Source organism: Phoenix dactylifera, chromosome 16, assembly GCF_009389715.1.
Source record: "Phoenix dactylifera cultivar Barhee BC4 chromosome 16, palm_55x_up_171113_PBpolish2nd_filt_p, whole genome shotgun sequence".
Classification (NCBI taxonomy): domain Eukaryota; kingdom Viridiplantae; phylum Streptophyta; class Magnoliopsida; order Arecales; family Arecaceae; genus Phoenix; species Phoenix dactylifera.
This window is the reverse complement of record NC_052407.1, coordinates 4,094,049-4,237,023: the sequence shown is the minus strand read 5'-3', so window position 1 is coordinate 4,237,023 and position 142,975 is coordinate 4,094,049. Positions and strand designations below refer to the sequence as shown.

Below are 142,975 nucleotides of genomic sequence, written 5' to 3'. Positions count from 1 at the left end.
GCTTTTTCACTCGATTTGTGGGGGGTCTTCACCGAAGGGAAAAGGGATTTAAGGCTCCCTCCACGGCCGGCTGGTTCTCGGAACCGCTCCATCCCCGGCGCTCGGTCTCCTCCGGCGATCGATCCCCTCTAACGCCGCCGCCCCCTGCAACTCCCTCTTCCACGATCGTGCCTAGGGCACGATCGTAATAAGTGGATGGGCCCAGTCTTTTCGGGCCAGCCCGTCAACCCTTTTTTTTTTTAGGTCTCACAACATGCCTCAAATTCTCAACTCCTTAAGAATATGTGTCATCATCTATTAATTTCTTGAACGATTCATGGACACATACAAACATGAATGAAAAATTATATTGTCCAATCTTATTTATTAATAAGTGTCAAATTATAAATTTATGCCCCAGATTACAAATATGCGTCAGCCACATTGGCTTCCAGGGCATACTTCTAACACTAAAGAGATCCAAAATTTCAATTTTCCAAGTAAAGCCCAAAAAAGGAACCTTTGATTCTTGTCTCCTAATTTACCTTGAACACATCTAATCTAGATTAACTCTCGAGTCAATTGATCCATTCAAAATCTTTATATGGGCTAGTTACTATAATTCAAAATGAATTAAATCTTAATTCTCTTATTAATTCAACTAGATGATTCCAAGTCAAACTCCCATAAGTAAAAATAACTAGAAGAATTTTCTTAATGCTCTACCAAATCAAATTCACCTTTTTGCAATCTAACATGCCAATTCCAAATGCAATCCATATACAGATTTAACCTCTAGATCTCTTTGTCCTTAATTTGTTTAGAGTGTACTTATTATAGCAAACCCTCTAGCCATTAGTCAATTTTAAGGTCACTATATGATCTCTGCAACCGCTTTAGAATACAAAATATCTATGTTTAGTTAACCCTGAATTCTCTTAGCAATTTGATTAGACAATCTAGATTGATCTTTCTTTCAAAAGAATTTCCTTCAAATTCAATGGGTTAAAAGTCATTGAGCCAATATCACTATGATTAGAAATTAACTCTATCAACCTTCAAATCTTCCTTCATCAAGATTCTTAATATTTATCATTAATGCTATATCTAAATTACAAGGCTCTAATTCAACACAAATGAGTAAAACCTCAAAGATCTTCCATCATAACCATGTAAGTCTCAAATTCAAATTCTTCTTGCAAATTTAGGTTTCAACAACAACCTCAATAGTATTGACAAAAGACCCTAGATCAACTTATAAATCCAAACTTTGAATTAAAATTTCATATACATCACATAGTCTCCGATAGACATGAAAAAAATCTATTATTTGGATCCAAAGATGATAATTAAAATTATTAATGATTTCACCAAGATGAATACCTTACAATCTCCAATAAAATCAATTCTTCAATAAGAAAACAGACTTATTTGCAATATTTTCAAGCATATTTGTCTTCAATATAAGAGTTTCATTCATGATCCACAAACATGTTCAAACCTCGAAGAATATTCTAATTTGGTATCATAAAAATCTTTCATAGCTTAAATCTTAAACAACTTCTTATGAAGGGATCATAACTTGCCACAAATAATTAACTTCAAGCTAGAAGTAATATTACAATATACCCCCATATCAAAATGAACTTCCAAATTAACTAATAAACAAATAATTACATTATATGCTAATATTTCATGATCAATCCTCCTGCACTAAATCTTGGTGAAAATTCAATTAATCATAACCTAAAATATCCACCGAGAGAACTTCCAAAATAGTTTATTCACACTTTGGCTACGAGCCTAGTTAGCTAGCATTCTGATTTCAATAAGCATCTCAAAATCGAAGTCTACACTCAATGACAAAGATCTCTGGTCAAATCATAAACTTAGACTTGAGTTTAAATTAACACATCTAATAGTCCCCAATAATTATGAGAAAGATCTAATAGCCCAATCCAAACATAGAAATTCAAATAACTAGAATTCCCCCATCAATATGTGTACTCCATGGCCTTAAGAATTTAATCCACCAATAGAAATACAACTATTTGCAATATCCAAGTATACCAATACCAAATATAATCCACATATGGATTTAACCTCGAAGAACAATCCTTTATGATACTACGAAAATTCTTTCTTGGCTCACTCCAATACTATGACAGATCCATGTATAAATCCCACTCTAATAATCACATCCAAATCCATATCAATTTCGAGTCATTTAACCCATATATGACCAACAAATATGGCACGATATAACTAACTAATACAATATGTCATGGTTAACCTTTCTACACTTGCCTTAGGTCAAACTTCTCTCATCATGATCAAAGGCAATTTATTCAGTTCTTTCGTACTCATCGAATACCAACCCAATACTTACATTTTATCACAATGCCTAGTGACCTTACATCTAAGCACCGAATTAAATTCTACTATTTTTTGTCATGTCCGAAATGATCATAATCTCAAGATCTGATTTCAACATAATTCCCAATGATCCTAACCTCAAACTCTGATAGTTTTCTTGTCACAATCTTAAGTGATCTTAACCTAAGCTCTAACAATTTTCCAATCTCAATCATGTCCCTTGACTGGTTTGTATTAGCCCTAACTTTCTTCTTTTTATTGCTCATTGTCACCTATCAAAATATTTATATTAATCAATTTTCATGATTAACCAATGATACAACTAATAAAATCTTTCTTTTCTTTTCAATTATGTGGGATCTAACTGAACTGGACTTAACTACCCATTCCCCTTTTTAAAACTTAAAATTTTTACTCATGATTAAACCTCTTGCTCTGATACCACTAAATGTCACACCTCAGATCAGGCTCACGATACGGCCGTGCTACTGCAAGCTACTGCCCACAATAACAGAAGCCTTATTAATAATAATTCATAAACAAAAGTATCATTTCATTCATTAAATATTTTTCCAAAATAGAACAGTACAGAACTCTAATTTTGTACATCCAAAATGACTTTTTCCACCCCAAAAATCTTCGGGCTCTCTGCTCCTAGCAACCCTATATATCTAAAAAAAAAACAACAGGAGATATATGAGCTATGCGGCTCAGTAAGTAACTATGTACTATTTTATTGGATCAAGCATAATACTTCATATGCCAATGCATCATTTGGAGAATATAACAGTTATAATAAAATAAATCATTTTATAGATGATATACTCAAAACAGTCAAAAAGCAATGCATGTCCAATTATACGAGTTCATAAATATGACTATGCATAATAAAAACTTTGCCATTATTTCATACTTTGAAATCCGTACTCTTAGATGATAGTGCAGCTAAGGCCTTATTTCCATGGCAAGGCCCTTACCAACTATTATTTTTCGTTGGCAGGGTCTATAATAAGTTACTATTACCCAAAGGTGGGGGTCGTATGCCGAGTTACTCTTACCCATGCACCAGCGGGGGTCATATGCCGAGTTATTGTTACCCACTGGCGGAGGTCTTCCATAGCAATCTGAAAGTTCTTAAATCATGTCATACTTTTCATAAATCTTATTTCATAAGTACATTGAAAGATAAATAATGGCATCATAATATATGAAATTCATGATCATGCTGCAAACTTCATTTTTCATGCAGTCTATCATAATTATAATTCATACCCAATCATATATTCATGAAGGAATGCTATTTAATCAAATTCATGAATCACATGCAATCATATACTTGATTCTACTTTTATGAAAATACATCATAACAAATATGTATTTTTTTATTTTATCCTTACAATTAAATAGTGATTTGAAATCAATAAGATTGTGTTAGGATTACTTACCTCGGTTTGCTCCCGGAACTCTAATTTCAGTCAACAAATGCTCCATACCTATGAAATGATTAAAAGTGAATTAGCCACTGCTCTTTAACTAATTCTAACATAAAACTCCGAAATGGGCTTGAATGAATCTCAAGTCCAGGTCGGCCAATTTAACTCAAAACTTATCATGTAGAGAGAGGGGATACACGCTGAAAGTAACTTTTCTCTCCTAATTCTATTTTAACATCTATATTATTCATTATTTATTTATGCATTTTATTTTATTCTTCCTTTATTTTTCCTTTATTTTCTTTCCTTTTGTTTTCCTTTTCTTTTCTTTTCCTTTCCTTTTCTTTTCCTTTTCTTTTTCTTTTTTTTTTTTGCTTTTCTTTTCTTCTCTTCTTCTCTCCTCTCCTAAACCTTCTCTTGACTCTTCTTTTCCTTCCCCCTTTCTTCTCCCACGAAGGGAGGAGGGCGAGCTCAAGAGGGGCCGGGCCATGGCCCGCGGAGCCCGGGGCATCCTCGGCCGCGATTATGGCCTACGCCCACAGATTTGGGATGTCTGTGGCCGCTCCCCGCGATACCGGCAACCCTCGCAGCTGCACATGGGTGAGTCCCCTCTTCCCTCTCTTCTTCTTTCTAACTTTCTTTCTTTCTTTTCTTCATCACCCTCCCCTCCTTTCTTTCCTGTGAAACAAGAGGGGGATAAAGTGCGAGAGTTCACCCCCTCCCTGAGAGCAAGGGAGAGGAAAGGGGCCTCTGTACCGCAGCAGAAGACGACGACACGGCAAATCGACCAAAGTGAGTGGTCTCTCCCCCTCTTTCTTCTTCTTCCTCTTCCTCTACATTTTCTGTTCTTTTATCCCGTTATCATGAGGTAGAAGGAAACAAGGGTTAAGGTTTACCTTGCTCTAGAAAGTAGCTGCAATGTTGCTGCTCCGGCATCTCTAGTTCAGGAAATCCTCTCTAAGGAAGGAGGAGGAGAATAGTGAGAGGGGTCCCACAAATAGGCGATTTCTGGGCTTCTTAGGCGGCGGTAACCGCTTTAGCGGCCGGCAGCTATCCTCCCTTCCGCTCGATAGCTGGACCCCCTCCCTCTTCTCCGAAGCAGGAGGTGGCGGCCTCCAGATGGGCTGGCTATGTTGGGCTGACCCACTAGCTCAACTGGGTATGGACCGGTCCTCACGGCATCTATAATAAAACATCTGTTTTGCTCAAAAGATCTCTTTACATCAGCATTTCAGTGGAAGAACTGGCTGGCGCGGTAATGTTTTGCACTAAAGCTTAAACCATATACCACGTACGTATTACAACAGCCATGAACACCCATGAAAATCCCACATCTTGGGCACATAGAATAGAACAAATCAGAAAATCGTGTTATTACAATTACTACTTCGTGGCTCAAATTGAAAACCAGAAATGGATGAGAGAGAGAGAGAGGGAGCTCATGAACAAGCCTCCACGTAGTGCCAAAATATAGGTTATTATTCGCATAATCCAATGAAACAAGTCATCTTTTATAACCCTGGAAAGTACTGTAGTGATTTCTGAGATGACTTCTTTATGAGGGCCAAATGGATGTGAGGGATGACAACCCCACCAGCAACCTAAACATTTGCTTTCAAAATAGATCAACGTGCATGAAGCCTTGAAATTTTCTGCATTTAACTGGGGAAATTTGATTTTCGATATAGAATCTTCCAACCTAAATTGTGAGAGCATGCTTATCCTTCTTCACAATCTTATGCTTATAAATTATCAAGACAGTGGTCATACTTCTTCCCAATCTCACAAAAGCTATGAACATCCATAAGAAGTCCCAAATATAAGGCACACACAATAGAACAAATTAAGCAACAAACTATGTTACCATCACAGTTCAAACCAGAAGGCCAAGCACGGATGTTAGAGAAAAATTAAGACATCCATTAATTTCTTGGATGACTTCTTGATTGGCTTCAAATTTATGGAAAGGATGACTCCGCGGCCGGCAATGGTTCCCTTAACAAGCATTACAAGAAAATACACTTTCAGCGACCACTTTCGGCGACTAAATGAATAGTGGTCGCTGCAAATAAGGCTATCTACGACCAACATCCTTGTTAGTTACTGAATGATTGTCCTACACCGACTAAATGCATATTTGGTCGTGGAAAATCAAAACCAAGTTGGCGGGGTGGAGGTAAAACTTTTGGCCACTAAAGTTTGGTCGCTGAAAATTAGGCTATTTGCGACCAACATCCTTGTTAGTTACTGAATGATTGTCCTACACCGACTAAATGCATATTTGGTCATGGAAAATCAAAACTAAGTTGGCGGTGTGGAGGTAAAACGTTTGGCGACTAAAGTTTGGTCGCTGAAAATAAAGCTATCCGCGACCAACATTCTTGTTAGTTACTGAATGATTGTCCTACATCGACTAAATGCATATTTGGTCGCAGAAAATCAAAATCAAGTTGGCATGAGTCCAATATTTCGCATGGGCTGGAGGTAAAACTTTTGGCAACTAAATTTTGTCCTTAAAGATTCACCTCCAGCGACTAACAAAAATTTAGTCCAGAAAAACTTTTACGAATGGCGCCTTTTTCCGATAAAAAAATTGGGCAGAAAGTTTGAATTTTTTAGTGACCAAACTTTTGGTAGTGAAAGGTTTCCGTAAAACCGAACGATGTTGCACTAGCCCCTGTAAGATGCTAATTTCTAAGTTCAAAAAAAAAAAACTGCTTATTTTCAAACGGTGTCGTTTAACATCTTAATTCACTTAGGCATATCCTCGTCTCTTCGGTTGAATCTTAATCCCACAACTTTTCTTCATACTTAAATTCTTTTTTATTTTTATTATTATAATATAATTTTAAAAGCTCGAGCTCGGTGCTTGACTCCTTGTCAAATAAATATACGGATCGACAGGATACGCGGCATGCGGACGTGGGAACGGGAATCCGCTTAGAAATATCTAGTTTTTGGTACATGGATAGCTTTTGTTCAGATGATCATGGTGGAGTTGTCTACAAGCAGAATCCAGTTTTTGGTATAAGAATATTTTTGTCTACATGATGGTTGTTTGGATGAATAGCAAGATCAGATATTTTGGAATTTTTAATTTACATTTTGATGTGTTTGGTGATGATTATCACCTTAACATATGGTATGAATGAAACATTGTGATGTATGGTTAATAGGTATGCTTGACTTTAGACTTATAGATGATGATATTTATAATAATTGATTATGGATTCTCCAACATTGTGTATACTTCTATTTGGATGAGCAAATGTATTGTGCAATATGGATATTGGATAAGCTGTGTTGGTTGTACTGGATTTGGAACGAGCCCAAAAATAAATATTAAGCTTATAATTTGAATTGTTAATTAATTACAGGTTAATACTTTCTGCCACCAAAAAATGTTCGTTGCCAATGCATTCTAATACATTCTACGACCAAACTATTGGTGGGGGAAGATAGACATTCAGTGATCATTTTTTTTGGTAGCGGAAGATACATTCCACGACCAACTATTTGGTCGGCATTGAAATTAGCGACAATAGATTTGGTCGCTGAAAATTTTCTTCGGCAACCAAACGTTGGTCGTTGTTGGTGTACCTAAGGTGACCACACAATATTGGTCGCCAAAACCTTTCAGTGACTAGGGTTCGGCGACGAAGGGTATGCTAGTCGCGAAAAGGTTTCGGCGACCAAATATGGTTATTCGGCGACTAGAATCTTAGTCGCTGAATATGTATTTTCTTGTAGTGAAGGGTGTCGAGTTCCTCATCCCCTCTGATTCCCAGCTGTAAGTGGCGAGGGGTGATGCAAGACTTCTTTAAATCCTTGCTTGTATCGCCTGCAAGCTCTAGCACCTCAGCTGTGATATATTCAAGAACAGCAGTCATGTACACTGCTGCTGTTGCTCTAACACAAAAATTGTATGTCACCTCTTCTTTCAGCTTGTGATGGATGTGGCCCACAGGGAACTATGGAGATTTCATACAAACAATGAGGAAAGAATATGTTGGAGAAAGGTGATAGTAGATTTAATTTATGCCAACCGCAATCCTAAAATATACCAACTTGATTACTATTTTCGGTGCATTTTAAATTTGAATTTGAATTTCAAATATCGGCCATTGATAGCAGACTTGATTCATACAATCATAAGGGCGCCTCGAGGTCGGGCGCCTGGGCGCCCGGTGTCACGTGCCGGCGATGTGTCCACGTGCTTCGGGGCAATCCATTTTTTCTCCAATACTACCCCCGACTTCCAAGTTCGAGCCTTTTGCGAGCTCGGGCGAAAGAAGTAGCTGTCCTCATTATGCTGGTGGGACCAGGTGGCTTTAAATTATTTTGCCATTTTGCGTGCTTCGGGGCGTCTTTAATGAAGGCTCAATGGCTCGAGGCGACGTCTCTTCGCTTTTTGAGGCACTTTTGAGCCGCGGGCTCATGATGAGGTTCCAGGATTCGATGGGACACCCCTTCAATTTTGCTTTTAAAGCGTCGATCCGGGTTGATACGCCGCTTCGGTTTTCGGAGCTAACCCGTGGTGTGATATGGACAGAAGGCGAAATTTGACCCTGCCGATCTGGGCCGTCGGGGGGGGGGGGGGGGTCTTTATAAACCCCGGACCTGGCCCTAAAAGTTTCTATTTGGCCGCCGCAACTATTGTTCATTCCTTCTTCCATTTCTTCTTCCCTTCTTCTTCCACCTGCTGTTTAGCCCTTCCGGTGGTGTTCCGACACGATTTTCGGTGACCGTCTTTTTCTTTCGGTCGTCGGCATCCCTGGTGGAATCCGCAGTAGGTCTTCTGCCCGCGTTCGCTTGGAGGGCTTTTGCTTTTCTATTTTTCTCCCTTTTCTTTTCATTTTTTCTTTGGGGATGGGTCACGGTCTGGATGAAGTCGGGTCCGATTTGACCGAGGAAGAGTTGGAGTTGATCCGCGACTGGTTTTTTCCACCGCGCGGGTTTCGCCTTGAGCCCACGGGGTCGGAAGACCGGATGACGAGACCTCCTCCAGGCCGGATCGGGGTGTATGTAGAGACACTCTGGATCGGCCTGCGATTCCCCTTGCACGGGTTCGTGAAGAGCTTCTGGCGGCGTACCAGCTCGTCCCAGCGTAGCTGGCTCCGAACTCGTGGAGGACCATTGTTGGTTTTTTATCTCTCTGCCTCGCGCACGGGATACTAACCTCGGTAAATATCTTCCGCCGGTGTTTTATGTTGAAGTCCAACCCGGCGGACGGGAAATGGCTCTACCTTGCCCTTCGGGGCGGTAGGCCGTTCTTCCGAGGTGCTCCTTCCTCTATTCGTGGGTGGAAAAAGAAATTTTTCTTTCTCTCCTCTGAGCGCACGTGGGGATTCGACCCAAGGTGGGGGCATCCCCGGCTCAAGACCGCCAACAAGCTCCACAGATTTTCAAAGAGCGAGCAGAAGACCCTCGATGCTCTTCACAGCCTCGAGGAGAATATTTTTCTGAACGACCTCCAGAGCGAGGAAGCTTTGGTGAACGTCGGTATGAGCTCGGCGCGCCCCCCGGGTAAGAGCAGTGCATTGCTCCTCTTCTATTTTGTTGCCTTTTGTTTTACTTGCTTTATTTCTTCTTTACCATCATTCTTTGGTGACGACCTGACACTTGGGCCTTTCTCCTTCAGATATTTCAAGGATGGTGACCAGCGACTCAGCTCTTTATGCCCGGTACAGGAAGAGGGCAGCCAAGGCTGGGGGGGCCCCACACAAGCCCAGGAAGAAGGCGAGGTCAGCCGCGACTGCTGCTCCCACCGAGGCGAGGGGCTCTGAGGCCAGGGCTTTCGACCTCATTCAGAAGGAGGTTCCTTCCACCGAGCGCACGGGCTAGAGCTATGCAAGGAATATTGCAGCCCTTGCTTGCCCGGCCCCCGTTCCCCAGCGACCGAGCCGCCAGGTCATCTGCTTGCGGCGCTCGAGCCCCGAGCCGGGCAGCAGTCTCGGGGTTCCAAGCTCATCATTGCCGAGCTCGGCGAGACCCAGCCTCCCAAGCTCTTCAAGGGCCGAAGCTCGTCCGGAGAGAAGGCCCTTTTGCCCAGAATGGGTAGTCTATAAGGACGACTCGGCCCTCCACGATGCCCAAATTGCGCGCCAGGTATTCCGCTGCGCGCTATTTTCGGTCGACCGAGCGAAGTTTGAGGCTGTCGACCTTGGCGGTCTTGTGGATCAAACCTACTGCTCCGCCATTCGAGTAAGTCGGTTTCTCGCCTTAACTTTTATAGTCTTTTGAACTCATGGCCTTTGCTTATCCCTTTCTTCCCTTTTTTACAGCATCTCCATGAAGTCGATCTGTTGATCTCCGTGGTGGCTAACTATCAGGATAAGGCTCGGAGGAGCCAAAGACTGCTAGAGGAGGCGGAGAGGAGGCTCGGTGAGGCCGAGGCCTCGCGAAAGGAGGCCGTCGTGAGGATGGAGGCTGCCGAGGCCGAGCGGCGATCAGCGGTCGAGCAGCTCGAAGAGGAGAAGGCCTCGCATGCTTTGGTGAGGTCGGAGCTGCGCGCCTCCGAGGCGCGTCTGGTCAAAGCTCGCTCCGCAATCGCCGGTCATCAGCATGAGGCAGGGGTCGCCCGGTTGAAGATCGAGCAACTGGAGGCTCGAGAGAAGAGAGCTCTGGAGCAAGCCCAAAATGCGGTGCAACTCTTCCGGAAGTCGGAAGAGTTCCGTGATTTGATGGAGAAAGAGGCCGTAGATGGGCTCATCCGCGGCTTCGAAGACTTCCGGAGGCAGATGCGGCGGATCTGCCCCCAGTTCAACCTTAGTGGTCTTCAGCTCGGCATGGCGATCACCAAGGACGAGGTCGAGCCCGAGGGTCCGACGGACGGTGGCGTAACCAGCAGCATGTCTGCAAGCCCCGAGCCTGAACGGAAGACTGTCGAGGCCGAGGCCGAGGCAACCGATCAGACCACTCGGAAAGTTCGCCCCGGAGAAGTTACCGAGAACGCCCCTGAAGAAGTGGTCGAGGCTGTTTCCGAGGTCGTTGGCGAGGCCCCATCCGAGGAGGCTGCAGACTCTCGTGAAGATGGGCCAGTGGAGGACCCCGGGGTAGCTCCCGCCGAGAACGTGATCGTCGTGGACGACCTTGAGGCTGACGCCGAGGCCACTGCTACCTCCGAGATGCCCTAGGGCTTTGCTTCTTCCCTTCTTCTTTTTTTGTAAATGAAGTAGGCCTCTGTGGCCTAGTTTTGTACTTAGCCTTCGGGCTTTTATCAATATCTTCTTTCCAAATTCTGCTGTGTGTTTTTATTTGTTTTCATTTGCATAATGGATGAAATTTTACCTCGGCTGCTTGAGTTGGACTCCTATTTGGCGAATTTCTCCAAGCCTTCAAGCTTGGCTAGGTCTTTAGACCTAGATTTCGGTAGAATTCGTTAAGTCTTTAGGCTCAGCTCTCAGAGAAATTATGCTAAGGCTCTAGGCCTATACTTTAGAAGAACTCGCCAAGTCTTTGAGCTCGAGCTCTAAAGAAGTCCCGCTAAGCCTTTTGGCTTATCTTCCGGAAATATTTTGCCAAGTCCTTGGGCTCGGCTTTCAGGAGAACCTTGTTAAAATTTTGAGCTCGGGCTCAATGGCAGCGTAGGCCAAGGCTGAGTTGCTGTCGGAGCTTTCATGCTCTTTGACATCGAACTTGGTCGAGGCGCTATCAGGCGAAACTTGAGTTCACGGCCAGTGACTTGGCATCCCCGAGCCCGGCTGGGACATCATCGGGCAGAGCTCGAGGTCGTTGTTGCGGGCCGTCTCGAACTAGGTTGGGCCTTTATTTGGAGAAATTTGAAGTCGGCGGAGATTAAGTTGGAGATTGGCGGCGCGGAGCATTCCGAGATTGGTCGGAACATCCCGAACTTGGTCGAAAGATCGCGCGCGAGGTCAAGGGAGCCTGGGCTCACGGTCGACTCTGTGATGCCTTCCGAGATTGATTGAGACTCGGCTCGTAGTCGATTCAGCAAAGCATCCCGACCTTGGTCGGAGGATCCCGAACCTGGTCGGGGCTTTATCGGAGATACATATGGGAGGTGGGCTTCGTCCGTTGATCGTTCTACAATATAACCAAGTAAGCATAGAGAGATATTCATGCCGAGTAGTGTGTACCTCTCGTGCAATTGGAGCTAAGTGTCTCGGGACGGGTTCCCGAGCGAGCTAAGCGACTCTGCTCCGAGGTCGACTTCAGCGACCCATTGTCGGCTCAGCAAGGTGCCTCCACTCAGCTCGAGGCGCATTGTCGGGGGGCGCTGAATGTCGTCAAAAGGTCGCGGAGATGTTGCCCCGAGATCGAGGGAGACTTGGCTCGCTGTCGACTCAGCAGTGCCCAATAGTGCTTCCCAAGGTCGAGGGGGCTTGGGCCCGCGGTCGACGCAGCGGGGCATCCCGAGGTCGAGGGAGACTTGGCTCGTGGTCGACACAGCGGGGGCTTCGCAGTGTTTTCCGAGGTCGAGAGAGACTTGGCTCGCGGTCGACTCAGCAGTGCCCAACAGTGCTTCCCGAGGTCGAGGGAGACTTGGCTCGCGGTCGACGCAGCGGGGCATCCCGAGGTCGAGGGAGACGTGGCTCACGGTCGACACAGCGGGGCATCCCGACCTTAGTCGGAGGATCATGTGCGAGGTTGAGGGAGCTGGAAGCTCGCGGTCGACTCTGTGATGCTTCCCGAGGCTGAGGGAAACGGGGGCTCGCGGTCGACGCAGCGGGGCATCCCAAACTTGGTCGGGGGATCATGCGTGAGGTCGAGGGAGCTGGGGGCTCGCGGTTGACTCTACGATGCTTTTCGAGGCCGAGGGGGTCAGGGCTCGCGGTCGACGCAGCAGAGCATTTCGAGCTTTGTCGGAGGATCATGTGCGAGGTCAAGGGAGCCGGGGGCTCGCGGTCGACTCTGCGATGCTTTCTGAGGTTGAGGGAGCCGAGGGCTCGCGGTCGACGCAGTAGGGCATTCTGAACTTGGTCGGGGGATCACGCGTGAGGTCGAGGGAGCCGGGGGCTTGCGGTCGACTCTGCGATGCTTTCCGAGGCTGAGGGAGCTAGGGGCTCACAGTCGATGCAGCGGGGCATCCCAAACTTGGTCGGGGGATCATGCACGAGGTCGAGGGAGCCAGGGGCTCGCGGTCGACTTTGCGATGCTTTCCGAGGCCGAGGAAGGCGGAGGCTTGCGGTCGACACAGCGAGGCATCCCGAACTTGGCCGGAGGCTTGTCGGAGATGGAGATTGGACTCAAAGTTGTCGAGACAGAGCATCCCGAACTCAGTTGGGGCATCCGAACTTGGTCGGGCATCCAAACTTGGCCGGGCAAACTGAAGTTCGCAATTAGATTATCATTAGGAGAAGTATTGAATAATTGGAGAAGAGCTGTAAGTAAATTAACATGTGGAGAAGTGTTAATTATGTTCTCAAACATCGGAGACCCCTGGAGGCTCTACTGGTACTATGTCCGGAGATTTTCGGAGTACCAGCTTCGGAGAATGGGAGTTCCTTCGAGGGACTCCAACTTGTATGCTCCGGGCCGCTGGACTCGAGCAACTCGGTACGGCCCCTCCCAGTTTGGGGCAAGCTTCCCTTATTCAGTAGGTTGGGAAGCTTCAGCTTTTCTCAAGACGAGATCCCCCACCTTGAAGAGTGTGACTTTCATCTTGGAATTGTAGTACTACGCCGCTTTCCATTGGTATCTTGCCATGCGGACTCGGGCAGCCTCCCTTGTCTCTTCCATGAGGTCCAGGTTGTTTTTGAGCTGAGATGAGTTGGAGGCTTCATTGCAATTCTCCACCCTCAGCAACGGAAGTCCTATTTCTAAGGGGATGACGGCTTCCATTCCGTAAGCTAGATTCAAGGGGGTCTCACCGATGGAGAGTCAAAATATAGTCCTGTAGGCCCAGAGGATATTGTAGAGATCCTCGACCCATTGCGCTTTGGCTCGGTAGAGTCTAGCTTTGAGTCGTTGGAGGATGGTGCGGTTCGTCACCTCGGTTTCTCCATTTGTCTATGGATGGACGACCAAGGTGAAGCGGTGGTCGACGCCGAGCTCGGAGCAGAATTTTCTGAAGCAGGCATTGTCAAATTGGCAGCCGTTGTCGGATATGAGGATGCGGGGAAGTCCAAATATGCAAATTATTGATTCTTAGATAAAGTCTCGCATCTTCGGCTCAGAAATTCGGGCCACCGGTTCGGCTTCGATCCACTTGGTGAAGTAGTCGATGGAGACGATGAGAAACTTTTTATATCCTGAGGCTAGAGGGAATGGTCCCAAGATGTCGATCCTCCATTGGGCAAATGGCCAGAGGGCGCTGATCGAGGTCAGTGGAACCGAAGGTCGGCGCTTAATGTTAGCGTTCCGCTAACATCGATCGCACTTTTGGATAAAGTCCAATGCATCCTTTTAGAGTGTGGGCCAGTAATATCCTTGGCGCAGAATTTTGTGGGCCAGGGCCCGACCTCCTAGATGGTTCCCGCAGATTCCTTCGTGAACCTCTTACATGGCATAATCCACCTCTGAGGGACGGAGACATCTGAGAAAAGGAGAGGTGAATGACCTGCGATAGAGCTTGCCTTCGTATAGGAGGTATCAGAAGCCTGACGCCTAATCTGGCGGGCTTCGAGCTCGTCATTGGGAAAGACTTCGCTCTCCAAGTAGGCGACGAATGCGTCCATCCAGCTCGATCTCGATGCAGAGAGCTGGTTTAGGTGCTTCGATGCTAGGTGCCGGGAGATACTCGAGCACCGTGGTCTTCGGGAGCTCGCTCATGCGGAATGTCGCCAGTTTTGACAGTTGGTCTGTCTTGCATTCTCCGCCCTGGGGATGTGCTGGATGTCGAAGGAGCCCAGCGTGGGGGTGAGGTCTCGGACCTTTTGGAGATACTTCTGCATTGATGGCTCTCTTGCTTCAAAGTTTTCCAAGATCTGGCTCACGACCAGTTGAGAGTCGCTGAAGGCCTTCAAGCTCCCGACCTTCAGCTCTTTTGCCAGCTTCAGCTCGGCAATAAGCGCCTTATACTCCGCCTCATTATTTGAGGCGGAAAATTCGAAGCGTAGGGCCTACTCTGCAACTACCCCATCTAGGCTGGTGAGGATGAGGCCCGCTCCACTACCCACCGAGGTCGAGGAGCCGTCTATATGTAGAACCCATGGCCGCTCTAGGGTCTCTATCAATGTAAGCTCGAGCCCGGGATCATCAGGCAGAGTACATTCAATAATGAAATCGATGAGCACTTCGGCCTTAACTGCTGGCCTCGGGCAGTATTCGAGGTCGAATTCTCCGAGCTCGACCGTCCACTTTACGATTCTCCCCACGCGATCCGACCGTTGCAGAACTTGCTTTATAGGCTGGTCGGTCAGTATGGCCACGGTATGGGCTTGGAAGTAGTGTCAAAGCTGTCGAGCCGAGATGACCATATAAAGCTTGGAGTATCGGATCTCAGCATCCCTCAGGATCCGGCTGGTATAGTACACTGGCCTTTTGAGACTTGTCTTCTTCTCGAACCAGGACCGAGCTTACCGCCACCAGGGAGACGGCCAGATACAGATAGAGGAGCTCGCCTTGCTGAGGCTTAGTAAGGAGTGGAAGGGAGGCAAGATAGCGTCTGAGCTCTTCAAAGGTTTGCTGGCATTCTTCGGATCACAGGAAGTTCTTCGGTCACTTGAGGATTTTGAAGAATGGGAGGCATCATTCGGCCGATTTGGAGACGAACCTTCCCAGGGCTGCAACTCGCCTGGTAAGCCGTTGTACCTCCTTGACTATCTTTGCCGGCACCATTTCTTACGGTGCTCGAATCTTCTCATGGTTCGCTTCGATTCCGCGTTGGGTTACCACGAAACAGAGGAACTTGCCCGAGGTAACTCCGAAGGCGCACTTGGCGGGGTTGAGCTTCATTCGGTACTTCCTGAAGATGGAGAAAGCTTCATTGAGATCAGCTATGTGGTGCTCCACTGTCCGGCTCTTCACTAACATGTCGTCTACATAAACCTTAATGTTTCGGCCTATTTGATCTTTAAAGACCTGGCTGACCAGCCTCTGATACGTCGCTCCGGCATTCTTCAGCTCGAACAACATCACTTTGTAGCAGTAGAGACCCTTGTCAGTGATGAAGGCCATTTTCTCCTTATCCTCGGGCGCCATTCGGATTTGATTGTACCCCGAGAAGACGTCCATGAAGGTCAGCAGCTGGTGTCCCAAGGTGGAGTCAACGAGCTGGTCGATATTGGAAAGAAAAAAGCTGTCCTTTGGACAGACTTTGTTCAGGTCGGTATAGTCCACACACATGCGTCATTTTTCGTTGGCCTTCTTCACGAGGACTACATTGGCGAGCCAGTCAAGGTAGGAGACTTCTCAGATGAAGCTGGCCTCGAGGAGTTTGTCCACCTCCTCGGCCGCCGCTCGCTGTCGCTCCGGCGCAGAAATCCATTTCTTCTGCCTTACAGGCTTGCAGGTCGGTTTCACCTGGAGTCGATGAACCATAACATCGGGGTCTATTCCCGGCATATCCATGGGCGACCAGGCGAAGACATCCATGTTGGAGTGGAGGAACTTAATCAGATGATTTCTCTCGTGCGAGCTCAGGCTGGAGCCAATCTGCACGGTTAGCTCTGGACAGTCTTTTCTTAAAGAGATTTGGATGAGGAGCTCACCAGGTTCTACCCATTCTCTCTGAGGCTTGTCTCGCACTTCTAGGGTTTCAATGGGCAGGACCCGGTCTGACACTTAGGCTGGCACCTCAATTGGTTGTTCTGCTTGGCCCGGTTCTTTGGTTGGTTGTTTTGCTTTGAGGGTCGCCATATAGCATTGCTTGGCTATCATCTGGTCCCCATGAGTTTCGCCTACTCCTTGTTCGGTAGGAAACCGTACGAGCAGATGGTACGTCGAGACCACTGCTTGGAGGACCTTGAGTCCTAGTTATCCAAAAATGGCGTTGTAGACTGAGGGCAGGCGGACCACAAGAAACTCCATCCTCACGATACTCTCTCGAGGGGCGAGCCCGACCGTGATAAGTAGGCGGATCTCGCCCTCAACCGGGACCGAGTCTCCGGTAAATCCGACCAGCGGAGCGTTCATTCTCCAGAGCTGGCCGTCTGTCATTCCCATTTTTTGGAAGGCATCATAATACAAAATGTTTACTGAGCTTGCATTATCAACTAAGACACGTTTTACATCAAACTTATTCATGACCATGGAGATGACCACAGCATCATCGTGAGGAATCTCAACTCCTTTCAAGTCCTCGTCCAAGAATGAGATGGCCTCAGAAGTGCATTGACGCTTCGGAGGGATCCTTCCCTCGGCCGATTCTCCAGCAGAGCTTCCTTCGGCCGAGCCTCTTCCTATGGGGTTGATGGTGCCAGCGATAGGCCTGTTGTCATTTGGACCTTCAGGGGGTGCATCATTCTCCTCCGACCTTCTTTCATCACGCTGGCTTTGCACGAACCGGTTGAGGACCCCATGGTGAATGAGTGCTTCGATCTCGTCTCGGAGTTGAAAACATTCATTTGTGTCGCGGACATGGTCTCGGTGGAAGCGACAGTATTTCCTGAAGTGGCACCGAAGTTCTGATTTCCGCATCGGGGGTGGGGGTTGGAGATAGTTCCGACCTTCTATCTCTATAAGAATTTCCGTCCTAGGTGTGTTGAGTGGAGTGTAGTTCTCGTACCTTTCCAGAGGGATTCGCTGCCGAGATGGAGACCTCGGCCAAGGCGGGGATCTCGGTCGAGGCTGTGCCCGCTGTCGAGGTGGACTCCTTAGGTGGGGGGACCGACTTCTCGGGCGGCCGCGCTCCTCGCGGTGCCTTTTCTGCTTCTTCGAGGCCTGCTCGGTCGCACTTCGCCTGGAGGCGATAGCCTCCTCAGCCTTCGCATACTTCCGAGCTCGAGCCAACATTTCGGTGAAGTCGGCGGAAAAGTTCTTCTCAATGAAGAAGAGGAATCTATTGGACCGAGCTTCTGTCTTTAGCGTTGACATGGCTATCGACTGATCAAGCTCGCAAACCTCCGAGGTTGCGGCGGTGAAGCGGTTGATGTAGTCTTTGAGGGACTCTCCCTCTTTTTGCTTGATGTCGAGAAGGAAGTCCGACGTACGCTGCTGACGTCGGCTGGCAACAAAGTTGGTGGCGAACTGCCTGCCGAGCTGTTCGAAGGAGGATACAGTGCTCGGCTTCAACCCGGAGAACCAAAGTCGAGCTGTCCCTCGGAGTATTGCGGAGAAGGCCTTGCAAAGCACGACCTCCGAGGACCCTTGCAATGCCATGAGGGCTTGGTAGCTTTCCAAGTGGTCAAGAGGGTCCGTAGTCCCGTTGTAGGGCTCTATCTGGGACATTTTGAACCGTGGTGGGACCGGTTGATCCTCAATCTGGCGGGAGAAGGGTGACTTGGTGGAGAACTCAAAGTCAGCCTCATGCCTTGCCTTCTGGCTATGGAGCGCCTCGATCTGCCGCTCAAATTTTTCGACCTTCCTGTCGAGTTCCCCGCCCTAGAGGACTGCCACGGTGGTCTGCTCCGGCGCTGGTTCGCTTGGGGCTGATTCTGCCTCTGAGGGCTGCGACCGTCTGTCTAGGTGTCTCCCTATTGGTTCTCTCCGAGGAGACGTCCGAGTTGAGTCCTGGTAACCGCGCTGTCCTCCGTTGTTGACCCTCGAGGAGTCATGGGGATTAAGCCCTTGGAGAGCTGGTTCCTTCGGAGGGAGGGCCGATTGAACCTGAATCTATGGAGGCAGCATAGGAGGGGCCTCCACGCATTGCAAGCCTTGGACTGCGGCAGCCAAGGCTTGAACTTGCTGCACCAGGATGTTGAACTGCTCCGATTGGACTTGAGGAACTGGATCCGCCGGAGGCCTTGGTGGTGAGTTCTAGATTGAGTGTCCAGAACTTGGTGCACGGTGACGGGAGGCGTTGGAGGCTCCTTTGCTTCTTAGCTTCATGATCACGACTTGGGCCCTTCCTCTAGCGCCAACTGTTGCTGGAAATTGGACCCGGGGGTGACCACTGGCTGAGAAGGAGGAGCTCCGGTGCTTATGGTGCGTCGGCGGGCTGCGTCCTCCGGGGAACCTGCAAAAAGCCGGTGGTCGGAACTTCCGACGCCGGCCCTCCGATGCTTAAGTCAGAGCGAAGCTTTAATAGAGAAAGAGGGATGAGTTGTATATTGGAGTCTAAAAATCAGAATCCTCCTTCAAGAGGAAGAGGTTCCTCTTCTATAGGAGGGGTAAAGGGTTACCTGTGATGTGACCGATCGTGTGAATTAATGCATTATCGTGGAGGGCTAGACTGGAGCCGATGAGTTGTTGTGGATGACCGGACGTAGTTGAGTGAGTCAACTGGTTGTCGTGGAGGGCCTAAGATTTTGAGTATGCTGGAGGTCCGTGGAGATCGTGCGTATTTAATGGTTGGCAGTCGTAGCAAGGCATGGTCCCTGGTTGATATATTACGGCGTGGCTGGCTAGTGAAGCATGGTGCGGTGGGGCTGCTGCAGGACGTGGCTGCAGCATGTGGACGATCGACTCGGCCTTCTCAGATCGGCTCGGCCTTCATGAACTCGGCTTGGCCTACTGAAGTCGGGGCCCCTTGAGGTCGGGCGCCTCGAGGTCGGACGCCTTGGCGCTTGGCATCACGTGCTGGCAACGCATCCACGTGCTTCGGGGCAATCCATTTTTTTCCCAACAATTACCATTTCTGATGCACTTTCAAATTTGAATTTGAATTTTAAATGCACCGGAAATGATAATCATATTGGCATATCTTGTGATTGTTGTTGGAAATAAATAAACTTAATTGTACATTGAATCAAGAGATGTTATTTGAGACATTTGTGTTTCCAATAAACCTTTTGTCTTACCTATGAAATTTACTTAGAATTCCTCTTTATGAGTAAAACCATAGTGTCATTCATAAATATGACTCTTGGTATTTTGTATAGAGGTTACTTAAAGGATTGTAAAATTCTCTTTATAAAGGGTTGTTACTTGAGTCATTTTGTAATGAAGAGAGTTGAAGTAATTTAATACAGAGTAAAGTTCTTTTCATTCCTTAGTGAAAACAATACTACGATATTCTTCTTCTCCTCCATCCACCTCTTCAATTGTAACTGACATGAATTGAATCTCCCATCAAAAGATAGGAGTAAATCACCAAACTTGCATTTTGAGAAGTTGTTGATGCAAAAGACGTGAGCTCCATAATATTATAGCTAGCCATAAGGAGCAAACAAATCTGCTATTAATAGAGACGAGTTGCAAAGCATGTCAAGCTAAAGTATGACTGGAGACTGTTTATGTGTATGGTTTGAAGGAACTTTCTCTTAGAAAAAGGCTATAGAGTAGTTGAGGGTATCTGAGTGCACTGGTTTAGTGCAACGGGTCTAGATAGGTTCAAGGGTTGGCGAGGGTTGGCGGGCAGCATCTCTATCTATGATGGGTAGATTGACCCTGATCAAATCTGTATTAGGCTCCATGCCCATCTATCACATGGCGAACACAGTGGTGACAAAGACAGTATTGATGAAGATTGAGCGGCTACTTCAGAGCTTCTTATGAGGCTCGTATGGAGATGGTCATGGGATGCACCGGTGGCACGGGAGAGCGTTTGTCTTCCATCCAACAGGGGTGGCCTTGGGGTATTGTCTCTTCTAGAGAGGCGGAAGGCGCTCATTACCCAGCATGTAGTTCGGTTCATATTGGACCTGCAGGAGTTTTGGAGTTGGACTATGGCAGCCTACTATGGGTGGAGGGCACTGAGGTGCCGGCCCGAGAAGGGCAGAAAGATAGCGAGGTACCTACCTATTGTATTGGCTCACACCAGATGGCTGATAGGTGATGGGCGGAGCATTGATGTGGCTAGTGACTCGTGGGTAGATGTTCTCCCTTTGCGGCATTAGCTTACTACGGTCAGCGCTGAGGCAGCGGAGGGTCTGCATGTACGCGATCTCTTTGTTCCTGGAGGGGCTGCATGGGATGAAACTAGGTTTTTCAGCTTTTTGGGGAGCACCTTGCGGACAGAATCCGATCTCTTCCGGTACCAGGGTGTGCAGGCCCAGATATCTGGGTATGGAGTACCTCGAGTAGGACCGGAGTTAGAGTAGGAGATCTTTCCTGCATCCTTCGATGAGAGCATGAGCCGGGGTAGATTGTGATGGATCTGGCGCATGGGTCTCCACCTGAGGGACTTGCACGGCCTACTAGATCTGGCTGGTAAAGAATGTTCGAACTTTTGGCGAACACAACATGTCGTTGAGGCTCGTGGTGGAGAACGCCCGGGCTCAAGCGGCGAAAATTAGTCATATCACACCCGTTAGAGGGGCCTTGACAGTTCGGGACATCTGAGGTTTCCATTATGCTTCGGCAGCACCCCGCACGATGTTTTTTCCTAGGAGCTCCCACCCTCGAGCTTCCTCGAGGTCAACTTCGATGGATCTGTCTTGGACGGAGGCACGAGGGGAGGCGCGGGTTTTGTTATACAGGACTCGTACGCCAGGGTAGTGGCTATAGGTGGCTGTCAGTTATTCGACATCTCGATTTTCGATGCGTAGCTGAGGACTGCTTGAGCGGGCCTTCGTCATGCCTGACACAATTTATGAGCCAACTCTATTATTCTGGGGGGCGACTCGGCCATGGTCATTAGTTGGATTCGGAGGGGACCCAAGGGGCAACGGCTGTGACCACCCATTGCTCTGAGATATCTGGGCAATGCTGAGGGATAGAGGGGCCTTCAAACCAAGCACATTTTCCAAGAAGCTAATGGGGTTGCGGATTAGGTAGCTGCTTATGTGGTCAGTCATTCTGGTAGTACCTTATGGACTAGAGATGGGGAGTTGCTTTAGGCACTCCGAGGCATTTTGTTTTTTGACTTTATTGGGTGCATCTGTACTCGTCATGTATGATCCATCCACCTTAGCCAAAAAAAAGGCTATAGAGTTCATGGCGACTCTTCATTTGTTTTCAGACATTGCTTGACTAAATTGTACTACTGGTTGGGGCCAAGTAAATTATGCATGAGTGGGTAATGTTAATTCTAGTACGTATAAAGTTCGTGATTAGGCTCTTTGATTGATATAACAACCATCCAAATTTTATTTGAAAATTTCCAAAATGAAAGTTGAAGATATGGCCCCCTACTCATTCTCTTATTTTGTAAGAAAAAAAACTTAATCATAGCAGGCGGATAGGATTTACCCATTTAAAAAGTGGCAAAATGTTCAAATATCTTGTACATCATCAATCAAGTACCTAGGACCTCATTCTTCTCCTTGCAAAAAAAAAAAATCTACATAAATGCTTACTTGGCAGCAGAACTAGGTCAATATAGCATGTTATCCGATGCATATGGACTTGTCTTGATATCTTCCGGTTAGAGATAATCATGGGTCGGGCCTCGAGCCCAGACTATACTTATTTTTATTTGGGCTTCGAGCCGGGCTTATTTAAAATTTAATACTTTCTATGCCCAAAGCTAGCTTATGATCTGCTCTATTCTTGGTCATTGGTCAATACGATTTTGACACCTTGATCTATAATCATTAATGTATTTAGCTTTTGATAGCCTTTAATAAATACTTTGCTATCATACTGCTCTAGGTCTTTTTTCTTTTCTTAAAAATTAAAAGAAAAAATAAAGTTTCCTCAAAAAATAAAAAAATAAAAAGGTTGGGCCTGGCATGGGAGAGGATTAGGTATTTTGTTGCTTCTTTTGCTTCTGCTTTGTCATCTTTCATTTTCTGTATTTGGTTGGAAAAAGAGAACATATAAAAACCAAATCAAATAATGAAGAAATTGGAAACTAAAAGAAAAACCAAAGAAATCATTATTTAGATCAACTTTTAGATCATGTTGGCATGCCGTTAAAGGATGCATAGTATAGTTGGTCGATAAACTGATTTGGTTAAAGAAGAACAAATAGCATAACCTTGATAAGTTTATTTTAGGGGGAGGATGAAATAATATTATCCATCCAAAGGATTTGAAAATACACTTACATCAAATAGAAATGAAAACATACACAAAATCATCTCATTTTCCATATGGTCCTATGATTTGTAAACATCCTTATAACATCAAAATCTAATACGACAAGTCTAAAATTTACCTTATTGTCCCTTGATGCTTGCTTGTGAGTTGCTTGTTAGGCATCCTCGCACGCAAGGTGGAGGATATTTAAGGTGTTGAAAGTATAGGCGTGGAATTCTTCGGAGAACCACAATTTTATGCTAGAGTTTATATAGAAGGGTTGATTACTAATTTAATATAAATATAATAAATTTCAGTTAAAAGATATTCATGCTTTTATGCAAGTATTAACAATAAAAACATACATGAATTATTTTTGCGATAAGTGTATATACAATGACTATAAGAAAGGGAGACTTTTAGATTGTCGGGTAGTACTAAATTAAATTTTCGAGCCATATAGGATAAGATGATAATAAGCATTTGGTAGCAAAGTTGACAAGAAGTATTTACTAATAGTTATGTCCAATTCATTACTAAAGTATTATTATGTGTAACAGCATGGGATAATATTCTCTCTCTTGCAAGAGTGCATCTACAACCTAATATTATTTAGGCATCTCGTTACACATGCAATGTACAGGGTGTGTTCAGCTAATAAAGAGTGTATTGTGCTCCTATCAATCATGATTACTTAAAATGAATATAGAAGCATATATCAAATTTTAGTTACTACAATTCCAAGGGAAGTAAAATGTGTGAACTCAAGCACACTAATATTAGACATTTAATTTAGTGCATTAGTGCTGAGCAAGCATGGGTGGCTTTCATTTGCCTCCAATGGAAACAGCGGAAAAAAGTGGATCAATACTTCAATACTAACATATTTTTTCTAACAAATGCCGGTACAGGTGCTCGCGGGCGCTTCAGGTGTGGGGCCTCGTATTGACCCACCAGCTGACATTCACCTCCACTGAGATCTTTCTGAGCCAGTTGAGGGACTCAGCTCGGAGATTTGACACGATGGATAGGGCAGCAGTATGAGCTTATGTGACATATCATATTTGGCTGGACAGGAATGCGAGGATCTTCGAAGGAAGGGGGTTTTATCCGAGATCAGTGGTTGGTAGGGCTCTTGCACATGCAGCTGAGTTAGCGAGCACGGTAGCTGACATTACACCTGGAGATGACAGGGACATCTGGGTGGGGTTCCTCTTTGGCTCTTTCAGCGCCTAGGTATGCGATGATACCGATGGTATCCTGGGAACCCCCACCTCCTGGATTTCTCAAGGTGAATTTTAACGGCAGTGTATCGACCAGTGGTAGTAGATGTAGCGTGGGTTTTGTGATCCGAGACCATGATTCTAAATTGATCATGGCCGGAGGTCGATGTACTTTTGATCGGTTAGTTCTTGTGGCGGAGCTGCACGCAGCATGGGAGGGTCTCAGCTATGCTAGAGCACACCTAGGGTGCTCGACGGATACTCTTAGAGAGCAACTCATCCACAATGGTCGACTGGATTCGGTGCAGACAGGCTAGGCCAGATCTGCACCCGCTACTCCAAGATATTTGGAGCATGGGGGAGGAGTTAGATGTATTTCGGGTTTCGCATATTTTTCGGGAGGCAAACAGTACTGCGGACTGGATCGCCTCCTATGCAGCCCATCATTCTGGATATGTATTTTGGGGTACTTGCGATCGTGTGCTGCAGGCATTAGATCGTGTTTTGTCTTGTGATTGCTCTGGGCTCTCTCACCGACGTGTGTAGTGAGAAGCCGGTTTCACCCAAAGAAAAAAAAAAAGCCGGTACACCTTCTGTGAAGACAATTTACATTTTTTACATATAGAACCCTGACAATGTCTAAATTACAGATATATCGTATTTGTAATGCAGGTCATCGTTGCGCACATCTTAAAGCAATGTCGTCCTCCAATTTACAGCGGACCCTGGGTCGAACTTCGGACAGACTATTTCACATGCAGCCCCCTCCAGAATATCAAAATAATGAAGATCTTAGTCGTGTCATGCACCTGATTTCTTCCACGAGCCGTCGGCAAACGGTTACCGACATTGATTCACATTTTCCTCCATATCTTTTTCAAACAGATCCCTGTCAAAAAGATGAAATTATAATTTTTACGCACGTGCGGTGGAGTATTCTTGGGCTCCCAAAGATTTCCTCAATTTACATTTTTTACATATAGAACCCTGACAATGTCTAAATTACAGATATATTGTATTTGTAATGCAGGTCATCGTTGCGCACATCTTAAAGCAATATCGTCCTCCAATTTACAGCGGACCCTGGGTCGAACTTCGGACAGACTATTTCACATGCAGCCCCCTCCAGAATATCAAAATAATGAAGATCTCAGTCGTGTCTTGCACCTGATTTCTTCTACGAGCCGTCGGCAAACACTTACCGACATTGATTCACATTTTCCTCCATATCTTTTTCAAACAGATCCCTGTCAAAAAGATGAAATTATAATTTTTACGCACGTGCGGTGGAGTATCCTTGGGCTCCCAAAGATTTCCTCATCCGTCTCTCCCGCTGGCGACGACTTCGAAGTCGAGCTCCGAAACACCCCAAGTCCGCCGCCTCGTAATCTCCGTCATTCTCTAGCTATACCCTATAAATAGGAGCTCTCGATCTTCCCTCGGTTCCTTCTAATTCTCCGCCACTGTCCCCCGGCGAGCTCGTCTCCTAGGGTTTCCGCCCAAGAAAGCAAGAAATGGCCCAATCACTACACCTCCTCGCCCCTCCCTCCCCCTCCCCGTCCCCCTCCCCTCGCCTCCTCCGCCCCCGCCTCCCCTCCCTCCCCCATCATCAGCAACTCCTCCGCCGCCAGATCTGCCGCGCCTCCGCCGCCCCGCCTCCGGCGCCCGATCTCGGCCCGGTGGTCCTTGCCTCCGAGAATGGCATCAGCTCCTCCGCGGCCGCCGCGGCGGCCATCGACGTGGACGCGGTGACGGAGGCGGAGCTGAAGGAGAATGGGTTCCGGAGCACGCGGCGGACCAAGCTGGTGTGCACGATCGGGCCGGCGACGTGCGGGGCGGAGCAGCTGGAGGCGCTCGCCGTTGGGGGGATGAACGTCGCCCGGATCAACATGTGCCACGGAACCCAGGACTGGCACCGCCGCGTCATCCGCCAGGTCCGCCGGCTCAACGAGGAGAAGGGGTTCGCCGTCGCCGTGATGATGGACACCGAGGGGAGTGAGATCCACATGGGTGATCTCGGCGGCGCCGCCTCTGCCAAGGCCGAGGTGAAGATTCTTGATGGTTCTTTTTCAACACATAAATTTGGTTGCCTTTTCTTTGGCTTAGATCTAGGTGATGTTGAATCTTTTTTTTTTTTTTTTGGGTGAAAAGTGATGTCGAATCTTGACTTAGCTGATCCAGTCTGTTCGCTAGTGGCCTATAATAAGCTAATATTTTTGTATATAATTTTTATATTCTAATTAAACATGATGAATTAGGGTGCTAATGATGTGCACTAACTTTTTTCCCCCTTGCTTTTTTTTTCCCTGGTAAGTAATTGGGTTCCCACATCTTGTGCGATAACTTGGAGTTGGAAATATATGAAAGTACTAGTTACTTCTAGGATTACTGACACCATCGCCTACTTTCACCACACTAGAAATGACTACTCGTAATTGATATAACCTGTTAAAAAGTTGAGCTTATCAAAAGGAGGGAAGCTGTGAACAATTTCGGTGATGCCGTTTGTTATAATTGACCATCAATTCTAGTGGCCCTAGAGCATATTTTCTTAGAGCATGGCTCAGGAAGGGTCATAACTAGGGATGTCGGTGTGATACAAGTGGGAACCATAAATTGGATTCATGTAGCAAATTCTCAAACTCATTTTGATGCCTAATAAAGAAAGCTTAGACCTGGGAATATCCCCTTCAATTTTCAATGGATTAATGCCTACTAGTTGATTGCTTGTTACAAGTGCAGCTTAATCTTTTCCATTCTAGGAAATGACTTTGTTTTGGCAGGCTTCTCCAGATAGGTGCATCACCCTAATTTTGGTGCTGAAATTTTGATAACCATGTATTTTTCCTGTTCCATCTAAGGCACCTATCTTGATGCTCTTGCTTTTAGACACTAGACTTATCCAACTGAAATCACTTTTAACTTCTATGCCCGTCTATTGTATTCACAAGTTATGCAACATAGAATTTGGACTGTAGATATATATTTGCATGTTTACCGTGCACTCTGTTATGTCGTATTCTATGCTATGCAGGATGGTGAGATTTGGACGTTCAGTGTCAGAGCTTTTAACTCGCCCCTTCCAGACCGAACTATTCATGTGAACTACGATGGGTTTGCTGAAGGTTATGTTCTGACCCATTATTTGCTTAAGAGACAAGGCTCTTCTTTTTATTTTTTGTATTAATTCTGTATTCTTTAATGTTTAAGCTGTTGGAATTTTTGACAGATGTGAGGGTGGGTGATGATCTTATCGTGGATGGGGGAATGGTCCAGTTTGAGGTGATTGAGAAGATTGGTCCAGATGTAAAATGTCGATGTACCGATCCTGGTCTGCTGTTGCCACGGGCTAATATAACTTTCTGGCGCGATGGTAGTCTAGTTAGGGAACGTAATGCCATGCTTCCTACAATTTCTTCTAAGGTGGGTACATCCTTATGAAGTGACTGAAAATCTTTGAAAATTGTAAGTTAAGTGGAGGAATCTGTTGAACTGATTATCAATTGTCATGATATGCTTAAATGTTGAATTTGCTAAACTTTTGTAACTACTCATTTCATGGTTTTCATTTTGGTTTCCTTGTTAACATACAGAGCACTACCCATATTAAAACCTCGTTATTTAATAACTTCTCCCTTCATCTTAAATACGATGGGTACTATGAAAGCTCATTGACTTGTATACAAACATCCATGAACAAGTTTTTTGTTGAATTTTGTGGAATGTTGATGTAACTTGAGGAATACAAATGTTTGGATATCTTCTGTCGCTTATAATTTTCATCAATGCTGTGAATTTCTTTTCTTTTTATGTCTAACTCAGGTCATCCCCACTTACATTCTTTCTTCTCAACCTTTTGCCATGACTTCCACTAGGGTAGTTTGGGTGATTCTCTTTCTGTATTCTTTGGATCAGGTTCAAGCCTGTCATTTTTGGTTGCTATTAGAAGATTGTTGCAATTTGGTAGATATCTTTGATTCCTTTTGTCAATTGCTTGCTGATTATCCATGGCATTTTTGTCTTTGTCAAGTTTAACCAATGCACCAAGCTCTCTTGTAGGTTGCAGCTTGATGTCTGAACTTGTGCATTCTTGAACTTGGCTATTCTTTTATACTTGTTATGTTCTTTGTTCACTATTTCTTATTACATTCACAAGTTTTTTTTTTGCTCTCGATGTGGATGCTATGGGATGGAATATTAATAGAGGTTCACTAAAGTGGCCATGAACAGTTTAAGTTAGGTTCTGTTCTGTTGTCCAAGAAATAGAAACTATGGAAATATGTTCGTAAACTGATATTTTTGTTTGATTTATTGAATTCTGTGTATTTGTGTGCATGCATTCATATACATATCTATGCATGCATGTACCTGTGTATGTATGACAAGATGATTAACTGGTTGAAGAATCTCACAAGTAGAGTGGTAGCTTGCTAGATGCTACGAAAACTTCGCATTTCATACCTTGTGCTTTTGGATCTTTGCAGGATTGGCTGGATATAGACTTTGGGATTGCCGAGGGTGTTGATTTTATTGCGGTTTCATTTGTCAAGTCTGCAGAAGTCGTTAATCATCTCAAAAGCTACATAGCTGCACGATGTCGTGACAGGTAGTTGGAAAGAGCTTTCTTTATGCTATTTTTTCCTTTGTTTAGTTCTTTTCTTTATTGGAGGGATTGTGTGTGTTGGAATTTATGAAGTATCAAGTTGAAGTCACAAGCAACTTTAGCATAGGATTGAGCAAAAATTGCTAGTCACAGACAATTTAGCTTATTAGCTTTAGTTTTTTATCTTCCTGGAGTGAAACAAAACTTGGACAAACTTTTGACAAGAAGTCATTTTTTTTAATGGGCCATTGTATGTTGGTGGGAAGTATAATAATAATTTCAATCAAGGTAGACCGAACCGAACCGAACCGCTCGGTTTGGCCCATACCAAGCTGAGTCGGTGGAAATCTGGTCGGTTCGCCTATTGAAATCGATTTCGGTCATAAATCGGCTGGAGTGGATTCCGAACTGGCTGGAACTGACCGATCTCGGTTCGAAACTGGGCCCTTTCTCCCTCTGCTTCTTTTGTTAAAAAGAAGTGTTGGAAAATCCGAAGGCCTTCCCAATAGTTTTTTAATGAAGTTCATTTAGCTGTAAGATGGCTAAATGACTCTTCTTTCCACTTAATTTGCGAAATCACACCGATTTAACGCGATTGAAGGAAGATCCAAGTCTAAATAAGGTGTGATTTCTTTCCCTTATCTCATTTTTTTTATTTTTTGGCTTAAAAAAATAGCTCAAAATTTGCAAAATAAGAAAAGATCATGCCACCGCTGCTTGATTAGAGGGATGGATTGATGTGCCTTCTGACTATTCTAATGATCCGGATATCTACGAGAGACATCGCCACTCGACGAAATTTGAGATATCAGTATGTATATTGTGCTTTAAATATATGTAATTAATTATATTATTTTATATTTTTTACCTCACTACTTGATTTGAGGATATTTCATATTGCTTTTTGTAGCATGTAATATCTCAGTAGTCATTATATATTTTGTATCATTTTAAAACAACAAGATGTATCATTTAGGTTAAATTGGGATCATAGAAACATCAAAAAATATATATAAAAAAATTAAATTAGACTTAAAATTATTGAAAAAGTTCAAAAAGATTGATTACTAATTAAATCAACTTGAAAAATTCAAAAAAAAGGCCGTGTTGGTTATTGGCACACCCAAGCATACCGTATGTCGGTACTTCCGAACTGGTACTATACCGACCTGTCTACTGACTGGTATGGGTTCCGGTATCGATTCGGCAGATCTTGATTTCAATAATCATCTTATGTAATTGATAGATACGGAAGTAACCATGAACTAATTCTTCACTTTACTATGCCCCATGCCTTAATTTAAATTAGCTAGCGAATGAAACCTACTTTGTTGGTTGCACCAATACTAACATAGTAATACAAAAAGGTGCTAAGTTCTATTCAATATTTACTATAGTGATGGGATAAGGTTCTCTCTTTGTTAACGTGTAATAATGTTTATCTCTGCAAATTTCTATTCTTTGTCTAAATCCAAGTGTCTGACAGCTGCAATTGTATTCTGTTGTTAAGCCAGTTCGTACCATTTAGTTAAAATGTTGGTTATTCGTCTTTCACATAATGCAAATGTATGAGGTTTTTTTTCTAGTAATACTGCAAAGTAGAGCAACTTGAAATTAACAAGAAATGTTAAAGGAAACAAAGATATTGGGCTGTAAGTCTTCTCCACTCTTCACAAGCAAGGAGTTCTCTACAAGTTACTTCCAGTACTTAGAAATGTCAATGAATCTCAAATGTATACCTACAACATCCACACATACATTCTGGATCAATTTTAAGAAACTGTTCAAACTAGTGCTCATAATGATGCTCTATTTCTATGTTGTAGAAATATGTGAAATGTTCAGATATGGTTGTTAAATGGAGTTATTTTGTGTATACTGATGTTTTCCAAAATAATTTTAATTATGAAGCCACTCCCTTTTTTCTTCAACCATTAGCATTTTTTTGTTCAATAATGACCAAATATAGGCTCCTAATGATTTTATTACCCTACTCTCCACAGATTTCTATAATATTTTTTATATAAAAAAATTGGAAAAGGAAGCCCTTATGTCATCCATTTATCTAGTTATTTATGCTTGAGCCTTCTTTTCGCATGCAACAATTTTGTGAGACTGATGATGTTAAGAATTGAGAGTATAGGAAAAAGAGCTCGGCAAACTTGGAAATAGTTGCCTCAAAATGTAATGAGTAGGTGGTGATGCTTCTTCTTCGGTGCTATACTCTTGCTTCAAATGAAAGTCATACATAAAGAATTATTCATACATAATTATATTATATTTGTCGTGCACGTGCACATACAAATGCAAACTTGCTACATTGCCTTTTTTTGGTATCTGCCACTAGATGTTATAGATGCCTTGTTGTCCTAGTGTCTTTTGTTGCTACACTTAGTGGTCTAATTTGATTCTTTGACTATAACACCAGCATTGCAATTTTTCTGCATGGGCTTTTCGGGCTTTAAAGGCCTTCTGTCTGTGATAGAGGAATTGCTTTCATTGTGTAGGCATATATAAACCAAACAGCCAAATTGAAATAGGATTCCTTTAACCCTAATTTTTTTACTACAAAAGAATTAAATATGCTAGAGGGATCTATTCATTTGGTAATGATCCATAGATCCATGACATATAACTAAGCATGTGCTAAATAACTATATGCAGATTGGTCCTTATCGAATATGGTAATAGAATAGGCCTAGGAAAAAATGCAATAGGATGCTTTGCATTTTAGACTATTGTGGGTGGAGATGGGCATCAGTGCATGGGTCTGGAGAAGGGGTGAAAGTGGATTGGATAATATCCGTTCGGATTCGTTTTCGTATTCGAATCTATCCAGATATGGATAGAAATTTGAGCATCTAACTAATATCCGTAAAAAAAAATGGATATAGATATGGATAGACAACTATCCGATCCGTATCCGAATATTCGATTTCATTTGTAACCCTATTAAATTTTATACGACACTCATAAACATTTAAGAAAAATAAATGGCCATATTAATATGCTATTAACTTGATTTATTATCCACTTAGTAATATCTTTGATTTTGTGGTCATAAAGTTTAATTATCTGATTTATATCCGTATTGATATCCATACTTTCAGTATCCAATTTGTATCCGTATTTGTTAAAAACAAATATGGATATAAATTTTTACATTCGACTAACATCCGTATCCGTATCTATAATCATCAAACAAAACAAATATGGATATAGATATGCTAATATCCGATCCGATTTCAGCCCTAGTCTGGAGTTTGTAATTGTCATCACTAACTTAATTCTTTTCAACCATAGTTCTGCCATTTTCCTTTTGCACCTGTTCATGTTGTAATGTGGTTCCTCCCTTTTTCCATGACCTAAGTTTTTGCATTATGTATTTCTAGCATCATTGTCAAGTGCTCCTGCAGCTGCATCCTATCTTCATTTTCTGTGCTTTTTGTGCATGACTTAGGGCCCAAAATTTAAGTGACCCAAAATAATGAGCAAACATGAGGTTATAGAATGGGTCTTGGTTTAGTCAGAAGAAAAAGACTATAAATGCAAACAGTTACATGCACACAGATTTAGATACACATAGAGCACATGAAATGACCATTTAAATGCATTATTTAGTTTAAGAAAAGCTCAAGTGTATCTACCAATATGGACCATCTGTAGTTTTGATACTAGAAGTTCTCTTTTATTCTAGTGTGATTTGTTAAGTTTTGCTGGTCTTTGCCTGTCTTAATAGCAAAGGACATAATTCAATTCAACCAGAAAGATACATGTCCACAATATTGGTATAAATCTCTAATAATGACCCAATATTGTGTTTTGGATAGCTTGGCATGAAATACAGGCTGTCAGGGATGGGATATATTTGTACAGGGACAATGTCTTGTAGGTTAGAAAGGCTTTGTTCTTTCTGTATATCATGTGATTGTGGGAATATGGAACTTATCCGAATCTTTTCAATAAGTGTATTTGTATGGATATCTGCTGGTTTGTCTAATTAGCTCACAAGTATGTACTGCCCTTACAGTCATTAATTACTTGTATATATTGCCTTTTCAAGTCATTAGCATTTATATGTGCTGTCTTATGCTTCATTGTCCTTCTCAACTTCTTATGAGATAGCTAGCAGGAGGCTAGGAGCTATAATTAATAGGTTGTCTTGTCTCTTGCTCTCTATTGGGATGTGATCTCCCTTAACCCATCAGTATTTTGGTGCTGGCAATTATAGTGCCAATGTGAAGGCAGCTTGTCTGAATCCATTGCTTGTCAGCATTGGGCTGACATTTGCTGTGCAATAGGAAAACGGCCTATCTGCATTTTTTCAGAAACAAAAGGTCATAACAGGCCAGCCACATCCATCTGAAACTAGATTTGCTCTTTTCTAGTTCCAAATGCCTTTTTTTTTTTTTCTGGTTGTGTTCTCTGATATTAAAACCACCATGCATGTCATAGTTCTTCACCAATGAGCCTTAAGATAGCTTAAGACAAATGTTTTTCGATCTTGTATTTCCCATCAAAATTGTGTATGATTCTACTTCCGTGAAGGTTGAAAAGTTATCTAATTGAACAATTATTATGGTTCACTAGTTTTCCAGTATAAAATGAAAGAAGAATAGCCTCCCACCCCCTTCTCTCTTTCCTCCTTCCTATGAAATGTTCTCTTATGTGCTGGCTCTGCCTTCCTAACACGAATGATGAACAATATATGTTCCACAGTGATATTTCAGTAGTTGCGAAGATTGAGAGTATTGATTCTTTAAAAAATTTGGAAGAGATTATCCGCGCATCAGATGGAGCCATGGTAGCCAGAGGAGACTTAGGTGCTCAAATTCCACTGGAACAAGTTCCTTCAGCACAACAAAAGATTGTTAAAATGTGCAGGCAGCTCAACAAACCTGTCATTGTAGCTTCTCAACTTCTCGAGTCTATGATTGAATATCCTACACCAACTAGAGCTGAAGTTGCTGATGTATCAGAAGCAGTCCGGCAGCGGGCTGATGCTCTTATGCTTTCTGGTGAGTCAGCCATGGGTCAGTATCCAGAGAAAGCACTCACTGTCCTTAGAAGTGTAAGCCTAAGGATTGAAAGGTGGTGGAGAGAGGAGAAGCGCTATGAAGCAATGGAGCTGTCAGACATTGCATCGTCTTTCTCTGACAAAATCTCAGAGGAGATCTGCAATTCAGCTGCCAAAATGGGTAAGCAATCTCATCGTATTGACCCGTGATTCTCTGAATTGTGTTGATTATTTGGTGACCATTTTGAAGTTTTGTCATTTTTCCAAGTCAATAATTTCATTGTTCTCATTGAAAACAATGAGCATCAGGCTTCATCGTTAAGGATATGATTCTGCATTTGTTGTCTGGACTGCACTTCATAAGGTCACTTGCCTTTTATTTATAAAAGTTGGCTGCTTTCCATTGAAATATGTCTATGCTAGCATGCACGTTGTGATCCCTAGGCACAAAAGATTTCCAATTATGAAGTAATTGTATTATTACTCTCAATTTTTTATCACAGGTTCTCACCCCTTTTTCCCCTCTAATGGCAATGAAGTCTTTTTCCCCTTTTCTTTTTCAAAGTGGCTTGCAAAGGGTTGTGTTTTCTGGTTTGTTTTCTTTTTTTTTTTTTTAAACCTCACCAAGGCATTCTAGAATCTCAAATATATTATATTTACCCCACATTTTTTCCAAGAATGTTCCTGAATCATTAACCTCTTTCTTAGGCAAAACAATACCGAATTCCAACTTTATATGCCTTTTTTTCACTGAGTCACATTTAAATCTGGTTGTGCCCTGCCATACAGATACCGATCCTTGATAACTAAAATGGTATTCTTTTAATTGAGTACATACTATGTGAACATACCCTTTGAAATGTTTTGTGAAAGAAACTCATATCCTGTTGATGACACCTTAGTTATTTTGATGGTTATGCTGATGACACCTATTTAGTTCATGAGTGAAATCAGGGCGTCAGTAATGTTCTGGTCGACCATGTGCTATGGGCATCTAGTGAGCAGCCCATCTTTGCAAAAGATTCTAAAAGTACAAACTATGCCCTTTTTTTAGGTGAAAAGTAGAAAATATGGTAATATTACCTTGTATATGATTACTTTTGCTTTCATATTCAACTGCCGCTCGCTACTGGATTACAGCTTCCATGTTGGCTCCATGTTCACATAGTAAGCTTGCTGTAAGTGAATGTACCATTTGTTGTAGCTTACAAGCTGGCAGCAGATGCTTGTGTTCTTGTGTGATGTGTGTTATTGTTGATCATGTTTATTATGCTTTTCAGCTAACAATTTGGGAGTAGATGCACTGTTTGTCTACACAAAGACGGGACACATGGCCTCTCTTCTGTCACGCTGCCGCCCTGACTGTCCAATTTTTGCATTCACGACTTCAACGTCTGTAAGGAGACGGCTGAACCTGCAGTGGGGTCTGATCCCCTTCCGCCTCAGTTTTTCTGATGACATGGAAAGCAATCTTAACCGCACTTTCGCTTTGCTCAAGGCAAGGGGAATGATCCAGTCTGGTGACCTTGTCATCGCCCTCTCTGATATGCTACAGTCAATTCAAGTGATGAATGTCCCATAGCGGTAAGTTTACTGCTATTGTATCGTTTTCCTCCCTTTTTAGCTGTCTAAAGCTTAACTCCAACCTTTGAAGAGTTAACAAGTTTGTTGTATCAAACTCCATTTGTTTGTTATTAGTGAACAGTAGCAAATGAGCTATCAGGATTGAATTTCTGATAAAAATTGCATATCCTTTAAAAGCTGCTGCTACTATATATTCATATTCCTATTACATAAAATCAACAACGTACGGACATTTCATTATGCCGGAAGCTTCCTTTTATTATGAAAAATAGCTGCTGCCTTAATTTGATATGTGTGCTCTTAGGTTAGGTGGTTTTCTGAGAAAAGGTTTTTACTCTAGGTGATGGTAGATGTTCCTTAAACCATTATAGAATTTATTTGCTCGAACTATTTTTTTGCCTCGTTGCTGTTCAGTTATCTCTAGTGACATCATTAATTGTGAAATACCTGAGGTCAGGTTGGCAGGAGCTTTTGAGTTTCCGTTATAGATGTTCTTTGGGGTTTCAAGTCATCATCTTGCTAATAATCAGCTAGCTCTTGATCTGCCCAAATATTATATTGTAGTGAAGGCCATGGGATTTTTACATCCTATATTTTACCACGAACTTGAGAAACGTTGGTATGGATCCAACACCTCTGAGATGTTCCACTTTTGCAGAAAAGTTGAAGTATGCGATCTTTAGATGTTTTCGTTTTGTCTTAAATTTCCCGTGTCACCCATTTTGTTTCCTTGCTTTAAATGTCTTGTCGGTTAGTGATTGATAATTTGTAAAGGTTTTCAAGATGCTTTTGCCACCTGCATTCCTCAAATTTTGAGGATTGCAAAAACTAGTGTCATTTTTGTTTTTTTTAATATTTTTTAAACGTCGCTTACTATTGGGAAGTCGGGGGGAAAGAGGCGAAGAAATTCATTAAAAAAATGATGAATATTTTCGACATATGAAACTGGGGTGGTCTGTGTAACAGAAACCTGTGCTACGATTTGAACCCAAGGTCTATCTATAATTGATTGATCACACAAGCACTATTTTCCTAACCTATCATACTTACATGTATCATTGATTAATTCCTCTCGTAGTTGGCAGGGTGCTGGGAACACCTGTGCTGATTTGGATGAGCGGCAAAATTGCCATTCCAGGCCACAAATGGATGAAGAACACTTAGGAGGTCCCAGCTTGTGATTATTACTTGCTATATTTGTTGCATCTAGTTTATTTCATTAAATTTATTTACTTAAGAAAAAATAATCACAAATATAGCAAGCAAATATGCAACTAGGTATGGAAAAATAAAGAGTGAAGGAAAGGAATAATAATACACGATGATTTATAGTGGTTTAGTTTCTTTGTGAGCTTACATCCACTTTCCGGAATTCCTTTCCGAGATTTAATCCACTATGCTTATCCAAAGCTTTACAAATCGCTTGTCTTCCAGGTGCAAGCAATCTTTACACTTGGTGATATCCGAGCTAACTCTTGGTTGATCTACTCACTCAAAATACTTTCTTATTTATTTAGAGTATGACCCTCCCAAGCAATTCTTTCTATCACTCAAGCTAACAAAAGCTCAACAACTCTCTTACAATACTTAATCAAAATAACAAAAATGAAAGCGCTACACTCAATTTTTCAACGAAGAAGGCTTTTTACTTGTAAGCACAATACTCTCTTGATTTCTCTTCAATCCTCTATGGAACTTTTTTTCTTGCTGCAATATGAGGTATGAACCTCCTTTCATAGGCTTGAGAGCCATTTTTCCGTTTGAAACAATTTGAAGCTTTGAAAACCCTTTTTCAACACATTTAATGTAGGCAGATTTGGTTTCCTATTTTGCATCACCTTTTTGACAAATCAAAAGGCTGAATTTGACTTAGTGGCTGGAGACAAAGTTGTAATCTTTAAGTTATCTTTCCAACCTGATAAGAATCATCTCAAAAGGACATTTGGTTGAAAAGTTACGGCTAAAAGATTACACATATGTCAACCTGAATTACAGCTACGGATAGATAGATTGCAGACCCTATTATTCATAGCTAACGTTCAAATTTGAAAATATATTAAATATAAAAGTTTTAGATAAATAAATCTTCTTTTCATATCATCAAGAATTGTATTAATATTATATTTCAATAAAAAGTTATGCCGAAAATACTAACACATGTTCAGAATTCCAACATTTGCCTTCAAAAGAAATCTCAATTTCTAATTTTCATTTGTTTGCTATAATCATAATAATGAACTAAGTTTATTTGTTTGTTATCATCAAAATCAAATAGTAAATCATTGAAACAATAGGGTTAACAATAGGAAAAAATATTTTTAGAGAGGGTCAGTATGTTATATAATTGGCATGCCATATGCTGCTTGCCAAGCATTTCCCATTGCTTGAAACATGTAAGACTTAAGTTTACGTTTGTTTTAGGGCCAAGTAGTTGCCTCTTATAACTGGAGTGGGACTCCAAGGATGTGTAAGATGTGGTTGTAAGTTTTCAGCCGTTGTCCGTTCTGTGAATCACCATCTTTCCTGGCAGCAGTATGTTCTAGTAGCTTTGCCCAAACGAAGACAATATGACATTTTAGATTTCCATGCAACCACTATTGGATTTTATGGACACCAGAAGATTAGAACACAAAGAAACATAAATCAAACTAGAATAGATCAAAACATACTTTGAGAGTCCTGAGCAGTCAATAATTGTCACGACCCCCGCCCCGTTCCCGGCGGGCCGCCGCGACGGTCCTAGGGTGCGGGTAGGCATAAGGCCACCAGCCACCGCGTAGAACCCTACTACCTATCAATCATCAATAAATCTTGAAAAATTTGGCATGATGCATGCACAAAATGATCACTTTTCCTATAGTGACCTGTCAGGATTATCTCAATACATACAACACACTACCTGTCAGAGCAGCAATCACATAATCCGTCACATAATGAACCTGGACAATATATATCAATACAATATCTCAGGCATATAACTCATATGTATAAAAATCTGGTTCCCATTCCATCCATGGTCAAACCCATATCCACAACAGGATCTATGACTGTAACTATACACTATATACAATAGAAGGTTTATAATACACCAAAAGGGTATAAACCTCTATCTACATTATACTATACTATACTATGGAGCGGCACAGCTAGCAGGCAACCACTAATCCTGCTCTTCTCTATACAATACCTGCCCTGCAATCAAAAACACCAAACTGGGGAGTGAGTATATAAATACTCAGTGAGTGGAGTAGAGAGTACTATGCACATGAGACCAGATATAATCATGGCTCGAGGTGAAATCTCAAGATCAATAATAAGATGAACATGATCTCAACATAGAGAATATGGAGTAAGTCATCAATATCACCACAATCAATATCAACTCATCTGAAGCATATATGGAATAATCAAGTCAACATATATGCTGCTCATGAATATGCTCAACATGTCATAGTACCGAATCATATAAATCAGGTGTCAATAGGCTGAATCATCAACAAGACAGCTATCGGGAGGTGGGTTTTACGCCCCAGGCGAACCAGCAACAACTCTCTACTGCCATATGCATACATCGAATATGACACCACACCAATATGTAAATCATCACTAGACAGCTGTCGGGAGGTGGGTTTTACGCCCCAGGCGAACCAGCAACAACTCCCTACTGTCACATGCATATGCAGGATAAGACACCATACCGATAACATAAATGCTAGACAGCTGTCGGGAGGTGGGTTTTACGCCCCAGGCGAACCAGCAACAACTCCCTACTGTCACATGCATATGCAGGATAAGACACCATACCGATAACATAAATGCTAGACAGCTATCAGGAGGTGGGTTTTACGCCCCAGGCGAACCAGCAACAACTCCCTACTGTCACATGCATATGCAGGATAAGACACCACACTGATCATGTAAATGCTGGCCAGTATCCAGAACAGAAATCCATCTCACATCTACATACTAAACGGCACCTCGCGGGAATTCTACATCCGCGGAAAGCCATACTGCACCTCGCGGGGTCTTACTATGCCCGGCGGCAAGCAGAATATAAGTCGTAGGACCGGCCGATCCTACGCCTAGGGCCGTGTCCCCCCCTAGGAAGGGACTGGGCTCCGCCCACCCAGAAGGCTACTATGTGCACAAAGGCCGATGTTCAACCCCATCGACTATAGGTGTCCTGCAGATACTGCCAAGCCATGCATAAATGCCATAATGCACCCTCCCAATACTCTACTAAAAAGGAGTATAATCAAGATTACCACTCACTCGATCATGACCCAATCATAAACTAACATCAGGGTTGGGAGTGAGGAATCACGGGAGTACAATGCAACTCAATATACCATGAGAAGGGCTGTACAAGTCTTTGAAATAGAGGAAATGAAATCAATTTACAAAAGAAATCATTTCACAATTCAGATCCAATTTCATTACTCATAAAGGAGTATAATCAAGCTACGACTCACAAGTCTTTAAAATAGAGGAAATGAAATCAATTTACAAAAGAAATCATTTCACAATTCGGAATCAATTTGATTACTCATCAACCCCTCGTAATTTCTCTCAATGTTCCCTCAAATGCGTGCACAAGATAATCAAGTATGGAGAAACAAAATTATAGAGGAATCTACTACAATATCAATCAATATGCTCAAGTGGAATCAATTCACACTTGGCGACATTCATGAAAATGAATTAAGGATGCTCATGGTGCAAAGTACATGACTCCCACTCACCTGTCAATCCGGCACAGCCCTGATACGCCTCCAAAAATCTACAGCAGGCAGTGGGGAACTTCTTCCTCTTGTTCCCTAGCTTCTTGCCCAACTGTGACATGCATTTACAATACATTTAGTCTTGTATCAAGGGCCATAATCTACGTGCCAATTATAATATAGGGAACTTTAATTGATTCAACTCCCCCGTTCCCTAAATCTTTTCTTTTCTTTCTCTTTTTCTTTTTCTATTAATTAACTCATCATTTATGTGTATTAGGGACTCCCTTGCACGAGTACAAGGTCTCCCTTAGCTTAATCTGGGCTTAATACCCTATTATGGCATGAAATCCCCTATTTTCCACCCGGATGAACAGTAACCCGAACTGACAGTGGGTTACTTCATCCCGGTTTTGATCCACTTTCAGGACTCCAAATTTGATGAAATTTTTACCTAACATTCTACACTCACAGAGGATTCCCAAGAGATAACATGCATCATCATCGGAGGCCGTTTGACCCCCTAAATAATTTGCCGAAGTTGGGACTTCGACACAGTTTTTCCGTAGTGCCGGAAAAATTTGTCAAAATCCGATTCTTCTTCTTTTAACCACCTCTACAACCCTTATCCGACCCCTCTAGACTATATCCACCCTTTGTATAGCCTAATGTCATCAAAAGACTAGATAGGGATGGATATTTACCTTTTTCTTTTTGGAAATCGAGGTCCTTGCGTAGAGGGGAAGGAGATCTACGTTTTTTCCTTCAGCTGGAAGTGCAACCGGGATCCCTTTCCTCCTTGAATCCCCTTCCTCTTCTTCTTTCTTCTTCTTCTTCTTCTCTTTTTCTTTCTTTCTTTCCTCTGTTTCACGCCTGAGAACCCCCTCCCTCTTTCTCTCGGTTTCACCAGCTCAAACCCTCCAATTAAATCACATCAAAACACTATTCACCCTTTGTTTAATATTATTAAATTCTCATTTTGCCCCTAACACTTCAACATATCTACCGTTATGCCATTAACTTTTGATTCCTTCCAATTTTACCCTTACCACTTCAACGCATCTACAACTATGCCATTATCTTTTGATTCCTTCCCATTTTACCCCTTATATCAATTTTAAAGGACTATTCTATCCCTTTTATATAAAAAATTTTTTTTTTTGGGGTTATTACAATAATGATTGCTGCAACAAAAACTTGCAGAAGATAAAAGCACAGAAATGGAATAGATCTTCCTCTCCTTCTCCTTTTTTATGCCTGTCTCCTCAATGGTATAGGTGCTTCAAAAAAAGCAAAGATCTTAATGCCCTAAAATTTCTCTATAGACAGATATATATAGAAGTAGAATGGAGACTCAGTCCAATTAGTAATATTAATGACAGAGCCTATTAACCAAATCTAGCCTACACCAATACTTGCTACACCACATGATTAAGACAACAGACCCCAAAATAACCATATGATCACAAATTAATTATGAGCTTCTTAATATTCATTCAAACAGTAACTTAGCCTGTATTACGTAACAAATCAAATTAAAATCAATCCATAATCAATGGAAGTCTACCTTTATGATAAATTTCAACATTCTCCCACTTGGACGATATTGATTAGGACTTAATTTTTCTAAAAAAAATATATTTATTATATACATATATATAATTCAAAAAATGATTCCCAAGCTAAGTTTACTTCATGTGGCCACATATAAAGATATCCTGAATTAACAACATCTTAAGTCAAAAATCTGGTCCAACAAAACCACTAACATCGAACATAGTGGTCTTTATATCATTTATTGATACAAGACCCTTCTATGGTTAAATGTTAGTAACTTATGGACGTGGATCTCAGTAATATAGTGCGTGTAGTGTAAACTTTGTATCCTTATGTAATCAAAACCTATAAAGTTTATTATCAATCCACTTTATGGTCTCAAATGAAACCCCTTTATACTTTCAAATGATAGCTGCTATAACAACTCTAAGCTTATGTCACAATTTTACCTTTATGTATCAAGACAAATCATGATGTCAATTATAACATAAGCAATACCTATATGCTTAAGTAATACCTTTATGTTTAAGACTTTTATTTAAACAACATTTACAAACAACTATATGTGCACAAATATAAATGTGATATTCCAATGTGAAAACAATGGAAAGGATACTTTATGACGTCCAAATAATATTTAACAAAACAATGCTCCCACTAACCAAGTCTTCAAAAGACCCCAATAGACCCATGTTTGCAACATGTTTAACAAATACATTAGATCTAAGTACTTATATCAATGGATCCGCCAGCATTGCATCAGTCTCTATATGCTCAATAACAATATCTTCCTTTTTAACTAAATCTCTGACTACGAGATACTTTATTTCTATATGTTTAGAAGCATTGGAACTCTTATTGTTCTTCGAAAAGAACATGATAACACTATTATCACAATAAATCTTAAGTGGTTTCAAGATGTAATCAATAATCATAAATTCTGAGATAAAGTTTCTCAACCAAACAACATGAGTTGCAGCTCCTAACATATTACAAGCTCTACCTGCATAGTAAAAGATGTCACAAGAGTCTGTTTTATACCTTTTTTCAAAAAATAACTCCTTCAGCCATCATAAAAAATATAACAAGAAGTAGATTTTATATCATCCATGCAACCAACAAAAAACAAAAAACAAAAAAACAAAATATATAGTTACCTCAAAATGAGCATACCTTCAATAGGCCAGCATAAAAGTTTTTTTTTAGTTTTCTATAAATATCTCATGACCTTTTTAGCTGCCTTTTAATTCTCCATATTTGTTATATATCTATCAAGTACACCAACAACATACGCTATATCTGGTCTAGTGCAGACTTGTGTATACATTAGACTGCCTACAACATTGGAATAGGGTATTCTCTCTATGGATTCTTTTTCTATATCATTCTTAGGATTCTGAATTTTGCTAAATTTATCTCCCTTGACCACAGGTGTCATCTTTAGGTAAATCTACTCAGTACATGATCAATATAAGCTCTCTAAGACAACCCCAATACACCACAGGTTCTATCCCTGTAAATCTCAACACCAAGTACAAATAAGGCTTCTCCAAGATCCTTCATATCACAAACCTTTTTTTTTTTATACAACGGTACCTCACGCTATAAGCATGAGTGTACCCATAAGAGTCATAGTGAAGAAGAAGGTGGAGAGGGGAAGGGTTAGACTCGAAACTCTTCCATATGAGTTCTCTTGAGTGGTGTGCCACAAAGGAGGCGACCCAGTCTGTTACACTATTCGATTCTCGAAGCACATGAGTGGCCCAGAATGCCATAAGCCCCTTCATGAGCTCACACATGTCATGCAGTAGCGGGTGCCAGTCGCCTCGTCCGTGCCTATCAACACTTTGCTAAATCCAGCCGATCACCATGGCAGCATCTCCTTCAAGGTGGATACACCGCTCCTAGCGCAATCCAGGCATAGGTAATACCCTCCCAAGTTGATCTCAACTCTACACCACTGACAAACTCATTAAATATGTGTCATCCCCCGATCGCCACCAGCCTACACTCATGATCCCTGATCATAAAGCCTACTCCACCATTGTCTCTCTCCTCGGAGATGCTACCATCAAAGTTGACCTTGAGGAAGCCAGGGGTGGGGGTTCCCAAGATAATATGATAGTCCTGGGCGCTACATGAGCTAGATAGGAAACCCAGATGTCTCCGGCCAACCCAGGTGAGGTCACAGTAGTACCACCAATGATCTCTACATTATGGAGTAGGGCACTATCAACCACTTTCCTCGGACGCACTTTCCTACCCTTAAATATCTAGTTGTTCCTGTTTAGCCAAATGTGATAGGCCACATAGGTACATCTAACCCTCTACTCCATAAAGCTCGGTCTTCGCTGGGACTCTTTCAACTAGCTCAAGAAGTCGTCAATAGAAGTCACTCCCTGCGGCAAATCTACAACACAACCCCAAACCTGCATTGCACAGCGGCATCTAAAGAGTCCATGACTGATGGTCTCCTCCGTATCGCGGTACTCTTCACAAACTCAAGCAACCCGCACCCCCTCCTGGCCAAGACTCCTTTGGTCGGCAAGCAACTCTATGCCACCTTCCATAGGAACAGGGCAAATCGAGAGTGGATACACATCCTCAAGATCTACCCTCCATCAATCCATCGAGTCGACCCCTCGTTGATCATGGTTGCAGCTCCTGGGCCTTAACCCTATTTTCCCTCGGACGTACTCCAGACCCTCCTATCCAAGGTCTCCATTGAAGGTAGTGGCACGACCAAGATCCACTCTGCCAACTGCACCCCAAAAGCTTGGAGGATGAAGTCTTCATCCCATCTCTTCTCACCGAGCACAAAGAGTTCACATACACTCCTCCCCGCCAAGCGACCTGGTTCAAACATGGTGGACCACTGTCTGAGAGGCTACTTTGACACCCAGCTATTCTCTAAGGCATCAATAAACTGACCATCGCCAATAGCCCATCTGATCATCGGCATCATCATCGAGGCACAGGCACAGATCTCTCTCCAGATGAAGGAACACCGGCGTCCAGCGTAGATAGGGGTGCAAATGGGTCGGGTCGGGTTGGGTCCTGAGTGACCCCGATCCGATCCGGTTTTTTGTTCGGGTCCTAATTTTGGACCCAGATCCGATCCGATTAAAGATCGGGTCGGGTTGGTTCCGAGTCGGATTCGGATCCGAGTCGGATCAGGTTCGGGTCCGGATTAGATCAATTTTTTCGTGCTTTTGGGAAAGAATTTGGGCAAATCTAATTTGGTCATATCATAATTATGAGGTGCTGGGTGACCCATGACTTGAAAGACTTGCAATCGAACGGATGACCCATGACTTACTAACTAAGTCGGTCTGCAAGCCAAATTTCATATCACACTATTTTTTATCTATATGACTGATTGGACGGAACTTGGTGTCTCCCGGCTCCCGTCTCACGAGGACAAAAAAAATCCCAGACCTTCTTCCAAAATCCAATTCCATTGCGGAAAACTGGCACATGACCCATATTCAGTTCAGTGTTCCCTCACTTCCTCCCTGCAAAAGTTAAAAAAAAAAAAAAACAAAAAACAGAAGGAAAAAAAAATAGCCACCGAGACACCAGAGGTATCAACAGTGTAATAGATCGAGAGAGAATCCTGATGGACCAATAGTGCCACGACCCACACACACAAAAAAAAAAACTCTCTTTTGCTTCCCCCCCCCCTCTCTCTCTTCGGGTCCATTCGGGTTGGATCGGGTCCGTTCGGTAAATCCAGACCCGACCTAAAAAATGATTTGGATCCAATTTAAGACCCGACTCGGATCCACGGATCCTAAAATTCGGATCGGGTCGGGTCGGGCTACGCGGGTCGACCCGACCTATTTGCAACCATAAGTATGGAAGGCAGAACCAATCATCCCCTCTCTGTACTTTGCCCTCATCAGCAAACTCCATAGGCTCTCTAGCTTCAGAAAGTATCTGGCCGTATGTCTAGCTACCATAATCTCCCGCCTAGTGATCAGAGAGTAGACGCCCATGCCCCCATAGCTAGTCACCTTAGATAACATATATTTAGCCTTATGCAACAACCTAGAGTGATTCACTTTATTTTCCACAAATCCAAGAGAACTCGTAGTGTCATCAAACTTAAGATACTATTGTCTCGATGCTTGCTTAAGACCATAAATAGATTTCTTAAGTCTGCATACCATATGCTCCTTTTCACTTCTCAACAAAACCTTTTGGTTGATTCATGTAGAGTTCTTCATGAAGATCACTATTCTAAAAAGTTGTCTTAACATCCATCTGATGAAGCTCTAGGTCAAAATAGGCTACTAGTGCCATAATTACTCTGAAAGAATCCTTACAAAATATCGGAGAAAAAGACTCATTGCAATCTATGCCCTCCTTTTGAGTTAATCCTTTTGCAACCAATTCGGCCTTGTTGCATCCAATATTACCATTAGAGTATTTCTTAGTTTTAAAAATGCATTTACACCTTACAGGCTTAAACCCTTAGGTAATTCCACAAGATCCCATACTTAATTGCTAGCCATGGACTGCATCTCATCATGCATAGCTTCAAGCCACTTATCTGACTGGAAACATAAATAGCCTAATCATATGAGACTAGATCAACCATATGACCAATATCATAGTCATTCTCACCTAAATAGACCATATGATCCTTAGGAATGAGTTCTCTAAGTGATCTTCTTATTGGTATTTCATTAATTGGTTGTAGAGGTGATATAATCAATTCAATTGCCTACTATTGTTCTTCCACTTCCCTTTCAATGGGACAAAATATGACCTTTTTCATGGACAACAATAATATAAACAATAACTTGTCTTTCCTCCAATGTCATATCTATAGTATGAAAATATCTTTAATTGTCCATACCGGACTTTAGAAACCTAGCATGGATAGACTCAACAATCTTTGTGCCTCTATTAGGGCGTAGAATCTATATCCTTTAGAATTACCTGGATAGCCAATGAAATAACAACGAGTGGTTCTAGGTCCAGACTTATTCTCTAATGGATTATAAATTTTAACCGCTGTAGGGCAACCCTAAATATGAACATGCTTAATACTAGGCTTCCTTCCAACCCACAACTCAAAAGGTGTCTTGGGAACAATCTTACTAGAAACCCTATGCAAGATATAGATGGCGGTCTTTAAGACCTTACCCTATAGATATCCTAGTAAATTGCACCCACTCATTTGCTTCTAACTATATCCTTAAAAGTACAATTATGCTTCTCAACTACACCATTTTGCTAAGAGGTTCCAGTCATGGTATATTGAGCAACTATCCTACATTCCTGCAAGTACTTGGCAAACGGTCCTATTTATTGGCCAAATTTATCATGCCGGCCATAATATTTACCACCACAATCAAATCTCACTATCTTAATTATCTTCCCACACTACTCAATTTTAAAGATTTTAAACTTGTCAAGTACTTCTAATTTTTTTCTTAAGAAGGTGGATGTACCCATAGCAAGAAAAATCTTCAATAAAAGTAATTAAATGCCTACTACTCCAAATAATAGGATCTAGGGGTCCAATGATATCTTATGAATGAGTTATAAAAGTTCATTACTATGTGTGGATTTCTTTCTTTCACATTTAGTAAATTTGCCCCTAAGATACTCAACCCAAGTATGAAAATCACCAAAGTAAAACGAAGACAAAATTTCATCATCAATTAACCTTTCAATCCTCTCTTTGGAAATTTGACCCAATCGCTTATGCCACAACATAAAGAATTTATCCTTAGCCAATTGCTTTTTAGAGACAATACCATCTACATACATGTTTTTTTCATCTCTAGCTAACTCTTACCCTTGAAATATTCAAATTTCTTATGTCCCTTCCTTTTACAGAAGAAGCACTTGAGAGCTTTTTTAATAGTAGCTTGTGGGCCTTCGAGATTCTTATTTTTACTCTAGAATTGTGAGTCTGACCTTCCCTTTTGAAACCACTACCCTTTTTTCTTATTATATGTGGGACTCTTATGGTGTTACTCATACACCACATTAGCACTCTCACCCTTTTTCCTAAAATATTTTTTCTTTTTTTTGAACACAAATAGAAATGAATTCATTCACATTCCATTTATCCCCTTGGGTATTATATGTGATTTTAAGCCGACTAAATTATGCAGGGAGAGAATTGAAAGGTTGATACACAAGAAAAACATTAGGGATAAGGATCTCAAGACTACTTAGCTTGGATACAATACTCTCTAGTTTCATGATGTAAGCCCTAACACCATGAATACCATAACACCTCATATTGATTAATTTATCCATTACCTCTCCAACCTCAGCCTTATTAGATTCTACATACCTCTTACTTATGGCATCAAAGAATTGCCAAACTTTACCATTATCAGGTATAACATCTTGAATGGAATCAAATATGGACCTCTTCATGATCATCAGACTAAAACGGTTTGCTCTCTCCCACTTTTCATAGGCAACCTTTGCTTTAAAGTACATCATCCCTGAGTGCAATATCCAAATCCATCAAACCCAATTCTAGCTAAATGTCACCCATTTTTTTATATTTTGTAGTTTATTTCAGTCAGAGTTTCAATGGAAGCAATAGTATTATTCACAGCAAAGGTGCTAACTGTTGATAACCTCAATGCAATTAATTAATGGACAGATATGGGTAACCAGTATGCTTAAAGATATTTATTGGCATTGCTTCAATGAGAGTCGCTGGTGCAATGCCACAAACTTTCTTTGGAAAGAAAGTGACCCACATAAGGTACCCTCTCCAGTATATAGTAGAATCAACTAGTAAGGTTTTATCAACTTATTTCCATCTACTTTGGTAGAGTGGATTCTTAGACCATACACACTCACTAGTCAAAAATATTCTATTTCAAAATTATAACATGTAATGAACTTTCTTTGGAGAGATGATTGTGTGCAATAATTTCTCAATGCTTCTCAATCCCTTTCAAAATATCAAACAAAAGGATCCCATAAATTTCAGTGAATGGGCCACTTTGGTGGTCACCATCCATTGAAATCCACAACTTTCAAAAAAAATTAGGGGTCAACAAGCCATTCCCATAAATCCATTTATTAACATTGATGCACCAATGGCATTTATAAAAATTAATATTACTCTCAATCCCTTGAAACACCAAACAGATAGATTTTGCAAATCTCAATGAATAGGCCACTTTAGTTGTCACCATTCATTGAAACTTATAACTCTCTAAAAATAGAGATCTACACAAAATATATCATTATTCAATCCAAATGTGAGAGCACGTAAAATTTATAACAACATTTTTTAGGACCCTTATGCAATACTTATATATGACGGGGATCGCAACATAATTATCAGAGTACCATTTCGTAATAAAACTTTCATACAAAGAGAAATGAATATTAATGAACCTTTTATGTTGAAAGTTCTATTACAGGGATTAAAATGCAATTTACTGAAGACTTTTATGAAATAAAACACTTCTTTAGGGGCTAAATTGATTTTTTTTTTTGTTTTCCGAATTTAGATTTCGGGTCGAAACCCAAAACCTGAAATCCATTAACTTTTCTTCTTTCTCACGATTGGGCGGAGGAGGGCGCCAAATCGGGCAGCCCATCCTTGCCCAAATCACCACCGGCAGCCCTGTCCTCCTTTAATTAGAGTCCGCTAGCCTCTCTCGGAGACACCGACCACCACTTTTTTGGCCCAATAATAATATAGAAGTCAAGTGGGACCAGCCCAATTAGTAATGTTACTGAGTTCACCTATTATAAAGCTCATTAACTAAATCAGGCTTACAGCAATACTCGCTATATCATATAACTAAAACAATATAGTCCAAAATAATCATCCAATCATAAATTAATTGTGAGTTTCTTAATATTCATTCGGACGACAATTTAGTCCATATTACATAACAAATCAAATTAAAATCAATTCATAATCGGTGGAAATCTACGAGAAATTCCAACAATCATTGCATGGAGGGTTTTAAGCGGATTGTGGCACAACGGGTGTCAAAATTTGGCCAAAAGTTTATGTCTAGGGCCAATGTGGGAGTTTAAGTGACATTAAAATAGTCGCGTTGGTTTTAGTCCCGCTGTTTTTTTTTTTTTTTTTTTTGCTGCTAAGGCGGGTGGATCATACTTGACGAGTACGGATACACCCAATAAAATCAAAAAACAAAATACCTCGAAATGCCACGGGCAGCTCCCCATCTCCAGTACATAGGGTACTGCTATAGTAACTGGCTACATAATCAATCATCTAGTTCGCAGCCCCATTGGCTTCACGGAAAACATGTTTGACCTGAAAGGCCCCTCTGTCCCTCACCAATGCCCAGATGTCTCGGAGCAAAGGGTGGACGCAACCATTATCCTTTGAGCCTCTCCGGATTCAGCTGATGACCGTGGCTGAGTCTTCCTCTAAAACAATGGAATTGGCTCATAAAACACACCAAACGTGACAGAGATGTGACTAAAAAAAACAGAGACTTTAAACTTCTTAATGCTAGGCAGGACGAAAAATGTCCCCAGGCGACGAACAAGGAACATTAGGTGTCAATAATGGTTGTTAAACTCCGTTTTGTTATTTTGTGTGCACAGCAACTCGATGGTCCATCGAGTCAAGCATCCAAGTTGCCGAAAAGGTACGGCATAACTCAACAAAGCCATGCTGATTCGACATAATAACGATGGTTCGGACGCGGCTGTTATTGAATTTTAAGCCTGAAATTTGTTTTTTAATGAAATTAATTCATGACAGCGTAACTTTAGAAGGCCAGGGACGAATTCTTTTATTTGGAGGAAACAGAGGGACTACGTCCCAGTGTTGAATTGGTAATCTCCAAGATTCTGCTCCATGTCATTGAGGGACTTTTTTTGACGGTTATTCTTAAAACATGGAACATGGCTGTTTTCGTTGTAGTTATTTTATGAAATTTGGGTGCTGTTTGGTATTATGTTTATTTTTTTGCTATTTTCAGAAATATTTTTTTAAAAAATTTTATAAATATAAATATATTTGATATAATTAATTATTTTTACAAATATAAATCCGGTGATGATGATGGAAATGATGGTAGTAGCTGCCGAGATAATGAAGGCACTAGTGGTGTTGATGGTGGGGGCAGTGGTAGAATAGCAGAGATGATGATGATAGTGATGGTGTGGTGGAGGTGATGGCCGTAATGATGCTGGCGAGGGTCATAACTATGCAATGTAGACAATGATAATTGCAGTAATGGTATGGTGAAAGTGGCAAAGATGATGGAAGTGGTGGCAATATCGGTAGAAGCGATGATTGTGATGGTGACAAAAATGATAGCAGTAGCGGTCGAGGTGATGGTAAAAATCTGAGTTTCTTCTTTTTAAATATATTAAAAGTGAAAATACTTTCATTTTTTTGAAATAATAAAAATAATTTTTGAAAATAAAAAATCCCTCAATTTCTGTGATTTTATTTTTAAAAATAAAATAAGAATTAAAACAATGCGAAGTAGACCCTTAGTTTTTTCAAATTTTTAATATAATAATTTAAAATATTTTTCGCACTATTTTCTTTATAAATTAAAGACATCCACGCAAGGGGAAGTCATGTCTCTACACATTATAGTCTGAATAAGAAACTAGGTGGATCATCTCTATGAGAATAATCAAAAGTTATCATGTTGAGCTATTTTTCCTTCCTTGAATTACATATCCTAGTTGTGATTGTTGTACACGTAAAATTACTGATCTTTGATATAAAAAGTTTGATCCAGATATAAAAATAACATTTTGAGAAAGAAAAAAAAAAGGAGACTAATTGCTTATGATTTGAAAATTATATAAACCAAAAGCCATGCAACTAATAAATCTAATCAAGACTAGCTCAACTGGTTGGTATTCTCTCTCCATTAGGAATAGGTCTAAGGTTCTAATGGTGGTTTTATGAGATTGAGGAACATCCAAACCGTTCTTAAATCTAATATCCATCGGTTTCTGAGACTAACTAGAATTAGTGAAAAACTGTATGCAATTAAATTTTTTGAACTTTATTATTGTTTTGATGAAATAAATTTGTAAGTCATATTCAAATAATGCTTAAAAGGAGATGATAAAGTGGCGTTGCACCAATCTAGGTGTATGAAAGTTAAATGTGATACAGAGGGCAGCAACCATGTGTTAACTCTTTGGACCCTTTAACTGTCCTTCTAGCCACTTGAGGTGTCTTTATTTCTCTTTCAATCATTTGCCCATAGAAAAAGAAGAAGGAATTCAGAGTCTCTCTTATGAGAGTCATTTGGATCTCATCTATTTTCTCCGACTTGGTAATTCAGAGACTCTTTTTGCCCTTCTTGTGTAATATAAGTTAAGGTGTTTTCAAGTTTATATAAAACAAAACTCTTTTTGCACAATATGTTCGCATTTTATCTCCGAGGCATAAAGATTTGTTCTAAAACTGGCCGTCTATTTAATATGGTCATGACCGCATGGTGTTCACAATGCATTGGATTCTCATTCCTGCAAAGAAGTACACACATTTCAGAACAGATCCTCAAAGGAGAAAAGCTTCAAGTGAAAGCGGACAGAAACCGTAAAAGCTTCAGCAACGGCTGCTTCAAAAAACAGCACCCCAAAATCAGAGAAATCAGTGTGACTCAGCATAAAAAAGAAAAAAATAAAAAAAAAAATAATTAATTATATTTATATAGAGGTTAATGGAGCTGTAGACTGAGTGACTTTTTTTTTTATAGCTAATCACTCTAGAGAGCTTTATGGACCGGTTGCCCGTGACAATTTTTTTTTTTTTTTTTTGGATAAGTTCGTTAGATTCGCATGACTATATGCCCTCCTTATCTTGACAGTTGTTGGATATAGAGAAAAAATAAAAAATAAAAAATAATTTATAGTCAATTATATTTATAAAAGAGCTAATGAAGTTGTAGACTGGTTCTATTTTTTTTAAGCTAATCATTCAAAAAATTCTCTAAACCAGTGACAGAGTTGCCCAAAATTTATTATATTTTATTTAATTGTTTTAGATGCAGGAAAAAAAAATCCCCACAAAATATAGTGTGGTCCGCATCCCAAAGGATCGTGACTGTATATGTCCTGCTTCGCCCTGACGACCGTCGGATAATCCACTGCTCCCTCTGAGATCAGCCGGAAGAATGGCGGAACTCGGATTGCTTTGACGTCTGTGCAAATGGATGATCCAACGGTTCCGGTAGAGAAAGAAGGCGTATTCTTCTTTCGCACGATGGATACAACCACGACCCTCCCACCGCACGAGGAATCCGAGTGGGCCCCAGAGACTTCGCGTTAGAGTCTGCACCGTGACATCATCTTAACCGTCGCCTTCTGCTTGACCGTCAGGATACGGACACGAAGACGTGGCGTCTCGTTGGTGAACAACGTGTCACGCCTCTTGTTTTCTTTTGGGGAGTATAAAAAAAAAGACCCTTCATCCCCTGCCTAGATTACAAAAATGCCACTACTTGGACTTTTGTTACTCATAAGAGAGGAGATTATTATATGAGTATGGCTGCTTTCAGGCTATGTCAGTACTACTGACTGAATTATTTTCTATATGCAGCTTATTATTTTAAAAATATTTTTTGAAAAAAATTATATATCTGCTACTTCTTTTTTTTTTGTCAACTTTTTTTTTTTTTTTTAATTAGCTGCACCCATATCGTAAGACACCGTTGTATAAAAAAAGTATATAATTGTAATATCCATTCTCTTTTTGTAATTTTAAAATTTTTAAAAGAATATTTATCGAAAAATAAAAAGTGTGGGATCATAGAGTAGAATCCTACTTAATTCAAGATCGACCAGGAGCAAAATTACGACCATTCTTATATAGTATATAGGTACATCGATGAGATAAGATTAAACATGAATAGCAACAAAATAAAATAGGCCTTTGGCCAGTGATGCGTATCATAATTTGCCATCTTCTTTTGGTTTTTTCAGAATTAAGTTTTCTAAAGTGGAGTATAATAAATTACAACCTCCCTGTACTTCTTTTAAATCAAAGATCTACTTCTCACTGTCATTTTTATCTGATATCCATTACATTTGCTCGGTTAAATTATCCCAAATGAGCTTTTTTTAGCATATCTCAAGTGTGTGCTACTTTTAACCTACTCGATTCTAATTGCCATGTTTTTCTACATTTCCACCTATTATTTTCATCAACTCTTAGAATTTCAATCCATGTAATGCACTCGATCCTATAGTTATTGTTAACTAGGTTACCCATATTCATACCGGATAATCGATGATAATATGTTCCAAAGGTGGAGGAAATACATCACTTATTCTACGTGTCGAGGTATCTCTTTCTACTCGTAACGAATTTAACCATCTTTTTGTCTTTAACTTTTGCATATCGCTTTAAATTTGCTATTCTTCACCTTGCTAATGTTTTGAGAAATGCATAGGAAAAACAAATCATGCAGGTAATATGGATGCTTATTTGGATTCAAATCGTGCATTGCATGTACAATGCTTAGGGGTTCTAAGTGAAGCCACCAATCTCATGAGACCTCCGGCCACTCCAGCTACTCTAACCTCCACTGCACCAAAGAGGTTAGCATGTTGCAGATCCTCATTTCGGAATTATCACTTCATACATATATAAAGATGCTGGGTAAAGCAATTTATCTAGAGTGATAATTATGTTTGCTTAACCAAAATGAAAACAGAAATAAAAGAGACTTCCATTTTGATAATTATGCTTGCTAACTCCACCAATGTGCCGTGTTTCTTTTTTTTTTTCCGCTGAAAACGGTAGTATCATACATAACGTGTACGGATACAGTCAAGAAAGTCAAAAAGCAAAATATCACGGAAAGCACTCGGTAACTCCGTCTCTTCTATCTAGAGATGGTCTTCAGAGTGGTTGGCAACAAAGGACGTCATCTAATCTGCAGCCTCATTGGCCTCTCTAGTGTGTGCTTTGGTTCAAGGTCCAATAAAAAAAAACTTGCTTTCAAATGAAAAAGTGGCGGTTTTTGCCATCTCATACTGTAATGGTTAAGATAATGCAGTGAGATGACATATGATTGAATAAAATCAATTCCTTTTCAAGAGAAAGGAGGGGGAGGGGGGAAATATTTTCTCAGCTGGACCATCTTTATTGCGAATGCAAGGAAAATTTTGTAAACAAATAACAGGTGACTACAGATCGTATCACCAACACTGAATAGTTTGGAGAAGAGCAAACAGCACCACGTAGTTGCCCACATTACCTTATCCACCCTCATTTGGCAGTGTCCAATCAAACCACTTCTCAAAACATATGGGTTAGAGAAAGGAGATAATATATATCCCGAGACTAAAGGTAATCAGTGGCGACCAACCAGCTCAAATCAATCCTTATCCATCCCATCGTTGTCTGCATCAATACTTAGCTCAGTAGATGTTACACCAACTTTGGTGCAATCGAAGCTTACAAAAGGATACATCTTTCTTGCAAGAAAAAGAGAGAGGTAGTGGGTGGGTCGTGCTGTCATCCTCCTCCAGCATTTCCAGCAGGATATAGGCGATAAGGTTACCATAAAGCAGACCCTGGCCAAGTACAAGAAGCTATAGGAACTGTGTATCATTTCCTCTTGGACCAGTCCTTTGAAAGCAGCTCAGACCAGCAAGAAGTACAGTTATAATAGAGGAACAGTCCTGCTCTTTTATTGGAGTCTTCTTTTTCAGTTAATGCGGAGACCTGTTCATTGGAGGATTCATAGCTTCCCATTGATTGCTAGAAATGGTTTCCAGCTAGTGGTGTTTTGTATTAGCCAGTTCATTTTGTTTAGTGTTGCAACAAAATCTAGATGAGAACTAAGAGAGAATTTTATTTTTAAGGTGTTTTCCATGAAAACAACATTTGAGGTGAACTCTTAGAATATACTACAATTTGCAGGTGTGAGGACCACAATAAAGACTTTTAAGCTTCCATGATGAGCTCTAGATTGATCATTAGAGAATGGAGCCCATTTAAATACTTATCCAATTGTGAGAAATATAGTGATGATATCCTGTGGGGCCCCTTTCAGGGCTTTACTTGTTGGCAGATAAATTGAGGTCTTCCATTTGAGAACAACTTGTTTAAAAATATTCAACATATACCTTCTATAGATCTTGACAAGAAATGTTGTTCTAAACAAGCATCCATTGGAATTTAATCACTCATTGGTCCTTCTGTAATATTCAATGATCAAAGGTTATTTGTTGTAGCACCGAAGTGGGTCCCGGTCACAGACTTCATGAGACAATTTGTACTCGGCAATAGCCTCCTTTGGTCCTTATCCAGTATAGAATAGACCTCTAACCATGGAACAACTGGAGAGACCTTCAAAGAAGCATGCATCAGGAGGAGGACAAGAAGAAGAATCTAAAGCCACAATCTCAGTGCTCTAAATATCTTTTCAATCTCATAGAGTAGGTTTGATACATGTTTGCTGGATCCGATTGTCAAATGCTGGTTGAAATTAGTACCAACTTGATAAAATGGACAGCCTATTATTCACAATGGATCTATGACGATGAGAACCATCTTTTTGGCTAAATGGCTAAGTAGTAATGGCTACTTATGTGTAATTTTTTTCTCTCTTTTTTGAGTCTAATTTGACAAAACGTAGGAATGATGTTAATATGACAACTCTACGATTGTTCAAGCCTAGAATTGCTTTTAATGATTGGTTATGAAAGAAAATGAATGCCTTTCTACATCCAAAATTTTGTTTCTAGTATGTTGAGGTGGGAGGAAGTGAAAATAAAATGGTTTCTAAACTCAATGTAGTAACTTGAAGGATTCATATTTAGAGGAAAAAGAAATCATAACCTCAAGGATTAGTGGCATTTTAGTGACAAAAGAAAAAGTCTAATGATGGAAGAGGTCGCTCCTCCCATTAACGACAAGCAATTCACACCTACCATAAACTATTGGCTACATGATAGGATTCCTACATAATAACTATGAATTGATAGATCACTTAGGACCATCCATTGTCGCATCCACTTAACAAGGTCATGCCCGTGATCGGGTAGCTGGGATAATCACTGCTGCTTTTAAGTGTTATTTGTCATATTTTACCTCTCTCGCTGCTTTAAATTGAACCTAGGATTGTAATTTTGAAGTAGACATGCTTGACTACCCTGGCCAATGCCATGTATTTTGCTCAATAAACATTGAAAATCTAGAGTTTTATGTGAAAGAACCACCGGTAGCAATCCAAGTGTGAGGATCTATGAGGGCATGTCTTTAGTTTCATATCAATTATGTACTAAGTAGATCTTAGATACTTATACCTAGTCAAAAAATTTAAATAATACCTTCTCGCTAGCCATTGGTGAGGTTATAAGTTGTCACAGATGACATCAGAATAGATGTAGCCATGGCCATAGCACGAGTTCATTTGGATTTATACCGGATTGATCATAGTGTTTGTAATTAGATCTAAGTAGATTTCGGGTTTTAGTCTGATGAGAATACGAAGATTTAAATAGAAAGAGTACATGAGAATCCATTACTATGTACTATTAAGTAAATCTTAGGTACCTGTGCATGGCTAGAGGTTTTGGGTTGTTACACCAAATCTGCCATGTGCTGATCCATTTGTAGTTTTGTAACATCTTCATTCGATTAGACCCATTTTGATCATCTGCCACTCTGGAGAAAAAAAAGAAAGAAAAGAAAAGAAGAGGAAAAACATTGGAGGGCAATCTCCAATACATAGCAAGTAAATATACCAGCACATGGAATCTCAAACTCTAATTGCATCGAATTATCTATACAGAGATCACAATTTATCTGGAGATCACAGTCTCTAACTACTACATTCTTTAACAACTTCTCTTATAATATAAATAGTGTACTTAATTTTCCCTGTTGATCGATAGCGGTCTGGTTGATGTTTTGTGATACTTCATAGAACTCCAACAAGCTCAGAATAGTGCAAGAATGGAGTTGGTTTCTGTATGTAGTCATGGATGCAGTCATGGATAATAACACAACATTCATTTGTAGGCTGTAGCTATCACAGGTCACAACTAGTATTTAATGGTAATTGACGGATTAGAACATGGAGCTACACTATGAATGGTAATGCTAGATAATCAATTAAGCAAGGATCTAGTGTTTACCTTTCAAGCCAAAATCATGTCTAGAAATTTGTTGCGCCTCGTCGACGCATGAGATCGTCTGAAGCCTCTCAGATCAGGATGAACTCGTGTATGAACTCATTGATACGTCGAAGTGTAAGATTGCATTTTTCCCTTTGTTTTGTCTCAAACAAATTGCTGGTATTCAATTTGATTAACTACTTGCATACATTTTTATTCCGTGCATGTCTTTTTCTAATAGAAATTATGAAATTCTTATACACAATATAGAAAGCCTCTGTGCCTACTTTGTGCTGACTTAATGACTCTCAATCACTATACATGGCTCCAATCTATTCTTTAAAGGTCTATCAAATCCTTTTCTTCCGCATAATTTAAGCATCCTAAATGGCAGATGATTTTTTTATTTCTATGTTATTAGGTAACAATGATGCCATTTGAAAACAAGGGACTCTAGAATGCGTATACTTCGGTTTATATCTTTGTACATTGTATTCTAGTGACCAAAATGCATCCGAGTTGTCATGTCCAACGTCTTCCTTGGCTTTGCTTCAGAATATTTGGGCCATGATGAGTCGAGATGTTGCATTTTAGATCAAGCATATATATAGAGACCAATGGAGCTACAGATTAGGTAGCCTCGTTTGTGGCCGATCGTTCTGAAAGAATCTATTGGTGGGGAAGAGAGAGTTGCCTAAAGCACACTAAAATTTATTATTTTTTAATTTTTTAAAATATATTTATACTAGGTGTTAAAAAAACTTCATTTTTTTGGTACAACGGCGGCTCACACCCTACGGATATGGATGTGGTCAACAAAATCCGAAAACAACAAAACAGATAGAGAACTCGGCACTATGTCATGCTCCCTCCATACAAAATCTCCAAAATGGTGAGCCAGAATGGAAGCAACCCAATCAACAGTGCAGTTTGCTTCTCTGTAGACATGTGTGGCCTAATAAGTACTACACTCATGCAGTAGACCGCGGATGTCCAGTAGTAGCGGCTTGCCCTCGTCTGCATGCCCCTGATCCCTGATCCAATCAATCACTGTGGCCGAGTCGCCCTCCAGGATGATTCGGTCCGCACTTAGAATCCGTCGGGCATAGGAGTTGCCCTTTCAGGCGGCTCTGAGCTCAGCACACACCACCGAAGAATCGAAGATGCGCTAAACCCCCGCCGCCATTAGTCTGGCCTCATAATCTTTGATGATGAAGCCTACGCCTCTACCTCTTCTGTCTCCGGTCACATTACTATCGAAATTCACCTTCAGAAAGCTGGAGGTGAAGGTACTCAGGATACAAAAACATATCTAGATGCTGAAAGATCAAAAAGAGGGCCCTAGATGAGCTGACCCCCCACTGTCACTAGTTTGGTCTCATGATCTCTGATGACGAAACTTACGCCTACGCCTCTTCTGGTCCTAGTCACATGGTCATCGAAATTTACTTTCAGGAAGCCAAAGATGGAGATACCCAAAATACGAAAATATATCTAAATGCTGCAAGTGCAAAAAGAGGGTATGAGATGTCTCCGATGGGTGAAATCTCCTTTGCTCAACCCCCACAAGTTACCTGCCCCATCCTCTCGTGCCACAAACGTGCAAGCTTCCATGCATTGAATGACGTTCAAATAAACCCATCTCGTCTTTTCCCACTTCCCGGCGGTATACGGAACGAATTATACCTTCAGTGCCGTGTTCCCCCGACACAGTCCCTATCGGAATCTCCTATCAGACAGTTCCAAAGCTCCCGCACGATCATTCAGTACGAGCGGAAGTCCGCATAAAATCTAACAGTTACGCGTCGCGGGGTCCGGCGCGCTCTCTCGTGTCAGGGCGTACGGATTTCCAGCTGGGGACCATTGAAACCGCTTGCTCGAAGGAACCAAACCCCTGAACATTCACTTATTTACCAAAAAGCAACGTGCCCAGGTCTCGCCCCTCTGATGGCCAAGTCAAGCGGTGACTTAGATCGTAAATATTGGTCTGTCATGGTGGTATCTTTGGCATATGGAATAGAGTACCGACTCTAGTGCGTCTTCCCGATGTGCCCCTTTTGCTTCGAGGGGGCAGTAAGGTGGGACCGCGGTACATCGGTAATTCTTTAAATGTGGAGGAGCATATTTGGAAATTGGCGGCCCACGGAACTAAAAGAAGGGGGTGGCGCGTCGGGCGCTGGGTCGGAAGGGGGAACACGTGGAGAGATCGTGGAGCGGATATAAACCGCTCCATAAACCGCGCCACGTAGCGGAGCCACGGTTGGGCTTTATCCTCGCCACGTCGGACCAGGGGCCCCGGTCCCGAGCTCGATTTAAACCCTCTCCTCCCCTGGGCCTCAATTCTCCCCTTCAAAGCCAAAGCCCGAGCCCCATTTTCCGATCGCCGCCGGAATTAATGGAAGAAATATCCTCTCCGGCCGGCGGGACTTCTCCTATGATTGCCTGAATCTCGACGGAAATTTCCTCCTATCGAGGGCCTTTCTCTAAATGCAAAGTTGACACCTTTATGGAGATCGAAAGAAACTCGTTTCGATCGATGGGGACTTGGTTTTTGAAGAGAAATTGGAGTGAGATTGGTGTATGGATGGCTTCTTCGTCTTCATTAATGAGTTTTTGACTGCGAGCACTTCTTATTCCCCCCCCCTTTTTTTTTTTTTTGGTTCTTTTGGTTGTGGCTTTGATTGGAGCTCGGTTTTGTTCTAGAAATCGCCAGAAGTTTCTAGTTTTAGTTTCGTTGCGTGCTCTTGTGATCAGGGAGTGGAAAGGGAGGAATCGGCGTTGAATCTTCGCGTTTATCTCCAATTTCGCCAATTTTGTACCTTGATCTCGTGATCTGGGCGTTGAATTTGGTTAGGGTTTTAGAGTCTGGGGGGTTTGGGAATGGAATAGTGGTTAGGGAAGGGTTGTTATAATCTCCGAAAGCGATGCCGTTTCAGATGAAGATCCAGCCGATCGGGCAGAAGGGAGCGGTGCGGACCGATCCGGCGAAGCCCGCCGGCAAGTCGCGGCTGAAGCGGCTCTTCGAGCGGCAGCTCCCGAGCGTGCTGCGGATCTCCTCCGCCGAGAAGCTCGCCGGCGCCGGCGACGACAAGGACAAAGAGAGGGACGATGGCGATGTGGTGGACCCTAGCTCGGTGTGCCTGGATAGAATGGTGCTGAGCTTCATCGAGGAGGGAAACGAGAAGCCGCCTCGGAGCCGCTGCAACTGCTTCAACGGAAACTACGACGACAGCTCCGACGACGAATTCGACGTGTCCGCGGGCGATGCCTCCGCCACCTCCGGCGACGCCGCGGAGATCCTTAAGGTAGTTATCATCTTACCGAATCGGACCGATCTCCATCATTTCACGACGATCGTCGCAATCTTGTAATAATTTTCTCCTAAAGTTTACCATTTGTAATCGATTTCTTTTCAAATTTAAAACATCTGTCCCCCTGTTAGTACAGGGCCTGGTGCCATGTGCGAGCGTCGCGGAGAGAAATCTCTTGGCGGACGCGTCAAAGATCGTGGAAAAGAACAAGACCTGGAGGAACAAAGACGATTGTCGGAGAATCGTCACCGACGACCTCCAATTCCTTGGCTACGACGCTTCCATCTGCAAGTCCCGGTGGGAGAAAACCCCTTCATTTCCGTCCGGTAACCATCTCCCCAAACCCTTCTTTCTCTGTGTGCGTGCAATATCTATCGATGAGAGTGGCTGATTGATGATGGGACGGCAGGAGAGTACGAATACTTGGACGTGATCGTCGCCGGCGGCGAGCGCCTCCTGGTGGACGTGGACTTCCGATCGGAGTTCGAGATCGCTCGGTCCACCAAGCACTACCGCGCCGTCCTTCAATCCCTGCCGTTGGTCTTCGTTGGCAAGCCCGACCGGCTTCAGCAAATCATCGCCGTCGTCTCCGAGGCGGCGAGGCAGAGCCTTAAGAAGAAAGGCCTCAGCTTTCCGCCCTGGAGGAAGCCGGAATACATGAAGGCCAAGTGGCTCTCCCCCTACCAGCGATCTACCGCCGCTGTCAAAGCCCAGCAGGAGAAAGGAACCGACGACGGGAAGGCGAAAGCGGAGAGCGATAGCAAAGTGCCCTGTTCCATCTCTGCCGTTAATTTTTCAGGTGAATTCGAGCTTCGTTTCGAAGAGCCCGGCCGTTCTCCGGTGGCTAATTCCGGCGTGTCGCCGGAGGAGAAGATCACCGTGGTGGTGTCGCCGTGGCAGCCGCCGGAGATGAAGCCAGAGACTGGGAAGCCGGGGACCAAGGTCGTCGCCGGCCTAGCTTCCGTCCTCTGAGTCCGAATTTTTGTTGTTTTTTCCGAAAAATTCGGTTTTTTTTTTATATTCGCTTTTTTGCCGGTTTTGTTGAGAGAGATATATATTATAAATTCTCTCTCTTTCTTTCTTGCCCTCGAAGGGATTGTAAGAACTAAGAAGAGTTTTGGTTACCTACTGATATGAATATAACCTAATATTAGATTATGAATATCAAAATGTAAAGATAGAAATTTCCCTTTCTATTTAAATCATGAAGCCAAGCATCTGGTACGTATATTCTAATGATTTATTTATTTATTTTATAATTTGTTATAATATTAAGAAGCTTTGTTTACGGTGTTCTTGGATTCAAAGTTTTTGGCAGTGGCGGTCTCCTGCAGGGAAACAGAGCAATGGAAGAGACGGAATAAAGGTTCTTCTCTCTCCCCTTTTATTTTTTAATCTCTCCTTCCAATATTTTGAGCAATTTTAAATTCAGAAAGAGAAAAATATGGGGGGAATAGAAGCCTGACTGCATTAGGTCTCGTGCACTCTCGGTTCCCGTGTAACGGAAAACAATCCCATGCTAATCTCGTGATCTTTCGCCCCACTTTTTATTTATACATATTTATATATATTAAATATAAAATATTATGTGAAGTTTCTCTAAAAATAGTTTACGAGCAAAGATATGAAGGCTCCATCGCCCGCGGAAAATTTAAGAATAAAAATGGATCAGATAGTTTTCTTCTAATTTATTGATATGATATTAACTTTATTTATTTTTATCTAATAATATTTTGCATTGTTTGGTCATAAAAATTAATTATTTGATTTATATTCATAATTATATCTATATTTTTACTATCTTATTTGCATCCATATTTATTTAATATTTATTTATGTAGTTATTAAATAAAATTAAAATAAAAATAAATATTTTTGATATGCGATGGAGGCGGGACTGTAGAGCCGTCCCTTTATTTTTTTTTACTACACTTCCTTTGTAAACCTTGGGAGCAATGATCGCGCTTTTTCCTGGGCTTTTGAAAGTGGGGTGGGGGTAAAAATGAAAGGCGGTGGGTAAAGTGGGGTTGCCCCAACTTTGAGGCAAATAATAAAAGCTTGTTTTCAGCATCTCGGAGCGTCGTCAAAAATAATATACTCTTATATCTCCCAGGGCCAGTCACCGGCTTCCGTGCACCTCCATCATTCCCGTGATCTTAGGTATTGATTTGCCGCTTTGACTGCCATTTTTACCCTGTGACTTACCGGTTCGACTAACGCTTTGACGATCTGGTAGTGGTAGGTCTCCGAAGACTCATTTGGTTCAAAAAAAAAAAATAAAGAAATCAAAAAAATAGTTTTATTATATTTAGTTGATCAGAGTGTATTTCAGATTAATTTATATTTAATTAAACATTTAATTTTTAAAAAAAATTATATGAAATATCTATTATATATTTAATAAAACAAAACAAAAGAGGCGGGCGGTGTCTTCTGCATTTTTTAATAAAATATAAAAAAGTTATTACCATAAAATTTTATTTTTTATTTTTTTGTTAACCACTCTTTTTTTTTTTCTGCGAACTAAATAAGTTCTCTGTGTTTGCTATTTTAGTTTTGTTCTATTATCAATGGGTTTTTGGAGGATGATCATTTGTTATTTAGCCATTATTTTATTAGGAAGATGGTTATATGGAATAATGGTATTACATCAATGGTTGTTATAGGAGAAATTATGGCTGCGATTTTTAAACTTTTATGTTCATGGGTAAACTGATATTTTGAGGCTGCGATCTGCATGGCAGCTTTTAAATGATTTTTTCTTTTTTGTTTAGTGAGTAGTTATTTGATTAGAAATGATCTTTTCTTCGTTGTTACGTGTGTCATGGTGCTAATAGCTAGTAGCTGCAATGAGCACCATAATTATTTTCAAATAAATCTGAGTCCAACGTTGAATCGGACATATAACTGATGTTAATTTAGTTACAAAAAAGGAAAGTAATGTCATTGTGGCCCATTGTGTGGGCATATTGCTATCATTGAAATCTTTTTTTCTTTTTTTTTTCCTTTCTTTTTTTTTTCTTTTTTTTTCTGTGGTGAAAGAGGAAGGGGGGAGGAAGGGCCAAGCCCACCTCCACGTAGCAACCAGAAGAATGTTTGATGGGGGCAAAAATGACCGTGTGTTGAGCATCCTGGCAGGTTTTACTCATATTCTCTCCACTTGTGGGCCCAGCTCGGTTTCTACTCTAGACTCCAGCATGAACTCTCCATGTGAGTACGTCACACCTGGCACCACCGAGGCTATTAGAGGACCAATAAGTCCTTCTATCCTATATATCCGAGCAGGAAGTATTTATCTTTTTAGAAAATATTAAGAAGAAAGGACTCGAGCAGCGGATAGATAGCCGTTATTTCTTGTGTAACAACTGGAAACGGTCTTGAAGAAGGCAACGGTAGGTAACGTGGAATTGGAGCTTCAGCATCAGGCTTTTTTGCTGCTGCACGTCATCCGCGGCGTATTTTAACTCGTTTCCGTACCCACCTTCTCTCTTGGGGGGACGCTGCTTTCTTTCTTTCACTCCATCTATCTAAAAAGAGGTGCGAGGGCCCTTTCCACTTTGAAGACATGATAACAAAGGCTTTCCCATAAGTCTTCCATATCCCCTCCTAATAATGAGTACCGTGATGATACCAAATTACCATTACTAATACTTGCTTTCCACAAAGCAACTTCCCACCAACTCCCCTCCCCTCTCCCACCTTCTGAACCCATCATTCCCCTGGACCCTCATGGGGGAGCAAGCCACCCTCACTTCCAGCCCCCACCCTCCTTTCTTAACCCTAGTTCATTAAACTTTTTTTTTTGGTACAACGGTTGCTCATCCTACTTTGGTATAGATGCAGCTAGCAGAATCAAAAACGATAATCTGGCATAACTATGAAGGAGGGACCCTCTGGTATGTCCAAAAAACCTCTCTGAAGGGCTGTGTTGCATAGGAGGCAACCCAATCGACGGCCATGTTCGCTTTCCGATACACCTGCATTATCTGAAAAGCATTGTAGGCTCTCATCGTTCGCCGAATGTCGCAGAGTAAAAGACTCACATCCCTCCTCTTATATCCAGTCGATCATTATGGCTGAGTCTCCTTCGAAGATAATGCGCTCCGCCCTCAGTCTTCGCCCCATGTAAAAGAGATTTAGCTTCACTCCTATAGTTTTCAGCCCATTGATGCTCCGTCTGCCCGTAGCAATAATTTATGAGTCATAACTCTTTATCACAAAAAGAATGATACTAATATTTAAATTTCAAAGTCTACACAAAATACTCTTCTATTGCTTGTTGAATTGACATCATATAAATTAACAACTGTGTGGAGAAGCACTTTTAAAACTATATGCTGCCAAAGCATTTCTTTTGTAAGAGAGCAATGAATCCATGATGGTTAAAAAAATAAAAAAGAGGAAGGAATGGAAAAGAGCTCCCATGGAGAAGGCACAACCTGTCCCTGCTTTACTCCATTTATATCTAGAACTCAACACTCCATGATTCTCTATCAAGGTGTACCATACTAAAGAAAAAGGCAGAGAAAAGCTTCTTTAATCTTCACCTGGCTTCCTAAAATTCCCACTGCCTGGAAAATGACCGCACTACGGGCCCTCTCTACCTTATATTGAATAGGGTACAAAACTAGCTGATCACTGACATGTTATATAAACAGCAAATACTCAAGCTTCGTTTGCTCGACCAAGCTTAAAGAAACCCGTTATCAAGCCAATCCCCAGTTCTTAAAAAGAAGAAAAAAACAAAAAGCCCATGCCTAGCTTTTGCTTATTTTCTGTGTTATGAAAACCCTATTTTAGAGTTAACAAATAAATTTCTAATATCAAAGAGATAGTTACACAGACGTACATATATATATATATATATATATATATATATATACATATATATACATATATATATATATATATATATATATATATATATATATATATACATATATATACATATATATATACATATATATATATATACATATATATATATATATATACATATATATTTATATATACATATATACATATACATATATATATATATACATATACATATACATATATATATATATATATATATACACATACATACATACATACATACATACATATATAAATGGACTAATTAGTTTCCTCTCGAGATGATAAGGTATCTACGCATCTCAAGCTCAAAATTGATAATAGGATTTTGAAATTAAAGACTACACTACTTTGGAATATTCCAAATTTTAGATATTGAAAAGTTGTTTGTGCGCATGCGGGTGCACGGGTGGTTGTAATTACTGAAATATATACTCTTTAGTTGATCATAATTTTCTTTTCTCACAAAAAAATATCATATATTTCTTTCTAGCACCAACTATAAACGTTTGTATGTCCTCTATATTTATCTTATGAAGATTCAAGAAGCAGAGAGGACAAGAAAAGTGAAGCTCGCAGTTACTGACTTCTACTTATCTTTGTCTATCTACTTATATTTAACTACTTGATTCATAGACTATGGATCTCCAAATCTCGTGTTTTGGAGTCTAAGTAGTTTAAAAATAGTAGACTACATCCAATAGCATAAATCATTGATGTTGGAGCTGTTTGATTTTGGTTAAATAATGATTAAAAGTTTTCATACTTAAAATATATATATTATGTATATAGGTTAAGAAGGGAGTATGGTGTGGATGGTTGGTGTGTTGGTTTGAGGTGGATGAGGTTGTTGGTTTGACTCTCTCTTCCCTCCTTTTTTATATTCTCATATGGAGGATTTATTTACGTGAAGGAGAGGCAGCTTGGTTATATTGCTTGGTTCTCTGTGCCTGTGCTCGTCCGACCCAAGGTTCTTTGCGCCCGAGCCTGTGCTCGCTCGACCCTGCTTGTCCGAGGTTCCTTACGCGTGCGACCTGAGGTTCTTTGCGCCTATGCTCGTCCGACCCATCTCGTGCATGTACTCGTCCGAAGCGCGAAGAGCCGAGGTCGTATCTCGACCGTGCTCATCCAAGAGGAGCCGAGGCGAGGTCGGACCACAGGTGCGATGAGCCAAGAGGTGCGTGGGTTGTGCCTCGCACCCAAGGCTCGAAGAGCCACGTCGCTTCCTCACTTGCACCTTTTCACAACCGACCTCTCATCTACTGGCCCTACTTCCGGTGTTTTTTCAAACTTTCTTACCTGTTTTGACCGTTGGATCGGTTTTGGGTCGCATCTGTCCCAAAAAAGTCTATAAATATTCCTCTTCTGATTAGACAGAGGACACAATCGAAAGCAGAGAACTTCTATTCTCTCTTTCTGCTATTTTTCTTTCAATCAACGGGCTTGCTGCATACTGATTCTAGGTTCGAAGGCTTCTTTGATCCGTGCAAATCATTGAGGCAGAAGGAACAATGCGAGAGGCTGTTGTATCTCAAGAATAGAATGACATCCAAGCCTAGTGCACTGTAAGGCGGCGAAATCTACTTCAAGGAAAGTGACCGACATACCATGCCTCAGCATCTCGGGTTCCATTTTTCCACTTTCTCTATTTATTTTCTCTAAGCGTATTTCTTCCTATTATTTGTTGAAGTAGAATATTTTAGATTTTACTAATTATGGGACAGTTTATTCCCAAAAGGATCCATCTTTGGAACCATATGCATTCTAATCGATCCCCCTCCAAAAAAAAAAGAGAGAAAGACATCTCCTCTCTTTCTGGCACACATTTGGTGTACCACAAAAGGTATTTCCCGCTTACTAGAATTTTACCAAAATATAAGTTCTCCAATCTCTTTCTTTATCACAATTCCCGCTTATTCAAAACTCTTTTTTATTAGAACTTATCTTTTCTTCCATAATTAAAACTTACAAATTAGTATTTATCTTTTAAAATAAAATTATTTTCTCTCATATTCTTAAAACATTTGGTGTTTGTTCTCCATCTTCAATGCATTCTTTTCACTCAATTTTTTTTTTAACAAAAAGAAAAATTTATCGTGCATATGTGTGAAATATGAAGAACTAGAGTATATATATAGCGCTTCTTTATTCCATGTAGTTCCTTCTCCCTTGTTTTCTTTTTCATTCCATCAGCGAGGCATGTGCAGTGCATCTACTTTGACGCATATGATGCGAAAGCTTGCATGCTGAATTACCTTCATATAACACCTCGCATGTGTTAGCGAAACCAGTTTTTCAAAAATATATATGACTTTTATTTTCTGAAAAAGTTTACACATGCGAGCCTTGAATCTTTATATTATTTCTGAAAAATCATAGCAAGTACATAGCAAATGCTGGATACTACAAATAACATTTGTGACACTTTTTTCAGAAAAAAATCATTACAGACCTTAAGGTCTTTAAGTGATCCTTTGAGAAATTAAACCATTATGTACGTGAGAGAAACTTCTTGTTTCCAGTAGAAATGTTTTAGATCACTTTTATATAGAAAATTTGAAATATAATATAAAGTGATGAAACAGCCAAAGAGGCTGTTGTAAAGTTTTTCTCTTTTGAGAAGAATTAATTGGACAAGGCCCAACTATAATCCAGTTAGCCTAGTCTAATCTTCAGCGAAAATACAGAACAAAGGATACAAATCACATACAACCACCTCTCTTTAACTCGACTATTTCCTCTCAAGCAATTATGAGACCTTCTTATGGTTGGAATAATCCTCTTCAACTTCCTTCTAAGAGCAACTCAGGAATTAGTGGGTCAACTGAAACTTGACTTGCACAACCACCATCTTGACGCTCAGCCTTTTTCTCTCAATAACCTTTCAATTCGTTTCAACCACAAACTCCAGCATTTAACACCAACCTCTTGTTCACCGCCGTGGTAACTGTGTTCTTTCCACAAAGTCTCTCCAAAGTTCACAGTGTTAGTGCTTCGATTGATAAGGGGGTTGAGTTGACCACTCTTGGAGACCGCCTTCCAAACCTGGAGGAAAAACTCACAACTAAGGGCTTGTTTAGGAAATTCAGAGGCATTAGATTGATTTTTTTATTAGATTCATGAAGTGGGCAGTCTATTTGAGCAGGCTCATATCAATCCAATACCTTTCAGCATAAAAATCCTGTAGGAGGCAAAAAAAAAAAGGACCTATTGAGGTATGTTTTTCTCTTCTGGCCAACAGGCTCCGAGATGGGATACATTCTAAGATTAGTATGAGCCTTTAGAAAAATATGGGTTGGATGTGGAAGGAAAAAAAAAATCTGCATAGGTGTTTCTTTCATTCTGCAGTCCAACAAGCCTATAGATGAGATTTAAGGCAAATTAGGATGGGCTTTTAGAAAAAAAGGGACTAGGCAAGCTAACAGGCCCAATTCCTATAAGAAATCTAGGCCAACAATGCTAGATTTCCCAAACTAGCCATAAGAGCTTGTTTTGATTTTTTTGCAAGATTGGACTGAAAATCCTTCAAAAAGCGGGCTTGCTGGCCCATGTAGCTCGCATCTTCCAAAAGCCTGCCCAAATCCAAACCTTTAGGTTTTCTCATAGGATTTGGTGTAAAACCCAACAAACTAGGCCCAGTTCACTTGATCGGCTCATCCATTTTTGGCCCAAATCGAAAAAAAAAAAAGAATTTCAGCACGTGTTTGGAGGGAAAAGAATTTCGATTGGAGTCTTCTTCCTCCCGAGATCATTGAATGGACTCTAACTCTGGGTCGGATTCTGGTCATGGCCGAGCCTATTTAGAGGTCCTTCCGGTCTCTTTTCCACTCCATCGGAGGTCCAACCTCGATCGGAGCTCCCCGCCAGAGGATTTCTTCAAATCCTTCTTCGATTGTCGATCGCCTTCACCCCGTCACTGAAAACCAGGTAAGGACCTGACCTTCCTTGAGCTACTCTTTCTCTTCTTCTTTCGGGGTCATTGGGAGCCCCAATTAGACTGGTGATCGCTGGATTTTTGATGAAAAAAGGACGATGTCCTGTTTCCTCTGTTTTGGTAGGTCAATCCCTATTTTTCTTGATTCCATCTGTTTCCGTCACCGATGCTCGTCGTCGTAGTCTTCCTCCAATCCCTCGCAGTGGCAGGGGACCATGGCAGGAGCTCCGACCATTGGAATGCTTGATTTTTATGGTTAAAAGGGTCGGAACTCCTATTTTGAGTGGTTTTGGCATTGCCAACCACCAATCGCCACCGGCCACCTGCTAGCCAGTCGTGGGTCTCCTGACCTCGGACATGACCCATAGTTACCCTCTTCTTTCCTCTTTCTCAATTAGAGATAGAAGCTTGCTCTCTCTTTCTCTCTCTAGACATGCCTAGGGATTCTAGTTTAAATCTTATCCTCCTTTACTCAGATCCAAGTTGACCCCTAGGTAAAGGCCCTGAACTGCTCCGATACCGGGGAGGTAGGCCGGCCCGTTATCTTGGTCTTTTTGGAATTCAGTCATCATATAACTTTATTGAGTCATTTAAATAATGTCTTTTTGGAATTCAGTTCACCTTATTCAGACAGACCCATGCAGTCGGGTACCGCCGCTTAACCGACCTTACCTTTCTTTCATCCTAATTTGGGCATGAGATTTTACCTCCAATTATATCTTAATTTTTAACTTTGTTTGGCTTCTAAGATAATGATAAAATTAATTGTATTTCAATGATATTAAAGCAGGCCAACCTGACCCATCTAACTGAAGTAAAATTTTGAAGCAAGAAGAGGTAAGTGATCTAATGCTTCAAAGTATATTTCTGATCTTTGGTAAAGTTATAATTAGTTTATTAACTTTAAATATAATCTATATTTTATACTTGATTAAACGGGTCAAACATGTAATTATAATGATAATAATTATTTTAAAATATGTTATGTGATTTAAAAAATATGACCGGATAAATTATAAAATTTGTTTTATATGTATGTATTCTCAGTACAGTTATGATCTGGCTTCCCCAATGGGGATTATTCGTTAGCCTTGTCGACTTGTAATCTGAAAAACTAGTTTCAACACTAAGCTATCGGTGATTAGAATAATGGTATCTATTATCTAACATTTTGTGCACCATGTATCTGACTTATGCCACTAGGTTATATAGCCATAGCCTGATATTGAGTCTAGTAATATTTTATAAAAATAATAATAAATTTCAAAAGAGATATATATACTATTTGAGATTTGATTTATTCGAATCAATATTATGCTATTTAGTTATTTATTTATTTGGTATTCTTAGACCCCACTTTATGGTATTATGTTGATTAGTGTGCTAGTATAACTCATTATTCTTTCTTTCTCTATTTTTTAGATCTTGAGTCATTATTGCTCGGGACTTGAGGAAATGCGCAGATCTGTTGAAGATATTCGCAATTATTGAAGTTCTAGTTTAGACTAGTTTAGTTGAATATTTTATTTTATTTGAATAATAATAATATTTAGTTAGCATATATTGACTATGATACTTTGAGATAATTAAAATGATTTGTTTAGATCTTGATTAAATTAATTTTTTGTGAATCACAAAATTATTATTATTGCTTTGAGATTATTTGTTGTGCTCTGGGCTCGAAGCGTAACATTTGGATTGAGAGGTGTTTGGTTGATAGATTAGCCATGCTTACATAAGCAGTCTAATCCATGAATCCTGCAAGATTTTCAGTCCCATCCTGTAAAAATATTCAAACAAATATTTCAAAGAGATGGCTTCAATCTCTGGTTCCTTTCCACATAAGATACACCTAAAAGGATTGTGGAAACCTCTTTTGATCAAGTTATCGCCAGGCAAGACTCTGTTTTGAATTGCCAGCCAAGATAAGATTAGCGTCCTGGTAAGGAGGGGACGATCCTATAGAGATTTAGCAAAGGCAGCCCAGACTCCTCCATTTTTGAGAAGAAATTTCCATCAGCGCTTCATCTCCATTTAACTACATCCCCATAAGAATTCAGAGCACTTTTTCGTGGTAATTAATTAATCAGAGTCAACTTGTAGCTGTTATAACAATTCTTTGTACCGTTTCTTTCCTATATATAACGTAAAAGATTGCATGATAGACTCCCTTCCGTATGCCAGATTGCCCTGGAATGCAATTATTTCTCAGGTTTATGGAGACTCTCTCTCTTCTAAAAAGTCAGTCGTGTGATCTTTGTCTTTACGGAATTCTTTGAGAAATCACAGTGCAAAGCATATGCAAGTACCTGCAAACGGTGGAAGAAACAATTTCTAGTTCTACAAAACTACATTATTCATGAGAGGGCTACGGGTGTCATGAAAAGTAATTATCTTTTCTTAGCTCATTGGATGCCACCTTATTTATGGGTATTGAGATTTTACTTCATGGTGCCTATCCAAGTCATGCGCATGCATCATTTTATATATTTTACGTAATGATAAGGAGTGGGTTTTAGTAAGAGAGGAAACATAATACTTTTGCACAACTACGTACGTAATTACCTCGTCTAGATACATCTTTAAATTGTATGAAATTGACACAGTTTCCTAACTTTTACTCCAATACCAACTTGCTGCATTGCTAAAGGTTTATAATGTAAACGATACTAAAGAAATCCTAATGTTGCTTGGCTTTGAGATAGGAAAATCCAGGATTCTAAAATTCTATTATAATAGGAGTCCCACACTTTCTATCCAAATTCAAAATCATATATTAATTATAACAAAAATTTTAATTTTATTTAAACAAAAGTATTTTATAGCAAATAAATATTATAAAATTATATTAAAATCACTACTTGTCCCAAAAGCTTAAGCTGATAAGATGAGGTAGATTTATTTATATATTTTATATTTTTCTTACAAATTACATAAAGAGACATATTAGCATACAAATTAAAATATTATTCAGATCAAGAACATGGTAAAAAATATATAATATATTATAGCGAAGTAATCTTGGAACAACATGAGACATATTAGCGCATAATATTCATGGTTAGATTTTTCTAGAAATTTTAGGTGCCACATCCATTGCATGTACACTATTAGCTCTTCTAAATAAATGCACTCCCTAGTGGAGCATGGTAGACGGAAACATTTGTCTGCTCCTAATTTTCCATGATGGAGATGAGGAAGGACAAGGAAAAAGACCCCAGGAACGCCGGCTTCTACAAGCTTTCGAAGACACTAAAGAGATATCCCGTGGGACTTTGCGCTTTTGCAGTCACACATTGGGCCTCCTTTAAGGGCTCATTTGGTTCGCAAAAAAAGAAGGAGGGAAAATATAGTCAATGGAAAAGTAATGAGATGCATCTTATTTGGTTGGAGTTTTCAAAGGAGAGAGACGAAAAGTTGTATTCCCATGGAAATATGATTTCACGTTTCATGAAAAAGTTATTCCTATGAGAAATGAAAAAGTTACTTTCCCATGAGCCAGAAATCACTCCATTTTTATTTTTTTCAAAAAAACCTTTCAACATTAAAGAGGCATTAAAGACCTAATTTTTATTAAGGGTATAATAGGAATTACACATATGGTCAACCAAACATAAACACTTTGGAAATCTGTCATTTTTCTATTGTCAACCAAACATGCCAAAAGTATTTTCTCAGGCATCCTCTTTCCAGAAATCTGCATTCCAAGAATCATATTCCTAGAAGAAAAAATACTTTCCGTAAACCAAATGAGCCCTAAATAACGAGGGCGGGCGGCGGTACCGAGATAGGCGGCAGGAAGAGGCTCGAGAGTGTGACGGGCTGGGAGATAGTAAGGGAAGGAGCAGAAAGAGAGATTTTTTTTTTTTCGATTAAGATGCCTAATGAAGCAGCTGCAACTTATCTCATAGCTGTTTATGGTTGATCTATTGCAAAATTATTTTCAGTTGCGATGGGACAAGCAACTCAATTTACTATGTAATTCAAGTTGCAAGCATTCTTCGTATCTACAACTTGACCTATATGCAGCTTCACTTGCAAAACTTCGAACAACCTCTTAGATTTCTTAAATGGGCTAAACCAAATTCAAGGCCTGCTCACTAGTAGCACATAATCTTGAGCTTGGGTCGAACATGGGTTTGACTATACTTAGATCAGGCTGACTGATGCCTAGTTCAACCTGTCTGATGTACATCCCTACTCGCTGCTATTTTGGCCAAACTGGTTGCACTTTTTTATATTGCTTGATGGATGAGAAGGTCCCTCCATGATCTGAAGTATGGTCTGCCAGGTTCATAAGACCGTAATCAAGGCCAATTCTTGCGTAGTTATCATCTGGTTAGTTTACTACATCAGATTCAGAAGCATTAAAAATACATCTCCCAATCTAGATGTTGGCATGAATGCAAGAGTAACAATCTACCATCCACACAAGTTGTGGGCCTGTTGGCCCTCCCCGTGATCCAGAGAAATTATACCCTACACCACATGCACCATGCCAAGCAACCTATCTCGTTCTTATGAACTCCATTCATCTTATGCGCATCCCGATGATCATGAATGAGTTGAGGTGATTAGCACGGTGCACAACCAGATTGGTACATATGGTGTAGGGGATAATTTCTCCAAGAACTAAGGTACCAAGCAGGCCGGGCTTTCCGAAAGCCATCTTAAATTTGTTAACCTGTTAGCTTGGTTGGCTAGGATCCAACTCTCCGTAGGAGAGGTTCGGGGTTCAATCCTTACGACAAATATCGAACATATTATCCTTAAAAAAAAAATCCGGAATTTATGGACACACTGCATACTCCGGCACTGATCATCAGATGTGTGAGGAATGAAGCTTGGCCTAGTAAAATCTATGTACTTTTATGCAACACTGAATGCAATGAAACCAAATTATTTTGAGAATGAATTCTTCATAACATGGCCATCTCTAAAGTCTATACTTAATAGCACTTATCTTCCATCTAAAGCCATTTACACAACATGACATCAAGATCTTGCCATCGACTATTAGTCCATTGGTTGGCCTTCCACTGGCAATAGGAAGCCTTGCTACCATCTATGTCACAAACTTCTACCCTGTGGTGGAGGTTGAGAGGACTCCAAAAAGATGCCTAAAAGCATGCAAACCAGTCTACTCCAAAAAAGTTGGTGAATGAGCATCAATGACACTAGAATAAATTGCTGGTCGTAACATCTCCATCTCATTTCGTTCAATCAAAATACGGCATTATTATATTTTCACAGCGGGATAGCCAGATATCAAGTCCTGACTCTGACCTCATTTTATTTTCAAGAATAAAATAAGCAATTCTTCTAACAAATTTGCAGAGTTAAATAGGGCACTGCAATTATACCATAAAAACCAGAGAAGAAGTGTGTTTAAATCAAATCAGAATGCTTTAGCAAGATCAGAGAACTTTGCCTTCATCTTCTCTCTTACTATAGTAAGGCAGGGAGAATGAAGTGGAATAACAAATAAACAAGGGACAATACCTAGCCTGCTCATAGGAGTCCAGAATCTGTATTGTTTATACTGCAAGTCAATGTAACAATACTTCTGCTATTGTCCTCTGATGGTTTAATTAATGAATTCTCACTTCTATTTTGAGCTCTTTCTGATTTAACTAAGAGTTTTTGGCATAGATAAAAGAAAATATAATGGCCTGCAGAAATACCTGACATAAACCCCCAAGTAAAGAATTAAATTTCCAGCAGATGGTAACTATGCTTCCTCCCTATCTTATCATTTTAGTTCAACTTCCAGCTTCCAGAGCTAGAGAAATAAGATTGTTCTAAACTAACATGGCAAGTGCAAGGATGATTTCTGGAGACTGGCTTGCCTAAAGACTGTAAACACTAAAGATTAAACAATAAAGAGAACATATCCCACTAATTTATTATTTGTATCTCATACATAGAAAAAAGCATGCAGGCAAGCGCCCATACCATTTCTATAGTGTAACATCTTAAAAAACATGTAGGCATAGCCTGAAAAGACTTCTAATACGATGAGAACAAACTTAACCCCTAAATAAACTCTGAAACAATAACAGAGAGCAGAGTAAATTCCAGAAATTCCCCTACTTCCAAACTAGATAGCTGTAACGTTCTCTCTCGAGGCAAATAGTAAACGCAAGCTTATCAACTTCATTCTTTTCCATCTGCTGCACGAAGCGAACCCAACTGGACAGGCGCCTGAGTTCCAACCACTTTTGAAGTCCCATACACAGACAAGTCAACACCCTTTGTTTTCTCTTTTTCAATTTGCTCCTTGATCCAGAAGTATGTGACCCTCAGCCCGTCCTATGGAATTTAAAAGAAAATCAATGTACGAGATGCTAAAACCAAACAAGCTAGATGAGTTCAAATGAAAGTAACTCTGCCGTACCTTCAATTTCATAGTAGGGGCCCAGCCCAATTTCTCCTTAATCAGTGTGTTGTCAGAGTTTCGGCCACGGACACCCTCTGGACCAGGAATATGATGGATGGGAAGCTTCTTGTTCCCAAAGCTAAGTACAATTTCAGCCATCTCATTCATACTCACCATTTCATCACTTCCAATATTCACTGGCTCTCTGAAGTCTGACTTTGTCAATCTAAAGCATGACAATAGATTTTTAAATGGAAATCAAGAAGAGAACGACCTCTATTTAAGAAATATTTAGAAACCAAACAAAAAATATCACCATTTAAAAAATTCTGTCTCTATTTATTGATTTATTTATGAAATTTTCCAGAATCTGAAGTTTTTATAATGCAATTGAAGAAGCAATCAGGATAATCAGTAAAATCTGTTGTTTGTTTTGCTAGTTTAAGAAGCAGAATCAAACTACCGGGCCCGGCATACAATTTTCAGTATTGAAAATAAAGCATCTAAGTAGACATTAAGTGTGGAGTCAACTGATTACCTCAATACACCTTCCACGCATTCATCGATAAAAGTGAATGATCGTGTTTGCTTTCCATCACCCCACATCTCAAACTTATCTGTTGATGTAATTGCCTTTCTACAGAAAGCAGCAGGGGCTTTCTCCCTTCCACCTACAGTGCATCATAGAAAAGCCTCAGAAGTTGTTGCTGAAACAAGTAGACCATCATGCAATCACTGGATTCACTAACTTATAAAATAGACTGGTAACTCACAAATTACCTTTCCATGTTCCAAATGGACCATATATATTGTGAAACCGCCCAACGCGACACTCTATACCAAAGTCCTTGGTGTAGTGCTTGCACAACTCCTCTGTTGCAAGCTTCTCCAATCCATAAGCATCTTGAGGCTACACGAGAAACAATATTCGGAAAATAACATGTGCTCAGAATGTGTGCAGCTAAAGAGGTGCTCACCAAGTACGAAGAGTGTTGATAAACATACCTCTGCAGGCCAAGCATCAGACTCCTTCAAACTAACATTCGTCTCCAACTGCTTAAATTCTGGGTAGATGCAAGCACTGGAGGCATAAAAGAACCTGCATGCCATAATTTGGACATTCTTTACATCAGTTCACATGAAAAGTGGCAAGAAAGAATACACAAAACCTTGAAAAATAGCCAGTTCCCAAGAGAATACAAAAGATACCAACATAGAATGAAGATACCAACATAGAGAGACAGGGGGAGAAGAAAAGAACTTGTGAATTAAAATTTTTCTTAAAACTCATGATGCAAAAAACCAGGATGTATTAGATATTCATACAAGATAAATATCTCCAAGAGCTCAATTTCCAGTGCATCATTGTTTCATCAATATTGGTTCAGAGAAGAGGACACCAAATCCTCCAATTTAAAATAAGACAAAACAGAAAATGCACAATTGTCAGATCTGAAGCATACATTTAATAAATAATAGAAAATATTTTAAAAGATTAAGAAGTATCATTGGTCAGCAACAAAGATATGTCAATTGATGCAAAATTCTAACTGCAAACTCCAGGAAACTCTCCTAATGGACAATTTATATTTCCTGGAATCCACTACACCTATTTCAAACCATGCCCCATTAATTTTAGAATTCTGTTAAACGATAAAAAAGCACATCGCATAATATGGAGATAAAACAATGGCTAGTATGAAGTGCAACTCACAGGATGTAACAAGTGATACTTTATTCTTAGAAAATAGCTCTACAAGTATGTGATCTTTAATGAAATAAATGTTACAACATTCCACTGTCGGGCTGAAAAAGGATAAGATATGGACCAGATACTGGCATATCCATATTCGTCTCCATATTTTTCATTGAATATGGATATGGATATTGATATTAAACGGAAACCAAAATAAGCATCCATATTAATATTAAAACAGATATGGATATGAATCTAATATTAAACATATCCGTATTTGTTTTAAATAGCTATAGATACAAGTCGGATATTAGTTATATCCGTTTTCTCCAACTAAATACAGGTTTAAATTGGATATTACGCAATTATAAATGAGATTTTGAGTGGAACTAAATAATAAAAACTAACATAAATGACATAATCACAAAGAATGAGAATGAAATCCACTATCAAGATTGCACGAGATGCAAAATAATCAAGTAATTGTCTAAGATGTAGTTATTGAACTTGCACGATGACTGATTTGACCAAGGGTTTGGATCGACCAGATTTGTATTAAAATTATATTTAAAAATTAACAATTATTTAAATAAAATATAGAATATAAAAATTATTAAAACAATTTCTATATTAAATATATTGTCACTCTTTAATTGCCGGGTAAATAAAAAGAAACATTAATTATCTATTTCTTAAATAGCTTGTAAAAAAAAATGCAAATATAGGAACATTAAGAAGTTTTTGATATTTTTAAATATTTTATATAGAAAGGTTTTGAAAATATCATAGAGAATAGAATAAAGTTATTTATATTCCATTTTTTATCAGAGGAAAAGGATTGATCTTTTTATGAAAAGAATTAATTATAAAAATATGAATATCACAACATATTTGAAACGACTATATTTTATAACATGAAAACTTTTGAATAAGTATAATAAACCATGATTATATAACAAAACTGTATTTTGTCATAGTGGCTATTTAGGTGGTGTTGAATGGTTTTCCCCCAAATATAGGTGGTTTGTAGATGCCAGATATCCAGACCTGGATCTGATATCCATCAAATTCATAGGCATTTATCTGGATTTGATTGGATGAGGATTTTTATTCAAAAGCAATCTGATCCAGATAAGGAAATGGATAGAGTCAGATAATATCCAACCCATTTTCAGCCCAATTCCACTGCCACACCTTTCTTATGAACACCTTGATCAAGGTAATGAGCACACAGTTTCTATCTTGAAACTCTATCATAAAATATATTCTATCTTAAGCCATATAAGATGAATTTTTTTAAATCTTATAGCTTAACTTTGCTCCCTTAATTTCATATAAGACATAAACATTTCTTGTTTATGTTCTTAAATATAAGCATCAATTGCTTAAAGACATAAACACAATGCTCATTTCTTGTTCTGAACAGGGAACTTTATGGTTTGTCTCCTATTTTGGTTATTGCAATCTGGAAAATGTAAATCAAACCCAAATAAGATGTCATAAATAAAGAGGAAAAGAGAGTAGAAAAGATAGCACCCAATACTTGACCCAAATAAGAACCTGAAACAGTAATCTACGGCAAAAAAAGAAGGAAAAAATAGAAAAAGGAGCCTTTCCATAGTTTGCTAAAGTAATAGATTAACATGGAAACAATTTTGCCTATGATGCGTCTTGAATAATTAAACGCGATAAAGATGAAAAAGGAAAAGAGATGAAAGGGCTAAGTTACTAGTCCTTGCATAGTTACACTCTTTATTTTGCATGAAGACACATTTTTTGAAGAGTAAATTTGAGAATACGTAAGAGAAAGAAATGCACCAATTATTTGATAGGAATAAGTTCTAAATCTATATTTGTAAAATTATATCTTTACAATTTATACTTATTATAATTGTAAGCTTCTCAACCATCAAATAATCATTCCAAACTTATTATTGTTTATAATTTTGTCTTGCACCATGAGGACTAGTCCATATGTGCATATGGGAGCAGAGAGTTTGCAGCATTAGTAGGGATGTAATCAACCTCAGCTTGATCAGGCTTGGGTCGCATTTTAATTTCATGCTTGAAATATGAAATCAAGCTTGATTTGTTTACTGCTATTTTGGATCAATCCAAGCTTAAGTTCAACCTGAGCCGAACGCTAGCCTAAAAGATCATCCTGGTGACCCTAAATCAAGCAAAAACCAATTTGAGCTTGAATCAGGCATGGGTAAATCTGAATTAAAATTTGATTCAAGTTTTATCTCAGCTTGGTTTGATATTGAATTCAAACCTGAACCAAGCCTGACTAAACATTTAATTGACTCAATGAATAGAAAAAATCACAAAAGCCTTTATCTGATGCTCCACTATGTACAACATAAATGTATGCGAATCTTTATATACCATAGAAATATGTTCAAGCCTTACCAGGTTGAACATGATCAAGCTGGGTCAATTTTTGGTTCAGCTGAAATTAATTTCAAGCCTGATTTTTATTGGTTCAAGCTTTATTTATATAGGTACAAACTGAGCTTGATTCGGGCTTTTCCCAAGCTAAGCTCAAGCTAGCTCGAGCTGCTCAGTTCATTTGACAGCCCTGAGCATTAGATGCCTTGCAATGAATTTTTTAGATTATGAATGCCAGCTAGAATGGAGTTTGTCATCATTTGATGGACTTGCTAGTATTATAGGCAACATAACAACAAACTAAGAGGCACTGGGAGAGGAAAATATCAACTAAAAATCTAGCAAACTTGACCTAAATCAAGCAAGAAAAGATAACAAGCAATACTTGAACCTAGAACTACAAAGATAATAAAGCAGAATTGAACTCCACAAACCTTTTGACGCCATTAATCCTTGCAGCTTCAAGCATGTTAAAACTGATCATCGTGTTATTGTACATAATTACAGAATGATTGGACTGGATAAATCCCATCCCTCCCATATCAGCTGCAAGATTGAACACATGGTCCACACCGCATGTGACCTTCAGGCAATTGTCCATGACCCTGAGGTCAACAAGGTGGAACTCATGGCAGAACATATCCTCACTCATATGTTCATTCTTCTTCCAGTCAGAGGCAATGATATAGTGGCCCTCACTTTTCAAACGCCTCGCAATGTGGGAGGCAATGAAGCCACCAGCACCAGTGATGGAAATGCGGAGCTTCTCTGAAGGCCAGTATGGCTCCCTCTCCAAATTTTCATAAGTGTATGCTCCATAATTGGTTCCTTCATTCCCAGTGCTGCCCATTCTGCAACAAAGGTAAACCCATGCAGTTTTCTCAGAGGATTGTGCTTAGATTTTTTTTGTTAAAGAAAGTCTGTGCTCAGAATTATAAGAAGAAACTAAAGAACATTTAAGGCCAAAATAAACCTTTTAGTGAAAAATATGACTAAAAAAGCAGGCTACTATGCTACAAATCACTAAGTCAAAAATAACAAGAAAGCAAATACAAGTTCAACACAAGTGCAACCAAGCAACACCGAAACCTAGAATCTAAGGTACAAACTATATCAGAAATCTACTGGAAAATGACAGATTAATCATGCTGCTCGTACATCCTGCATAAATGGAGTAGATAATGAGGCATGGGCAGATACGACAAGTACACCCTTAGACAGAGAATGGAGTCCAATAAATTTAGGGACATAAAATTCAAAATCTATGAGTCACAAGCTGCTGATAGACAGATAACAGAAAATACAAACAATTGGCAACCTTCCCTGCAAGTCCCACCCAAATCTTTGATTCGAATCGGACAAAATGACCACCATAAACCAACAAGCCTCAACATACCAAGATTCTTTACCTTGAGAAGCCTCAACATACCAAGATTCTTTACCTTGAGAAAAGTTCAAATCTAATATAAAGTATACTGTGTTCTCATAACAATTACATCAGAGTTTTAACAACCTCAATCATCATTGTTGCATAAAGAAAAGCTCTCTAATATTCAGATATTGTATACTAAAAAGGAATATCAAAAACAAGTGTGTGTGCTTAAACTTCCAATCACCCATAACGCTGACAAAGAGGATTACACGATATAGATAGAATCTCCTACAATGTGAAAGACTCCACAACAGAACTAGCAAAGGAAAAGAACAAGAAAAAGCCCTATGAGAAACAACCATCAAAAAGCTAGCTGTTTTCCATGTGATCCAATACAAGCTTGATTGAAGCATTTTTTACGTCCTGGGGGCATAAACGAAACAAATATGTTTTTCGAAGTCCAGAAATCGAAAACCCCGATCACCGGTGAAGCGCCCGTGAACAAAAAAAAAGCGAAGAAGAAATCAGATCAAAACACCGTAAAACTTGTGACAAACCGAATAATTTCTCAGAAAACCAAAACATTCGCCAAAAATAACCAATGAAAAAAAAAACTCCAAGGAATTCTAAAAGTAAACGAGTAATCGGGAAAAAAACATCCCAGCAAATCGGATCTCTCTTATCCCGAAAACAAATATTCCGCTAAAATCACAACTATATCGCGATAATCCAATGAAATGTTACCTCGGAAATTTCTAACAGAGTAGGAGAAGCGCGAAGGGCAGAGCAAGGAAGACAGCCTAAAGAGATTCCTGAAATCCCCGGCGCTCGCCGCCTGCTTTTATAGAAGAAAGAAAATTAAAAATTAAAAATATAATAAAAAAACGTCCTTTTTCTCACTTTTTTTTGTCGAATCTTGTGGATCAGGCGAGGCCGCGACACAGTGGACCCCAGGATCGGACGGTCGAGATTGGGAGATTTAATCGATTTACGCACCGCTTGTCGCTGGGAAGTTGGAACCACGTATCGAGCCGGGATCCGCCGGGACCCTCGTGGGAGCATGGCGGCCGGAAAGATTTTGTTCTTTTTTAATTTTTTTCTCTCCTTGGTTATGTTACATGTGAACGGGTTGCCGACATTAGTACACGGTGCGTCTCCCTGCTACTTCGATCCACAGCTCCTTTGGGCTCAGTGCGCGACATGGTGCGTCCCATGTACCAGACCCAGTGAACAACTGAAACCATATTAGGTATATTCCTCTTTAATAATTACTATATTATTTGTGTTTGGTTTTAAATGAGTAACTTTAGATGTTATATCGATGATTGATATTTTAACCAAATATGTTGTATATAATTTGATGGGCATGCATGTTGTGTGAAGCTTGTCCTCATGCTTTCATCTCTTTGTTTAGCAGAGGAGTTTTGGATTCGATCATTGGATGGTATATTCAAAAATCTAAACTTGGATAACTATTGCATGGATCGGTCTTGCTCTCCTTTTTTCCTCTCTTAGTAAAAAAAAAAAATTATTGGTATAATTTGCATTTGACCAACTTTGTATCATTTATCAGCAAGTTCAATATATTTATAGTGGATGCTACCAAATAAAAAACCAATAGGTTGTTGTAGCAGTAATATTATTGGTGATTTAGCATAACTATAAGTGATATTGATAATCTAACATGTGTTTGCCTCTCTTTTTTTTCTTGATCTTTCTTTCTTTTTGTCAAATATATATATATATATATTTCTTCTATCAATAATATTATAATATGTTAACGTTCCATCTAAATTTTCAAAGAAGCCTATAGATAGTGTAATGCTGTGAGAAGACCGTTAAAAATAAGTAACCAAGTTCTCAAGTGGCTAAGGAAGCCATTTAATAGTTTAGATGAATTAAATGTGTGAAATAATCTATGCCAACTTGCTCATTGGATGGTGTGGATAAGATTTCCATGGTATCAGTTTCTTCTAATGACTAGCCATCTCTAAAATCATTGTTTATTATCCCGAGGAAAACTATTAACATCATCTAAGCCATCAAGCTTTTTGACTAAATTATTTTAAAATATGATATTAGTCATCATAAATAGAAGCTAATGTTCCATTAATTTAATAATGAATGATGATGAAAAAATTACAACATTATTCAGTTGTGCTTGTTTATCCAGCTTGTTTAATTGACATGGAGATTTTAGTTCAAGAACATTTAATCGAGTGATCAAATAAAATGCCAAATAACAACTTAGGTCATTTTGTTATGTGGACATGGTTAATAAAAATTCTAAATAATGGCTAAATATTTCTACCTAATGTAACAGGAGATCTTTAGCTAAAATTATTATTATTAATTTTAAAATGATATAAGCTTACAACAACTTCTTGTTCTTACCATATCATATACAATATGAAAATTTCTGTATCTGACCACAAAAGGTTGGCATGAACGCTTTGACATCGTAAGTGAAGCATGGTACTCATCACTGTCCCAATACAAACTTCAATTGAATCAACCTATTTATCATTTACTCTTGATTAAGTTCCGAATCTGAAACAAGAAAGCTTCAACAATCAAATCAAAATTGTTAACGTATTACATCAATTAATATTTTCTTTCGCTTGTATCAGTTATCCAGCTAAAAAGTATTGGATACCTGACTTCCATTCTGTTGTAAGAAAAAAATTTCTCCGTTCTAGTTTGAATGACAAGGTGCCAAGTTAGTAAAAAGTAAGTTTTTTCATTAAATTGAACCTGTACCTAACGAAAATCCTGGGCCATAAAACCACCACTTGTTGCCGTTCGGATAAGTCATGTATCAGATACAATACTTAGCCATGTAGAGCGACGACACAAGGTGGCATTCGATATTGGGAGATCTTGTCTTGGATACGGTGTCGGGAACGTCATGGGCGTACAGCGGGCTGAAGAAGGAGCAGAGCCGTACGTGTCGTGGTGCGCGCAGTGTCAGGAAGCTGCGGTTTACGGGCGGATGGCGTTGGATCCGGAGAACCAGACTGGCCGGATTCCGCTAAAATCGCGGGAATCCAAGGATCGACGCGGATATCAAGTTAAATGAAACGTTGGATTATGCCCGGACAATACTATTGGACGGGGCAGCATGTGATTGGCGTAGAATTTGGAAGAGTAGGGCCATTCAACGCTTAGTTCGTATATTGCGGTGAGGATTTTGCAGTACACGTTGAAAATATGATATCAATCTGGCCCTGCCTCCCTCTAGCTGAGTCAATCATCAATTTTCGGATTAACACTGTATTTGGACATCAAATAGCTAACCATCCATTAAATAGTTTTAATTATTGGTATTCTGTCAGCAATCAACTAATTGGCAAGTAATTTTATTTGTTGTTTGTGTAGTGTAACAATTCATAACCTCATGAGTCTTGCTCATTTAAATTCTAATACCATGTATAACAATTTAAGATCTTATTCAAAATGGCTAGACAAAAGATATTTTTTTGAATTTCTTGATTCGGTATCAGTATTCAAGATCTACCCAACGAATAATTGATATGAGACTAAATACATATCCGCACGAGTTCTTGTATAGTGCTTCCATGTTTCGTGAGATAAAATAAAAAAAACACTAAAATAAAAAATTGCGCTTCTACCTGAAATAAACTTATCTAGATTAAGTATCTTTTTTTGGATCTTTAACCAAATAAACTTATAGCTGTCTAATTAATAGTTCTACCATATGCACTCTAGTTGCATTTTCAAACATGGCTGCATCTTATAGCTGCTGCGTCACTACCCAATTCATAAATAGTTGCAGATAGAAGAACACTGCTGCTTCAAAAGCAGGGTGGTTTCATTCATGTCCTAAGCTAGACTTTATTTGAATATTCCGATCTGGAGCCCTATATTTATGAATTCGGACATAAATCATGCTCTTTCAACAAAAAAATGAGGCACAATAATGGAGTTCACATCAAAGAAATTATATGAATATTTTTCATTAAAGATATGACAGAATTATAGGTTCACATGCTTGTGGAGATATTTCTGCATAAGCTTTTGAGGATCGACGGAAAGGATTAGGTTCTAGAATTAAGGCATGGAGCCATCAAATTTTTCAGGATGGTTAAGAAATATAACTGACCAAAACAGCACAAAGGATACTTGTTTCTTCAAAGGTGCTACTTAAATTAAAAAAAAAAAATCTGGTGAGAGTATGATCATAGTATTGAGTTCTAGAAGTTTCAAGCAAACTGACTCAACTGAATCGGTTAGAGGATCAACTGATTCAGCTTCATTCTCAGCTGGACAGACTATATCAACTCCAGCTGGATCAACCGGATCATAGAACAATCCAGAATACATGCCATTACTATATAAATGAATGTAATTCTGAACTATAGTGTATTCACTCCATTCTTTCTGTTTTCTCTGTTGCTGTAGCTTCATCCCAGATCTTATTTGTAAAACGTTTTCAATGAAACGCTGTTACATACAACTCTGTTTCAACATATCCTGAGAACAGAATACAGTTTCTGTTTCTATTCTTTCTTCTCAAATTCTATCATGGTATCAGAGCCAAGTTCCTGCATATAGATATGAAACCGCAGCTTCCAAGATTTGCAATGAAGATGGAGATTCTCTGGAGTCTTCTTGATATTTTTTTCTTCATCTGGCAAAATCAGTAACACCGGTTTTCACTTTCAGTAAAACTGGTTAGATGATCATCATATGCCTCGAATCCATCTTGAGGTAGCGTTACCTGATATTAAAGAAGACGAAGAACGAGAGATGAATTCAGGACCTCCTACCCAAATCAGGCAAGCAAGCACCGAAGGAATAGACGATACCACAAGAGGCGATGATGATCGCCTCTTATCTCCAAAACTCAAGTTCGTCTTATCAAAAATCCACATTCTGGTATCTTCTCAACTGTCTACTGATAATTACCTCATATGGCGTTCACAAATTGTCCGAATATTTCGAGCCAGTGGGTTTCTTGAGTTTCTGGATGAAAACTCATTTTCAAGACTCACATCAGATGATCCTACTGCATCTGATTACCAAAATAGCTTACTGACTGATCAATTGTTGGCCACGGCATTGACATCAACGATATCATCTGCCATTCTCCCCTACATCATTAATCTTGAACATACTCACCAAATATGGTCGACATTAGATCGGAGGCTCAACTCCTCTATTAGGAGTCATATTATTCAGCTCAAGAACGAGCTGTCTAACATCAGAAAAAATGATTTACCAATGCATCAGTACCTCCATTCAATTAGATCCAAGGTAGATGCCCTTTCAGCTGCCGGTTCTGTTCCAGATCCAGAGGATGTGATCTTACACATCTTGAATGGTTTGCCTAAGTCATATGACTCCTTTAGCACTGCCATTCGCACTAGAGCATCTAACATATCGTTAGATGAGCTCTATGCTCTGCTCAGTAGCAAAGAACTTATCATAAACAATAAAAATCACCCCTCAGCTGCATCAGATCCAGCATATGCATTATCTGCTATAAGAGGCCGAGGCAGAGGCAGAACTTTCTTCAATAGAAGTTGAGGTAGAGGCAGATTTTTTCAATTCCCTGTTACAGGGTCATCAACCAGTAGAACAAGAGATCTGCAACCTCTACCTGAATGTCAAATCTGCTATAAACGTGGACACACAACAGCCAATTGCTGGTTCAAAACTGACTTCAGATACAAGAGAGTTAATTCATTACAAACCAATAGTCTGAATCAAGAATATGTGCATCAGCCTCATCGTCTAGCAACAAATCAACATCAATCTCAAGCGTTTTTATCTGTTGGACCATCTCGTATTCAAGACTAGGTGATGGACAGCGACGCTACATCCCATATCACCAGCAATTCTTCCGTTATTCACAAGCCAACTCAATACCATGGACAAGAACAGGTCACAGTTGGCAATGGGGATGCTCTTTCCATTAATCAGCATGGTACCAGTACCTTACACACACCAAATTATTCTTTTCATCTCTCCAAATTATTACATGTGCCACATATTTCCAGAAATTTATTATCTGTTTACAAGCTTGCCTCTGATAATAATTGCACTATAATGTTTGATGATACCGGCTGCATAATCAAGGACATGAATTCCAACAAAATTCTATTCAAGGGGAGCTGTACTGAGGGCTTGTACACCATTCCATTCTCCTTTGCTTCACCAAAATCTGCTACAATTTCCAATAACCAGTGTGCACTATTATCAGACAGTTCATCTTCTTCAATTCGGCATCAACGCCTTGGGCATCCAGCGGCTAGAACACTTTCCCAAATACTTCATCTACTGAAAGTTCCTCACTCAACTAAAGGCTCTGGATTCTGTCAGCCATGCAGCCTTGCAAAGTCTCACAAATTACCTTTTGGATCAACAACGGAGCGCTCAAATAAACCTCTCCAGCTGATACATTCAGATGTATGGGGGGCGTCTTCCATGGCATCCACCAGTGGGTATCGTTTCTATGTCCTGTTTTTGGATGATTTCTCAAAATACTCTTGGATATACTCTATGACTGCTAAATCTGAAGTATATCAGCATTTTATACATTTCAAAGCTTTAGTTGAAAATCAGTTCTCTACCACTATTAAGTCTTTTCGCTCGGATGGAGGAGGGGAGTTCTGCAATGACAAGTTTCAAAAATTATTTCACCTGTCAGAAATTGAACATCAAATATCTGCACCCCACACACCTGAACAAAACGGGAGTGCTGAAAGGAAGCATCGTCACCTATTAGAAACTGTTAGGAGCCTTCTCATTCACTCATTAGCCCCTCTACACTTCTGGGTAGAAGCTTTGTTAACGGCTGTACACCTGATAAACAGGTTACCAATCTTGAGTTTGAACTCTAAATCACCGTTTGAAGTACTATTTCAGAGACTGCCTGATTATCATTTTTTAAAAGTGTTTGGTTGTCAATGTCACAAGCTTTTCCCAGAATTGTTGGCCCTACCTGATAGATGCTTTCGACACTTCGAGTTGGTCTGCCGAAGTTGACTTGGCTTCGCCAAAAGGCCTCATCTCCAAAGCCCGGCTCGCGAGGCCTCCCTCTCGCTGTAGGGAATCTCCCCCTCGCCTCCCTCTAGGATACTCCAATTGTTCAGCTAACCACACGGCGTCCAGTCGCCCAAACATACGAACATACTATAAAAGAAAGAGAGGCAGTCTCAAATGAGATTACCCCTCTGATTGGGGAAGCTATCTCCAAGATCATATCCCTGTGTATTCTTGGGCTATGCTCTTCAATACAAGGCTTATAGATGTTACAACCCTCAAACAGGAAAGGTGTTTATATCCAGACACGTTACATTTGATGAGTCTTCATTTCCTTTTGCCCAAGCTAAAAGCACCACATCAACACTACCTCCATTATTGTCGTTTTCATTATTAGTCCCACCATCTTATGACTTACAGTCCACATCAGGCAGTCCCATTTCCACGGCTCGGTCACAGATACCTTCTGCACCTTCATCTCAGTCACCTACACCTTCATCTCATCCAACTTCAGCATCTCTTCCTACACCGGTACAGGTAGACAATTCTGCAAACAAACACACAATGGTTACAAGGTCTAAGACTGGTTCTTTAAAACCTGCTCAAATATTTGATCTACATCATATGATCACTGCTACAACTGAACCCTCTACATTTATTCAAGCATTTGCTGATTCGAGATGGAGAGCAGCCATGTCAGCTGAGTACAATGCATTGCTGGATGAACAGACTTGGATACTAGTATCTCGGTCCTCTAATCAAAATATCGTGGGCTGCAAATAGACCTACAAAATAAAAAGAAATGCCGATGGATCTATAGCTCGTTACAAAGCAAGACTAGTTGCACAGGGTTATAAGCAAGAATATGGTCTTGACTACCTGGAAACGTTCAGTCCAGTGGCAAAATTTCCTACAATAAGGATTCTTCTAAGTCTTGCTATATCTTGTCATTGGCCTATACGTCAATTGGATGTATGTAATGCTTTTCTACATGGCACCCTTGATGAATAGGTTTACGTGCAGCAACCAAAAGGCTTCATTGACACATCGAAGCCTGACCATGTATGTTTATTGAAGAAAGCCATTTACGGGCTTAACACTACAAAAGAAGGAATAACTCTCGGCGCTTTTTTTTGTCTCTACCGACGCTTATAAGCGTCGGCGAATTCCCAGCCCACGCTTCGCAAAGCGTGGCTCAGACGTCGGGCAGGTGGGCGTGGGTCGGGTTTAACCCGACGCGTCAAAAAAGCGTCGTTGGTCTATGACGACGCTTTTAAGCGTCGTTCCTTTTATCATACTCCGACGCTTATAAGCGTCGGCGAGAAGGGTTGGTTGCTATAGTTTTAGGCCGACGCTTAAAAGCGTCGTTAAAGGCTTGCTTTTTCCGACGCTTTTAAGCGTCGTTTCTTCTATCAGACTCCGGGGAGAAGGGTTGGTTACTACGGGTTTAGGCCGACGCTCGTCGTTAAAGGCTTGCTTTTCCCGACGCTTTTAAGCGTCGTTTCTTCTATCAGACTCGGGGAGAAGGGTTGGTTACTACGGGTTTAGGCCGACGCTTAAAAGCGTCGTTAAAGGCGTGCTATTAGGTTTACGTTCCTGTTGCTTTTCCCGACGCTTATAAGCGTCGGCATTAAATTTTTTTAAAAAATTTTTTTTTGTAAAAGTAATTTTTAAATACTCTGTGTACATTAAATTCTTACAAAACAATAGAAACAAATACACTGAATCACATATATAACAAAATATGTGTCACAAACAAGAATTTTGATTACATTCATATTATCATATTTGATTACATTGTACTTCAAAAATATTCTAAAAACATACAAGTCAAATTCCTAAGTATACAATCTACCATGTGTTTTCCCCCGGTCAAACCAGTAACCTGTCAATTGCCAGTTCCTATTAATAACCCTCATCAGCGTTGCAGTCTTTGCAATGTACAAAGGCTAAAAACAGTCGACCTGTTCAACTGATTTTGACACCCTCAAAACTGATGTGTTACAAGACAGCATATAATTGTTGGTTGGTTCTTAACACCATGACGGTATGAAGCAGTTGCTCAAAACAAAAGTACTAGGATCATCGCGTCGCAGAGCAGCCAACCTGAAAATTGAGCTTTCACTTCTACTCCTTTCGGTTTATAAGATAAAAACACCTACAAAGCCCCATGTCATATATAAGCTCCAGAAAGAGGGCAAAGCATCACTCATTTGACAGTATTACCAGATTCTGGAAAGGACTTACAGTGCTTTTGTTTCAATAAAGAAAATCAAAGGAAAAAAGCAATCCTGTCCCCTCTCTCCATGTGATTGAAACTGGCCTTTGATTAATTAGACTTGGAAGATTTCAGCTTCTTTTTAGAACGCGCATTTTCTGCATTGACAATATATGACTCAGCATTGACATTTTCATGGGCTTCCTGCTGCTTAAACTCCTTTGCCTTCTTCTGCAATAGAAAGTATGTGAAACACATCATATGATAAGCATGCCAAAATTTAGCTCATTGTTGTTTAAATATATGACAATATGTGCCCCAGCACATCCAAAAAATGAAAATGTCAAAAACCCAGAACCTTTTCTGTAATGAAGGTACATGTTTAAAATGATGTCTTTTCCCCTAAAAAATCTCAATGAAGATTAGTCATAATTCAAATATTCGATCCCATAGTGGCACAATTACTGGGCCTACATCAGGCAATACAATTGATGCTATGCTCTTGGTTTGAATGGACTGCTTTTTTTGTTATGCTTTCTTATAATCTGGCTTTCCAGCAAAGATTGGGAAATAAAATTGAGCACATCCTAATGCTTACTACTGCCAGAGTAATATCACAAACATTAATATAATTACTAGATGAAGGTTGCCAGGAACAAAGGCACCACACCTTTAAGGACTTTGCCATGGCTGCAACCTCATCATTGTCATTGTCAGATTTAGTAGAATCAGCCACATGACTAGAAGGTTCCTGTAACACCCCAGATAAAAAAGAATGAAGACATGAAAAAGATGAGTGCTCAGAATTTACTCTAAAAAAAATAACAGAGGACAAACAAATTCCTAATTTGAAAATGGTATCAAGTGATCCGTACTTACAAAGTCGTCCATAAATGCCAATCTGTAGTGATCCTGGGACAAGCTGGCAATCACAAAGCATAAGCCCTGCCTCCATGCCTGTTCCATTCAGAAAAAAGATTGATACAATCAGAAAATATAGAATATCTTGTCCACAGACCGGCGTCCTGTTAAGAGCTCAAGAAGGACAACCCCGAAGCTGTAGACATCACTCCTAGCTGTCAAGTGACCTGCTCATAGAATAAAATTTGATTCAAAATGAACTCACAGCAATTAATTAGAAAAGCAAATGAATGGATGCTGCATTCCATTCTAACAATGAAGGAAAGCGGAAGAAGGCACATAGGTTTTGATAGATTCTACTTATCATGTTGCTCAAAAAAGATCTCATGATCATCATACAAGATTAATCAAAGGAATCTCCAAAATTTTAAAAACATATAAGTCAAATTCCTAAGTACACAATCTACAATATGTATCAAGGGTCGGCATCATCATCTCTACGAGTAGATGAAGTATCATCAACCTACAAGAAAAAAAAATATTTTAGAAACTAAAAATACGAAAGTCATCACGCTCATACAAGAATACATTATAATTACATAAAATATTCAAATAGATTTAGTTATGTACCGGAGGAGCAAATCTCTGCAAAAAGGATGAAATATGGTCAAGCTGGTCCTGCAAAGATTGTATCTTCAACTCTTGGCTTTGTTTCAACTCCGCCATATCAGTCATATGACTCTGCCTCATCTCCTCTATCCTTGTCTCATATGACTGCTTTATCTGTGCCATCTCTGTCTTCAAACTACAAACCTCTGCAGTGCTAGTACCTTGTCTGGCATCTTGGGTATATCGGCTCACTGCAGACAGCTGAGTGGGGGTAACTCCGATACCATAACCCCTCACGCGTCCATAACGTTCTGGGCCCATCAATTCTGCATAGACCTGAGCCTCGACGCGACTGGCCGCGTCGGATGATGATGACTCCCCGACGCGCTCTGAAATGAGATTTGTAGCTCTTTCCTATATCTCTCTCAAAAAAATAAACAGTCACATTAATAATTTAAAGAAAGTAAAATTAATAAAATAATTATGATCAAATAAAAAATGAATACATACAACTATATCTCTCGACTCGTCCCGGACAAAGCTGCCATCTCGGTGAGTGTGGGTCATCTTATAAAACTCTACCTCACCAGGCTCCCTTCCATGCTCTACTATCTACACATACGGAAAGTATATGGGCAAACTATATATCATGATACGTGCTATATGTTAGTAGAGTTTCAAATAGTTTCAAAAGAACTTACGAATTCATTTCTACGTCTCGCATAACTCTTCGAGCCTGAAGTATGAGGAACTGCTTGAGATGCTCGTGCAGCTCTACCAATATTAGAATATGTCTGCCAAAATAAAAGCACACAGTATAATATGATTCAATGTATATATTTGCAATCTATATTAGTAATAAAGATAATAGAAGATATTGAAACAATATACATGACCTGTCCTCTTTCAGAAAACCAGTAGTGAACAAGCTCCCTCCACTGCTGAGGGTATACATCAGGAGGAGTCACACGAGCAACCTCCTCCTCTGTCATACCCTCGCGCTTGAAGTCCGTCTTCAATTTTGCTTTATATTCTTTCCATTTGCGGTTGAGGGACTTTAGCACCCAATCATGGCTCTCTGGAGGGAGTACAAACTTACCCTACAACAAGGTACAGAATGTTATAATAATATTAAACCTCTAAAATAAAATTATGGTACAAAGCAAATTAACATACAGAAGGTGTCGAATTAAAAAGAATAAATTCAATTTATTACCTCTATAAGTTTAAGAAGCTCAACCTTATACGAAGGAAGTATGTCATTCCACTTCGTATAGTTGAGCGGACACAGCTGACCCTTGCGTGCAACCGATCCTAAAAAGCTTGATAGTAGACTTCCAGCTCTATTGATGGGCTGCCCCAATTCGTTGCATCGGATGATAATCTTCTCACCCAGAGGAAGCTTCCACACATCCTTTGCTTGAGTGGGTCCCCGTCTCGTCCTCACCGTCCCTTGTCCATCTATTAAAATTAAATAAAATATGTCTTAAAAAGTTGAAGACAAATATGAACATAAAATATGAACTTTAAATCGAATTACCCTGGATCCGGAGCTCATCCTCCGGGCAATCAGCAGGAGGCTCGCGTTGAGATCCTGACTCGTGCTGCTGATGCTCACATGGCTGCTGGGACTGTAGGGACTGATCAGAAGTAGATCCCACCTGAGAATGCTGGAACTCCACATCTCTAAATCGTCTCCCTCGGAGCATATTGTTACCTGGTATGCACAAAAAAGAATCAATATTTGGATCCAAGCAGGTTTGACATTTCCGGCAAGTCCTGTCCTAAACCAATCTCAACTATTTTAACTAGAATATTCTCCGCATCCTTCGCAGATTTTTTGATGCAGTCATTGACATTGAAACATGAAACTCCTTAAATTAAGTAAAGTACTTCTACTGGACATCTTGATGAAATATCAGTGCAAAAAAAATTTTTTTTGTGAGGGAATAACACTGCAAAGACATACTTGAGAATTCAGTTCCTGGAATTAGTTAAATTCTGCTTTTGCAGGTTACCAGATGGTGCCTAACGACAACCTTTCGATATGAGTACAGTCACTACCTTGCAGGTTACCAGTTGAAATTATATGTGGTACGTTCCATATGCAAATGAGTATAGGGTAAATCACTTAATATTAAGACATGCTGGGAATATATGCAGATAAATTGGTTCAGGATAGAAAGAAATACTATCTAGTAGCTCATACAAGCTGAAATTAAAGTCTTGGAGCCCTTTACACGAGTTGTTTGCTGCCAATGAGAAGATATATATCAGACAAGATGTAAGATTTTTATAAGATGGCTACCGTAGTTTTTTTTTTATAACAGTACAATATAACTCCTAATGGGACATTTGAGGTTAGATGGTTTTTTTTTTTTTGCAATATATATGTTTCTAGTCTCTTTGTCATAACTTCAATGATCATAACTTCAACTTTCTACGGCAGTAAAAGTATATCTTCTTTTGCTGATGTAAAAGAATAGCCATAACTATGTTAGTGCAAAGATAGCAAATAACATCTTAAGCATCTTTTTTTTTTCCTTCTTGTGTTTTAAGGCAACCCAACCAAGCTTGTTTTTTTCCAGTAGTATGTACGATGGTAGATTGATTCCTTGCTTTCTAACATCCCTGATTTCACAAGCAGGTCAATTTCTTGCTGTTAAGTACTCTCTTCCAAGGTAAAGTACCTAGGTCTGAAGAAGTGTGGTGTGACCGCCAGGACTTGGCTGAATGCTTGTAACTATCCCAGGATGTGCAAGTCACTGAAATCTCTTAAACAGAACAGAATGACAAGTTTTCATCTATGCTGCAAAATGGACTCTGCACTATTAATTTAACAGCAGTCTTTTTATTCAGAAAAGGGTAACAGCAGTAGCTGGCAATCCGAAAAGATATCAGGAAATTGCATGAAATTGATGATTTTTCAAGCAAGCAAATTCTCAAGTATCACCCATATGATTTTAAAGTTTTTACTAGCTAATGAGCTACAAAGGATATTCTTTAAAGCACAGTCAGTCACCATATGCTTATGTGTTCATTGATGCATAGGATATGGAAGTTTGACAAGATGAACAACAATTAGATATCATAAACATCAAAAGAAACCTTTATGCCTCATTCATGCACTTGAATTTACCTGACTGTTATCTACCAAAATTTATTATAAGGTGGCAGATGAGTCCTACCTCTAGGTCACTATTGAAGGCCTTTTTGTTTGGATAGTCCGGTCAGAAAACTATAACTCTGATAAACTATGATATACTTTTGAATGTTCCAAACAGAAGATAAAATACCAATAATACCATACTATACTAGACAATGATACCTTCTTTGATTACAAAGTAACAAAGAATAAATAGGTGTTTGTCGACCTAAGTTACTGGCTGGCATTAGATGACATAGACTGGCACTTGATCTTCAGATCCAATAAAATTATCAAATCAGCATTTGTAGGTCCAATAAATTTGACTTCATACACAGGATCCTACAGTATAAGTCCTTCTTCCCTAAACAATATGGGCATTTTCTGCTTTTTCTCAGTTGGCATGAAGGGACCAAATTGACCTAGACTCTGCCTGGTTTATCTGCAGACCTAGAAAATTAATCCCAAGCCCTTCCTAAAGATTGTAGAATTAATCAATTTTTTAACTTAGCCAAATAGCAACAAAATAATAAAAAATAATAATTGTTCAACGATCATACTTATCAGGGTTGCCGAGTCGATCGAGGTTTGAGGGCTGCTCGGACGGCGCCGGAGAGGAGGGAGGAGGAGGAGATCCTCGGGCGGAGGCAAAGCTAGAGAATATGTAAAAAAAGAAAAAAACACCCACGAACACACGAACAAGAAGAGGCGGAGAAGGAGGAGAACAAGCGAGAAGGAGGGAGAAGAGGGAGGAGGAGAAAAATACCTCAGGTGGAAGAGATCGGGGTTGGTCGGTCGGCGCCGGAGAGAAGGGAGGAGGAGAGGAGGTTGGAATCCGACGGTCGGCACCGGAGAGGAGGAAGACGGTTGACTAGGGCAGTGCCGGAGAGGAGGAAGACGGAAGCCGGAGAGGAGAAATAGGGGAAGTAGCCAGCGCAGAATGAGGGTTCGATCGGGGTCGGGCACTGAGTTTTGAGGGATTCTACCCTTAGACGACGCTTATAAGCGTCGTCCTGGATCGACGCTTCTACGCGTCGGGTATATTCGACGCTTATAAGCGTCGTGTTATCCAAGGGCCAAAAATGACGCTTAAAAGCGTCGTTCTAGGTCCAGTTCCCACGCCTTCCAGCGACGATTTCGCTAGAAGGCTGTGCCGACGCTTTTAAGCGTCGTCTATTCCTTTAAATTGCCGACGCTCTTAATAAGCGTCGGCAAAAGTTGACCCGGTAGAAAATTTTGCCGACGCTTTCTCCTAGCGTCGGCAAAAATGGGTCGGCTTTCTCTAATTTTATTGTACTGTAAACAGGCTCCAAGACAGTGGTTTGCGACATTCACAAATTTTCTTCTCAAATTGGGGTTCCACACGAGCAGTGCTGATTCCTCTCTACTGATTCATAATCAGGATGACACAGTGACGTATCTTCTAGTGTATGTGGATGACATTTTAATTACCGGAAATAACTTGCAATCTGTCACAAACCTTATCTCCACTCTTCAAGGAAGATTCAAAATGAAGGACTTGGGATCTTTATCCTATTTTTTGGGAATTCAAGTATCTTCTACGGCAATCGGCTTACATCTTAGTCAGAAAAAATATGCCATCTCTTTGCTACAAAAAGCGGGTATGGAGCACTGTCGTCCTCTTTCCTCTCCATTATCATTCAAATCAAAAGCTCCTAGCAATATGACAGATCCATATCCCGATCCACAATTCTACCATAGCCTGGCAGGATCTTTACAGTATCTTACAATTACTAGACCGAATATCACCTTTGCAGTAAATTACATCTGTCAATATATGCATCAACCGCTGCAACATCATTTTATCATGTTAAAACAGATACTTCGATATGTTCAAGGCTCTCTTGATCATGGTCTATTCTTCACCTCAGGCTCCTTTGCTCTACCAGCTTACTGCGACTCAGATTGGGCTGGTGATACAGATGACAGACGTTCTACCACGGGGTATTGCATCTATCTTGGGTCCAATCTCATCTCCTGGCATGCAAAGAAGCAGCCTATTGTGAAGTCATCCACTGAAGCATAATATCGGGCTCTAGCTGTCACTACCTCAGAAATAAAATGGCTTCGCAGATTACTTAATGATTTTTCTATTGCTAGGACATCACCTACACTACTTTACTGTGATAATGTATTTGCATTAGCTCTTGCCACTAATCCTGTTTTTCATGGCAGAACAAAACATATTGAGGTAGATTACCATTTTGTGTGGGAAAAAGTTCAATCTCATAAAGTTTGCCTAAGGCATATCTCCACTATTGATCAACCGGCAGATATATTTACAAAGTCGCTACCTACTGCTCGTCATCATCTTATCAGATCCAAGCTTCGGGTATTTCCACACCCATCAGCTTGCAGGGGGGTATTGAGTTCTAGAAGCTTCAAGCAAACTGACTCAACTGAATCAATTAGAGGATCAACTGATTCAGCTTCATTCCCAGCTGGACAGACTACATCAACTCCAGCTGGATCAACCGGATCATAGAACAATCCAGAATACATTCCATTACTATATAAATAAATGTAATTCTGAACTATAATGTATTCACTCCATTCTTTCTGTTTTCTCTGTTGCTGTAGCTTCATTCCAGATCTTATTTGTAAAACATTTTCAATGAAATGCTATTACATACAACTCTGTTTCAACATATCCTGAGAACAGAATATAGTTTCTGTTTCTATTCTTTCTTCTCAAATTCTATCACATAGCTTTTATTTTGTGCAGCCGTGAAACTTCATGTGGCCCTTCCAAGGATACGTACATTTTCTGTAATCTTCCAACTGCACCCCTTCAATACTTGACAGTCCCAAAATATATGGCCCTCTCTGAATCATCATCTGCTAACCTACTGGTCAATAAATTCCTGTACTTCTCAATCTTGAGATCCAGATATATTTGTTACCAAGAAATTTATGTTTGATTACTTGCTAATCTCTTAGAATCCTCTCTTGTCATTCCATCAGAAGTTCTGCTATTGCTAACATAAATTGGAGATTAGCCACTTCCCTTTCCAGCCAGTTAAAGCCATATAGGCTGATCTATAATGGGACACTGATCGTTGAGCCAAACATGCACCATTTCTGCATGAGCTACACTGAAGACCATCTGTCTTCTATGGCCATACATCTTATTATTGACCTACCTGAACACCTTCTATGCCCAATCCATGTCTTCAGACTTGCCTCTATGCGAGTCTTTATTAAATCCTTCAGTGTACAGTGGCAGATTTAGTCAATGCACCATTTATTTTTTGTTTTATGGGAAAAAAATTGAATGAAGATATGATGATAACATCTTATGATGCAAAAGCTAGACAGCAGAAATGCTCACCACAGAACACTCGAACTCATAGCAGCCTCACATCACACCTTCTCCCTATCCACTTGGTAACCTCAAAACCATGGCACAACCCACCCACCAAATAGCAAAGAGAGAGATGCATCCATCTGCCTTTGCAGTACCCTCCTCAGCCTCTATCTCCAAATTCATCACTGACCACACCCCTCTCTCCATGCTAGAGACCAAATGCACCAACATGAGAGACCTCCACCAGCTCCACTCACAAATAATCAAAACTGGCCTCGCCAAAGATACAATAGCCATCAGCAGAGTCCTAGCTTTCTGTGCCACCTCCCCCTATGGTGACCTCAACTATGCCATGCTCCTCTTCTCCCACCACCCACAACCCAATGCCTTCATGTGGAACACCCTCATCAGGGGCCTCTCCCGGAGCTCCACTCCCCACCTAGCCATCTCCCTCTTCTTCGACATGCTGCACTCACCCGAACAGCCTCAGAGGACAACTTATCCTTCCCTCTTTGTCGCCTACTCCCACCTTGGCCTAGCCCATCATGGCGCTCAGCTCCATGGCATGGTCGTAAAGCTCGGGCATGCATCCGATCCTTATATACGCAACTCGATGCTCTCCATGTACGCGAATTGTGGCCATATAACCGAAGCTTCAAGGTTGTTCAATGAGTGCTCGAGCTTCGACGACGTAGCGTCTTGGAACTCCATGATCATGGGCCTAGCAAAGAACAGTCGCGTCGACGACTCGAGACACTTGTTTGATGAGATGTCTTTCAGAAGTGTGGTGACTTGGAGTGCTATGATCAGCGGATACGTCAGAAATGGCAGGAATAAGGACGCATTGGATCTCTTTCATCAGATGCAGAAGGAGGGAGTGAAGCCCAACGCCAATACTCTGGTGAGCTTGTTAGGTGCATGTGCTGGTTTGGGAGCTTTGGAGCAAGGGGAATGGATCCATGCTTGCATTGAAAAGCACAATATCGAACTTAATTCAATCGTAATCACAGCTATAATAGATATGTACTGCAAATGTGGTAGCATAGATAAGGCTCTCAAAGTGTTCGAGAATGCCTCGATCAAAGGGTTATCATCATGGAACTCTATGATTTTGGGCCTAGGAGTTCATGGGCGCTTCCAAGAAGCAATTCAGGTATTCTCGAGGCTTCAATGCTCCGGCTTAAGACCGGATAACGTTACCTTTGTTGGCATTCTAACGGCTTGTAGCCATGCAGGCATGGTGGATGAAGCAATGCACTATTTTTCGCTAATGACCGATGCTTACAACATTGAACCAGAAATAGAGCATTATGGCTGCATGGTTGATGTGCTTGGCCGAGCGGGGCTTCTCGAAGAGGCCGAAGAGTTGATTCAAAGAATGCCCATGAGACCTGATTCTCTTTTATGGGGATCACTGCTTTCAGCTTGCAGGATACATGGGAACGCCGAGATTGGCGGGCGGGCTGGGGCACGGATCATGGAGTTGGATCCTAGGGACAGCGGCGGGTATGTGCTTCTGTCGAACACCTTTGCAGGCGCCGGGGAATTCAGTGATGCCGCGAGCACAAGGACGAGGATGAAGGAGAAGTGGGTGAGGAAGGAACCAGGGTGTAGTATGATTGAGGTGGAGGGTGCGGCGCATGAGTTTGTGGCTGGTGGAGTGTTGCATCCTCAGGCCAAAGAAATCTATGGAGTGTTGAATGGGCTGGCTCTGGAACTAGGAAGCATTGGATAGGGGGATGAAAGAACAAAGCTTGAATTGCTTATGAGTTGCCCAGAGACAGGAAACCAAGGCAGTCATTGATTCTTTTTCTTCTTATTGTTGTGGTTGTGCACTGAAAGGCCACTAGTCTGAGGGTGTTACCGGAAAAACAGAAAGGATGCCCCCATCCCTTGGCCATCTCAAGATAAATCTTGACGGTAGCATGTTGATGGATGGAATATCCAGAGGTGTAAGATTTATGATCAGAAACCACTTTGGCAGGCTGGTTGCAGCCGGAGGACGCCGCACGATAGGACTTACTGCAGTTGGGGCAGAGCTGCGTGCAGTTTGGGAGGGCATATCCTGCGCGAGGCGGACTTTTCGTGCCGAGCGGGTGTACCTTGAGGAGGACTCATCGGTGGTGATCGATTGGATCCAGGGTGCAGACAGGTACGGAGATGGTCATCCTCTTGTTCGTGAGACTCGTAGGCTGGCTATGGAGTTGGATGACTTACAGGCAGCACATGTGTTCCGAGAGACGAACCGGGTAGCAGACTGGATCGCCTTCTTTGTTGCGCGACACTCCGGAGAGATCCTTTGGACGCCCACAGTAGATTTACTGTCCTCTCTGTACTTTTTATTTTCTTGTGACTTGGCAGGATGTACTCACGTTAGAGCTATATGAATCGTCGTTTTCACCAAAAAAAAAAAAAAAAAAAACAAACAAAAAACAACAGAAAGGTAGTCTGAGGAAAATTTATGCCTGGACCAGGGTTGTCAGGCTCTGCCTTGAAGAGTTGCAGCGTTATTATGGCAACCAGGAAGCTACAGCAGTTCATCATGGGACGAGGCTATGAGAGGGCAAGTTATAATAAGTAGATCATGGCTTGATACAAATAGTAAGATTGGGCAGCAGGGCCTGAGTTTAGCCCAAAACACTCAAGCCTTCAGCATGGTCAGTTTGATTGCTAAATCTTTCATTGCCCTTCCCCACCCCTCTCTCTCTCCCTCCCTGCCTGTTATAGTTAGGCAATGCCACCTTGACCAAAAACCAGGCCATGGGCAGGCTCGACTCAATTTACATCATAAAAATAATGCTGATTAATGATGCTTCAGTCAAAAGCCTATATAGAGGAGAAATTATTTCTTACATTGTGCATATCACACGGCCATGTATGGCACCAATCACCAAGGTGCATTATTGTGGGTTCCATTCATTGTATGCTCATCTCGATGATTAGCCCACAGGAATGCGCCTCATTGATTGGTGGCATGCACGGCTATGCTGATGCATGCGGTGCGGGCTATAGATTTTTTCTACATGAAGTGGGTCGTTGCGGCTATTCTTTATACATGAATAAGTATTTTCATTGCATCACAGGGTTTTTCCACTTGAAAACTTGGCAAGAGTTCGAGGATGGGCAATTGGGCACCAACCTCTTCCCCTTCGAATCTTTCTTAAGCTATATCAAAATGCCTCATTTTCTTATCAATTAAATGAGTTTTTAATCAACTAGAGATTTTGATCTCTTCTGCCACCCTTATATTCTATTTCAGCACTATTAAAATTTTCATCAAATAAAATAAAAACAATGATATTTTTTCTATTAGCTCAATTAGTTTCCAAAATATTTAAAAATAGCCTTATATATTGCTGTTGAGGAGGGATTAGCCTTATATATATGCGCGTGTGTATGTATGTATGCGTATAAAGTTTTCGATCCGACCCAACAATGTTGCACATTACCTCATTTATTTCAAACAATAATAAAATTACTGTTAGGTACATCAGCTGACCTTCCTTCATAATATGTCAAAGGTGAAATATCCTTCTCTTTTTCTCTTATTCCCCTTTTTCTCTAAGATGTAATGACGATGGTGAATGATAAGAAAAAGAAATTTATTGAGATTGCCCTAACAACAAAGCATCCTAATATATTTATCTAAATAAAAGTATGAAATATATGGAAGGCGTCAACTAGCATAATAGGTGAAGTCATCAAGAATTGGTACCAATAACTTGGAATTGAATCATGTCCTCATCAAACATGAACTAGACTCCTTTGATTCTAGTTCTCCAAATTGGTTGGTTATTAAAAAATATTTAAACAAAAATAAAAACACATATATAACTCTTCTAGCAAGTAAATTATACTGCAGCAATTTAATTGAACTTTTAAAAATATATTTCAACCATTCGAAATAGTAGAATTTTGAGGTGAGTGAAAGTGTTTGAATGCAGGACTCCTCACCAAGAAGCAAACAGAGTGACAAGATTAACTTGTTCTACAATTTTTGTTAGCACCAACTAAAGGCAGCAATGATTTTATATGAAACATTCATATCAAAAGTGAATATCTAACCAATTAGATATCTAAACATCCCTCATTTTTTATTTTTATTTTTTGATATGCATTTCTCTGAGATGCAATCATTTTGATTTAGATCTTTCTCTATCCAAGAAAAACAAGAGAAATGCATCAACTAAAAATGAAAAATATAGTTATTACTATTATTATTATTATTATAAATAATTTTTTTAATAAATAACTTGTACTTTTTTGCTTCTAAAATTAAAAATAATTCATAACTATCATCATCATCTATGTTGCTATCTCCACCATCACCGTCCATATTAATCTCCACCACGGCTTATTATCATTTTTCAATTATCTGTCACCGGCAGCATGACCTCCACCATTGCTCGTCAACGGGGCACCATCTCGGTTACCACAGTCATACTTCAAATAGTCATTATTTTTAAATATTAATATCAAAAATAAAAATTAATTTTAATTCTTATGATATTTGAGAACTACGATAAAACTGTATCCTTCCTTCTTTTTTCCCCGTTGGTACACATATCGGCATAGAGCCATACGTAGATAATCTTTAGTCAGATTTCTTTTCAAACCGTTCATCACAAAATTCCCGAATCTTGGGGCCTAAACACCCCAATCTTTCCCTGCGTTTAACTCCAATACGCTGCAAATTTCTAACACGGTAAGGTCCTATTTTTTGGGGCCGGGAACATGGAATAGTCTTTTGGTTATACAGGACCGTTCAAATCCCGAAGCCCTTCTCTCTAATTCTCTCAGGTTCCCCGACTCACCCCCCCTCTCTCTCGCGCGCGCGGTGACAGTCCACGCCTCACCTCTTCTTCGAGGAAACCCCACCCAAAGATCCCTTCTCCCTCTCACGAGAACTAGGGTTAGTGGATTCGTAGCTTGCTCTCCGGTTCGATTTCTTCGCTAGGAGATCTCTTTGCCCATGCCTCTCCAAGAAAGCCGCTTTCTTGGGCTCTCCGCAGTCCGTTTAACCACGCCTTAGCTCGGAGCATTGAGGCGTTGTTGCATCACTTCTGAGATCGGGAGAGGAGGGGCGGAGATGCGAATCTCGATCTGGGTTTTGTCGATCTGGTTGAGCTTTGGTTCGTTCTTGACATCTGGATCTTCTGAACCGGCGGATTTCCGACGGGCGTAAGCGGAATTTTCTTGAAAATTTTCTTGAAATTTGCATTGGAGTTCATTATTTTATTAGTTCTTCTCGTTTGATGTCACGGTTTGCTTTTCTTGCGATATCTTTGGCTGGAAAGATCGGTTTTTTCTGTCAGATAATGAATTTGCTTTGCTTAATTCATTTTTTTTTTAAAAAAAGAAAATCTTGTAACCTCTTTTCTGTCTTTTTGAACTAAATTCTGGAGTGGTTAATCTGTTATCTTCGTCCTGTCTGATGGTGAATTGATATTTGCCCAAAAAATTGGAATTTTGTCTTTTCTTAAGTGTTGTCCTTTTGTTTCTTTATTCATTAGGAAATTAGTCAAAATGAAAAATAATTAGAGAATTCACTGCTTTGTTGAATTTGATGGAAGTAGAATATTTTACTCATTACTTGAAGGATTATAGAAGTAAAGTCCATAACATTTTGAATGCGAAGTGTTACTTGCTTTTGATTTTTGTTGCATTGGTTCGAGTGATTTGTTATATGAAGATACTATGCAGCCATGGATCTTAGAAAGGTCTTACTTGGCAGTTTATAAGAATTTGGAAGTAGTCGCATGTCTGGGCTGCATATTGACTTCGCTTTTGAAACTCATAAAGTCCAAAAGGAATGTAAAACCATCCAATGTTAAAATTTGTCACTCTGTGAAACGTGACTTGAATATATCTTCCTCCTCAAGACAAGCTGTAATTAATTGAAAGTAATATGCACTGCACGTCTAAAAATATACTTGGTGACAAATGTTTGTTTCTTTCCATGCATGGTGCTATCTCTGCAAATGAGACCTGCCATGATTTTCCATTGTGCCATCAATGTTGAATCACCTATTGGACCAACCAATTTGTCCTTCAATGTTGAAAGACCAAGCCACCATCACTTGGCCAAACAACACTCCCCACATCAACTAAGTCTTCAATATGGATCAATTCTTTTTCGGATGAGTTTAATTGCTCAGATGGTATAACTTTTCGCACAATTGTGCCCATCAGTAACCTAGGATCGATTTACCAAGTTCTTTGATACCTAGCATATCTAAGACACTTCTCTTGATATGCTTGTGCTTTTAAGAGAATATGACACTCTTCTTGTGACTTGCATATTTCGAAAACACTCCTGCACAGTGCTTCTGTGCGCATGGACCTGCATATCGCTGAACTACATCATTGATTTTTTCTGTAGCATAGCTTATGTCAATTCATTTATAAAGAACAAAGTTATTACATTTTGCTACCACATTGCTGATAACTATTGCAGCTGAACTTTGATGTCAATAACTGTTCTGGTTAAATGCTGAAGTAGAACTACTTTTGTGGGCCATGTGTATTGACTATGAGCTTTTATAGATTTCCAATTGTGGAGCCAGATCCTGGTCATACTAAACTGAATCTTGCAAGAGAGGGTTTGGAGGCAATTGAAAGAATTACAACCCCTATAGCAGCTGTCGCTGTAAGTTGTAACTTTATCTGGAGATCTCTTATAATTTTATCTTAGAACAGGCTTGCTGTTAGGCATTGGTTTTTAACAGCACATCGTTTACAGTAATTAAGCATATGAGAACATTTGAACAATTTTAAATAAACGACTAAACACTTATTGCACTTTTCTGATGACATCATCTGTTTATCATTTCTTGTAACCTTTCCCCCTTTAAAGATGGGAAAACCTATCATCCATTCTAAATGATATTTATTGCAACTTTATTACTTTTGGCAGATTTCTTGACATTGTAAAAGCCAATTATAGGGCTTGTAAATTACAATAATGGTTTCATTTATGGTCTTATTCCAATATTTTCCACTGCTGATCAGAGAATAAAGAAAAGTTCAAGAGCCAAAATTCTTCATGCTTGGGATTGCATATTGGTTATTGAATTGATAGCAATAAATTTGCAAGGAAAATTTTCTTTCTGAATCATCTCTTAAGTGTGATCCATGCCATCAGGTTCCTCTTTTCATGCATTCTTATTGGGAGGTTAGATTCCTCAGAGTATCAACTGAACATGTCCCCTACTGCCCTACATTCCAGTGATTACTTTTTACCTAGTTTGAGTTTTCCTGTTAACCATTTTGGCTTCCGCATGCATGACTATTGCCAACATCAGTTGATATGCTTCTGAGATACTCTATTCAGTGGCCAGCGAGAACGCAATGTCGAAAGACAGTCTGCCTTTTAAAAAATTATTGTATTAGAGAGTAGGGCATGTGGATTCTTCTACCTATTAATGATGACTTATCTTGTTTTTAAAGGAAGCTTAGGAAAGTTGCAACAGCTGCTGTATGTTGATTTGAAATTTGATAAGTAAATTAAAAAACAGCCAATATATCTTTCTTAATTCCCAGCCACAGTTAGGACTGTCACAAGGGCTAGAGTAATTTGATAATTTTTATGTTTTCCATTTAGGCACCGAGGCCCATACTCCAATATCTGCTCTAATAATTATATAGCATATTCTCTTCCAGCATAAAATAGTGAACCAGGTTTCAGAAATAACCCAGTCAAACCACGTTCTAGTTGAACCTGTTTAAGTCCTAATAATTTGGGGATCACTGGGGTGGGGAGGCTCAATAGACTTTGAGCTCAGGAAACTTTTACCATGACACCTTCTCTTGCAAATATGACATTTTTACCACATCATCCAACATTACGAGAGGATATGACCATTTTATATGAACAATTTTTTGAAGATGGATTTGGGAGGCTGATCCAACTGAACTGATATAGCATAATTGTTACGGTTTCTGGATGTAAACACCTACAATTCCTTGTCACCAAGATAGTCACCAGTCGGGTTATCCATCTTAAGAAGGTGCGGCAAGTCTTTAGTAATTATCCTTGAAGTCTTTGTTTCAGCAAGTTGTTTCCTTTAATACTCTTGTTATGTTTGGCAGTTCTTCTTACAGGAAAACAGGTAATTCCAACTACTGGATGTGCCATAATTTCAGAAGCCATTTGCTGTTTTTAACCAGATGTAGTTTTTTGTCATGGATTATTAATGATTTTACTCTAAAGCTATTAGATGAAATTTGCTGTTGAAATTTTGGTTCTTTTGTAACACTGTCTTGATGAGTTACTGATCTTTGCATTTAAATTTGGTATTATTTTTTTTTGCTTCTTTATGAACGTTTCAGTAGCTTATATTATATTACATATTTTAACATTCACTTGTTGTAATTGCCATCCCAGGTTATTGGTCCATATCGGTCAGGAAAATCTTTTCTTCTCAATCAACTTCTCTCGCTGCAATGTGATGAAGGTGCAATCGCTGTTTTTGTGCTCTCGCTTTATGATATTTAAGATAAAAATGGACTAGGAAGAATATTTAATCATTCTTCTCTTAGCCTGCTAATAAATATTATTATGCAGGTTTTGGTGTTGGACATATGCGTGATACCAAGACAAAAGGTTAATTGATATTTATAATTTTTATTTGCCATATTTGAAGCTATTTCTTGTACCATTATATTTGTCCGATGTTTGTAGTTCTGTAACATGCTTAAATTATTTTCTACAGTAAGCAAATATATTTGTGATGCAGGAATATGGGTTTGGGGTAGCCCGGTGGAATTAGTTATTGATGGAACAAAGGTGTCAGTGCTGTACCTTGATACTGAAGGATTTGAAAGTGTTGGGAAATCAAATGTATATGATGATAGGTGACACTCTGATATTAGAAATCTTCATTGATACTGGTTTTGTGATTTTTCTGAGGAGCATGCGGTTAATCCAATTTGTGTTCTGTTCATTGAAGGATCTTTGCTCTGGCAACAGTAATGAGTTCTGTTCTTATCTACAACCTGCCTGAGACGGTTTGTTCTCCATCTGGCCAAAATCTTATCGGCCGATTATTAGCATTGTGCAAGTTCCAGAATTTCAATGTTAGGTTGAAAGTTAGTTGTACTTAGTTCTCAGGCTCCTCTTTTTGTTGATTTATGTTGTAGATTCGTGAGGCTGATATATCTCGTCTGTCATTTGCTGTTGAAATTGCAGAAGAATTCTATGGAAGGTCTGTTTGTGAGTTCTTTTTCAGAAGACTTTAGTTGCAAGTTTTTGTTTCATTGTTTTGTTCTAACAAGTTTCCTGACTTTTTTCTGTCTTCCAATGGTGATAGAGTTAAGGTAATCCACCAACCTCATATAGTGCGTTGAGTAGATATTATGTATGAATGGTTATATATTTGAAACAATTGGTTGTTTGTATAGGGACAGGATGTTGCATTTGAGCCTGCTAAACTCTTATGGCTTATCCAGCGAGATTTCCTGCGTAAGATGATGGTTTCCTTTCTATGGAGTGATTCTTTCTATTTAGTTTCTTCGTTTAAATTTGGGTTGCATTTCTTTGAGATGGTCATTGACTTATATGACTTTTAGAGTTTAATCTAATTTAGATCACTACGAGGGATGGATTGCACATTGTAATTGATAAATCGATTCAAGATTTTTTTTTTCCCCGGGACTCACTAGTAGGCAGTAGCTAATGCTTAGTTGTAAGATAGCCAATCTTCATTGTTTGTTCGTCTCTTCTTGCTTCAATATGATGTTAGTTGCCATACTTTTTATGAAAGACCTTGGGGCAACCTACACCAACTGTCATACCCTACCTTAAAGAAAAAAGAAAGAAAAGAAGAGAAAAAAGAAATAAAAAGAGAAGATAAAAATGTCATTTTCTCGAAGTTGCTTTCTGAGTGTCCTGAATTGGGAAGGAATTTTTTCCATCCTTGTATCAAATGTTGACTTGAATTTGGTGATTCATAACAAATTCTGGCATCATCCTTGGAGGTTTTATTATCTAAATGAATCTAAGCAAGAAAGCAACTTAATATGATACAAATTATCAGAAAATTTTGATTATTCAAGTTCTAGTAAAATTCAACTTACACTCTATGAGTTGGTGACTTTTTCTCCCTTATTCCATACTTTTCCCTATTACAGTACTCAAAAGGCACTTTCCACCTACATAAATTTCTCTTGGTTACAATTTTAGTGTTATTAGAGTGCCTTTAAGCCATCCATTTCTCACATAACTTGCTGCAGATAACCTCTGCAACTATCTCTTTTTTAGCTTATATTTGTTCGTTTCAGCTCAAAAGCAATTAAAATCTTAAACATTTGCTAGGTCTTCAGAATATCTGCTATGGTGGGAAAAATTAAAAACAATAATTTAAAGGCATATCTATTTCGTGTGCCATCTAGGTGTTATATTTGACAGGTAGAAGTTTGCATAATCTGCAAACTTATATGATCAATGTTGTGCTTGGTCACTTATGTTAAACAGTATAAAATATTGAAGAATTGTTAAAACACTTTTTGGGCATGCTATCCCTTGTATCTTTCAAACTTCTCATAGATACAACATGGAACTTATTTATGACACCATTTGTCAAATTCTATATATTTTTTTTTTCAAGAGCATAAGATGTAGATATTTTTCTTTATTTTTATCTTAAAAAAACTTATAAATCTCCCAAAAGAGATAGTTCCACCGGTCCTTCTTGAGATATTTTTTTGTCTCATTAGTTGTCAAAAAGAAAAACTTGATTCCAATAATCATTCTTAATAGAGGACATTGTACACATTTCAATTGCCTTACCATGATTTTTACCCATTAAAAAATATAACAGAGAGATTATAGGAGCCAGAGGAAAAAATGATCGCGATACTCATCTCTTCACATTGGGAAACAGAGTGGCTGGTTTATTCTTTGTTAATATGCCATCATGAAAACAACAGAAGGTTAGCATCAATGCTCATGAGTGGTGTAGAAGCACATGATTTAACGAGCATATATATGTTGCTCCATGTACTCATGAAATCATTGGCACCACTTATGTGATCAAAAGGAAGTGAACCAGCTTCATGCAATTTAGAGATTAAAGATCTCCAAAATGAGAAAAAGATATTGGATATATGATCCTTTAAAGGACCAAGAATATGTTGAATTTAAGAACTGCTAGTTTGATAAAAACCTTTGAAATGTAAAGAAGGGATGAAAAAAAGCATTAAGATAATAAAGCCATATAGATAGAGATGGAGGATGAATAATAGACTAACGAAAGGAAAGAAATGAAGAGGAGTCAGAGAAGTGTGAGGAGGGGACTTTAGGCTGACGCGCAAAATAAACAGTCCATGCATTGTCCGGTCTCCTTTATTTGGCGCAGAAAATCAAAATAAACTTTCTATGCATTGTCTGGTCTCCTTTATTTGGTACAGAAACAACTAATGTGGGCCAAACAGCGATCACTCTGCATTAGTGGTGGTCAGTGTAAGTGCATAGTTGTCCATGCTAGCTGTATAGCATGGACATAATTATATTGTATAATGGTGAGCGAGCTCCATGACCTTAACCAACCCGTGGATAAAATCTATTTATCTTGTTTCTCAGAATTACTGATGAGCAAGATGATGTGCTTTCAAAAGCTTATTGCACTCATTACATTTGTTTGAATATGTCTGAAAGCTTGACATTTAAACATCATTTTGAACGCATCCAACGGCAAGTACACGACTGAAGTATGGTTACTCTCTGTAATTTTCAGAGAATCAAGCCTCCTATTAACTAGATTTCTTTCTGGTTTAATTTTGAGATGTTTTTACACCCCTCTGTTTCTTACTGCATTACTTGCTCTATCACTTTTCTTAATTTTAATTCATTGCAATGGCATGATAGCCTGTATTGCTAAATCTGTGCAACTCAGCAAATTGTCTTTGATGATACAGAAGGGAAGTCGGTTCAAGAAATGGTGAATGAAGCTCTTCGGCGGGTCCCTAATGATAATGGTTAGATCCAACTAACTCCTGCTTCATGGTCCTTTTATTTTTATGGATAAATTATGAAGTCATATTACTTATTGATTTTACATTTTATTTGCAATTTCAGGAGACAAAAACATCAACCAGGTATCCTACTACCCAAACTGTCATGTTGTTGACTGAACAATATTTAGAACGCTTATTTTTTTTTTGGCTAAATTAGATAAATCAAATTCGAGAGTCCCTGGCAATTATGGGTGATAATAGTACAGCCTTTAGCTTACCACAGGTATGCTTATCTTATTTCTCTTAATGGTTTTCTAATGCTCTTCCATGTCCCTAGTTATGCATTTTAAGATTCCTAAGTTTTCAGAAAAACCTTTTCCTAGTTTTCCAGTATGATGCAGGTCTTTATTGTTTGAAATGGTTCAAATCTCATAAGCATTGTCCTTATACTATGCTTAAAAGATTACATGCATAATTTTTTTTATTTTGCTGTAAATCCTTGTTCTTTTTGAGGGAATCTTTTTGAACTTCCCTCATAAGTCATAACCAGCTTCTTTTGATATTCTGGTTACTGTTATACATTTTGCATGCTGATATATCTTGCTTTTTTTGATGTGCATAGCATGTTGATTGTTGAGTCATGCTAACACAGTGATAAGAATCTTTTTCAAATTTTCAATCTAATATAAGATTGTTGCTACATTTAGTCCACATTAGCCTCCAACCAATATCACATTGTTTGAATGATTTCTAGTATCTAAATTCCCCACATATAACGAAGGTTTTTGCATATGCCTTACTTGATTTTAATGTATAAACGAGCTGTTAACACTTTTGAGGGGCTTTTGCTATGGCATCCAAGAAAAATCTGTATAATATTTTCAACCATCCATTCCAAGATGACCAGCCAAGATAGTCTGTAAAATGACAGGTGGTAGCCATTTCATGGTTAGCATGGAGTGGCAAGTACAGAAATTTCTGGAATTTGGAGGGAAAAACATTTGGCTTGCCAAAAGAACCATGTCAAAGGGTATGCTTTCTCTTATATATACCGGAGAAATCATGCCTCGGTGTGAGTTAATAGGGTGAGACGAATTCCTCTCCTTCCCCATCCTGTGGTCCTCTAAGTTTGTGGCCATGGCTTGCAGCTCCTTTGTCCTGTTTCTGCAGCACCATCCCTCAAATCTTCACCACCTCTCCCTGCCCCACATTGCCTTTGCTGGTGGTGGCTGGTGCAGGAGGTGGTCTGCATGCTTATAAGGGCCTTGGACAGCAGGCAAAGTTGTGGGAGGGTGAGGGGAAGATGGCAGTGGAGCGGGGATTGCTGCCGATGGAGGGAAAAGCTGTATCAGGTAGAGGAATGGGTGAAGGCAGGCCAGGTAGTGGGGAAGTGAGGGAGTGATGGAGAGATGGGAAAGGTTTGAGGAACTTCATTGGAAGAATGTTGCCACCATCAAAGAAGAGGGAGGTGGTTGATGAGGTGGAGGAGAGTTGAGAGGGAGAGGGAGAGAGACGCTAAGTCGTGCAGACTCTGCTGTACAGGTATTCACTTTTTTTAGAAAAATAAATTAGAAAGGCAACCGGTTGCCAATTGATTTCCTACCCCTCACCCACTGAAGGTTGAGATATGTTTTTTCAAAATATTAGAAGATAATAAAAGAGTACCATAGCAAAACCCTTCTTTAGAAACCTAGGATTCTAGGACCCCTATTCAACTTTTGATGAATAGATGGGCCCAACAATACTTTACTCCTGGAGTCTGGCTTCGAGGTGGCCAACTCAGGGAGCTCTTGTTTGTAAGCGACATGCCTAAACCTAGTAATCTGAAATGGAACAACAGATTTCATGCCTTTTCTCCTTTTTTAGATACTATCTTGGCATGTAGATTGTAATTGCGCTATCTATTCTTAGGACATGTAAGAGGACTGACTTACAATGTCTCAAAACTCCAGGCATGCACAAGTATCGGACACCTAGGATAAGGAGAGGAGTTCAAGTCTGTGTCAGATCCAAAAAAGAGGAGGGGGATTAAGAAATTTTTAAATAGAGATTTAAAAAAGGGATTTGAAAGAAAAGCTCACTCTGACCATGGATGTTGTTAATCGGAGAATTACCCAACCCAATAAACCAAGAAAAAAAGGGAGAGAAATAATAAAAGAGAAAAAAAGAAAGCAAGTAGATGAATGATAAAACCCTTTGTCAACTCTGGTAACTAAGCTGTGGATTCAAACCCCTAAAACATGGTCGCAAGTCAGTGTATAACTGGAAATGCATCTGTTTGTTACATAAGTTGGTATCAATTGATATTCTGTCCTGATACTCCATGGCACCAGTGTCATGTCTCAATATTCTTGTAACTAAGTGCTTGAAATTTGTGGCAGCCTCATCTTCAAAGAACGAAGCTTTGTGAATTGAAGGACAGTGAACTTGATCCAATGTATGTAAAGAAGAGGGAGCAGTTGAAACGACTTGTTGCGTCCATTGCACGTCCAAAGATTGTGCAGGGTAAACATCTGAATGGGAAGGAGTTCGTATCCTTTCTAAAACAGGTGTTTTTTCTTGAAACTTGTGCTTATTACTAAATTTCCTGCTTATACAACAACTGATTAAATATGTATCATAGCAAACTTTGATATCAGCAAATTATAAGCTCTAACTAAAAGCACGATAGCTCAAAATTATTTATTGTCTTCTATGCTATTCTATAATTGCTTATGTTGTTGTTTCAGATTCTTGAAGCCTTGAACCAAGGAGAAATTCCATCAACAGGTTCTCTTGTTGAGGTTTTTAATAAGGCGATTCTTGAACGTTGCTTGAAGCTGTACCATCAACGGATGGACAGGTTGGGTCTCCCAGTACCAGTGGACAAATTACAGCAGGCTCATGATGAATCAAAAAAGGAAGCAAGAAAACTCTTTGACGAACAGCATTTTGGTCATCATCATGCTGAACAATCTGTCCTAAAACTTGACGAAGAGATGGAGAAGGTGCACATGGTGCTTTATGTCAAGCATAGTGTAGTTTAGCAGATTTATATATGAAACAGATCACTAGTTTATTTTTGGTATAAGCCTAGAAGAGCACATAAAAGTCACTTGTCTTCTACATCTTTGGGAAGCTTCATACTTGAATTTCCGAAAAACTTGTCATGTCTAGAATTTGAAAATTTGCAATTATAAATTACTCTGAATTTCTAAGCATCCTAATTTGTGAATTTGTATGGAACCATCTGATTTTGGGTATCAGCGTTTTTATTTCTGCTTTTATTTGAACTGTAGGCTTGCATCTATTTATATTTGTTACTGTATTCAGTAAAGTTTGTGCTTGGTATTCTCACATGCAGGTTTATAGAAATATCCTTCTGGCAAATGAATATCAGTCATCAAAATTGTGTGAGGCCTTGTACACAAAGTGCGAGGATCTAATGGATCAGCTTCAAGTCTTGAGACTTCCTTCTATGGCAAAATTTAATTCTGGTTTTCTTCGTTGCAATCAAAGTTTTGAAGAAGACTGTGTTGGGCCTTCAAAGGAAGCTTATGAGAAGAGAATGATGAAGGTTAGAGTTCCCTCTACCCTGTTCCTATATTCACATGATATCTTGCCATTTTCACTATAAACAGCTATTAAACAAGCAGAACGAAAGGATGGGTTGTGCTAATGGGTATACATTGAGGTGATGTAAGACAACTAATTGGAAACTGTTCTTTCTATCAAAAAAAGAGGGAACCTGTTCTCTAGGTTTGGGAAGCATGTAGAAGAACTTATCTGTCAGATATTTGATGGAAAATGAAAATTTAAACTATAATAAGAGTTTGTAAAGTTAACTAGATATCCTGCACTTTTTCCCCTCAAACAAAAAATTCATTTGGTTTTGTCTTCCTAGCCTTAAAATATTGCATAGACTACATGAATGTGAGATATTCAAAAACATTAGAAGAGTCTTTTATTCATTTTTAGGTGTGTGTGCGTGCATGTGCGTGCCTTCTGGCTTATGATTTTTTATAAGAATGGGTTGAGATGTAATTTTAAGATGTCAATCTCAATGATAAGATGAGAATGTTTGAGACAAAATTGTTGTTTCCTGTAATCCATGCCTGAGCTGCATCCAACTGCTTCTGCATGTCTTTGATGATTTGAGAGTCTTTGAATATCCGTTGCATGAGTTACACCTAATTGTGAAATTATGCATGCTTTCAGATGCTTGGGAAGTCACGTTCTCTTTTTATCAAGGATTACAACAACAGACTTTTCAATTGGTTAGTGGCTTTCTCCCTTGTTATGGTTGTAGTGGGCCGGTTCATCATCAAGTTCATTTTGCTAGAGATTGGTGCATGGATGATGTTTATTTTCTTGGAGACATATACAAGAATGTTCTGGTCGGCAGAGTCGCTGTACTACAATCCTGCTTGGCATTTTATTGTTGCTACTTGGGAAACTATAGTTTATAGCCCTTTTCTTGATCTAGATAGGTAGGAATTCTTCCCCTTTAACTTTTTTTCCCCTAATTTATTTTACACAGAATGTGCATCGTAATGCTTATTTTTTCACTGAGATAAACTTCATATGAGTTAATTAACTGCATTTACTTGTCAACATTCTCTTGTGTGGTTTTGACTCGGACAGATGGGCAATTCCTATTGGAGTTTTGCTAATGATTCTGCTTCTATACTGGCGGTGTTGCGAGAGGAGGAAACATGGTGCTCGTTCCCTGTTACCGCTGTATAATAAACCTCATAAAGGTGGCTCCGATCGCCCAAGATCGGACTGAAGACAAAGTCTGAAGGAAGTCTGCATCGTTCAGTTTCCTTGCCCACGAGATCTGCTATATGACTGTCATTCATCTCATTGGATGGGCCTTCTTTTTATGGTGCCCTGCCGATGGGTTCAGATTTTTTCTGGGCATTCATCTAGAGAGATGAAATTATCAAAGCATTGGACAAATAGCTGTAAGCATTTGTTCTGTTTTTTTTTTTTCCTGACATGTTGCTTCATATTCTTTGTTGCAGTTCATTTTCCTGGAACTGTCAATATTTATCAATATTATAGCGGACGTTGTTTTTTAGGTTCTCCATCTATCTATCCAGTTTTTCAGATTTGCTGCAAGTTCTTTGGAACTTAGATGGGCACCCTTTTGTTTATCCCTCTCAAAAACCATAGATGTTGGTGGTTGGCAGCCAGTCAACAGCTGATTGTCAAAATATGAGGCTCAAACTGGAAATGTATTAAAAAGATTTAGAAGGCAAAAAACATTTATTAGCTATGGCTTCTCATACTTGCTCTTTGTGCTAGCTGTGTGAGATGCTCTACTGAGTTTGAAACCCATCATAGCTTATTTTGTTATGCAGCCTATGCTCTCGATGCTGTCGAAGAACCTAGCACAATTATCCATCAGAATTTTATAGCGAGCTCTTACGGTTCCTTTAGGTAGATTGATGCTGAAGCTAATCATGATTGCCAACCAGCTGATCAGCGACCTTTTCTCTTGTGAAGGTTATGTGCTCTACACCACTCGTGATTCTATCATGTTTTAATATCAAAATCTTTCAAGGTAAATGTTTGAAGCCTAGCATATCACTATCCAAGGACTTCCACTTGAACCATTCCTTGCACCAATTCAGGATAAGCAGCCTTCACTTGTCTAACCAAGCTTCTTACACCATAAAAATAAGAATAATAAGGTTCTGGTCATGGAGGTGCCAACTTGCTAAGTTGGTAAAAGGTTGTACCAAAGACTTGTAAATTAAATCTTCACCAGGATGAGATTCGGATGGTTATCAATATATGGGAAGGGCTATCCCTGGTATAATCTTATTGCTTTGGGAGAAAAACTTATTATTGCATGTCCACTAAAAAGAAAGATTATAATTATGTTTGATCTTGGATAAATTTGAAAAGGATAGCGAAGAAAAGCTGTTCAATTCTATTCCCCACTTTTGTTTCTGTGGTTAGTTGCAACAAGCGAGTCATATGCGTAAGGGCTCTTATATTCATTTACTATTTTATAAATGAGTGCTAAGGAATTACAGATTGTTATCAAAGATGCCCCTTCTCAAAAGATTTAATTAATCACAAGGCTTACAGAAAACATGAACACCGACCTATAGGTAACCTTCAAAACAAGGGAGAAATCTGTGGTAGATCTTGAATTCGAAAAAGCGCTCTTGTTCACAATACTAATTTATACTTTCTCAAAGAGCTAAGATTGGAAATATCTAATTTATTTAATTCTATTAGTTTTCACGTCAACATCTTTTAGTAGACAAATTACAGGTTTTCTTCACTCACAACACGTATAAATTACCATTTTCCAGGCCAACATCTTTTACAAGAACACGAACTACAACACTTCATGTACGATAGCTGAAACTTCATACTTCAACTGAGATTAACGAGCGCTTGCCAACAAGTTTTGCGATTGCTTCTCGTAGCGGAAACCGTTGCTCTTGGAGTCATCCGCAGACCAAATAAAGATGCCATGAAGCTTTCCCTGCGTCCTGAGGCTGCTGCATGCACGGAAGAACCCGTTTTCCGGCGATAACCCTCCACTTCCATCCGTGGAAAAACTTGCCAATACTTTCCCTCCATTATAGTTGGAGCTCTGTTTTGCGAAGTAGCTCAGAAACTGAGATACCGTCGTGCTTGCATCGTAGGCATAGAATTGGAAGTTGACATAGTCTATGACATGCCCATACTTCCTCCACAAGGCCAAGTAATGGCTCTGGACTTCATCGTCATCAAAAGGAGCTATGGAAGCAAATGAGATGACACCGTTGTTCTTTAGCCTCGTCAATAACTGCCCGATACACTCTGCGAAAGTATCGGGATCGGCATGGAAGTGCTCATAGTCGATATCAATACCATCCAAATTGTACTCTCTGATGATTCCCGTCAGCGAACTGACAGCATTGCTGACCCAAGAATCTATGGAAGATGGTTGGAAATATGCCGAGCCACCGCCGACGCTATCTCCGCCGAGGCTGAGTGCAACCTTAACGTTGCCATGGCTCTGCTTAATGGCAGCTACCTGCGAGGGGGAGAGGTTGTCCGAGTCCCAGAAGATGTTGAACCGCCCGTTAGTAGGAGCTGGGGAATCGGTGGTGTAGTCTATTGCGAAGGAGAGGATGAAATGGAATTCAACACCGGGGTTAATGGGGACATCGGAGAACCGGACGCCTTTGAACTCGGCCCCGATGTATTCTCTGAAGAGATTGGAGCCAGCAGCTGATGCTGGTGCGAGAAGGGTGAGGAGGACTTGGAGGAGGAGGAGGAGGAGGAGAGAAGAGAGGAGGTTTGAGGAAGCCATTTGAAGTAAGTGATGGTGCTCCTTTGTCCGGTGAGGAATGGACTTCAGAATGGTTCTATTTATAGACTTGAGTGGAGGTATGTGGTGAGAGCTTAAGACAATTGGATTAGGGAATGGATGAGTATGGAGCACGCCAAGTTAGATGTCTGGAAGAGGAATGTGAAGATCTATACAGATGTGTATTTAGTACCACATCGATTATACACTGAGTAGATTTTGAGTATTCATACATAACCAAAAAATTCAAATAATATTTTTTGACTTGTCTTTTTAGGTGACATCTTAGGTTATGACAGATCCTGCTCATGACCTATATGGACTAGAAGATACTACAACATAGATCTATTAGGACCAATCACGACTTATCATGGTGTTTATGATTAGATTTGAATGGATCTGAACTATTAGCCTGACAAGCATATCAGGGCCTAAACTAGATGAGCATATATTTAGTCTCAAATCGGCTATGCACCGGATAGATTTTGGATACTTATACAAGGCTAAAGAATATCTTTTGTTTAGTCTTTTTAAGTGATTTTCTAGGCTGTGATAGAGAAAGCTGTTAGACTGATTCATGACCAGCCATTCTTCGGCCATTGAATGGTCTGCAACTGTAGGATAACTTTGGAGGAGGAGCAGCGGCAAATGAAGTTGGACGGCACTGCTGAAACTTTTGGATTGTAGCAATGTGGGTATTGTATTGGTTACGTTCTTTCAAGTATGAACTCCAATTTCGAAATTGCAGCAGAAGAGATGTGCTTAATCTTTGGATTATTATATGGCAGGCATGTAATCAGGCAACGCGTTTTATGGGGTTGCTTGCCTATCTCGAGTCCCACTGGCCTTGGGCAGCGTTGCATATCCGGAAATAAGGCGCGTCTTCTCGTAGCCATACGTTTGGCATTTACCAATAATTCTTATAGAGATAAAATTATTGAAGTCTCTGTATATTATTCGTTCATGCGAGAACAAGCATGAAATAGATAAGATTGTTTTTTTTTTTCTTTTCTTGTTTTTTTTTTGAAAAGAACCTTGGCCACTAGCAAGAGCGTACGACATTGTTAATTTTTATGTTTTAGAAATGTTGAATTAGTTTAAAGTTTTCTTGAATTGATTATGAATATCCTGCGAGTTCATCAGAACATCCGTGAACAATATTTGAACTATCCTTGTTGTCATTTACTGGGAATAATTTGAAAATTGTTCAACCAACAATAAGACCAAGAACAGTAAGAACAGTTGTATGACTCTCAGTAATATGGAGGTGATACCTCTAGGTGTAAAGGGAAGAAAATAGGGATATGTGGGTGAGGTTAAGTCTGGATCTAGTTTGACTAGGATCTAATTCATGGACTTGGTTGGGTTACGTCCAAATTTAGATGGATTCAAATATCTAACTTTAAGAAGTTGGATCCAAATTTTTTTTATTAATTTTTGCTAGGTCTACTCAGAACCATTTTGGTCCTATCCGGTCAGAATGATGTTTTTATTGTGTAATGCACCCTTTGAGTAATCATTATCTTTGAGAAGATGACTTACTCTAAGGCCTTATAAGGATTGACTTGGATGATTAGAACATCTTCAGAAAGGAGGCGGAGCACTTAGAATAGCTTAAGGAGTGCTTAGGCGTCTGTTGCGCGGCTTGTCCCTGAATCCACAAAAGTCTCAGTTCTTAATGAACCAGGGACGGTTGCTAGGACACAAAGCCATTAAGAATTACGAGGGGACCCGTGTGTTTTCAGGTTCATACTAATCCAAATAGATTGCGTCTTAGTTTAGAACTCATATTAGGTCTAAAGTTTAAGAATGGTTTTAGTTTAATTCAGGTTAAGTATACGTAGGATCTAGATGTACCTAGCCCAATTTTACACTTCAAATAGATAAAGTAAGGAGTATTTGAGATTTTGGAGAGACTGCGAGAAGTCCTAATTTTTTAGTTTGTACAGGTCTAGACATCAAATACTCATGATATAATTTTCTAGCAAAAAAAATAAAAAAATCAGAAATATAGGGATTTGTTTTATTTTTGTTGAGCAACACCATCCATATAAATCAAGGTTTGCCATCTTGATAGGGACCTTATATCGATACCATCCTAACATAGTATGCTTGGTGTAAGGTTAATTCGACATGCCAATATTCAGCATGCCCCAATTTCGGAGCATGATTTGTCGCTCCCTAGATCAGCAGCATGACATGGCTGTGGTACCGAGGGGCACAACCTACGATAATATGAAGCCAACATTACATTTAATTTTCAGATCCATCTAAAAAATAATAAGATAAATAGGAATCCAATTTCATTATTCATTAAATAAAGCAATATTGGTTCAGATTTTCTAAATCGAAATATAAATACCAAGCCCATAATCCTTAATATTCAAAAAAAAATTATTAACTACAAATTAATATATAATTTAAAATTCTAATTTTTTCATAAAATTATCAAGTTTGCTAGCACAAACTTCAAGCCTGGACCAACCTTCGTCCCTACTGATCTTATTTTTCTGGAAAGAAAAATAAAAACAGAGATATATGAGCGACATGGCTCAGTAAGTAAACCTTCACTATCTTACCGGATCAAGCATAAGTTTTTTCATGTCTATGCATTATTTTAAAAAAATAATAGATATTACAAAATAAAGCATTTCATAATACAATATATTAAAACATATCATAAAGCCAACCATGTATGCATAAATTATTCATATTTCATAAACATGGCTCCTGATGTATAGCGTTAATAAAATCATAAATCATTTATCATTCTCTCAGACTAAATACTAAGATCACTATTATACTCGTGACAAGACCGTAATCGACAAACACCAACTACTATTACCCATTGGTAGGGTCGTATGCTGTGGATCTGAGGCGTGACAAATCATGCCCTGGATTCAGAGCGTGACGAATATGGTATCAGAACAATAGGTTTGATCATGGGTAAAACTTAAAGTATAGCAATGGGTAGCTAGGTCCCGTTAAGTTAGGTTCGCATAGTTGAATAAGGAAAGATAGATTTTCTTAATTTTACTATTGCTCAACTATGAATATTGATTAATATTAGAATTTTAATAGGTGACAATAAGCAACAGAGAGGAGGAAGTCTTGATAAATTTTGCTGCTAGGATGAGAGGAGCAAGAGTGACAATGAGAAAAGATACCAACCAGCCAATTGAGCAAACTCCAAATGCAGCAGCCACTCGAGCAGACATTGCTGGAGTATACCGGGTGGTGGCTTAGCTCCTTTAGCAGCAATAGCAAATGTAGGCCGCTCTCTAACCTGCACCACCTATGGAGTCATCTTATGAGAGGTTTAGAAAGCTCAACCCATCAATGCTTAAGGGTGGAGCTGATCTTCTGGCCATAGAGACCTAGATTCAGGAGATGGAGAAAATGATGAATGTGAAGGTCAGGATGGCTATACCAATGTTGAGAGGAAACATTGACTTTTGGTGGACGGCTATGAAAGCTGGGAATAAGAATGATCAGCTGACATGCAAGGAGTTCAAGAAAATATCCTATGATCAATATTTTTCCGAATCAGTCAAATTAGCAAAAGAGAACGAGTTCTTGTCTTTGAGGTAGATGGATGACATGATGGTATTAGAGTATGCCAACAGATTTAATGAGTTAGACCAATTTTGTCCCCAACTCTTGGAGTCCGAGAGGAGCAAGACCAATAGATTTGAATAGGGTTTGAGATATCCGATCCGGTCTCATTTGTTGTCTCACATCTTCAACAATTATAAAGATGTGCTGGAACGAGCTCTGAAGGTCGAATCTGAATTGAAAAGATCAGAAAAGGAAAGGGGTAATAAGAAGAGGCCCAGACGAGCAGGAACTCAAAATGACCAGCAAGAAAATTCAGAGAACAACTTTGACAATAGGAAGGGAGCTAAGACCTGTGGATATTGCGGTAAAAATCATGCTAGGCCTTGTTTCAAGAAACTGGAGTATGTTTTGAGTGCGGCAAGAAGGGACATTTGGCACGAAATTGTCTTAACAAAAAGAATGAGTCTAGGCCCGCCAAACCTACTAATCAAAATTCACTTTAACCTAGCATGATGCCAGTGCAAGCGACCAAATAGTGACAAGTATCTTTCTAGATAACTACATAAATGTCATGTGCATTTGATTGTGAATCTTCTAACCCCTTTGTATCTTCTAAGTTTCTATCTCTTTAGAATGCATATCAGAAGAATTGAATCAACCATTATGTGTTCCCATCTCTTTTTAGAAACCTAATCTGATAGATGTTTTGTTAAGAATTTTATCACTTGGAAGTTAGGGTTTATACAAACCAGTCTAGAGTTGGACCTCAAAAGAGTTTGTTTAGATCTGAGTTTCGTAGCAGATGCATGGTGGAGCAATAGAAGAAGATTTAATATCCTTAAGGAATGAAGGTCCGTCAAATTTTGAGGATGAATATTTTTTGAAGGAGGAAAGAATGTAAGAACCAGGCCAACTGGGCCTGACTTGGACCAGTCGATAGGCCTGCTCCTTCAGAATAGGGGATTGCGATCCCCTTTCCGAGTAGCTCCAACGGCCACTGCGACCGGTACCAATGACCAGCGACCGTTAGAGACGGTGAACGGCCGACCATTATGGCCATTAGAGACGGTTGTAACCATCAAACAGCCGGCTGTTAGAGATGGTTGTAACTGTCGAATGGCCGGCCGTTGCAGCCGTTCTCCCTATGGGGGTTATAAAAACCCATAATTCCACTCCACCTCCACCCATCTCCTTCCTCCTCCATCTTCCACCCTTCTCCTCTCTCGTCCTTCATCTGTTTGGGCTCATCGTGCCCTCACCTGTGCCACCAGGGATCAAGATCGCAACGCCTTGCCGGAGCAAGGTAAAGTCTCCCATTTCCTTCCCATCTTATCCCCTGCCCCTCCCTCCTTCCGTTCAACCAGCAATGGCCGGAATCCGACAAAGGGCAACCGTGATAAGAGAAAAGAAGAAGAGGAGGAGGAGGAGGAGGAGGAAAAGAAGAAGAAGAAGAAGAAAGAGAGAAGACCACTTACTGTGGTCAATCCACTATAGGCCTCGACAACAGTCGCCGTTGGCCCTCAACCGCATCACCGCCGAGAAGGAGGTCTCTTCCCTCCCCTGTTCCTTAGTGCGGCATGCTCTGGCCTTCCTTTGGTGGTCGCTCCACCCTATTGCAGTCCTCGGCTATAGCCATCGTCGGCTCCCGGCCACAGCCGCAGCTGCCGCCGGGCCGGAGGTCCTTCCTCCCCCTTCTCTGCTTCTCGGTGGGTGGGTTTAGAAAAGGGGGAGAAAGAGAGAAAAGGGTGATGAAGAAAAGAGGAGAAGAAAAGAAGAAAAAGAAAAGAAGAAGAAGAAAAAAAAGAAGAAGAAAAGAAAAAATCAAGAAAAATGAATAAATACAAAAATAAAAATCAAGAGAGAGAGGTCCCACCCTTGGTGCAACCATTCTCTCGCTACTGGATTTATAGATTGAGGCCCGACTTACCCAGTCAGGACCTGAAGTCTGCTCAAGTCCATTTCAGGTTGCTTAGAGGTTTTAATTAGATTTTAAATCAGGAATAGCAGGTAATTTATTTTAAACCGATTTTGATAGGTGCATTGGAGTTGTCCAACTGAATCTAAAAATATTTTCGCGAATAGAGGTAAGTAAATCTTATACTCCTTACAAGTTTCCAAATTTTATTTATTTTTCTAGTATTGTAAAAATATAAAAAATAGTATTAAATGTTGATGATATCATGTTTTTTTAAAATTAAGGTTCAAGCATACAATATTATGAAACTCATGATTTAATGCGAATTAATTGATCTATGATTGTTTACCATTAGCACTATTTGCGAGCTATGAACTCCATATTCATAAAATTGCAATTTTGATATGAAAAGAATAATTTCATGATTATAAGCTTGGTATTTATGTTTCGATTTAGAAGCTCTGAATCAATATTGATTTTATTTAATGAATAATGAAATTAGATTCCTATTTATCTTATTATTTTTGAAATAGATCTGAAAGTTAAATATAATGTTAGCTTTATGTTATCGTGGGTTGTACCCCTCGGTAGCATGGCCGTGTCATGTTGTAGATCTGGGCTGTGACAAATCATGCTCCAGATCCAGAGTGTAACAATACCGGTATATTACGATACGATCGGTATGTACCGATGTTGATAAGTACAAATATAATACGATACAAATTTTTGATCGGTTTTCACCCTTTGCTTCTCCATTCATAAAGTTTGCATTCAAAAGCTGAAAGCATGGACGAACGAGAATTCCGAAGAGATTCGTTTACTATTTATAGTCTCCTCAACCAATCAATTCAAAATTTAGCTCTCAAATAAGCACATCAGCATCACGTTTTATTGTGATCTTCCATCTATCTAAACTTCTGCCCTTTTCCAATTCTTCATCTCACTGTAACTCTGATTGATTGGCTTGGAATTCCGCATTTGCTGCGGTACCTTTTTCAGGGGTCAGCCTTGACCCATTCTTAGCTCAGCCAAACAAAGGAAACTTTCGGCCCTGGCAATTCTTCTGGAAATATCACACGCCTTAACTAAAAGCCTTGGCTCCTCATGGATAGATAAAACATTTCCCTTCTTGTAGGCTTGTGAAATCCAAGTCCAACAGCAGCAGCATTATTGGCTAAGATGGGTCCAAGCCATTGGAAGTAAAAAACTTTTCCAGGCCATGCACATAGCATTCTTCCTGCTCGTTTTACTTCAGATAAATTTATATCCTAGATTGAAGTTAATTTGATATTGGAATATGAGTATGTTAGAGTCTAAAACACAATCTCTTTGGCAAACATTATTTATAAAACATAGTACAGAAGGAGGCAACTTTGGCACCAGAAGGAAGTCCTAGATCATTTTCTCATTTATGAAAAGATATATTCAGAGTTTTACAACCTTTTTGGTGTGGTCTGGCATTTATTTTGAGATAAGGAAAAGATTAGAGACTTTGGAAAGATTGCTGTTGGATGGTTTAACCTCTTTTTAAATTGTTTCAATTGTTTGCTGCCAAGCATAATATGGCTGCTGGTGACAATTGGAGCAAAAGAAACAATGATCGGCAGATTTCAATCAGGGGGCCATTATCTATGGATGAACATGTACAGAATGAATGGAGCGAAATGATAATCTTATTGAACTTGATAAGGCCAGGAAATGATGGCAGTGTCAAGATCAGGATATTCATGTGGTTAGCTATCAGGAACAGGTTAGAGTTGATACATTAGTTCTGGATGTGGTTTCTGCAATAGCGGGCAAGGGGATATAAAATACTAATTTACATAGCCCGAATAAAGGCGCTCTTTCTTCACGATACTAATTTATACTTTCTCAAAGAGCTAAGATTGGAAATATCTAATTTATTTAATTCCATTAGTTTTCACGTCAACATCTTTTACTAGACAAATTACAGGTTTTCTTCACTCACAACACGTATAAATTACCATTTTGCAGGCCAACTCTATTACGAGAACACGAACTACGACATTTCATGTACCATAGCTGAAACTTAATACTTCAATTGAGGTTAACGAGCGCTTGCCAACAAGTTTTGCGATTGCTTCTCGTAGGGGAAACCATTGCTCTTGGAGTCATCCGCAGACCAAATAAAGATGCCATGAAGCTTTCCCTGCGTCCTGAGGCTGCTGCATGCACGGAAGAAGCCGTTTTCCGGCGATAACCCTCCACTTCCATCCGTGGAAAAACTTGCCAATACTTTCCCTCCATTATAGTTGGAGCTCTGTTTTGCGAAGTAGCTCAGAAACTGAGATACCGTCGTGCTTGCATCGTAGGCATAGAATTGGAAGTTGACATAGTCTATGACATGCCCATACTTCCTCCACAAGGCCAAGTAATGGCTCTGGACTTCATCGTCATCAAAAGGAGCTATGGAAGCAAATGAGATGACACCCTTGTTCTTTAGCCTCGTCAATAACTGCCCGATACACTCTGCGAAAGTATCGGGATCGGCATGGAAGTGCTCATAGTCGATATCAATACCATCCAAATTGTACTGTCTGATGATTCCCGTCAGCGAACTGACAGCATTGCTGACCCAAGAATCTATGGAAGATGGTTGGAAATATGCCGAGCCACTGCCGACGCTATCTCCGCCGAGGCTGAGTGCAACCTTAACGGTGCCATGGCTCTGCTTAATGGCAGCTACCTGCGCGGGGGAGAGGTTGTCAGTGTCCCAGAAGATGTTGAACCGCCCGTTAGTAGGAGCTGGGGAATCGGTGGTGTAGTCTATTGCGAAGGAGAGGATGAAGTGGAATTCGACACCGGGGTTGATGGGGACATCGGAGAACCGGACGCCTTTGAACTCGGCCCCGATGTATTCTCTGAAGAGATTGGAGCCAGCAGCTGATGCTGGTGCGAGAAGGGTGAGGAGGACTTGGAGGAGGAGGAGGAGGAGGAGAGAAGAGAGGAGGTTTGAGGAAGCCATTTGAAGTAAGTGATGGTGCTCCTTTGTCCGGTGAGGAATGGACTGCAGAATGGTTCTATTTATAGACTTGAGTGGAGGTATGTGGTCAGAGCTCAAGACATATGGATAAGGGAACGGACAAGCATGGGGCTTAAGAAGTTGGATGTCTAGAAGCAAAATATGAGGATCTAGTGCATTTATTTTCACATTGATTATGTACTGAGTAGATCTTAGGTATTTATATAGGACCAATGAATTCAAATAATATCTTTTGCCCAGTCTTGTTAGATAACATCCTGAGTTATGACAAATGATATCGGAGTAGACTAGGCTCATAGCCTATATGGACTAGGAGATATTATAGTACAGATCCATTAGAAAAAATCATAGGCTTATTATGGTGTTTGTGATTAGTTTTGAATGGATTTGATCTACTAGCCTAGCAAGAATGTCACGGCCTAAACTAAAGGAGTATATAATAATTCATAAAGATGTATATTTAGTCCCATATCAGCTATGCACTAGGTAGATCTTGGATATTTATATAGAGCTAAGTAATCTAAATAATATCTTCTGGCTAGTTTTTCTAGATAATATTTTGAGTTGTGATAGAGAAAACTGTTAACTGATGCGTGACTAGCTTGGATAGTTTCTTTGGCTATCAAATGGTCTGCAACTGTAGGATAACTTTGGAGGAGGAGCAGCGGCAAATGAAGTTGGACGGCACTGCTGAAAATTTTGGATTGTAGCAATGTGAGTATTGTATTGGTTACGTTCTTTCAAGTATAAACTCCAAAAGATATCATTTCCACATATATTTCCACTGCAAAGAGGAGATGCGCTTAATCTTTGGATTATTATATGGCGGGCATGTAATCAGGCAACGCGTTTTATGGGGTTGCTTGCCAATCTCGAGTCCCACCGGCCTTGGGCAACCGGGAATAAAGCCTGTAATTTTTAGGTTTGTCTGGATACACTTAGCATCCATACCCACGTCATCTCGTAGTCATACGTTTGGCATTTACCAATAATTCTTATAGAGGTAAAATTGTTTAAATCTCTGTATATTCTTAGTTCATGCGAGAACAAGCATGAAAGAGATAAGATTGTTTTTTTTTTTTCTTTTTTTTTCTTTTATTTTTTTGAAAAGAACCTTGGCCACTAGCAAGAGAATACGACATTGCTAATTTTTATTTTTTAGAAATGCTGAATTAATTTAATATTTTTTTCAATTAATTATGAATAGCCTGCGAGTTTATCATGACATCCGTGAACAATATTTGAACCATCCTTGTTGTCATTTACCGGGAATCATTTGAAACTTGTTCAACCAACAATAAGACCAAGAACTGTTGTATGATTTTTAGTAATACGGAGGTGATACCTCTAGGTATAAAGGGAAGAAAATAGGGCTATGTGGGTTAGGTTTAGTCTGCATCTAGTTTAACTAGGATCTAATTCATGGACTTGGTTGGGTTAGGTCCAAATTTAGATGGATTCAAATTTCTAACTTTAAGAAATTGGATCTGATGGGATCCGATGCATTAGTGCTTGTATGATCGCACCCAACAGACATTCTCCACTTCCACGGTGCCTCGGGACTAGAAGTAGACGTTCATCATGTTGATCCCAAAGAGATAGGATCCTACGGAGCCGGGCCACTTTCGCCCAATTAGTCTCTGCAATACTTTGCATAAAGCCATTGGAAATATTCTAATTCACAGACTGAGGAGTATCTTGCCCAGAATCATCAGCTCGGAGTAGGAGGCGTTTGTTGGGGTGCACTGCATATCTGACAACGTGATAATTGCTCACGAGTTCATGGCCGACCTCCAGCAGGCCCCAGGACGAGGAGTATAATGGGAGTCAAGCTGGATATGACATATGATAGGTTGAGATGAAACTTTGTGGTCTACTCTTTAGAGTCCTTCGGTTTTCACCCAGTGTGGATCAGATGGATCTTAGGTTGTATTCAATCTCCATCCTTCGCCATCCTGGTGAATAGCTCCCCTACGTGCGACTTTGAGTCCTTGTTGAGGTTGAGACAGGGGTGCTCGTTCTTGCCGTTCCTGTTCATTATCTATGTGGATGCACTGTCGAGAGCGCTCCGGCATGCCACAGAGACTCGGGCAATGGATGTGTATTTTCCAACACTAGGAGCGACTCAAATTTCATACATGCTCTTTGCCGATGATTGCATGCTGCTGGCCCGTGCGACGAGGCGCTCTACACTGACGATCCAGAGGATTTTTGTGGCGTATTGTGCGACATCTAAGTAGCAGGTTAATTTGGCAAAATCAATCATTCAATTCAGTCCGAAGATCAAGCCGAGGGTGAAGTCTTCCATCCTGGAGATCTTGGGTGTAGGGGAGAAGGAGGGCATCCTGGTGTACCTTGGGGTGTCAGTTACTGGGCGGCGACTACGCAGAGGAGAGTGTGCCTCCTAGGAGAAGGGCATTAGGCACAATATGGAGGGGTGACAGGTGAGCTCTCTGTCCATGATGGGCAGAGTTACCCTGGTGCGGTCAGTCCTCAGTTTGATCCTGATATATGTACTCTCTAACACCATTGTGCCTCTTACACCGCTGAGGGCAATAGAGCGGCTGTTCATGAACTTCATCTGGAGCCGTCAAGTGGGAGAGAGAGGTATCCATCTGCTAGCCTGGGACGTGATCTATTAGCTGACTAGTGGTGGTGTCCTGGGGATTCACTCCATGTTAGAGCAGCAGGAGGTTCTTGCTACTAGATATGTAGCTAGGTTCCTTCTCAAGCCGGACAACTTATGAAGTTCTTTGATGAGGGCCAAATATGAGGATCTGATCGGGGCATCCTTCTTCTGCATTGGACGTCATAGCTCCTTCATCTGGAGAGAGATCTGTACTCGAGGCCCTGCGATCCTTGATGCAATCAGGTGGGAGGTTGGTGATGGGCAGGCGATTGATATCCTTGAGGATAGATGGCTGATTGCGATGCCGCTAAGTGGGTGGCCCACATTTCTTGATCTGGGGTGTCTGGCAGGGCGCAGAGTTTGTGATCTCTTTATTCCAAGTGAGTAGAGGTGGGATGAGGGCTTCACTCGGTGTGCTTTTGGGGAGGATCTGGCTGAGAGAGTATTGGCTATGCTGATCCCTATAGAGAAAAGAGCGGACAGGAGGGTCTGGAGTAGCTCTGGAAAATCGAGGGTTAGCTCTCGAGATCTCCGAGGTCTGGTGACTAGGGCGCCGACCCGGCAGCTCGAGGGGACTGGATCTGAAGGCTGCACATCCACCCCCGGGTTGCCATGTTCGTTTGGAAGGTAGCATGGGGGTGTCTGCTGACCAGGAGTGTACTAGCTAGCAAAAGGGTGAGGGACTTCCTAGCCTATAAGGCATGCCTGGAGGTGGAGGAATCCATCTGCCACGTCCTCTTGTGCTGTCCACGATCGGCCCAGATCTGGCAATACACGGGGATCTCTCCTGGCTTCGGACGATGCATGTCCCCGATGGAGGACTTTCTAGCTCGTTTGAGGGCATCTTCGAGGAGGCCAGGCATGGTGGAGTGGGGGGTCAGATGTGCCTATCTGGCCTATCATACTTGGTTGGATAGAAACTCCCAGACTTTCAAGGACAGATGGGTCCATCCGAGGGTTGTGGCGGATAGAGCTCTGCTTCACATGGCCAAGGTCATTGGTACTGCACCATCCTATTTTTCTAAGACGGTTAGGGACATCTGGATCTCACACTCAACTGAGTCAGCAACCAAGTTTGTCTTTGTTTCTTGGGAGCCCCCACTCCCTAGCTTTCAGAATGTAAATTTAGATGGCAGTGTTGCTGAGATAGGAGAGTGGGGGGAGCGGGCTTTGTTATTAGAGACCGCCACTCCAGACTTGTGAAGACGGGTGGACGACGGATCCATGGCACCTCTGTCCTCGGAGTTGAGCTGAGAGCGGCGTGGGAGGGCATCTCCTATATGAGACACACTTTGGGTGCAGATTGCATCCACCTAGAAGGGCATTCGGCTATTATGATCGAGTGGATCCGAGGCGACACACTGCGACAGACCGGCAGTTTCTGCTCCACGACATCTGGAGGATCATGGGGGGTTGTGGCTCCTTTAGGGTGACCCATGTTTATGTGGAGACGAATAGTGCAGCTGACTGGGTGGCCTCCTTCGTGACACATCACTCTGGCGGATTTCTTTGGGTGAATCAAGTGGATGTTCCTTACTCTCTTTGCTAACTTCTTTTTTCTGACTTTGTTGGATGTACTCATATGCATATTGTGTAAGGCGCCGGTATACCGAAAAAATGAAGTTGAATCTAGTTTTTTTTTAATTAATTTTTGCTGGTCTACTCAAGACCATTTTGGTCCTATCCGGTCAAGATGTTTTCAGGTTCATACTAATCCAAATAGATTGCATCTTAGTTTAAAACTCATATTAGGTCTCAATTTTAAGAATGGTTTTAGTCTAAATCAGGTCAAGTATATGTAGGATCTAGATTTACCTAGCCCAATTTTACACTTCAAACAGATAAAATAAGGAGTATTTGAGAATTTGGAGGGATTGTGAGAGGTCATAATTTTTGAGTCTATACAGGTCTAAGCATCCATACCCATGATATAATTTTCTAGTAGAAAAACATAAAAAAAAAATCAGAAACATAGTGAATTATTTTATTTTTGTTGAGCTACACGAAGCATATAAATCAAGATTTGCCATCTTGATAGGAATCCTGTACCGATACCATCCTAATACAGTATGCTTGGTATATGGTTGATTCGGCCTACCAACATTCAGCACTCCCTTCATACCATATATCAGTTCAATACCAATATATTACGACATGATCGATACGTACCGGTGAATACGATACAGATTTTTGATCGGTTTTCACCCTTTGCTGACTCCATTCATAAAGTTTGCATTCAAAAGCTGAAGGCATGGATGAACGAGAATTTGGAAGAGATTCGTTGACTATTTATAGTGTTGTCAACCAATCAATTCCAAATGTAGCTCTCAAATAAGCACATCAGACATCACGTTTTATCATGACATTCCATCCGTCTAAAACTTCTGCCATCTTCCAATTCTTCATCTCACTGTAACTAGCTGATTGATAGGCTTGGAATTCCGCGCGCATTTGCTGCGGCGCCTTTTTCAGGTGTCAGCCTTGACCCATTCTTGGCTCAGCCAAGCAAAGGAAACTTTCGGCCCGGGCAATTCTTCTAGAAATATCACACAACTTAACTAAAAGCCTTGGCTCCTCATGGATAGATAAAACGTTTCCCTTCTTGTAGGCTTGTGAAATCCAAGTCCAACAGCAGCAGCATTATTGGCTAAGATGGGTCCAAGCCATTGAAAATAAAAAGCTTTTCCAGGCCATGTACATAGCATTCTTCCTGCTCGTTTTACTTCAGATAAATTTGTATCTTAGATTGAAGTTAAATTGATGTTGGAATATGAGTATGTTAGAGTCTAAAACACAATCTCTTTGGCAAACATTATTTATAAAACATAGTACAGAAGGAGGCAACTTTGGCACCAGAAGGAAGTCCTAGATCATTTTCTCATTTATGAAAAGATATATTCAGAGTTTTACAACCTTTTTGGCGTGGCCTGGCATTTATTTTGAGATAAGGAAAAGATAAGAGACTTTGGAAAGATTGCTGTTGGATAGTTTAACCTCTTATTAAATTGTTTCCATTGTTTGCTACCAAACATAATATGGCTACTGGTGACAATTGGAGCAAAAGAAACAATGATCCGCAGATTTCAATCAGGAGGCCATTATCTATGGATGAACAGAATGAATGGAGCGAAATGATAATCTTATTGAACTTGTTAAGGCCAGGAAATGATTCAACACTGGAAAGGATCAGGAAATATACTGTTAAATCCTCCAATGCCTCAATGTGACAGTGTCAAGATTCCAATTTCTCGTTCACTTTGGTCTGCTGCAACACCAGAAAAGATCAGGATATTCATGTGGTTAGCTATCAAGAAATCACCTTCTCTTGCATTATCCACCTGCTAAAGAAATCTGGAGAAGGATTAAAGATGTAATTAAATTCAGAGAAAACCCCCATCCCTTCTTTCATTGGGGACCAAATGGAGATAAAAAGAACCAAGAGCTGTTTAAGAATAAAGGTCTCGGATAAATTAGCTTTACCTCTTAGTTGGTCTGTTTGAAAAGAAAGGAATAGTGGTCATTTAAGAGCAATATGAAACGCCGTTTTACCAAAAAAAAAAAAAAAATGGAATAGTGGAATATTTCTGCATAAAAGCAACTCCTCAGAGAAGGTCCTAATCAAGACTTACTATTTGCAAAGATTGGAGCAATTATGTAATGAAAAGCTCATCAAGCTCCGTTTGCTGCATCATTTGTTTTCCTTTATCTTTCCTCTTCATGCTGTAATACTTTGTTCTAATATATGGGACAGGATTTCCCCTTCCATTTATACTTTTTTTCCCCAAAAATGAACCCACAGGCCACAAACAAACTAAATAAAATGTTTTCCATTCACTGTAAGTGGCTAAAATTTAGTTAGCAGCTAACTAATACAAACGATCACTTGCCAGCAAATCCTGTGATTGCTTCTCATAGAGAAAACCATTGCTCTTGGAGTCATCTGCAGACCAAATAAAGATACCATCCAGTTTTCCTTGCATCTTGAGCATTCTTGATGCATTGAAGAACCCATGTTCTGGCGACAGTCCTCCACTGCTGCTCCTATCGGTGGTGCAACTCACCAATATCTTCCCTCCATTGTAGTTGGACCTCTGCATCTCAAAGTATCCAAGAAACTGAGACACGGTCGTGCTCGCATCATATGCATAGAACTGGAAGTTGACGTAGTCGATTACACTTCCATACTTCCTCCACAGAGCTAAATAATGCCGCTGCACCTCATCATCCTCGAAAGGAGCTATCGATGCAAACGATATCACCCGGTTGTTCTTCAGTGTTGTCAGCAGCCGTCCGATGCACTCAGCAAAGGTATCAGGGTCGGCCATGAAGTGCTCGTAGTCGATATCGATGCCATCCAAGTTGTATCGTTTTATGATTCTTGACAGCGAGGTGACGGCATTGGCAACCCATGAATCAATGGAGAAAGGATGGAAGTATACATAGCCAGGGCCTAAGCTATCGCCTCCGAGGCTAAAAGCAACCTTCACATTGCCGTGGCTTTGCTTAATGGAGGTAACGTGTGAGGGGGTGAGGTTGTCATCGTCCCAGAAGATGTTGAAGTCTCCATTGGTGGGAGTCGGGTGCTTGGATGTGGTGTAGTCTACTGCAAAGGAGAGAATGAAGTGGAAATCGACGCTTGGATGTATGGGGACATCCAGGAAGCTGAGACAATTAGACTCTGCTCCAATATACTCTCTAAAGAGCCTGGAGCTTTGTGATGCAGAAGACATTAGTGAGAGAAGTGCGAGGAGGAAAAGAAAGGAGGGGTTGTTCCAGGGAGCCATTGGAGCATGAGGCATCAAGGGTGCTCATGCCTACAAAAACTTTTTTAAGGCATTGAGAGGTAGATTTGGACACCTGATGGGCCGGCATGGAGCTATCTCCCAAACAAGAGCCATACCATCATCAAATTCGATGTGTGTGAGAATCACAAGTATGTGGACATAGGCCAGAAAGATTCTTTTGAGCCCCAAGAAACGATTAGTTATAATACTTTCAGTCAAGGACCCCATCACAGCTGGACCTCAACTCATTAAAAGAATTTCTGCGATCGAACTTATGCACTAGGCTGTTTGTGGGTGAAGATGAAGATGTCACTGAGGATGGAACATTAAGTTGTCTCGCCAGCTTGTAGATTTTATGTTTGGCTTCTTTCTCCACTCAGATTCCACGGTTGGGCTCATTCAGTGTTAGGCCCCAAATTCGGAACATAAATATAACCCATGATAACACAAAGCCAAACATTTAATTTAACTTCTAAATTCATCTCAAAATATAATAAATAAAAATCTAATTTTATTATCTATTAATTGCAACCAATACGGGTTCAGAGCGTCTAAATCCAAAAATAAATACCAAACCTATAATTCTCAATATTTAGAAAATTATTAACTACAAATTCATAGTTAATTTAAAATACTAAAATTCTTCTACAAAATCGTTAAGTTTGCTAGCATGAACTCCAAGCTTAGACAATCCGTCGTTCCTATTGACCCTATTCATCTGGAGAGAAAAAAATAACAATAAAGATTTGTGAGCGATATATCTTAGTAAGTAAACCTTTCACTACTTTACCAGATCAAGTAAAAGTTTTTGCATGCATCAATAAATCATTTAGAGAAGATTATTACCATTAGCAAAAAAAAGAATATTTCATAATAACAGTATAATCATAAATCAATCATGCTCATATGCATAAATTATGCAAATTCTATAAAAATGGTCCTAGTGCATAAACAAAATTATAAATCATGCTAATTTTACAAAGTCATAAATCATTTGTCATTTCACCATATCATAATTTATAATAATTCTCTCATACTAAATGCTAAAGTCACCTAATACCCATAATAGGGTTGTAAACAATATCATGCCAACTACCGTAACCCACTGGTTGGGCCATATGCTAAGCTACTATACCCGCTGGCAAGGATCATATACCAAGTTATTATAACCTATTGACGAGGGCCGTATGCCAAGCTACTATTACTCGCTGGCAAGAGTTGTATGCCAAACTATTATAACCCATTAGCAAGCACCGTATACCAAGCTACTATAACTCACTGGCAAGGGCTGTACATAGCTATCTGAGAGCCCATAATCATATCTTTCTTAAAACAAATTTGTTTAAATCATATTTCCTTAAATCATATTTCCTTAAATCATATATGAAGAAATCGCTACAAGACTATAAAGAGTTTTGTAGTCCATAATTAAATCTTTAACAGTAGAATAATCAGGAAATTATTCTTTTCATAACAAAATACAAATTTATATATATGAAGTTCATAGTCCATAAATAGTGCTTAATAGTAAAATAATCATAAAATCATTATTTTGCAATATATTATGAGTTTCATAATATCGTATGCTCGATCCTTAAAACATGATATTATAAACATTTAATACTATTTTCGTATTTTCATAATACTAAAAAATAAGTAAAAATTTAGAACTAATAAAGAGTATTAGGGTTACTTATCTCCTCTACCTTAGACTTTCTAATTTCACTAAGTGTACTTGCTAAACCTATTTAAAAATATTAAGAGTAAGATTAATTCCTTTTCGATAACTTTAACAAATATTGAAATAATAAGTCAAAGAAAACGGTTGGCCGAATGATGGTGACCAGGTTAGGTCAGGTTTAAGCAACTCAATTAATGAATCATGGGGCACGAACTAGATTAAGGCTAAGGCCATTTAATAGGGTTCATCAATACTAGATTTCATAGGCACTTAATAGGGCTGGGGTGATCAATTTAGCAGGCTGCCCAAGTACCAGAGCAGATCAAGGCCCTTTGTAGGAGTCAACTCGAGTCCATAGGATAGGGAGATAGAACTCGATTGATGGATCCATGGGTTTTTAGAGAGAAAAATAGAGAAATAAAAGAGAAGGAAGAAAGAGAAAATAAGAGAGAAATAAGAGAGAAATGGCTCTCTCTCTCTCTCCTCCTCTCCTCTTCTTTTTTTCCTTCCTTCCTTCCTCTTCTTTTTTAGCAAAATAGACGATGAAGAAGGCTTTGATTGGTGATTGACCATGGTAGTCCGACGAGGTGGTAGCAGACGGTGGACACAGGATGGAGGGTGGCCGGTGGCGGCGGTCAGTCGACCAAAACCAAACCAAAATAGGGCCGAACAAAGATAATTTCCTATCTCAGTGTACTCAGATTCTAGCCCACTCGCCAATGGCTGGGGGCCTGGCTTTGACCACGAACCATCATGAGAAAACGGCCGAGGGCTTCAACAATGAACGCAGACGATAGGCATGGCCAAAAAAAGGGAAAAGAGGCAAAATATGAGATCCTTATTTTGTCGATTTCCGACTGATTTTGCGGCTGGCAGGTATAATTTTGGGTTATAGGAAGAAGAACAAGGAAAGGGGAAGAGGGTCGGAGCATTACCTTAGCTCGGACGTCATCGTCGGCCTTAATTTCCTGCGAAAACAGTAATAGGATGCCACGATTTTGAAGCGAGAAAAGAGAGAGAAGGAGAGCTAATGACCGCCAGTGAAGGGTTGAGGAGGGAAAAGGTGTTTATACTGAGAAGACTTAGGGCTCCAATGGCCCAGTCTCCGACTCTTAGTCGGAGTCGTCGGGGAGGCAGAAGACTCTCTAGGAGTCTTCCACACTCTATCACACACATGACATGAACAGGCGCCAGGCCGATCAAGTGGATCAGATCTGAACCGGGCCTTCACATTCAAAGTTTCAACTATTGGTTCATTAAGATGAAATCAGAAGTCTTCAGCATTTGGCATAAGAATGTGCAACACTGAATCAACATGCAAGGTTTAATATGGCATCTGCAACAGGGTGGTTTTATTCATTTGTAGCTGTGGCACTTAAACCAACAATGTTGTTTCTTTCAATTAATCTCGCATGATAGAATGGCCAAACCACCTCTGGATTTGTGAAACTGAACAACATATTTATGCTTGCTGATAAACACAACTGCCAGAAGAAATATGTTTCATGAGCTTTATCATGTTTCTATGAAACAGATGTGTTTTAAATGCTTAAATGATTTGTTTCCAAAGACACACTTAAGAGGATCTCATAACTGATTTATTAGCTTGCCAAAATAGACAGCTATGATTCCCTGCACCAACTTTGTTCCTTTGATGGTCAAGTATGGTTACTTTTCATGAATATCAGCCAATGAATTAAAAATCTCAACAGACCATCCAAGTGAAAGAGAAGGATAAACAGAAGTCAGTTATCAAGCATTCCACTTCTTTCGAATTAAAGCAGAAAGCCAAATAAAAGTAATCTGCAAACTCAGTATGCAACTTTGCATCTAGCAATTGGTGATGCTGAGTGCAGTTCTGAAAATTTTAGAAGTAATATAGCATCATTGTATCTGATTCAAGTTCAACAACTTAATCATATTCCAGGTAAACAACTAGCCAAATTTCCAGAACCATTTAGTAAATTTAAACCTGATCTAATTAGATCAATATGCTGGGTGGGTCATAAATGTTGTGAGCTTGGAGAAGATAACAACAGCCACAATATGCTCTTCAAGTATTAAAAAAGTTTATGTACTACTTTCGAATTTTTTGGTCGAATGATTCTTTGAACCAAGATTCGTCACTTGGTACCGAATCCCGTATCAATACCATCTTATTATAGTGTCGGTAGGCGGTACGGTACGAGACAGCAAGACGTATCGAATATTCGTACGTACGAGACTGCATACTGATTCGGTATGGTACACTCGATACGATACCGATCAGTACGGCAAATCTTGATTTGAACCGTTTCAAACAATGCAGTCTACAAATTATTCTTGAATATCCTAATACTTCATCAATTCCATACATTGTTCACAACTTATTTATGAAAGAAACTTAAATTACATATTAGTAGCATTATCTTATGTTTCTATTGTAGTAATGTTTATGTCACTATTGCCTCTCCCATGTTTGTTTCTCTAGTGACCATATATTAATAAAATTGCATATTGTACATTTTTTACTTATTATTATTGTTCAAGTTCCCCTGACAAATTTGGTTAGGTTTTTGCATTCTTTCTGGATTTACCAAACCAAATTATTCACGAGCCAACTGTGTCAATGACTTAGACACAGTCCCCCTTGCCATTCATAAGATTATTTATTTGAAAATTTTCAGCAGTCTTTTGCACAGTTTTTTATAATACATATAGGAATCTACTCAACAAAGAAAATGCTAGATGTTTTAGGAATTCCATCGCTGATAAGTTTCACCTTCAAAGCTAGAGATTGAGTATATGACCCTCATTTTTTCAAGGGCAAAGGCCCATCATAACTTCATCAAACTTGAGTAACCTATTAAACCTCTACAAGTTTCAACTGCATAGCGTAAGTTTACCACTACCATCATGGTTAAACTACAGCTCATTTAATCATTGTTCTTCTTGCGAGCCATCTCTCGTGCCATCTCTCGTAGTTCCTCTGGTGATGGGGGCCGAGGACCCTCAGGAGGATAAACCACATATTGACGCTGCATATAAAACATAATCAGCACTTGCCAAGTAATCATAAAGCAAAGCAAATTCTCATTCTTAAGAACAGCAAGATGACAGGATTTTCTTTTTACTTTCAAAATCCAAGTTTCCTCATCTCTCTCAAGATAAGGAAAGTCCATGCTCTTTTAATAAACTGAATTATGACGTCAATGTGAATAAGAATGAAACATTGAACAAATAGAACTCATGAATTCTGTGGTGATTTAATGGAAGTAAATAATCCATGATTAATGCTACATGCCAACATAAATTTGATCATGACTAAAATCATTTAGACAACCCTCAAACTCTGCAAGAGGTCCTAAAAAAATTTCATAACTCTTTAACATTTCATGCAAACACTTTCAAGAGATTCAGGTAAAAGCAAGAAATAATGAAATACAAGAATCATCATATATAGGCAATTAAGAAATAAATATCCTGACACAAATGAGTAAAGTAGAAGGTTTCTTTGCCAATTCAGCCATTAATAGTTGCTTTGTATGTTTTTTCGATGTCCTAAGTCAGCACTAAATAAATATTTTAAGCTTCTTAGTTATGCGTATGATTATACCCTGAGCAACTGGACTCTGATTTTTTTAGAAAATTTGTTACAAGCTATAGTTAAGGAAAAACATTAAAAGTTCAATCAAGAATCAGACATGTGAAACCTAAAAGAAAATGAAACATCAAGATGTTAGTTATTGGCCAGGAAAAAGGCTTAATCCTATTGATTGTGTTTCAAAGGCACATTTGCATGGAGCCTTGAGATTTGAACAGGCACAAAAGAAGCACAAGGGAGTAGCTGTCTCACAAGTTTACTTCAGGATGGACTTGTAAAACAACCTAAAAGCCAGTATACGTAACATAACCCTCGAAAAAATGACTTCGAAACAATGGAGTAGCTGTCATTCTATGACTTCAAGGAAACAGTTAACATAACCCTCTTTAAGGTTGCGATCCTAAAGGGTCAATAGAGGGAATCTACGACGTTAGAGATATGATTCCCATAGAGGCACAGATGCAAGATACATATGCTAATATATACTATTTCCTACTCTTAACCCTCATGAAATTTGATACAAGTTTCATGCTCAACATGTCAAAAATCCCTTGTAGCTGACAACCTGAGTATCATTCATCGCTCGTAAGCTGAAGCTACTGCAAGAAGAGAGTGATCAGCGATACTGTAAAACCTACAAGGAATAGTAAGCAATTGGCTTGTATTGCAAGTTTTCAAAAGAGAAGGGCATTAGGTCAGGAAACATTTAAGGTTGAATTGAATATAGAAAAATATTTTTCAAAATCAAAATAGAATACGTAAAATTATGAAAACATGTCAACTAATTACCATGAAAAGTTCAAGTACAGCCTTGACTAGGAAAGGAAAAAGGACTGCTCTCTGTCTTTCTTTCTCTGTGAGTGTATGTGTGTCAGCATTCATATTTGTAAATTTGTCTACAGCGTAGTACATATTCTGCACAGGTGCATGCCAAGTTTTAGCATAATACTGCAAGGCATGACCACTTTGTCAACGGCTCATACAAGAACAATATGTGAATTTCATGCCTTAAGCTCAAGTTATCTTTTGCACTTTTAGCTCCTCAGTCACATCTTATCTAGCCATTTTCATACTTGTTATGCTATCTCACAAAGGCACTCTTCCTCATTGACATGTATGTCATGTGACTGAAATCTCCTTCCCCATTGATAGATACGTGCTACGTCTTATGGCTTGTTCATCTTTCTTATGGAAAATACTTGATCTATTATATATCTTGAGTTTTAAGCATGTTTCTTTTTTTTTTTTGTTGAGTGCAAATGGAAGAAGCAAGAAGCTTCCCCCCATATTATATTATTAAGAAGAGGTAAATTTACACATGGGAAGAGGTGCAAAAGAATGTATAAGGGTAAGAGGAAAGAAAGAAGCAAGAGATACAAAGCTCATGATAGAGAAGCAAGATTCCTCCACAGTTGCCGGTGATTCTCCTCTGTTTTCACTGAGCATATGCACTCCCAACTATGAAAAGCATGTAGTGCCTTCTGAAGGATGAAGTAAATGGATCGATTCCTTCTGAGAAAAATTCTCTCATTTCATTGTTTCCAAAACTCCCAGCAAAATGTTGCAAGAAGCTGATCCCTTGCACTTCTCCTCACCAATTTTTTGTTCTTGGCTTTCCACTTTGTCCATAAATCATGGAAATTTGTCGGCCGGCCATTCAAATTCAATTGTAGTTTGATAGCAGACCAAATGCTTTTCGAGAACAGGCACCTTATAGATAAGTGATTAACCGAAGGGAGAGCTACAAGGTTAATAGAAGAGAAAGAAAGAGATCACCTAGTCCACCTAGAAGTCCAACAATATATGGAAAGAGGGTTCCAGCCAAAAGATGTTGAAGGAGACGAGGGATTTGTTAGCAAAGTTGACTTCAAGTCCACCATAGATCATAAGAGATAATTGGGGGGTTAAGGAGAATCCAGTTAAAGAAATCCTAAAAGCGAAGGCTTCCACACTCGTAGGTTTTCTTCTTTCCACTTTGTAGCAAAGACATCCAATTAGCAAAGTCGACATCCAGACATCCCCATTGGAAAATTTCCCCCCTCCTATTTTTTCTTCTTTCCATTTTGTAGATTGCCATAACAAAGAAATCAATACTCATCTGACAAGGTAGGGTGATGGTATGGTACATGTTTTGTGAACTCCCCTAAGTGAAGGGCAGTTGTACAACACAATAATTCATATACATCCTCCAAAAGGATAACAGGCCTATTAACAGTAAAATTCTTTGGCCCTTCTTGTTTTCAAGACAGTACCAAGGTAAAAGAATTGCATTGATCTTGTAAACAAAAAAGAAAGAAAAAGAAAAAAAATCAAATATCATTTATAATTTCTGATGGAATGCTCAAACTATCAAACATCATCAAGAAGCAATCAGGTCTAGGCTTGTAGGGTTCTCGACTCCCTCCATCCCAAAAAAAATCTCATCGTTATTCTCCTCAAAGTGACTCTTAAGTCAATAAACTCTACATCATATCTCTTAAATGCGACTCTTTCTCAGATCCCCTGAAATTCTTGTTTCCCGCTAACAGCCCCAAAAGTCTTCCAAGAAATTAGTTCTACATCGGTATAATGCATATTTTCCACCAACAATGAGGGAAAAAAAAAAAGATAATTTCATCATCCAACATCCAAGTAGCTTTTTGTCTCGCTGCAATCTCTTCTGCTATCAATATCAGGCAGAACCTCTTCTATTGATCGTTCCTTAGCTATCTCATCAAGCACAAGGCCCAAATCAAACTGTTCAACCTTAATAAAAAAAAAAAAAAAATCCTCGCTTTCTCATTCCTCTAACATTTCCATCCGTTAACTTTATATGCCACAAATGAGTGCGTGGATTGCCCCTTTCAGTTCTCGAAACCAAGTGCAGTCCTCAAAGTCCCCAATACTCATGCTGAATCAGTTCAGATTCAAACGAACCTTTCAAAAACAGTTGGAATGCGATCAGAAGTTGGACTGGGATCAATCTGACCAATGAGTAGCCGAAATTGAAGCATACTGAACCCAAAATGCCTACCTATTTCTCTTTTTTCTTTTCTTTTCTTTTCTTTTTTTGTTTTAGAAACAAAAGAGATATCCACCATAAATATCCACCATCAGGTAGTGGGATTCTCCCAGAATCCCATCCAAACAACTCTTTGTTCTTCCAAACCCCTAAAATTTAGAGTACTCTTCCAGACCCCCGATCCCATCTTTGAGTACCTATTCCCGCAACCATAACAGAATAAATTTGGAATAGATAGAGGAATAGAAGTATATGCAACAAAGAGAGAGAGATGGGTGGCTTACCAATCCCATGATCTTGTGGAGTGTCTTGGAGTCGGTGGCGACGGCGTAGGTGAGACCGATCGGGACGGTCACGTACACCGCAAACTTCCCGAGCTCCAGCAACCCTTTCGATGTCCCCAGCGACGACATCTCCTCGCTATTCCGCTATTCCGCTCGCCCTGCTCCACCGTCCTGTGAGCAGAGTCCGCCGTGCTTGAGTGCTTCTGGTCACCGCCGATCTGAATCGTGTCCTTGCGGCTAAGCCCAGAACCGCCTCGTGATGGCTATGCTCGACGCCCAAATCCTTAAACTGAGTTAGCCCCGTTTGGGAGCCTCTTGGAGGCCCAAAAACCACTGGCCCTCTAAAAATATTTGATAAAAATTTTGAAAAATTATTTTAATTTTTTTATAAAGCTAAAAATAATTTTTTGAAAAAAACTTTATTTTGAAGCTTTTCGAAAAAACTGTTTTAAGCTTTATCAAAAAAATATTTTTTTATACCAAAATACCCATAATAAAATATAACAATTACATACTTTGTCTCTTTATAAACCTAAAAATCTGCTGGAGCCCTAACAAAAAACGCTAGCCGTAGATCAGACTCCCTTTCCGTGCAAAAAAAAGTATTCTTGTTTTCTAGTTTTGTATGTATTTTTTGAATCATGTTTTAGATGAACAATTTTTTAATTTCTTATCTGTTCTTTC

The 142,975-nt window shown here is 39.9% G+C and overlaps 11 protein-coding genes across 18 annotated transcripts; 4 read left to right on the top strand and 7 right to left on the bottom strand.

Annotated features, from left to right (window-relative positions):
• Window positions 1-16,103: 16,103 nt before the first annotated feature.
• On the bottom strand, window positions 16,104-18,080 carry LOC120104129. Its single transcript, XM_039114661.1, has 2 exons — window positions 16,953-18,080; window positions 16,104-16,346 (listed from the first exon to the last, which is right to left on the bottom strand). The coding sequence occupies exons 1-2, from the start codon at window positions 18,078-18,080 to the stop codon at window positions 16,104-16,106; spliced, it is 1,371 nt and encodes a 456-aa protein (XP_038970589.1).
• Window positions 18,081-25,198: 7,118 nt separating this feature from the next.
• Window positions 25,199-36,455, top strand: LOC103716164 (pyruvate kinase isozyme A, chloroplastic-like). 2 transcript variants are annotated; one of them, XM_008804052.4, is made up of 7 exons: window positions 25,199-25,962; window positions 26,952-27,042; window positions 27,147-27,340; window positions 28,402-28,523; window positions 33,240-33,718; window positions 34,818-35,121; window positions 36,207-36,455. In XM_008804052.4, exons 1-6 carry the CDS (start codon window positions 25,432-25,434, stop codon window positions 35,117-35,119), a joined length of 1,719 nt encoding a protein of 572 aa, XP_008802274.2. In that variant the 5' UTR covers window positions 25,199-25,431; the 3' UTR covers window positions 35,120-35,121; window positions 36,207-36,455. The 2 variants fall into 2 exon arrangements, with proteins under 2 accessions (XP_008802274.2, XP_008802273.2); XM_008804051.4 differs by having other exon boundaries at window positions 36,200-36,455.
• Window positions 36,456-59,821: 23,366 nt separating this feature from the next.
• LOC103716163 lies at window positions 59,822-62,001 on the top strand. Its single transcript, XM_008804050.4, has 3 exons — window positions 59,822-60,793; window positions 60,936-61,125; window positions 61,209-62,001. Exons 1-3 carry the CDS (start codon window positions 60,413-60,415, stop codon window positions 61,769-61,771), a joined length of 1,134 nt encoding a protein of 377 aa, XP_008802272.2. The 5' UTR covers window positions 59,822-60,412; the 3' UTR covers window positions 61,772-62,001.
• A 13,461-nt stretch (window positions 62,002-75,462) lies between these two features.
• LOC103716162 (GDP-mannose 3,5-epimerase 2-like) lies at window positions 75,463-82,302 on the bottom strand. The gene is made up of 7 exons (XM_008804049.3): window positions 82,173-82,302; window positions 80,491-80,907; window positions 76,975-77,068; window positions 76,750-76,879; window positions 76,508-76,640; window positions 75,988-76,195; window positions 75,463-75,902 (listed from the first exon to the last, which is right to left on the bottom strand). Exons 2-7 carry the CDS (start codon window positions 80,904-80,906, stop codon window positions 75,747-75,749), a joined length of 1,137 nt encoding a protein of 378 aa, XP_008802271.1. The 5' UTR covers window position 80,907; window positions 82,173-82,302; the 3' UTR covers window positions 75,463-75,746.
• Window positions 82,303-90,378: 8,076 nt separating this feature from the next.
• Window positions 90,379-95,921, bottom strand: LOC120104038. Of its 6 annotated transcripts, XR_005506429.1 has the most exons (6): window positions 91,974-92,025; window positions 91,705-91,742; window positions 91,534-91,611; window positions 91,325-91,405; window positions 90,684-90,885; window positions 90,379-90,594 (listed from the first exon to the last, which is right to left on the bottom strand). XR_005506429.1 is itself a non-coding variant. In XM_039114299.1 (5 exons), exons 1-5 carry the CDS (start codon window positions 92,008-92,010, stop codon window positions 90,766-90,768), a joined length of 354 nt encoding a protein of 117 aa, XP_038970227.1. In that variant the 5' UTR covers window positions 92,011-92,025; the 3' UTR covers window positions 90,612-90,765. The 6 variants fall into 6 exon arrangements, 1 of the variants encoding a protein (XP_038970227.1); XR_005506430.1 differs by lacking the exons at window positions 90,379-90,594; window positions 91,974-92,025 and adding an exon at window positions 95,830-95,921 and having other exon boundaries at window positions 90,612-90,885; XR_005506431.1 differs by lacking the exons at window positions 90,379-90,594; window positions 91,974-92,025 and adding an exon at window positions 92,146-92,170 and having other exon boundaries at window positions 90,612-90,885.
• Window positions 95,922-98,660: 2,739 nt separating this feature from the next.
• LOC103696603 (pentatricopeptide repeat-containing protein At2g42920, chloroplastic) lies at window positions 98,661-100,462 on the top strand. Its single transcript, XM_008778283.4, has one exon. It carries the CDS (start codon window positions 98,692-98,694, stop codon window positions 100,330-100,332), a length of 1,641 nt encoding a protein of 546 aa, XP_008776505.3. The 5' UTR covers window positions 98,661-98,691; the 3' UTR covers window positions 100,333-100,462.
• A 2,829-nt stretch (window positions 100,463-103,291) lies between these two features.
• On the top strand, window positions 103,292-115,645 carry LOC103696600 (guanylate-binding protein 4-like). 2 transcript variants are annotated; one of them, XM_008778278.4, is made up of 17 exons: window positions 103,292-103,778; window positions 105,144-105,246; window positions 106,984-107,053; window positions 107,164-107,202; window positions 107,336-107,453; window positions 107,549-107,606; window positions 107,739-107,803; window positions 107,909-107,915; window positions 108,000-108,060; window positions 110,514-110,573; window positions 110,674-110,693; window positions 110,770-110,835; window positions 112,934-113,101; window positions 113,282-113,539; window positions 113,896-114,108; window positions 114,750-115,021; window positions 115,176-115,645. In XM_008778278.4, the coding sequence occupies exons 1-17, from the start codon at window positions 103,687-103,689 to the stop codon at window positions 115,318-115,320; spliced, it is 1,815 nt and encodes a 604-aa protein (XP_008776500.1). In that variant the 5' UTR covers window positions 103,292-103,686; the 3' UTR covers window positions 115,321-115,645. The 2 variants fall into 2 exon arrangements, with proteins under 2 accessions (XP_008776500.1, XP_008776501.1); XM_008778279.4 differs by having other exon boundaries at window positions 103,295-103,729.
• Window positions 115,515-118,255, bottom strand: LOC103696599 (chitinase 2-like). Its single transcript, XM_008778277.4, has one exon. It carries the CDS (start codon window positions 117,853-117,855, stop codon window positions 116,938-116,940), a length of 918 nt encoding a protein of 305 aa, XP_008776499.2. The 5' UTR covers window positions 117,856-118,255; the 3' UTR covers window positions 115,515-116,937.
• A 6,897-nt stretch (window positions 118,256-125,152) lies between these two features.
• On the bottom strand, window positions 125,153-126,433 carry LOC103696602 (chitinase 2-like). The gene has a single exon (XM_008778282.4). It carries the CDS (start codon window positions 126,309-126,311, stop codon window positions 125,394-125,396), a length of 918 nt encoding a protein of 305 aa, XP_008776504.2. The 5' UTR covers window positions 126,312-126,433; the 3' UTR covers window positions 125,153-125,393.
• A 6,343-nt stretch (window positions 126,434-132,776) lies between these two features.
• On the bottom strand, window positions 132,777-134,198 carry LOC103696601 (chitinase 2-like). Its single transcript, XM_008778281.3, has one exon. The coding sequence runs from the start codon at window positions 133,755-133,757 to the stop codon at window positions 132,825-132,827; it is 933 nt and encodes a 310-aa protein (XP_008776503.3). The 5' UTR covers window positions 133,758-134,198; the 3' UTR covers window positions 132,777-132,824.
• Window positions 134,199-138,052: 3,854 nt separating this feature from the next.
• Window positions 138,053-142,594, bottom strand: LOC103696597. The gene is made up of 2 exons (XM_008778275.4): window positions 142,292-142,594; window positions 138,053-138,440 (listed from the first exon to the last, which is right to left on the bottom strand). The coding sequence occupies exons 1-2, from the start codon at window positions 142,418-142,420 to the stop codon at window positions 138,339-138,341; spliced, it is 231 nt and encodes a 76-aa protein (XP_008776497.1). The 5' UTR covers window positions 142,421-142,594; the 3' UTR covers window positions 138,053-138,338.
• Window positions 142,595-142,975: the final 381 nt, after the last annotated feature.

What these genes read in the sequence shown, in the direction of transcription:
- LOC120104129 (XM_039114661.1), bottom strand. Translation starts at nt 18,080, where the DNA reads ATGTCCCAGATAGAGCCCTACAACGGGACTACGGACCCTCTTGACCAC. An exon ending in TTCCTCACGATGATGCTGTG is followed by an intron (nt 16,347 to 16,952) that starts GTCATCTCCATG and finishes CTAACCGTGCAG; the next exon opens with ATTGGCTCCAGCCTGAGCTC.
- LOC103716164 (XM_008804052.4), top strand. Translation starts at nt 25,432, where the DNA reads ATGGCCCAATCACTACACCTCCTCGCCCCTCCCTCCCCCTCCCCGTCC. An exon ending in CTACGATGGGTTTGCTGAAG is followed by an intron (nt 27,043 to 27,146) that starts GTTATGTTCTGA and finishes AATTTTTGACAG; the next exon opens with ATGTGAGGGTGGGTGATGAT. An exon ending in TTCCTACAATTTCTTCTAAG is followed by an intron (nt 27,341 to 28,401) that starts GTGGGTACATCC and finishes GGATCTTTGCAG; the next exon opens with GATTGGCTGGATATAGACTT.
- LOC103716163 (XM_008804050.4), top strand. Translation starts at nt 60,413, where the DNA reads ATGCCGTTTCAGATGAAGATCCAGCCGATCGGGCAGAAGGGAGCGGTG. An exon ending in ACGCCGCGGAGATCCTTAAG is followed by an intron (nt 60,794 to 60,935) that starts GTAGTTATCATC and finishes CTGTTAGTACAG; the next exon opens with GGCCTGGTGCCATGTGCGAG. An exon ending in AACCCCTTCATTTCCGTCCG is followed by an intron (nt 61,126 to 61,208) that starts GTAACCATCTCC and finishes ATGGGACGGCAG; the next exon opens with GAGAGTACGAATACTTGGAC.
- LOC103716162 (XM_008804049.3), bottom strand. Translation starts at nt 80,906, where the DNA reads ATGGGCAGCACTGGGAATGAAGGAACCAATTATGGAGCATACACTTAT. An exon ending in TCCATTTGGAACATGGAAAG is followed by an intron (nt 76,641 to 76,749) that starts GTAATTTGTGAG and finishes GATGCACTGTAG; the next exon opens with GTGGAAGGGAGAAAGCCCCT. An exon ending in CCCCTACTATGAAATTGAAG is followed by an intron (nt 75,903 to 75,987) that starts GTACGGCAGAGT and finishes TAAATTCCATAG; the next exon opens with GACGGGCTGAGGGTCACATA.
- LOC120104038 (XM_039114299.1), bottom strand. Translation starts at nt 92,010, where the DNA reads ATGATGATGCCGACCCTTGATACATATTGTAGATTGT. An exon ending in GTGATGTCTACAGCTTCGGG is followed by an intron (nt 91,612 to 91,704) that starts GTTGTCCTTCTT and finishes TGAATGGAACAG; the next exon opens with GCATGGAGGCAGGGCTTATG. An exon ending in CCATGGCAAAGTCCTTAAAG is followed by an intron (nt 90,886 to 91,324) that starts GTGTGGTGCCTT and finishes TTTCTATTGCAG; the next exon opens with AAGAAGGCAAAGGAGTTTAA.
- LOC103696603 (XM_008778283.4), top strand. Translation starts at nt 98,692, where the DNA reads ATGGCACAACCCACCCACCAAATAGCAAAGAGAGAGATGCATCCATCT.
- LOC103696600 (XM_008778278.4), top strand. Translation starts at nt 103,687, where the DNA reads ATGCGAATCTCGATCTGGGTTTTGTCGATCTGGTTGAGCTTTGGTTCG. An exon ending in GCGGGTCCCTAATGATAATG is followed by an intron (nt 110,574 to 110,673) that starts GTTAGATCCAAC and finishes TTGCAATTTCAG; the next exon opens with GAGACAAAAACATCAACCAG. An exon ending in TTGACGAAGAGATGGAGAAG is followed by an intron (nt 113,540 to 113,895) that starts GTGCACATGGTG and finishes TCTCACATGCAG; the next exon opens with GTTTATAGAAATATCCTTCT.
- LOC103696599 (XM_008778277.4), bottom strand. Translation starts at nt 117,855, where the DNA reads ATGGCTTCCTCAAACCTCCTCTCTTCTCTCCTCCTCCTCCTCCTCCTC.
- LOC103696602 (XM_008778282.4), bottom strand. Translation starts at nt 126,311, where the DNA reads ATGGCTTCCTCAAACCTCCTCTCTTCTCTCCTCCTCCTCCTCCTCCTC.
- LOC103696601 (XM_008778281.3), bottom strand. Translation starts at nt 133,757, where the DNA reads ATGCCTCATGCTCCAATGGCTCCCTGGAACAACCCCTCCTTTCTTTTC.
- LOC103696597 (XM_008778275.4), bottom strand. Translation starts at nt 142,420, where the DNA reads ATGTCGTCGCTGGGGACATCGAAAGGGTTGCTGGAGCTCGGGAAGTTT. An exon ending in TCCACAAGATCATGGGATTG is followed by an intron (nt 138,441 to 142,291) that starts GTAAGCCACCCA and finishes TTTTATATGCAG; the next exon opens with CGTCAATATGTGGTTTATCC.